This window comes from Emys orbicularis, chromosome 24, assembly GCF_028017835.1.
Source record: "Emys orbicularis isolate rEmyOrb1 chromosome 24, rEmyOrb1.hap1, whole genome shotgun sequence".
NCBI classification, from domain to species: Eukaryota; Metazoa; Chordata; order Testudines; family Emydidae; genus Emys; species Emys orbicularis.
Window position 1 is genome coordinate 11,610,605 of NC_088706.1, and position 119,905 is coordinate 11,730,509.

The following is a 119,905-nucleotide window of genomic DNA, read 5'->3' on the forward strand; positions in this document are numbered from 1 at the left end:
TGTCTGTGTGCAATGTAAAACATTAGGCTCCCATGTGCCGTTGTCTGGAGTCACTGAGATGCCAAATCCCTTTTGCTGGCACGGATCAAAGAGACATGTCATCCATCAGGAGGCTGAGTGAGTGGATTCTACTGAGTGTGTTCACAGTATATAATAGATAAACAACTGTGCATTACGAGGCTATTCTTGCTTGGATTTTCCAGGTGCCAAACCTCTTTCATTCTCAGCGATTTACCCATGAAATTGCTAGAGGCAAGAGCCAAGAAGCTGAACTAAGCTCTCAGAGGTACATAGCATGGAGTGATGGGGCCGCCAAAGGATAATGCAACCTTCAGAGAAACAAGAGAGAGGGAAACATATTCTCTGGCTGGGGAAGGGACTGACAAGGAGAGCCAGGGAGCGGATAGCTACCAGGCTGAAATTCTGTATCGCCTTCAGCACCCTTCTCTGCTCGCTCCAGCGATAACTAGGATGTAGCTAGCACTCTGCATCTCCAAAGGTCTGCACAGACATGAATAGGGACACGAGCTAGACCCTCCTCTTCCTAGCCCCAGGAGGGAGGTAAATGTGATCCCCTTTCTACAGATGGGGAAACTGAGGCACAAGCGGGGTTTGATGGCTGCACAGCGAGCCAAGTGCCAGAGCTGAGATTAGATCTTGGGAGTTCCTGGCTCCCAGCCCCATGCTCTGAGCACTAGACCTTGTTGCCTCTTGATGCTGACGTTACTAGAAACCTCCCCTCTGCACACCGCGCAAATCTCACTCCCGGTGCGCCCTGCGTATGGCCCCGATCCAGCAAGGAGCCAAGCAGCATCCAGGAAGCACTTAGCATCCTCCAGGCTCAAACTTCCACTCCGCTAGAGCAAGTACTGCCCCTTAGCCAGTGTCAAGGCTCTATGCCGTCAGGAATGGGGCTCAGCCCCCAGCCCTCCACACTGGGGTTTGATCACAGGGGCAAGTCTGAGACGGGTTGAGAGGCTATTGAGACGGGGTGTGACTTACGCCTTCTTCCAGCCCATCAATGTGTATGTAGATTCCCTAAGGGCCTAATTCTTCTCTTGCACTGGAGTAAACCTGGCGTAACCCCCCTAAAGCCAATGGAGTTAATCCAGATTCATGCCAGCGTAAAGGAGACCCTTCCTCTCTTTTACTGCCAATCTCCCCTCACGCATGTCCTCTGAATTTGGCCCACAGGGTGTAGTGGAATCTGAGAGGCAATCGAAGCTGGTTTACCACACAGGCCCAGGAGCTGGAAGATGGGGTTATAAGCTTGATGCAGGTGAAGTTCTCTGGTCCCTTGCAGATCCTCGGCTGGTGCAAATTGACCCAGCTCCATGGACTTCACTGGAGCAGTGGCAATTCCTATCCGCTGAGGCACAGCCCCTGTGAATCTGTGGGTGCAGCCAGGAAAGCAACTAACAGAGGGGTGGAAAGAGAAGAGGCTCCAAGTCTGGTGCTCTCTGCCCCGGACCGTGCCGCTCCAGGTGGAACCACACAGTATTGGCTGCAGTGGAAACTGGCCCTTTACCTGGGGTGAAGAGGAGGGGAAATAAACCAAGGCCTGCGCCATCAATAGAAAGAGGGTCAGTTGTTCTGGACACATCCATTCTCCAGCACAAAGTCTTTGTTTCAGACCCGTTGCCAGAACGGCGGGGGGGACAAGAACTGAAGCAGCAAAGGCCAGCTCGTTGGCCTTTTAAATCGACCCCGTCAGTGCCGTATCTAAGCACCTCGCCATCTTGAATGGATTTAGCCTCACCACACCCCTAAGAGGCTGTTCTCCCATCACACAGGTGGGAAACTGAGGCACAGAGCTACTAAGTGACTTGCCCAAGGTGGCATAGGGAGCCTGTGGCAGAGGCAGGATTTGAACCCAGGCCTCCTAAGGCCAAGGCTTGTGCCCTAATCACAGCATGACCCTTCCTTTCTTTTGACAGCCAACCTTGCCACCACTGATATCATCTTCCTGGTGTGCTGCGTGCCGTTCACTGCCATGCTGTATCCTCTTCCCGGCTGGATCTTCGGGGAGTTCATGTGCAAGTTTGTCAATTACATCCAACAGGTGAGGCCTTGGCTTAGGGCTTCGCTCACTACTGTGGGCAGAGCTGAGGTGACTGGGGGGGTTTAGTCTTCAAAAGAGAGACTGTGGGGGCAGCAACAGGGTGAGCTTTTCCCTCTCCTTGCACGCAGGCACCTCACAAGTACATTTCTCATGCAGTTGCACAACAGGGCACACACCCATGCCTCGCACAGGTGCAAGCCATACACACACATGGCCTATGTGCATGCTATACAAACAGAAACGTTAGATAAAAAACATACTCTTGCTGGCAGGTTGCAGCATAACATGACTTTATGATAAACACACAGTGACAAAAACCAGAGAGAAACAAAGCAGGCTGCTCCCTAAGGCAGAGAGGCACAGATCTTGTAGTCACTGTGGATAGTTCTCTGAAAATTTCAGTTCAATGTGCAGCAGCAGTCCAAATGGCTAACAGAATGGTAGGAACGACTAGGAAAGGGATAGAAAATAAGATAAAAATATCATAATGCTACTATATAAATCCATGGTATGCCCACATCTTCTGTACTGTGTCCAGTTCTGGTCACCCCATCTCAAAAAGGAGAAAGTGGAACTGGAAAAGATTCAGAGAGGGGAAACAAAGCTGATCAAGGGTATGAAACAGCTTCCGTACAAAGAGAGACTAAAAAGATTAGGGCTGTTCAGCTTAGAAAAGAGATGACGAAGGACTGATAGGAGAGAGGTCTCTATAATTATGAAGGGGGTGGCAAAAGTGACTAGAGAAGTGTTATTTACCCTTTCACACAATACAAAAATCAGGGGTTACCTGATGAAATGAATCGGCAGCAGGTTTAAAACAAACACAAGGGAGTACTTCTTCACCCAACACACAGTCAACATGGAGCCTTCAGTGCCATGAGATAGCTCAGTGGTTTGAGCACTGGCCTACTAAACCCAGGGTTATAAATTCAATCCTTGAGGGGGCCATTGGGGATTTAGTTGGGGATTGGTCCTGCTTTGAGGAGGGGCTTGGACTGGATGACCTCCGAGGTCCCTTCCAACCCTGATATTCTATGTTGTGAATATAAAAGTCTAAATGGGTTCAAAAAAACATCTAGATAAGTTCCTGGAGGACAGGTCCATCAATGGCTAATAGCTAACATGGTCAGGGACACAAGGCCATGCTCGGGGTGACCCTAAACCTCTGACTGCCAGAAGTGGAGGGTGGATTGCTGCAAAATTGCCTTGTTGTGTACATTCTCCCTGAAGCATCTGGCACTGGCCACTGCTGGAGACAGGATACTGGGTGAGATGGACCATTGGTCTGACCCACTATGGCAGCACTGACGTTCTTATGTAAATCACCCCACCTTGATTTAGGCTGACATTTTCCAGATTAACTGGAAATGTCCCAGATGGCACATGTCCATACACAGCCTGCAAGCAAGACCAGGAACCCCCCTGCTCTTGTGCAGGTAGCTTGCATTTCCAACACACCATGCAAACCGAGGTCATCGGCTTCCACGGGTAGAATAATTAGACCCAGAGGGCCAGATACTCAGCTGCTGGGTATTGCTGTATCTCTATTACAGTCGACAGCTGGGGATCTGGCACAGACAGTGCACAGGGTGGGTGCATGGATGTGTGTTCCCCCAGCCAACTCCGCTCCGATGGGCTCCCCTCTCCACTTCTACCTCCCCTGGTAGGTCTCCGTGCAGGCCACCTGCGTCACCCTGACGGCCATGAGCGTGGACCGCTGGTACGTGACCGTGTTCCCGCTGCGCTCCCTGCGCCAGCGCACCCCCCGCATTGCCGTCGCCATCAGCCTGGGCATCTGGATCTGTGAGTAGAGCCGGCGTGGATGGGGGGGACTGGGGAAACGTGGGCCTCCTGAAGTGGTGCCGGGTAGCTGGGGCGAGCTGGCCAGCAGGGGCTGTCACTGGCGCTCTTGGAGGAGGAAGGGGGATGGAGAGATTCATGTGGGCATGAGGGGACAGAGTCTGCTGGGTAAGGGCCCCTTTATTTTTTAAAGAAACCAGCCAGAACCATTTATGCAACCCCCTGAGCCAGCCCCCGACCCAATAAATGTCAGGGTTCAGATAAAATGGGACCTGCATCCGAACCACCCCAGGCATGGTTTGCAAAGCCAAGCCCTACCTGGGGAGGATGGGGGGGCGGTTCAAGGATGGGGGCTGAAATAGGAATTTGGGGGGATGGAAGAAGGGAGGGGACACCTGTAACACATGCATGAGCTGAAGCTGCTGGCTGTATCAAGTGGGGTCCTCCCCCACCCTGGGAGAATGGGCCATTGGCACCTATCATCCTCATGTCCTGGTTCTGCCCCTTCCCTTTGTCCCTCCAAGTCATTCCCCCTGCGATCCATGATCCTTCCTGGTTCTGGTTCGAGTCTGTCCCTCCGACCAGCTCCCCTGCTGGCTGTGACCCTGGGTCAGGTGTGTCCCTCAATCCAGCTCCCCCACTGGCTGTGATCCTGGTTCTCATTCGGTTTGGTCCCTTCATCCCCTGCCGACCACTAAAGCAAGCACCCAGCCTGCCGCTGGGTCGCTGACTCTGGCCTTGCTGCCCGCGGCAGGTTCCTTTATCGTCTCCGCCCCGGTGCTGATGTACAACAGGTTGACAGAGGGCTACTGGTTCGGGCCGCAGACCTATTGCAGTGAGTCCTTCCCCTCCGCCTCCCACGAGAAGGCCTTTATCCTTTACAACTTCCTGGCCGTCTACCTGCTTCCCCTACTGACCATCTGCGTCTGCTACGTGGCCATGCTCTACCAGATGGGACATCCCACCGTGGAGCCCATCGATAACAACTACCAGGTACCTGGCTCCTCCCCCCTGCACTCCCTGCACACGTCTGTAGGGAGCGTGTGCATGCGTAGATCTACATAAGACCTGATCTCCAGAGGCTTTGAGCAGCCACGGCTCCCACTGGCTCCAGCAGGAGTTGATGGTGCTCAGGACTCCTTGGCCACAGGGCCAGATTCATCCCTGGCCTCTGTATCCAACGGCGCATGCACGATGATGCTCGGGTGCATGGCCTGTGTCTGCAGATACTTGCAGATACATGCACCTGTGTCCACAACAAATGCTGCCATTTGCACCCATGCACCCACCATTTGGTGTACACGTGAATGCGCGTAGAGGCGCCCACCACTACTTGCACATCTGACCCATTCCATGTAATGCTCTGTTGCCCCCGGTGGTGGCTGGGCCATAACTAGAGGTTGATAAGTCTGCCCCTGCACTGTTCTTTTAGCTCAGGCAGCAGAGGGTCATGCGCTCCAATCCAGAGGTTCCCAGGTTCAATCCCCACTGCCAACCACCTCCTAGAGGTGTGATGTTATACACACATGCAACCACTTGTGTGTCTACCTCTGTGCACATGTCCACCCACTGGCATGATGGCTTAACTCCCACCAGAGCTGCCTGGCTGTGAATGCTAACACACACACCCCGTCTCTGTGGCTTGCAAGGTGCAGCAGCTGGCCGAGCGTTCCGAGGCGATGCGGGCCAAGATCTCCCGCATGGTGGTCATCATCGTGGTACTCTTCACCGTCTGTTGGGGGCCCGTGCAATTCCTCATTCTCGTCCAGGCCTTCAGCCCCAGCTTCCAGCGCAACTACTACATCTACAAGGTGAAGATCTGGGCCCACTGCATGTCCTACACCAACTCCTCCATCAACCCCATTGTCTATGCCTTCATGGGTGTCAACTTCAGGAAAGCCTTCAAGAAGGTCTTCCCCTTCATCTTCAAGCAAAAGGTGGGCTGCACCAATGCGGGCAACGCCCATGTCAACACCGAGATGCACTTCGTGTCCTCGGGCACATAGAGGGGTGGACATGCCCCTCCCTGTCCAGAACATGAGACCAGATGACCGTCTTTGCTGATAAGAACTTGCAGCTCGTAAGTGCTTTACAAACCATCTCACCCACCATTGTAATGCAACCACCTCTGGGGTGGAAGGCAGCAGCTGTTCATATAGCCCAGAGCAACACTGCCTGGCAGTTTAGGACAGGAAGTGAAGGAGGACACTCTGATTGCAGAGGTAGGCAGGCAGGCAGTATGTAATTACCCCAAAGAGACAGGGGCTAAACGGCTAAACCACTCCCATTAAAAACGGCCTGGGACTTTTAACCCCCACAGAAACAGAACCTCTGCTTTTCCGTGAAAGATGTACGCCTGAGGGCATTCTGCGCCAAAAAATGAACAATTCTCCGCACAATATCTTAAAATTCTGCAAAATTCTGTAAGTTGTATTTGTCAATAAATAAATACAGAGGCACCAGCATGGCATTGGGGAGCACAGGCCACTGGCTGCACGAAGGTGGGAGATCACCCTGCAGCCCCCTCACCACCGGGATACGGACTCAGCGGTGAGGCTGCACCTGACCCTGACACAGCACAAGGGCTGAGGCCCTGCCCCTCTGCGCCAGGCACCAGGTGTGGGACAGGCAGGCTCAACCAGGCAGGATCCAAGTGTGGAGTGCCTCAGTGTGGGGGGATCCAGGTCTGGGGTGAGAGGATTCTGTGTGGGACAATCTGGGAGCAGGCAGCTCAGTGGGGGGGTCTAGGTATGGGGGGATCTGGATGCACAGAGGCTCGTTGGGGGGTTCCAGGTGCAGGGACAATGGGACTCTTCCAGGTGAAGGTGGGTGGGGCTCAGCGGAGGGGTCTGGGTGTGGGGGTCTCAGCAGGGGGGTGTGGGTGCTGGAGAGTGGGGCTTGGTGGGGTGGGGGTCTGGGTGCAGCTAGTTGGGGGTCAGTGGCATGGGGATCTGGATGTGAGGGCTCGGGGGGGTGCAGGGGGTGGGGCTCGTCAGGGTGGGGGTTTGAGTGCAGGGAGCTCAGTGGGGAGTGGTCTGAGTGCAGGGGTGGGGGTCTAGAGGCAGGGGGTCTGGGTGCAGAGGGTTCCAGATGCAGGTGTTGAGGTTCAGTGGGGTGGGGTTTGGGTCTGGAGGGCTAGGGGGGTTCTGGGTGTACGGGGTTAGGCTTGGTAGGGGTGTCTGGGTATGGGAGGTCCGGATGCATGGGGGTGGGCAGATGGGGGAGCAGCTCCCCATACAGTGAGCCCTCCCCCTGCAGCTGAGGAGCAATGGGGGCAGGAAGCAGGGGAGGATGCTGAGCTTCCTGCAGCTGGGGGAGGTTTCTGGGGGTGGGTCTGACACAGCCCCAGCCACTCCTTCCAGGGGAAGAGGAAGTCCCGTCCTCTCCTGCCTCCAGCCCAGCTGGGACTAGCAGCTGATCCTGGCTCAGGGTAGGTGCCACTGGTGGGGGTGTTCCCAGCCGGCTGCTCCAGGTGCCTGAAACAATGTACCTGTGCAGCTAGGGAGTGGTGTGTGACTGCTCTTGCAGCTTCCCTTTGCTTCCCTGTCAGAAAGTCATTTTTCTGCAGGGAAGCAAAGAAATCTGCGGGGGACATTAATTCTGCGCATGCGCAGTGGTGCAGAATTCCCCCAGGAATAAAGATATCACCCTCCCTCCAACAGCACCGAGCTCACTCAGTGGAGGAGAGTGCCACCTTCTGGATCACTAGCAGCACCTTGGATGTTACTTCATAAGTCTCCCATCTAAGTGGGGTCCAGCAAGACCCCACTTAGCTCAGCCCATTGTACGTCCTGTTGATGGACTTGTTGTGTAATTCACCCACCGTATTAGACCTGGCTAGGGGGAAAGGTTCATATCTCAAATCCAGGGAATTGCTTCTGTCATATAAACACTAGACTGGGCTGGTTTTCAGAGGCACTCATCTAGGGTCAATGAAAACCCAACCATCTCCATTCAAATCCTCCCAGCCATGGCCAGTGAAAACTGGGGACCATCATTAAGGACTCACTTAATGGAGGGGTTGGGAATAAACTTTTCCTGGGGTCAGGTCTAACTTAAATAATTATGTGGCTCCCATCACCACGACATCTGACCACCTCACACTCTTAGCCTCCCATCCCCCGGTCATGCAGGGAATTATGGGAACCGTTATCCCCTTTTTACAGAGTGGGAACTCAGGCACAGAGAAGTTAAGTGGCACACAGGGAGCCAGTAGCAGAGCAAAGACACAAACACGGCTAGTCAGGATGCACGTCCAGTGTCCTAACCACTGGGCCAGGTTCTTCCTGTGGGACCTCTTCCACCTTCCTCTGAAGCAGCTGGTACTGGCCACTCAGAGATGGGCTACTCAGCGGACCCCCGGGATTCATCCAGCCTGGCTGTTCCTGTCCTTATAAAGGCTCTGGGAATCTGCCTTGAGCGTAACTGACCCGTCGATCCTGGCTAGGACTAGCTGAGCCTGCCGAGGGGGAATGTCTGCACAGGGGCTAGCAGCTCATGTTTGCCACCGGCCTCTGAAGAACATGCTGTGCTCTCTCCATCTGCAGGGGAGAAGATTGCTGCAAGACATAAATCCACACCGTGTAGAGGTCAAGCATAGGAGTTTATTACACACAGCACTGGCGGAGTGTCACCTTGCTTATTAGGCTCAGAGACACTGTCAATCCGATTACAATGGAATATATGGATTTTCCATGGGTGGGGGAAAGTGACGGGGTAGGCAGTTCCACACCCCGGGATAGGTTTTGCAGCAAGACAAGATAGCACATTAGCCAATGGTTAACAGGTTACATGATGTCTCCGCCCATGGTCTCAAGTTAGCAAGTTAACATTTAATTAATTCTTTGATAAAATGTTATTCGTATAAAATATATATGTTGAATTCTGATTTGGGGTCCATAGGAATGGAGCAACTCCTTTGATTGTCCAACAGGTACATTCCTAGGGGTTAAAGCAAAGAAACAGTGAAAGTATATGGCAATAAAGATTGTTTCCTTTATGCCTTAAGGCAAGCATTGGTCCCTGGGAAGGGGAGGTGGAAGGATGCCATATCTTATACTGACATGTGCCAACTTTTCATAAACTCAAGGTTGGATCTGTGGGAAGAACGTCTCCCTACAGAAGAGACTAACACAATAGGAACAGGGATCCTTTGTTCAATCTGCAACTCTGAATAAGACACAATTATTTAGTTCTTAGCTCCAACACCTGGCAATTGGCTGACTAGTCTTATTTTAGCAAAACAAGATTATCTGTTTACCCCAACAAAATCAACAAGGAGTCTGGTGGCACCTTAAAGACTAACAGATTTATTTGGGCATAAGCTTTCGTGGGTAAAAACCTCACTTCTTCGGATGTTGCATCAGACACCAGACTCCTTGTTGTTTTTGTAGATACAGACTAACACGGCTACCCCCTGATACTGTTTACCCCAACTTTCTCTTAGCTGATCACTATTTGCTAGGCCTCTGGTCTCTTGACCATACTCTGGACTTTGGGTCTGGAAAAGGGCTGGCACAATCCATATACCAGGTTGTTATATAAAATGCACATGGATTTTAACCCTTCAATTGCTGAGGACTAAGAAATGTATACCATGGTGAGGGGAGATCTGAGCTTATCCCAGCTCATGACACTTGTGACCATGGAAGGCCGGGGAAAGCAGGTGGTTCACCCCAGCTCCCTGCGTGGGAAGTGGGGTCTGCTCACGGCATCGCTCACGGTATGAGGTGAATCAGATTCCCAAGGAGGCCAGGAGGTTTCGGGATGGTGCGGCTCCCTGAGTTTTTGTACAAACAGGGCTCTTTGAGGAGGCAGCTATGTACAAACGCCACCCACTGCTTTGTGCTCGTGGTGGCTTCGCTCCGGTTCCTGCTCTTGTGAGCGTGGGGAGAAAAAAAAAATCACAGTTTATTTATAAATAGAATAAAGTCAAGTCTTTTGTTAGCCTCGCACATAGACTATGTCTCCATCTGTTCCAGGATTCCCAGAGCCCAACACCTCCTGTGCTTATAACAGATTAGCCCCTCCGTATTTTCATGGAGTTGGTTAGTGCCAGACTGGTGTCAGCTGAGAGCAGAAAACTCATCTCACTTGTGACCAGTCTCTGTTGGAGGGGAGCTGAAATCCCCCTGCTTGGTTTGATGGCACATCTCAGGCAGGGCCCCCTCTCTGGCGGAGCCACAGGCGGGGTCCTGCGGAAACCCAGACGTTCTCTGCTCCAAGGCAGGGCTCGAACTGGGGTGGGAGGGGAAGGCGCGAGACTCTCCTACACTCCACCCATCTGAGACAGGTCCATTGTCTCAGCATCCTTGCTGGGCATCACTGGCCTCTAGCTGGGGCTCTGGCTGGTACCCCTGTAGTTACTCCTCCTCTGCTGCTGGGGGCAGGTGGGCAGCAAAGTATTGTGGGTGCTGGGTTGCCTAGGAGAAAGAATTGTGGGTGCTGGGTTGCCCAGCAACAGGCACTACTCGGTGGTGTCCCATCATCTCTTCGTCCGTCCCGGCTGTGGAGGTGGCAGTGGCAGCAGCTCAGGGTGGCAGGCGGCATCGTCTCTCCTCCCTCTGGGGGCAGGTGCGTGCAGCCCCTCTGCGTGGTCGGGTTTCAGCCCCGGCGGGAAAGGACTAAACCCCACATGGCTCCCCAGGCACTGGGGTTTGTTTGTGGCTCCCTGTAACTGGGAGCTCTGCCCCTTTAAGGGCCAGGGGCCCGGGGCCAGTCCTGTTAGATTATCAGACCCAGCTGGGAAGGGGCCAGTGATTGCTATAAAGGGCTTTGTTAGAGGGGGGAGACATGGGAAGGAAATTAGTGTCTGTAGCTGGGGGAAGAGAGATGCAGCCAGGTCAGGGGACTAGCTGCCTTGTAAATCAACTGTGCCCTAAAGTATGGGCCTGAAGGGACTTTGGGTGTGGGCTGGGGAGACAGGTCAGTAGCTTTATGCTCCCCCTTTGGTACTCCTCAGAGCCCTGCTCTACCCCCATTGTTCCTAAACCTCGCACAGCTCCTGACACTAAGGTTGCCATCTTTGGTTGGCTGAATTCCTGGAGGTTTCATCACATGACATTATCTTTAATTAAAGAGTAATCTTTAACTCCAGGATAATCCTGGAGGCTTGGCAACCCTACCCCACACCCACACCCACTCTGTTGTAGGACAGTGATTCTCAACCTGGGGTATGCATACCCCTGCGGGGTACATCCACTCATCTAGATATGTGCCTAGTTTTACAACAGGCTACATAGAAAGCACTGGCAAAGTCAGGAAAAACTAAAATTTCATACAGACAATGACTTGGCTATACTGCTCTGTAGCCTGTAAACTGAAATGTAAGTACTATATTTATATTTCACTGGATTTATTTCACCTCTTAAGTGAGGTGACACTTGGGGGTAGGCAAGACAAATGAGACTCCTGAAAGGGGGACAGTCGTCTGGAAAGGGGGAGGGCCCCGGGTGTAGGACACGGGAGCTGGAAGATGAAGTCAGCTGAGTTCAGCCTGGCAAGACACAGGTTTGTCACAGTGAGGGTGATGAGCAGATGGCCAAGGGATGGGGTGAAGTCTCTGTCACTGGGAATCTTTCAGTCAAGGTTGGAGATACAAATATACACCCTAGTTAGACCCCAGGTGATTGGGCTGGATGCAGGAAGTGCTGGTCGAGGTTCTCTGGCCCGGGTTATGCAGGAAGTCAGCATCGAAGATCCCAAGAGCCCTGCTGGCCTTTGCATTTATTAAACCCCCTGGCAGTTCAAGCAGCTCCCGTGCATGGTCCCATTGAGCAGGGCACCTTGGAGAGACGCAGGCTGAGATAGTCAGAAGCCTTTGGAGTCCAGGCAGATTGACAGCCCCGTAGCTACAGCTGTTTGGTGGCCTGTGTGAGCTGGCGTACGTGAGACCTGGCCGACAGGCCCGCGGACAGCAATTCCGGGCCCCAGGGCAGAACGGTCAATGGGCCCCCTAGAAAGGGATGTGCCTGCCTGGCTGCCTTCGCCGCTGCCAGTACCACCCCGCGTGTGCCTAGGAGCCAGGGCCCGATTAACCTTTTGTCGGACCGGTGCCAAACATATTTGTGGGCCCCCATGGGGGCAATGGAGCATGGTGCCGGGAGGTCAGTACCTGGAGCGAGGGGCCAGCCAGGGGCAATGGGGCATGGCATGGAGGGTGCAGCCCCACTCTGCCCAGAGCAGTGGGAGGGCACTGTTTACAAACCGGCAGCCACCAGACACACACTGGCCCGCCCAGCCCTGTGCTGCCAGCATGCCCCTTCCTCTCTGGGGTGGGCCCATGCTGTGCCACACAGCCCACCCCCCACCCAACACTCTCTGCCCGGCATCCCCCGGACCCGCTATGCCGAGCGCCTCCCCCCGCCTACAGCCCCACCACAACTTCCCAGCACTCTGCACACCACCATCCCTGTCCAGCACTCCCACAATTGCCCAGTACTCCAACACACACAGATCTCCCCCACCCTGCACTACCCAATGCCCTTCCCCACAGCCCCAGCACTACAACTACACAGCACTCCACACAGACCCCTCACTGCCCAGCGCCCCCCACCTCCTCACAGCCCAGCACCCCCCTAGAGACCCACTCCCCCATGCCCTGCCCCCCGGCCGCACTCACCCGCTCTGCAGAGCCAGCGCAGAGCGGGGATCCCCTCTCCCAGCACAGTCCTAGGGGGCAGAACACCTGAAGCTTGGGAGCACAGCGCGGTCCCATCTGCCGGGGCCCCACCCAGCCCTATCTGCCTGGCGCTGGTGCCCGCGGCGGAGAGGAGGCGTTTCCTTGCAGGGGCGGCGTGGGGCAGCCACCGGCTTCCCCAGCCCGCTGCTTCTGCAGAGCAGGCCCTGAAGCCTGCCTGGGCAATTTAAAAGGGTCCGGGGCTCCCAGCCACCACCGCTACCACGCCCATCGGCGGGCCTGCCCACCAAACCCCCATTGCAACTGTCCTGCTTCAGGGCAACAATTTGAGAGAGGCAAAGGGTTCCCCCAGGCAGTGGCGCTTGAACTCCCCTCGTGCCCAGGGTAGAAGCAGGCTGGCTGGGGATGACGTGTCTGGAAGGCTGGAGTTCCCATCGGTTTGCAAGCAGACCCCAGCTTTGGTTGGATTTTGGATTTGGAGCCATGGGGTCCAGTCCTTGCAGCCGGTGTCCTGTATGCACCAGCTGCACTGGACTGCAGCAGGCTACGGCAGGTGTTGGTCGCCCTCTAGTGGTGATGATTTGCCATAAAACCCATTCAAAACAAGTCTGACTGTCCAAAAAACATGCCAAAAATGCACAAAGTAAGTGGGGACGGTCACATAGCCGCTATGAATGAGGGTGGGGAGGAGTCTGGGGGGAAAGCTGGACAGCCTGTTCCCCCTGGCTCTGCCAGAGCCCCTCAGATCCCCTGCTCTTTTGAAACACCCAGGTAGGGTGACCAGATGTCCCGATTTTATAGGGACAGTCCCGATATTTGGGGCTTTTTCCTATATAGGCTCCTATTACCCCCCCACCCCCGTCCCGATTTTTCACACTTGCTATCTGGTCACCCTACACCCAGGCCTAGGCAGTTATACCACAGTGCCCAGAAATTGCAGCGCTAAACTAGGCCCCTCGCTGGAAGCCTCATGTAGCGAGACCAAGGACTAAGTAGGCCACGAAGCCTGAACTCCTCAGTCAGCCCCAGGGTGGGAGAGGTCTGATAACCTCCGAGCAGAGTAAGGGGAGTTGGTACAGGGAGATTTCATTGTCGGGGGGGGGGGTACAGGGGAAAAGAAACCTCATCTTTGACCCCCTGATGCGGAAATGTTCCAACCCAGTGCATTTTCAAGTACATCCTGCTGGGTGAAGTAGCTGATCATCCTAGAGGGGGGATTGTGGGGTCTCCTCGATAGCCAGCGACTAGCGTTGGCTTTTATGGGCGCCTAACTGGACGGTACCGAACAGACAAAGTCTTGCTAGCAACAGTGAAGCCTGTAAATTCGACCCTGCACCTGGACACCTTGACAATGGAACAAGGGAGCCCAGCTGTGACAGCATCTGGGGACGGAGGGGGTGGGGGGGTGTCTCCCTTTCTGAATATCTAACCTGCAAGGCAAAGCCACTTGAAACTTCACCTGCCCTATCTTCGTTCCCCCCACCCCCCAATGCATCAATCAGTTTTAGTGTGTGGTGTTCTTAGGCTGGAGGGAGGGTCTCTGAGTGTTCCAGGCGGAAAGGGACTAAGAGGCGGTGGAGGGAAATGAACGGATGAATGAACTGAAATGTTCGTGCCTGCTCCGGCTTTTGTATGAAGACAAATGGGGCAAACGTTACGTTGGCTTTCCAGCTAGGACCAGCGAGTGCTGGGATGGGAAAGCACTCAGAGCAAAGAATGACCGGGGACAAAGGAGTTGCTGATTCATCCTACAGCTTTGGCACGGCGTGGCATTGAGGGGTTTGTATCCAGTCCTCTGCTCTAACCACTAGACTCTACTCTCCCACCCCAAAACAGAACCCAGGTATTCTAACTCTCAGTCCTTTGCTCTAACCTCACTCCACTCCCAGAGCTGGGAACAGAACCCAGGGGTCCCGACTCCCCATCCCCTGCTCCAGCCATTAAAAAGCACCTCCCCTGCAGCTTAAAAACCTGTAACATTACTGTTTAGAGGGGGAAAAAACCTTTGCTTTGGCAAGATCACAAACCATCAACTCCCTTTACTTCAGCCTGCTCTTCCAATGTGTAATTTTTGCAAGAAAAATAACAAGATAATTCTAAACGTATTTCTTGGAAGATGCTTGGCCTCCTTGCCAAGCCTCATGCTGTGCCTGCACCTTGCATAGACATCTGAGCTCCCTGCTGCCTGGTGTTTCAGGACTGATGGCCTGCCGTTCAGCATCCCAGTTCTGTGAGATACATGCACAACTCACCTGCCTGCAACAGGCCTCTGTGGTCATTGCTTCTCACGCCACTAGATGGCGAAATGGCCCCACCAGAACGAAAGCCAGGCACATGGAGGACAAGCTATTGCTGAAATATAATACATTAATTTGCAATCACAGCCCCATTCAAGTCAATGGGAGCTTTGCCACTGATTCCAATGAGTGTAGGGTCTAGTCCATCTAGTACTTTTCAGCCATCATGTATTAAAGCCAGCAGAAGCATTATTATTCTCGGTTTTAAAGAGAGGGAAACTGAGGCACAGAGAGGCGGACGTGAGTTGCTCCAGGTCGCATAGTGAGTCAGGCTGGGAATAGAACCCAGGACTCCTGACTCCCGTTCTGAAGACCCTTTTCCCAGAGGATTGAAGGTGCCTGCTCCTATTCCGCAGGGGCGCACCGGCGGGATGTGGGCAGTCTCAGGCTGCGGACCGGAGCAGGCGGCAACGGAAGGTCAGATCTGGGTTAGTTAGAGGCCCCTAGGTGTAGGGAACTATGGGATTAAGTATACCTAGACCAGCCCTGCCGGGTGTTTGTCATGTACCGCTTCATCCTAGATCGGGCAGATGCCTCCTTTTAAGGGGCAGCCAGCGTGTGTGTGCACGCTCAGGTCCGTCCCCATGTGAATTCAGCTTGAAAGGCTCCTTGGTAGATGCGCGAAAGCCTTGGAAAGGTGGGTTTTCCCAAGTGCTCAGCACCCAGAATTGGGAGCCGCTGAGTGCTCTGGAACATCTGATCCAAACAAACGTTTTTACTACGTTGCTGGCCTGTGCAGGCTATTGGAAAGCAGCAGCCACCCCCGCTCCCAAGTGAATCCGGTTCTTGTATCCAGGATCCTTTGGGGGCCATGCCCCCACTGTGAGATTCATAACACGCTTCCCACCTGAGCCAGTGGGATTTGAAGAACCCGAGAGCAGATTTTTCTATGATTTGCCCAAGCTCAGATCTCCTGCTGGGGAGGAGAAGTTGGTTTTGACGTGAAATCACTTTTGCCCTGTAAACCCCCTTCTGCAAGGCATATGCTTTGGGCACAACCTATATTATAATGAATATGGGAGCTGATAACCAAAGCAACCCTGGTTCCTCCTTCTCCTTTATTTGCCCAGAAGCCCTTTCCAGTAGCCACTCCCCTCACTAGCCTTGCTTGTAATTCTACCCTCCCCGAGAGGCCCTAAGGGCTACTATTCCGCCTAGCAGGCAGGATATAGTTACAGCCACTCTGGTTTGTTTACTACAAGCCTTGATCTGCTTTAGGGAGCGTCCCCAAAGTGAGACATTTTCTTTCCACTTCCTTCGAATGCAGGTGATTGTTTTCCGTACACTGGCTCCCTGTGGGCCTTTAACCTGCATGCCCATCTGGGGCTGGTGCGATTCAGTTCCCCTCGACAGGCCAGCGGCCAAGAGAGGCTGATTTAGTGGTCTCGAGGTGCCTAACTCAACAGGATCCAGAAATGGAGATTGCCTTGACAGCAGCACACAGCTTGGAGCAATGGACTCCCACTTAGCTGCTGCACCATTCTGGTCCCGTGGCTGTTTGCACTCACTTTGCTGCCTGAGACGCAGTCTGATGGAGAATCAGACCCAGGATGTCTCGCTGCCCGGTGTGCTTTGCAGAGGGAAAGACCTCAAGTTCCAAACCTGAAGGCACCAGGTTAAGGCAGGGTAGGGAGCAAGACAAACAGGTTGATTGACTTCAGCACGCCTGCTCCCAGGAGGAAAGCAAGCAGGGCTCTCCCCCCTTCTGAATCGAACAGTTCAGTCCAGCCAGCGGCGATAAGGGTTGTGTAGTTGAGGTGATAAATTAGAGGAGACACTTCCAAATACGACAGTTACTATGGAAAAACCCCAATGTCGAGTAAATTTCATCCCTAGATCCCACAGCACTTTACCAAGGTAAGTATCATGAGCCCCAATTGAGGAAACCGAGGCATGGAGAAGGGACGCCTATGCTGACGGCTGAGCTGAGAGTAGAAGCCAGGTCTCCTGACTGCCATACCAGTATCCTATTCATCAGACTACACTGGGGTATTAATATTTTATTAAGAAACCCTCCTGACACCAATAAGTAATTTCCAGACATGTTCCCATCCAAATAATTCTCCAGGCAGGGACTGCTTCCTACTATCTCTCTATCACAGTGGGGGACCTGATCTCAGTTGGGGCCTCTACAGTAGAACAGTTTGTTTTGTGTCTGTATAGCGCCTAACACAACGGGGACACGGTGCACGACCGGGGCTGCAGAGCGCTCCAGCAATACAAATAATAAAGGACAATCATGTAATATTGAAACAGGTTATTTTAAAATGCTGATCCGGCCCTTTCTCAATAACAACCTACCAAATCCAGGTCCCACCGGCTTCCTCGGCTAAACAAGCCGAGTGATGACCCAGCCAGAGAGATCCTGATTTTCAAACACATTGCTGTGTTCTGTCCCCCAGCTCAGCACGCCTTTGTTTGGTTTTATGTTCTCTTTTTCCATGCGAGTTCTGATCTAGCGTCATGAGGAACGCTGCATTTGGGGAGAGGCTCACCCCACCACACGGAGATAAGATGTTTCCAGGGAGTCACATTCCACATTGCAAAGGTTTGCTCTGTCCGACATGGGATGCACCCACGTTAGGAACAAAGGCATGGGGGGAGGGGGGAGTTAAACCACATGGGAGCTAATACATGGAAACTACCATGGTAAAATCCATGTGGACAAGGCAGTTGCAGCATTGACATGCATTAGCCGTTAAACACCAGCCCGGTGTTTATATTGAGCTGCTAACACGTGTTAAAACTGCTATTGGCTTGCCCACACTGCGTCTTCACTGCAAAAACAGGTGGGATTTGATGTCTAGCTAGTTCTCTCTTGGGAAAATCCTAGTGGAGACGAGGCACAGGTAGTTTTTACCTCGATGTAGCTAGTCAAGGTCGATCCGTCTCGCACCTGGGGTTGACTTGGACCGACTATATCAAGGTGAAAACTATGGAGCCTTGTCTTTAATGGGATCGGAGCTCTCTCGCTGAAAAGACACACCTGGTTTTGGAGTGTAGAGCTGGAATAGGATTTGTGGTAGCAGACACATGCGGAAACACCTTTTTTTTCCTGGTGAAGAAAAAGCCAGTAACTGCACCAGGGATCTGCCCCTGCTGGGCCCGATGGGTCGTTTCTGAACCGCCCTGCCAATCCAGTTGCTGGGGGTGGAGGGTTAAACGTTTGCTGATAGCCAGCGGCGGCTCCAGGCACCAGCGCTCCAAGCGCGTGCCTGGGGTGGCAAGCTGCGGGGGGGCGCCCTGCCAGTCCCTACGAGGGTGGCAGTCAGGCAGCCTTCGGCGGTATGCCTGCGGGAGGTCCGCCGGTCCCGCGGCTTCGGCGGCAATTCGGCGGCGGGTACGCCGAAGCCACGGGACCGGCGGACCTCCCGCAGGCAGGCCGCCGAAGGCAGCCTGCCTGCCATGCTTGGAGCGGCAAAAAAGCTAGAGCTGCCCCTGCCAATAGCCACTTGCATTTCTGTGGCACTTTTCATCTGAGGAGCTCAGCGCCATTTGCAGAATAGTGCTTTGTTTACTTTCTCACGCAGGCCCTTGTATAGGATGTTATCCCCAGAAATGCTGAGCCCCAGATGTGGAAGTTAGGAGCCTAAATACCTTGGAGGATCTGGGCCAGAGAGATCAGTTGACTTGCCCAATGTCATGTGGCAAAGACAAGAAAATCAGATCATGGTGGGTATACCAGGAATTCATTTGGCTCTAGAAGTCCCGCCCCCCCCACCCCCAGCTTTAACTACTAGACCATACTCTCTCCCATATCTGAGAATTGAACCCAGGAGTCCTGACTCCTCCTCGTCTCCTTTAGCCACTACACAACCTTCCCTGCATCGTTGTTATTTCTTTGTATTACCATAACGCCTAGGAGTCCTGTTCATGGACCAAGACCCCGTTGCACTAGGCACTGCCCCAAGGAGCTTACATCTAACTATAAGACAAGAGACAACAGAGCGATACAGACAGGCAGGAGAGTACAAGGAAATGAGACAAAATTGTGATATTTTTCTGCCTTACAAAGTTAACCTTACTTGAAAATCAGGATTTTGTTTAGTTTTGTGCCGTCCATCCTTGCGTTGCTCATCACAGCAGGAACCCGAAGGAAAGGGTGTGTGACGTAGTGATCCAAAATCACACCAGTAATTATGCATGCTATGATAAGGGTAATCATCAAATGTCATGCTTCAGGGCATAAGGAGTTTGCCTGCAGGGGTCAGGAAGGAATTTGCCCCATCCATTTCCAGCATTGCACAATTGTCCAGGTCACTGCACGTATGTCCCTCTCTACAGCATTAGATACTGGCCACTGGCAGAGAGAATTCTAGACTTGGGGGACCAGTTTTATCTGACCAACTTCAGCTTTCAGACATTGGATCTAGACAAAGGCATAACAAGAGCCTTCCCCCTTCTTCTGATGCAGCTGGTAACGGAGAGCAGCTTAGAGCAGTTAGCTGCATCTCAGCTCACATTTAGGATTCAGGTGACGCTTCATAGGTACATCAGGTGTGAGCAACCCCTTGCATCACAGGAAATGTTCCATCTTCTCACCACGCCCTCTTGAAGATCCTAAGGGGACTACAGGGTGAGCTCTGAAAGCTCATAATAAAGTTCTGAACTAGGAAATTTCAGGGCAAACGCCCAGGGTGCTTTTTCCTCTCCCGGTTTCAGTGTATACGGAGGGCAGGTCATCCTAAACAGCAGCTGTGCAGATGATTAGCTGCATCTGGATCTTCATCCGCAGGATCTCCCAGCACCCAGCCCATCATTTCTCCCCTTTAGCCTCCTGCTGCAACTTAAATCCCCTACAATGGGGACCAGAAGGTCTTTCACTCTCTCTGTTGGGCCCCCACTGCCTCTGGTTTTGTGCATTGTGTGTCCTGCATCCTCAGCTATGCAGCAGGGCCTGGCACGAAAGCTTGCAGGAGAGGCAGCGTAGTCAGAACATTGGACTGGGAGCCAGGAACTGCTGCATTCGATTCCTAGCTCTGCTTCTCCTTCCGTCTGCGGCTTTGCAAGTCACTTAGGCCCAACTTTACAAAAGTGGTTGGGGTCCCCAACTTGACACACGCTGGGACTGATTTTGAGGGGCGTTTTGGGTGCCCCGCACCTCTTAAAATCAGGCCCAGCATGGGTCCCTAAAATTAGTATCCACTTCTGGAACTTTTGGCCTTACCCACTGTGTGCCTCAATTTGCTCATCTGTAAAATGGGTGTGTGTGATAATACTTGACTGTGCTGCAATGTATCCGTGAGGACTGATTGGGGTTTTAGTGAGCTTTGGGGATATTAAGTGCTAATTATTAAGACCTGCTGGATTCTTTCCTAGTTTAGGAAATGCACTTTTCCTTACCTGTGCACTGGTAAATTTGTTTTTATTGTCAACAGTGAAACAAAATGTAAGGTTAAATAATTGTTCTTAATGCACCGTTCTGATTGAGAAAGATCTAGCATTCTCATGGCAGCTGTAACTGAGACATGCACATACTGTACTAACGTTAACATCACAAGCCATAACATAAAACAATAACCCCTAACTCTTATATAGCCCTCTTCACCTGTAGATCTCAAAGCGCTTGACGGGTCAGATTTTCTAGATGGGGAAACTGAGGCACAGAGCAAGAAAGTGACCTGCCCAGCAGGTAAGTGGCACAACCCAGACTGCATGCAGGTCTCCTGAGTCCCAGTCCAATGCTCTGAAGAAGGCAGGAGTCCTGACTCCCATTCCATAGCACTAACCATAAGACCATGCTGACTCATTTGTATATGCCCTGTGACAATGGAGTGCGCTCAACTTTACACATACAGTAAATGTCAAGTGAAGCATAGTATCGGGGGTAGCCGTGTTAGTCTGTATCCACAAAAACAACAAGGAGTCCAGTGGCACCTTAAAGACTAACAGATTTATTTGGGCGTAAGCTTTCGTGGGTAAAAAAATCTCACTTCTTCAGATGTGTCAGTTTGCCAATCAAGGTAGCTGTACACTATAACTTTGAATTTCTTGACTTTTTGTGTAATTAAAATTGCAACCACCAGGTTGTGTTAACAGAGGCTTGTGTCCCTAACAAAAGCATCTATTTGAACCTTTCTGGGTTGATCTTCATAGCCTTCTTGACCTAATATTAAACTGCTGTGTTGCAATTTTATAGCAGGAAATAACTTGTGTTTATAAAAATAAAATTCAAGTCCCCTGGTATTGACTTGATTGTTTGAAATAAACTAATTTCCTGCAAGAAATTAAATAGTTGCAAGGATAACATCCTTAGGGGAATCCAAACAATAATACGGAGTCTGAGGACACCGTGATCTTCTAGTGATTGAGGTTGCAGCTGGGAAATAAGTAGGATTTACTATTTATTTAGCGCCAGCAATGTGCATGGAGCTGTACAAAATGCAACAGTACTGCTGTGAAAGTTTCTCTTGAATGAACATGCTTAAACCCGTGTTGTCAACTCTCAGGAACCCCGAGAGCTGGCTGGTTAATACGTGTTGGGGTCAAGGTACCTGACCAGCTAACACGTGTTAAAACTACAGCTGCCTTGTCCCCAATACGATTTTACCATGTGTCAGCCGATGTGTTAAAAACACACTTCTCTTCCTCGTGAACACAAGGCAGAAATGTTGAGTGACCCAGTTCTTGGGGGCCACACAGCAGACTCTTTGTGCCTGATTCTCACTCGTGCGGAGCACCTACCATTTGTACTGAATTCAACTAGAGTAGTGAGTTCTCAGCACTTCTGAAAACTGGGGGTACCAGAGTCACAGATTCATGATAGTCTGTTATGTCTGAAGTTAGACACCCCAAATCAGTGGGCACGCCTGTGAGCCTTTGGCTGTAAGCTTTCCATGCCTCAGTTTCCCTCCCTGTGAAATGAAGACAGTGAGACCGATCTTTGTAAAGTGCTTTGAGAGCCACAAAGGAGAGCTGTGTATTGTTATTTTCTTATAAAAATGACACCTTTTTATGCCCTCCCCTCTGCTCCCTGAGTGTTTTCTAGTCACAACTGCTGATTTGACTTCCCAAAGTAGTCTTTACTCCTGGTAGCCTAGCAGAAACAATTCAGCTGTGTGGGAGCCTTTGCGGGCCCAAAGACCAAATCAAAGAGAGGCTGGAGCTCAAACAGAAATTACAGGCTTGATGCAGGAATTGTACAGGAGATCAAGGGAAACATGATGATCATATGGTCTGACCTCCTGTCAATGTTAAGATTTATTCAGTTTTTCCTTTACTGAAACATCCTTCTGAATATCTTCAAAGGCGCTAAAAACTTCACGAAAAGTAATCAAATCCAGGACATACTATTTAGAGAATGATCAGTCCAGAGCTAGATTTAAAAAAGAAAGAGGGTCTGATTCTGCAAAGATTTAAGCACCAGTGGGTAATTTGAGTAGCCCCCATTGCCGTACATGGAACTACTCCTGCGAGTAAAGTTATTACACACGTGCTCTGAGTATTTGCAAAAACAAAAAATCAAATGGACAGTGCCCCTTTAAATTCTACCTTCCGGGCTCTTTTGAGACGCTTCCTAATGTGCAACACCACCAACCTAAAGGCAGTTACGCGTCAGCCCCTTTTTTTTTTTTTAATTTAAAGGAGCCACGTCTATATAGGTTTGTGCCTGTGGACAGCAAAGCCAACCCCATCGGCCAGAATAGAAACAGGTATTTATTTTCTAAACAAATGCAGAGTCAGGAGTCTAGGGGATGATTTCTGATGCTTTGGGGTATAATCTTTATGGGAAACTTCAAATTATAATAAGACTACTCAAAAGAAGACTCTCAAAGCACTTGGTATCTTTCCGCCCCCATTTTCCAGATGGGGAAACCGAGGCATAGACCTGCACTGACGTCAGTGGAGCTCTGCATGGGTTTGAACAGCCTTTCAGAGCTTTACAATCCTAATTCTGCAAACGTTTAGGCAAATAACTAGTATTCATGGACACAGCTCCCCTCCGCATCAGCTTTAAAGGGGCTTGAGTGGTGGTTGCAGGATCAAGGTCTTCATTTTACATTTTGCAAGGATGTCATTAAAAAAAAATAATAATCTACAGTTCAACAGCTTACACCAAAATGACACCACCCACTTAGAACAAGGATCGTGCCTGCAAAGATAATAAATTATATTAAAAAAAACAACCACCACCAGGTAATGGGATGGCCATGAGGCTCAAAAGGGGCTTCTGGGATTTTAAATCTCCCAACATCTGGGCCGCCCCTAAACTCTGCGCGTTTTCGGGAGCAGCTGGGGAAATGGGAGATGGTCCCTGGCTGGGCAGCCCACTCCTATGGCAGGTCTCTGATTCAGAGGTTAGGAATTTGCATCTGATTGCTATTTGTCACCCAATGATTTGTCTACATCCAGCCATGAGCACGCCTTAGGCAGAAGGGGGAGGGGAAGGGGCCAGGGCTTGCATTGCCTGCAATGAGAAATTTACCAATCAGGCCAGATAGGGGTGCATTAAAACAAACACAATTAAAAGAGAGATACCGAAAAAAGAAAAAGAAACCAGGAGCGGCCAAGTTGCTCTACAGCAAGGTGGACCAGCTGCCTGGGGGCTCGCGGGCTGCTACGAAGCTCCCCAGCAGAGAGCCAGCCCTGGGTAAGCAAATCTCCTTTCTTCTTCCCTGTAAAGTGGGTTCAAAGCCATAGGGCCAGCCTGCCGGCTGAAACCTAAAGCGCTGGGGAGAGGGGAAGGTTTGCCGCCGGCTTTTATTTTTGCATTATCACAAGGGGGAGAGGGGGCGCGGAGTGGGGTCCCCGCTAAATAGGGTGACCAGATGTCCCGATTTTATAGGGACAGTCCCGATTTTTGGAGCTTTTTTCTTATATAGGCTCCTATTACCCCCCCAACCCGGTCCCGATTTTTCACACTTGCTGTCTGGTCACCCTACCGCTAAACAAAGTTGCAGGATGAATGGGGGCGCCCGCGGGGGGGCTTTCCGGCAGCTGAGCCTGGCTGCAACTTTTATCGACTTCCCCCATGTCGAGCCTTTATTAGCATGATCACCCGACAACCCCCCCCACACACACACACCACCCCCTTTTTTTTGCCCCCTTTAAATTATGTGTAACTTCCAAAGAAATCTAGCCGGTTTGTGGGGGGGAGGGGTCTGGAATTCAAAGATTAAATTTGTTTGTTTCTGGGAGGAAATCCTCTTGGCAAATAGCAGATCGGACCCCCTTTTTGGGGGGGGGGGGCTTCTCCCCCACCCCAAAGCAGAGAAGCTCGTGTAGCGCAGTTGAAAGCAGTGGAGCCTTTCCCCGGGGGAGAGGGGATATGCACCCGGGGAGGGCTACATGCAAGCTCTCCGCCTGTTTTATTTGTAAAGGGCTTGTCTCTGTCTTTGCAAAAGGCTCCATTTTTTTTCCTCTTTCGCAGCAGCAGCAAGAGTTGGACACTGACCTTTTTCCGTGCATGGCAAAGCACTTCAAACACCCTCCCCCTCCGTTCCCCCAGCAGCTAGAGAGGCCCTGGATAGTTCCAGGCACACACAGGCTATTCCCCATTCAAATCCTGAGTTTTGCTTGGGCTGACCCCCCCCCCCCCTCCTCTCCCTCCCGGTGTATTTGATTTTTAGAGGAACCCTCCTCATTTAGCAGTTTAAAGAAAGAACCCGGTAAAACTGACCACGTCGATGGTGTGATTATTTCCCCCCCCACACCACCCAGGTTGCTTACATGGTTGGGGATCAGGGTCTATTGATTCTACAGGGCTGACTTGCAAATACAAATCTATATTGGGGTGGGAGAAAAAAGGGAGGGGGGGATGGATATGAATGCTGCCGCAGAAATTCTCTAAGGAAGCCCTTAGAATTGCCTTTAGGTTTTTTTTTTCTTTTTCTTTTTGATTTACAAAACTCTTGGGCTTTTTAGATCAGTCTTTTTGTTTGCCTTGTTTCTTGCTATGTCTGAACTTAACCTTTGTTACTCCTGGCTTTTTAAATGTAACCCCCTTCCCTGATTGCTGGTGTGTGTGTGTCTCTCTCTCTATTCTGCCTCCACGCCATTTCCAGTTGTGTAAATTGTTGCATGTGTTTTTCAAGCAGAGTGACTGAAGTCTGATGTCCACCTACCCTCCAAAATATAAAAGCTTGGGACAGCTTGACTTGTATGAAAATGGGGGTGGTAAGGGAGCATATTTAACCCTGTCATGTAACAACTTTTTCCCCCATCCCTCAATCTCCATTTAGGCCAGGTGTCTGTCAAAAAAAATTAAAAACCCTGTGCTTGCTAGACTCTAAATGACTTATTACTGTTAATTAGTTTATTACAGTAGCACCTAGAGACCTATTGTGCTAGGAGCTGTGTATATGTGTGTGTGTATATATAATGAGGACCCATCCCTGCCCTGAAGAGCTTAATTTAAATGGACAAGACAGTATTGGAGGGGAAGCTGAGACTTGTCTGAGGTCAGGCAGCAGGTCTGTGACAGATCTGGGAATAGAACGCAGGTTTCTGCAGTCTCTGGCGTCTCCAGTGTTAGCCTGCATTGCCTGTCAGTTTGCCTCACTAAGATCCATCTTATTAAAACAATGGGGTCAATATCGCAATCCAAAAAGAAATGGGAGAATTTAGGGTTCATGAAACTGAAGAACAAGTCGCGCTGTCTGGAGCCAAGCATGGAATAAGCAAGGCTCGCTTTCAACACCCCGCAACTGCAAAATCCTTTGCTCCCCAGCTTTATGGTCGCCCCCCACCGCATCTCAGTTCTGTGGTTGGTCTCGACTTGTCCTCTGCAAACTCAAAACCTTTGCTGGAGGTTGCTTCTTGAGAGGCAGAGGTCTGACGCAGGAAGGCGATTGTGTGTCAGGATTGCAGAGTTGTTACTGTGCTGCTTCGTGGCTAATATTAGTCCGTCCTGTTAATGAGACCACAAACTTCTAATCAGGGCAGCTGGTGGGAATATTAAATGGAATTTATTGACAGGCACATTCTCTTTAAGATTTATTTTGGCAGTGCCTAGCACAACGGGGCCCTGATTCCCAATTAAGGCCCTTGGTTGTTACTGTAATATAAATAACTTACTGACCTGGAGGCTCTAGCAATTCAAATGACCATGGTGTTTTTCTTCTTTTCCTGTCCTCGACTGTAGCTTAGAGTTGCTGTGTGTAGTTAGAAAGCTGCTCCAGAGGTGGCTGCCCTACACGGATGGATGTAATGATACGTTCTGTATTTTAGTTTGTATTCATAGTCCTAATTTCTGTGGTTTGGCTGGTCTTCCAGCTCGTAGCAATTTTTCTTTCACCAAAAGCTGAGCAGGTGCAGTTTTCCCCTGAACTCAAATTATTTTAACTACAAGCTAACGTTGTAAGCAGCTTGTTTAAAATCTGTTCTGACAGATATTTATTTCCCCTTGTATCTTCAACAACAACAAAACTTTAGCATTCAAAAGGATACTTTCCAACATTTTGTAATTGTGTGTGTGTGTGTATCTAATGAATAAACTGACGGTACATGCACCCTTCAGAACTTGGAATGAAAGGGAATACAGTTTAGTGGCTAGGGCAGGGTTCTAAGAGTCACTGCTAGTCATTTGCTGTGTGATCCTAGGGAAGTCGCTTCTCTCTGGGCCTCAGTTTTTGTATCTGTGAAATGGGGATAATATCCATTCAAGAAGGTGGGGTTACAATTTTAAGTAGGCCCTGGGGCCATCTTTCATTCTGCATTTCCATTCGTTCCATGGTTTCTGGTCCATGACTGTGCCTTGAGGCACCACGGCAATACAAATGGCTTTAATTGTTCGAATTGTATTTTTTTTGAGATCCCTGGGCTACTTCCCCACTGCCTCCTGTCGCTGGTGTGTGGGTGGGTTGATTTCTGACACCATCGGGATGGTAGTATTCTGCACTGGTGTCAATGATGACAATAGACACAGGACAGACACCACACTCCCTTGTTTGGTGTCAGGGTGTGCATGTGTTTGTGAGGCTTGCGGTATTTGCTCTTTCTCTTAGAGCTTCAGCTCCCAGACTATGTGTGAATCTCGGATTTATTTCTTTTTTTTTTTTTTTTTTTTTAAATTAAGTTTCTAGCCCTCATGGTTGCACCGACAAGATTGAAAACATGAATTCTAAAGGCTAAAAAAAACCAGAAGACCCCAACCCTTATGTAGGTGTAAATCCCATGATTTTTGTGGGGCCTGACTCTCAGGTTTTTGGACACCTCAGGCGGGCGACATCCGTACAGGCAAGACCAAAAGCCACTTTCTAACACTCGGGCTATCGATGGAGTTCTCTGTTCTCTCCTGCAGCTCGCTCAACCGTGCCATAGCAACAAACAAATTCTGGGAGGGAGGAAATGGCTTCTCTTGCTTTAATGTGTGGGAAGACCGAAAGGGGAGGGGAACGGACACAGTGGGCAAAAAAAATACATTTAAAAACAAAAAGGCAAAGCAACCTGTCTATGCTAAAGGAGGATCTGCAGCGTCTCTTTAAAACCAGACAGCTGTCCTATTTTCCCCATGGCCTGATGCAGGGTGTCTTGCTCCATGAGAGGGAGATCAAGGCAGATTTTCCCCCCTGTTCTGGCTTTTGATTTCTTTTTTTCCTCACCTGATGTAATTTTTAAACCACGGCAGTATACTTGCAAGAAAACCCCTCCCCCCAGCGTTGTTGATCTTCTGATTGTTCCTTAAATGGATTCAAGGTAAACTGAAACCAGTTGTCCACTCCAGGTCATTACGCCGTGTCTGTGCATGTGCTATGTGGCTAGGCAGCGTGACACAACAGAGCTGTCCATCGACTTGCAAAACCCTAACTGCCTGCTATGGCTTATTTTTAGCTGAATTCAACTGACACCATTTTTTTTTTTTTTCTTTTGAGCACCTGCTCTCGTGGGAAGTCAGTGGGGTTAGCAGCTGAAGTGCCAACATGCTTGCTTCTAGCACATCAGACTTCTGAAACTATTTTTAAAATGAGTCCAGCAGTGCCTGAGATCCAGGCCCCAGTGTGTCAGGTGCTGTACAGACACGTCATAAGATAGTCTCTGAAGCACTTACAGTCTAAAGGGACATGACAGCTAACGGGTGGGAGGGGAAGTGGCTTACCCAAAGTCACACAGTAGGTCAGCGGCTAATCTCTGGAATCCCTATCCACTAGACAACACTGCCTTGCATAGGGTGTGGTTTTAATTGGCTTCCACAGATATCACCAGGCCTTTGCCTCTGACTCTCATTTAATTCAAGGCCCCTTCCCCCTTACATTCTGATGTGGCTTTCAAGATCCATTAAATGGATCTGTTCGGGCTGGGGGTTCAGGAGGGAACCCCTTACTTAGAAAATATTTATTTTGACGCTACGTCCATCTCCATTAAGAAAATGATCCATGGAGGTCAAACGGCAGGCAGCCTGTGGCAACACCCCTTTCACTTGATGCACCGCAGCCAGGGATGAAAAGTGTGTGTGTGTGTGTGTGTGTGTGTGTGTGTGTGTGTGTGTGTGTGTGTGAATTGTCTCGAGACCTGCGCCTCTACCCATTGCATAGGTGGGGGGGCCTCTTTGGAAAGCAGTTTTTCACTGGGTACGTTTGTCCAATCCACAAGAACAAATTTCCACACTGGCTTCCCAAGCCCCCTTGCCCGCTTTCATAAGCGTGGTTAGAAATTCATTTTGCCCAGGGTACAATTGCACGGGAATATAGTGGAAACCCGTACAAGAGATCACTTGATGTAGGCCCCCCAAAATACCTTCCCACCCCCAAAGAATACAGTACACCTCTGCTTTAGCTTTATTAGAAGGCAATGGATTTCCCCCCCACCCTCAGTCCCTCAATGAGCAACTTCTTACTACAAGATCCTTTGTATTGCCAGAAGGTGTTGGGTGAAATTAAGCTAATCGTACAAAAGAGACTTCTAGTTGCTCTGGTTTTTGATCCGTGCCTTGATCAAAGTTGGCAACTCATAGCAAAAGAAGAGAGCCAACCACCAGAGAAGTGTGACTTACAAGCTCATGGTTACTGTAATGACTCGTGTTCCAGTTGTGATCTGTCTCTCTATGAACGGAGCTCACCACCCTTTTCTTGTAAACGGAGAGGGCGGAGGAATGAGCAGAGACTTCTCAGCCTTGTTTGTGCCTTTCCCGCCGTTGCGATCACGCCCCCCCCCTCCCCCATTGGTAACTGCTGTTGTTGTTTATGTTGCAGTGGTGCCTAGAGGCCTGGGCTGAGATCGGGGGGGCCCCATTGGGCCAGGTGCTGCACAAACCGATAAGACCGTCCCTGCTCTAAGCGCTTATGATAAAATGCAGGAGCAGTAACAGACGAAGTGACTTGCCCAAGGTGTCCCAGCGGGTCAGTGGCAGAGATGGGAATAAGAATTCTGCTCTCCTCACTCCTGTTTCCATTGCCCTGTCCTCCAGACCATGGTGGGAGCCCTAGTATGGGCCAGTGCTGCTGGTGTTCGAGCCGTCCTGTCTCGTACACCTGCTGCGGTCAGGGTTTGAGGATGTCCCTTACTGCACGGGACTGCTACGAAATCTAATGTGTTTCCTGTGGTGGCATGAGGCATAAGCAGACCAAGCAATTTTTTTGGGGCCCTGATTTAGTGTTACCCCCAAAATACCATGCATCTTATTTAATGTGGACTTTTTAACGTGTGTGTGTGTGTGTGTGTGTGTGTGTGTGTGTGTGTGTGTGAAAAATATATCTGGTTTGTGAAAATAATGCAATTAGTGTTTTTAAGGGGTGGGAAAGGGGGCCCAAAATATTCCTGGTTAAGGCCCCCAGTGGGCTAGCTTGTTTCTCTGCCACAACAGCTGTGAGGTTATGGGACCCGGTTATATAAAGCAGTCCCCACCTCATGCCTTTGAAATGCTTTCTCCTCTTGCAGCATGGAAGGGAGAAAGCGACATCCAGGTTGTGTTCCATTGGTGCTGCAGCGTCTGGCTTTAGCAGGGCAATGTGAGGACAAAGTTAAGACTGTTTAGGCCCACGTGCACTGCGAGACAGAACCACATTTGCAGCCGTCGGCGGATAAGTGCTGGGTGAGCCGGTCCCTCCTTGCTGGACTTGTACTTTGAGCTCTGCCCAGAACTGGGTTTTGAAACCAGGGGTCTCGCCTGGCTTCCTGATTTGGTGTGCATGGGAATCTTCTATTCTGAGAACTGTGCTTGTCAGACCATATGGGAGCAACCCCTTCCCCACCTCCGCTGTATAATTAGGAACACAGGAGCTGACATATGGGGCTGGGCCAATGGTCCGGCTAGTCCAATATTCTGACAGCACTGGTGCTTCATAGGAAGGTGCAAGAAATCTGGGTACGTGGACACAATTAATGTCCCAGCCACAGTCCAGCTGGGACCTTGTTTTATGGCATGGCAGGCAGGAAAGCTTGGCTCATATAGGTAAGAGAATCTGTGTTTAGTGGCAGCATGGGCTAGTGGATAGAGCACTGTCCTGAGACTCAGGACACCTGGGTTCCATTCCCAGCCCTGTTGTGTCACCCTGCACAAGTCACTTCACCTGTCAGTGATTCTGTTTTCCCTCCCACCTTGTCTGTCTGTTTACACTGTAAGTCTCTTACTATGTGTCTATACCGCATCGAGCGCAGCGGGACCCTGAGCTGAGTCTAAGCCTCCAGGTGCTACTGGGATACCAATAGTGTTTAAACAGGATTCCTGTCCACCTGGGATAACGAACTGCGGCGTTCTCGATGCTGCTCCCTAGACCCAGCATCTTGTTCGCTCTTGGGTGCCCTGGCTCTGAATCAGACTTTCTAGGAAGTATCTTAAAAGCCAGTTGATCCTGCTGTTTGCTTTGCAGCCGGGAGGGGTTGTGGGGATTCTGGGGGTTGGGGCTGACCTTTCACCAGATTAGCATAGATTTGTGCCCCCCTCCAGCCTCTGCTTAGAGGAGAAGCCACAGACCAGGCCTTTGCACCGGGCTCGCTGGGGTGATGTCACTGGTCTCCAGATGAGTCCTTTGGCGGTACAGACAAGACAGTAAGAGTGTCGACTCCAGCCTTGTGCCACAACATGGCTGGTAACTCCTGAGACTTGGATGGATAACCCCGCGGCATGGGCAGGCTGCATCTGCCCTAGCCAGACCGACCGCACGGGGCACCCTTTCTCCAGATGCCAAGGTCCTTGCTGAACGCTGGAGAAGGCAGTAGATGCTTTCAGGAAAGGCCCTTTCTCCTTCACCCTGCGTCCGCTCCAGCTGCTACCTGTCCCTGTTCAGTAAGGGACTGTTACTAGAACAGCCTGGAGGCACCAGTTGTGGTGTGTGTGTCAGGGGGAGAGACCCTCCCTTTATAAGTGGAATCCACCATGTCCTAGTCTATTGTGTATTACAGTAGTATGTGAGAGCCCCAGCCACTGTGCTGGGGGCTGTACAAACGTAAGAGGTGTGTACGCTGGAGGCCTAACTTCCAACTCTGGTAGGCCTCACTGGCGCAGCGACGCTGAAATGCCCCATGCAGGCAAGACCACGGTACGTGTTGTATTTATTTGTGGTAACACCTAGGAGCCTCAGTCCCGGACCAGGACCACAGTGTGCTAGGTGCTGTACAGACACAGAACAAAGACTGTGTCTGCCCCAAAGAGCAAGTATAAGAAGAGACAACAGGTGGGTACACTCTGTATTAAACACCAACACGAGATGGGCCTGGTCTAAACACCGTTTTTGTACTGGTGTAACTTTTGGTTCGGGGTATGACTTCTGTTTTTTTTTTTTTTTTTTTTTTTTTTTTTTTTTTAAATTAGCGCAACTCCTAACGTGGACACAGTTGCAGTGGTAGAAGGCCCCTTTGCACTTGGGGAAGCAGCTACACTGGTATAAACCTCTCTATACCAACATAGCTGCATCAGCACTGGGGTTTGTACTGCTGTAATGATAGGGGTTTAGTTAAGGCCATGCAACTTCCTTGTGTAGACCAGGGCAGTGCTGGATGCCACACAGATTCCTCACACCTCCCTTTGAGGGTTTACATCTTGGTGGAGGAGGAAAAGCCAGCCATTGTGTCTTTTCATAGCTAACTACCGGCCTTTTATAAACCTGCTTTTGTCTCCTGTCCCCTCTGCTGCCTACGACATCATTAAACAACTAATGTCTCCAGTATGGGGCGGGGGCTCAGAATGCCTTTCCTGCTAAGATGCTTGCTCAGCTTTTTCTTGGCTCTGTTTTTCCCCCAGCTGTAACCTCTTGGAGAACTGGTTTGAGATCAGTTGTTCTCCTCGGAAGGTAGGACAAGAAGTAATGGGCTTAATTTGTAGCAAGGGAGATTTAGGTTCGATATTAGGAAATCTTTCTGACTCTAAGATAGTTCAGCTCTGGAACAGGCTTCCAAGAGAGGTTGTGAAATTATTATTTTTTAAGAACAGGTTGGACAAACACCTGTCAGGTATAGTCTAGGGCAGGGGTAGGCAACCTATGGCACGCGTGCCGAAGGCGGCACGTGAGCTGATTTTCAGTGGCACTCACACTGCCCGGGTCCTGGCCACCGGTCCGGGGGGCTCTGCATTTTAATTTAATTTTAAATGAAGCTTCCTAAATATTTTAAAAACCTTATTTAATCTACATACAACAATAGTTTAGTTATATATTATAGACTTATAGAAAGAGACCTTCTAAAAACGTTAAAATGTATTACCGGCACGCAAAACCTTAAATTAGAGTGAATAAATGAAGACTCGGCACACCACTTCTAAAAGGTTGCCGACCCCTGGTCTAGGGTTTACTTGGTCCTGTCTCAGTGCAGGGGGGCTGGACTTGATAACTTCTCCAGGACTCTTTCAGCCCGACCTGTCTCTGAATTGTTTATAACCACCTGTGAGCTGCCAGGATCCCAAAAAATCCGATTGCCTCGTCTTCAGCAATGAATGAACTCCTTACTCCTGGCTGTGATAGCTAAGAACAGAGCTCGGGCTTTATTCACTTTATTTAAAAAAAACAAAAAACAAAACCTTATTTTGTCACTATTAATCTACATGGACTAGCATAATCCTTCAGATACGACTTTCAATCCTTACGCTGGTAAATTCACACCTGCGCACAAATATTCTAAATCCCATTCATAACCCTCTTCTTGCCTCTCTCCACCTAATTCCATTTCATTTAACATGCCGAGACTCAAGAGGGTCTTAAACCTCCAGCCATTAACACAGAGACCCGTTTAGAGTTAAATACGCAAGTTGTACTGCTTCAGTGGTTAGGTAAATTGGTACAATGCCCAATGCCAACAGCACGGATGCAGTTATGTCTGGATGAAGGTGCTTTAAGGTACAGCTTAATTCTGCATATTTACTACACAGATATATAATCGCCTGTGTACGGACATAACTAGATCTCTGCCAGGGGATTCTACTGCTTTCTGTATGCCAGCTTCTGAACAGATTATAATTAAAGTGGTGCAAAAATTGCATCGACAAGCCCCTAGTGTATAGTCCATAGCCTGCATTTTGCAAACATAAACAGTCACTCTGGCTTAAACACACACACGAGATAGTCTAGAAACATTTCCCTCCTTCTCTCTTTTTTTTTTTTTTTTTTTTTTTTTTTTTTTTTTCCCTTTGTAAATCATACAAGTCCAACCCAGCTGCTCTAGCTGTCCCTGCCTCTGGAAATCATGTGTCCTGCTCCACCTACTGATTTCCCTGTAATGCGTTCTCTTCAAAGGGGACTAGATTTCTGCACCTGCTCCAACTGGTTCAGAATAAACTGTGTCTTTGAAGCGCTCAAAGCCGTCCATGAAATGGGTCACTGTCCTGCTTAGGCCTGGATTTGTCTGCAGATTTCTCTGTGGATGGGCAGGGCTAGAAATGTGAAAGGGGCACCAGGTTAGCATTTTAAATCTGTGTGGGTTTTTTTTTTTTTTTAAATTGATTTTGTTAAACTGATGCAAACCAGTGTGTGGATGAGACCGGTTTTTAAAATGGTTCTATCAGTTCAGCTCTCTTGTGACTGATCTAAACCAGTCTTAAAGCAGTATAGGCACACACACACATACATACATCCTGCGCTGGTTTAAAACCAGCTTAATCACACTTTCAGTTAAACTGGACCAGGCCTAAGGTCCAATTACACTGTGATTTCTACCACCTTGAGGAACTCTGTTACAGCCTGATGGTTCCCCCGGCATGGTTACACTGCGGGTCATTGCTGCTGAGTTTAAAGCGGAGTTAAATTGCTCCCTGTCCTCATTCCCAGCAGGAAAACTGAATTCCCTGAACGATTACAGGGAAACCAATGCAGAAGGGATGGAAGTGAGATTCCTTGTCTAAGAACTAGAACAATATTGGTGGAGACTTAAAATAAAAAATTAGCGTGTGTGTGTGTGGTGTGGTTGTTGTTTGTTTGCCACATTTCCCCCCCATCTCTTGCCCACTCCAGGAACGCTGTTTAAAATGCAGCTTGATCCCCTCTGGCCCTCAAGCCCCCAGTGTATTTTTAACTGCGTTGGAACTACCGTGTTGCAGCCGGGTTGGCCTCAAAATGGTGGCACTTAGGGTGTGGATTGGCCCTCTCAGCAGTGAAGCCCAAGGGACAAATTAGCTCGGCAGCTGCCTTCTGTTGTACTCGATCTTAGATCTGGCAGTCCAGCCCATGGGGGGCTAATGACTTTACCAGACCAGAATCCAGCCCCGTTAGTCCTCTCAGGAGCTTTGGTTATGCTTCCCTCAGTGCCAGCGACAATGGGAGTGCCCGTGTTAATAAGTCTCTGGTGTCCTCTAGACCTGTCCTGAACCGGGTTAGACGCAGTCTTTGCTTCCCGGCTGCCAGGGGAGCTGAACCGCTGGGAACGTGGCCTAGTGGATAGGGCACTGGACTGGGAGTCAGGAGACGTGCCGTCTGTTCCCAGCTCTGCGCTACGTGACTTGTGGGCATGTCACTTCCCTATTCTGTGCGTCTTCTCTTCCCCCCCCCCCCCTTGTCTCTTTCGCCTGGGCTCTTTGGGGCAGGGACTCTTTCGCTATGTGTCTGTGCAGCTCCCAGCCCAAGGGGGCCCTGATCATGGCTGGATATTACTGTAATAAAAGCCCAGTGTTGGGAAATCTTACAGACTAGTGTAGGCAGATTTTTTTTTTTTTTTTTTTTTAATAGTACTGGGAAACCTGAGGGGTGGAGGGGAAGTGGGCTCTTGTTTTCACAGCTGATGAACTCAGCAAGGAACTTCTCTCTTTCAAGAAAAGGGCAGACAGACTTTTCAAGCGTTTGTTTTCCTTAAGTGCGTAAATGTGTGGGCAAACTACATGTAGCTCTTGTGCGCCTGGCAATTTGTTAAAGTGGCCTCCTGGGCCACCCAAGTCTGGGAACCCCTGCGGTGCAGCATGCTGACACCCCATGAGTGGGAGTATTGGGGTTGGGGGGAGGGACCCTTCTTCGGAACCTGTTGACAGTGGAGCTCAAACCAAGTCTGCGTGTAAACTCCGTTCCAGGTAAACTAATTCCATCCGCCAGCAGGACGGTGGTACGGACGTGAAGAGCCCCGCGCGGATACAAAATTTTGTATCCGCCTCTGATCCGCAAACATGGTTTGCGGCTATAAAGCGGATAGCCCCAGATTTGCAGGACATGTTCTCGCCTAGATCTCTTCCCGCCCCTCCCCCCCCCCCGCCCCGTCTGGGCCCCATCCATGCTGGCTGCCTCACGTTGTTAGAAACTGGTTTTCGCTGGTCCAGTCTCTAAACAGGTGGCCTAGCTGCTAATGGGAGGTAAATGGCTCTCTTCTCCCCCCCCATGCCACTGGACAAGCCATATTCCGCCCCAGACGAGGTGGGGGCTGGCCGATATTCAGTGTGTGAGGGTCTGAGACGCTTTGCGAAGGCGGATCAGTATGGCTGTCCGATACGCTTGACGTTACAGGGAAACAGAGGCACAGAAGTACCATGCAGCAAACTAGTGGCTGAGGTGGGGCCAGATCCTAGGTTACCTGGGTCCCGGTCCAGGGCCTGACTTGTGCACCCCGGGAAGGAATCGGTCTGGCTCCTAATGTGGATTCTGTGGGCTCATCTGTGCTATAACCACTGTACCGGGAGGCTGAGGTACACAGTTGTCCCCCAGCTCTGAGCCGCTGTGTGGTACAGACTGGACCGAACTGTGTCCTTGAGGGTGTTTTCCCCTCCTCTGCCGCCTCGGACTAGGGTGACCAGATGTCCTGATTTTATAGGGATAGTCCCAGTATTCGGGGTTTTGTCTTATATAGGCAGGGCCGGTGCTACCATTAAGGCAAACTAGGCGGTTGCCGAGGGCGCCAAGATTTGGGGGTGCCAAAAAGCGGTGCCCCCAATCTTTTTTTTACAGCGTTCCTACGCCCCCTCCCCGAGCGCGCGGTCGCTGCTCCACTTCTCCCGCCTCCCAGGCTTGCAGCACCAATCAGCTGTTTGGCGCCGCAAGCCTGGGAGGGGAGGAGAATTAGAGCGGGGGTGGTGTGCTCGGGGAGGAGGCGGAGCAGAGGTGAGCTGGAGGGGAGAGCTGCCGCAGGGGGGGCGCCTCAGGGCAGTGGGGGGAGCTGCCGTGGGGGGAGGCGCCTCGGGGCGGACGGGGGGCGGGGAGCTGCCACAGGGCTGGGGGGCGGGGGGGGGAGCGCAAGGTGGAAGTTTCGCCTAGGGTGCGAAACTTCCTTGCAATGGCCATGTATATAGGCACCTATTACACTCCCCCCACACCCCACCCCCTTCCCGACTTTTCACACTTGCTGTCTGGTCCCCTGACCTCGGACTGAGCAGGTCGAGGCGCACGGTTAGGTCCTGAGGACGCTGTAGGGGAGGATGGGGGGAGGTAGTCCTAGTGCAGACAGCGGGGAACCTTCCTCCATGCAATTGCCACTAGCCAGTTTCCCTGACTCTGTCTCCAAGGTCAGGGCAGTCTCAGCTCTGCGTCCTTGCCGGGGCAGGGCGTAGGAGGAGGAGGGTCTGCGTCTGGCTCTCCCAGTAGTGGCTGGCCTTGGAGGAGCAGGTGGGGCCTGGGGTGAAGGATCACCTGGTAGGTGTGGGGGGAGGGAGCCCATTATCTGTGGGTCAGCGACACCAGGGCTGCTTGGAGGTGGTGGGAGGCGGGTGTCTAATGACCAGACCGCCCTGCCCCTGCTTGGGAGCTCTCGGATTGCAAAGCAACAGGCTTGTAGATCAAGCTGAAGGACTGTCCCTCCCCACCCCCAGCTTCATTCCCCGCTTCTTCCTCCCTCCTGGCCAGGCAGGGCCCAGCCTCCTTCCCCTCTTGCATTAATTCTGGATTAATGAGGCTCCTGGTTAACTCTTTCCTCCCGGCAGTCACCCACAAGAAGGTAACCCCAACCCAGTCCGCACTAACCCTGCTTTCTCTCTCTTCTCCCCCGCCCCCCCAGGTTTGCACAGACACCTGGATGAAGCCGAATTGGCCAAGGACTAGCGGGACCCAGCCCTACCACTGCAGCAGAGCCAAAGGAAGGAAGCTGCAGTCCAGTCTGGGGAGTGCCCGTCGAGCTAAGGGGCGTGCAATGTCCAGGACTGCGCTGGCTGCCTGCTGAGCCAGAGGGGCGTTGGCCCTGAGGTGTGCCGTTGGCAGAGACGAACGGCCCTGGAGCGGGGGCTTGCAACCAGCTGATTGCTCAGACGTTCTGGTGTCATCAGGGTGTTGGCCCCTCGATGCAAAGCAGCCCCTAGTGTAACGCCTGGGTGCCCGCATCCCCCAGTGCAGCGTGTCTGTGCATTTCCCCCAAGGCATTGCACCGTACTCCCTCGGGGGCATTATAACCCCCCTCCTCCCAGGGTACTGGACACCTCAGATACCTCCCAGTCCAGGGCTTTCTACCCTCTTAGGAACTTGCTGGCCAGCTCCCCTGGGGCACTGCACCCCACAGGGCGTTGTCCTCCAGATACCCCTCCCCTCCAGGACATTGCATCCTCAACTCCAGGGCATTGCACCCCAGGTGCATTGCCCGCCAACTCCCCCAGGGAGCTGCCCCTGGCTGGCAGAGCCATGAAGCTGCAGGCGGTGATGGAGAACCTGCAGCGGCAGCAGCGGGCGCGGCTGCAGCAGGAGCTGGAGGCGCGGCAGCAGGAGCAGCAGCGCTCCACGCCTCCCCCGCCAGCACTGCCCCCTCCGCCGCCCTCCGGACAGAACGTTGCCCTCCCTGCTGGGGCCGCGCTGTTGGCCCGTGGCCGCAGCCAGGACCCCGCCCCACCTGAGGAGGGGGTGGAGCTTGAGAGCGCCCGCATCCAGCGTGCCCAGATGGCTGCCCTGGCCGCTATGCGGGCAGCAGCAGCTGGACTCAGCCACTCGCCCAGCCCGGGAATGTCAGATGAGAGCCAGGCCTCAGAGGAGGAAGAGGAGGAAGAGCAGGGGGAGGAGGAGGAGGAGGATGGCGGGTACCAGCAGGAGATGGGCTCGGAGGAAGAGGAGGAGCTGTGAGTATGGATGTATAAATTTGCATAAATTAACACCTGTGGCATAGGCCTTGCATACTGACTTGAATTAATGCAGCGGCGTGTACATTAATGCAGTTCTATCTCCACCCTGGGTTGTAAGCACTGGTTGAACTTGGGACCTTCACTGCTGAAAATACCACCTTTTCTACAAGAGTACATCCCTTAATGTTTAACAGTAGTGGGCTTTTATCTTCTGGCCCAGCCACTGAATGGGGATACTAGAACGCTTGGCCGGTATGTTACATTGATGTGTGTGTGTGTGTGTGTGTGTGTGTGTGTGTGTATAACATCCTAATTAGGTAAAGTAGCTTGGTTTTATGGAAATTAACATAGGAGCGTTCTTAGATTGCACGGAGACTCCTCTTGATTTAAGAAAAGTGCCCACGTACAGTCAGAATGTTGCAATGCCATAGCTTTTTGCTGAGTCTCTGATAGCACCTTAACTCTGTGCAAGAGGCAGGTTCGACCTTTGGCGGCTGGTGGGAAGAACCTGTTCGGGGGCAGCCCTGGTTCCTGCCTGGGAGAGAATCCCATGGACTCAGCCTGGGGGAGGCAATTGGGGGTTGGGAAGAGGGGGTGGGATACTTTTCTGTCTACATCTCTATACCATGCCTATTGTGGTCGTTCCGGAGCATGCTGGGACACAAATGCCGTACTCAGGTGTGGCTTTCCTTTACAATTGTAGGAATTGCAGGGTAATTTGGTCCTCATCTTCTCTGGCAGCCAGCGCAGGGTCCTTAAAGCAGCCTGGTCTAGTCTTAAATTACCCAGGCAACAGGTTGTTCTGTTGCCTCTGGCTGGTGCCAGACCACCTGTCCCCTGCTGCCCCATATAGGACAGGGCCCTTTGGACAGCCGCGGGAACTGTCTGTCAACAGCTGTCTGCTTTTGGAAGTGCCGTCTCAGTATTTTTCACTGGGATAGCAATAGGGGCCCTTTTTCCAGTTCAGTTAAAGGGTCGCTGTCCAATTAAATCCATATTTCTGATGGATAAAATTCCCTGTGTCACTAATACGTTAGATCATTTAAAATTGAAAATTAAATATTAAAAAAAAAAAAGCCATTATTTTGAGTCACTTCTGCTGTTTTTTGGTTTGGCTTGGGCCATGAAAACAGAATGTTGGGCTTGGATTCTGCCTATATCTCTGCCTAGCTTGTGGAGTTGGGAGTAGAGAGGGAATCGCTGTACTGTAATAAATTGGTTAAATGTGTGTCCACCATTGCCCTCCACAGGATGGAATCGGAACTTTTCAGATGTGTGTGTCACATGCCCTATAGTGCAAACAGCTTATGGAGATTCTCGTTTTAGCTCAAGTATGGGTGGGAGGGGGGCTGAGACTTTTTTGTGGGAGAGGGATCGAAGTTTGGTCTCTGCTGTCGCGGTGAAGTTACAAGTGGCATAAAGTATGGTAACGATGACGCATCTGGTACAATTATACTGTTGGCTGGGGAGGGGGAACGGGACTGGAAACCTGAAGTGTAAATCTGCCTTCTTTTTTAAAAGTCGAGCTGGTGACACACCTTCCTCTGCGCAAGCCGGTTTGCTTAAGGCAAGTTCACACCCATAGCACGACTAGCCACCTTTCAAGTTAAACGGATGCACTGGATTTTATTCCCCCTTTTTTCTTTTCCGCTCTATTTGCAAGTGGCAGGAGCCAAGCGGCAGTGCTGGGGGTTCTCCAGGGGCCTGGCTCAGTGCATGGGCCCACCTTTCCCTTTAATATCTGTCTAACCCGAAAGACGACTACACCGTTGCATCCTGGCAGAGTGTTCACCTGGAGCAAACATTTGGCAGAGCGGATCTCGATCTCACCAGGCAGAGAGGTGGGGCCCATTCACACCTTCTTGGGGATAGGGCTGTATGTTCCCAAAAACTCAGACTCTGCCGGAGTGAAGAGCGACAGTCTCTAATTGCTCTTTGCCCAACAGATACCCGTTGTGCAATGATGAGAAATCCGCCATAGGGCACCTGTAACCTACCAGTTCAAGGTGTGTCCTGTTCTAGTGGCGGGGGCCATGTAAGGAGACAAGTGCCTACTACTGCTGCCAGCTAATTGTCACTCTTCTAGATCAGTTAGTGGAGGCTCCTGCCTTTAGAGCTGAATGTGTCCGCTTCAGTCCTCATGGGCAATCTGTGCCCAGCTCTGTTGCAAGCCTCTCTTTCATGTGGGATGACTTTTTTTGATGCAACCAGGGTCTGGCAGCAGCCTTCCGGGGTTGGACCATTTTGATCAGAGCAGACTTGCAAACCTCTCAGGAAACTCACCGGCGTAGACCCAGAACAGTGACACTCCTTACCAAGTTTCAGAGTAGCAGCCGTGGTTCCCCCCCCCCCCCCCCCCCCCCCCCCCCGCTGATGATAGCTCATCTCAATTGATTAGCCTCTTACAGTTGGTATGGCTACTTCCACCTTTTCATGTTCTCTGTATGTATAAATATCTTCTTACTGTATGTTCCAGTCTATGCATCCAATGAAGTGGGCTTTAGCCCACAAAAGCTTATGCTCAAATAAATTTGTTAGTCTCTAAGGTGCCACAAGGACTTCTACTCCTTACCAAGGGTCAGTGTATAAATGATTGATTAACCATTTATTAAAACAATCGAATAGGTGGCTTATAACCATAGCTGACAGCCACTTATAAACACCTGGTACTGATGTGCTCATGTAAACCACTGGTGAGTGCGTTGGAGATCCTCTGCACCTGATCTGCAGCGGACAAGCCCGTTACCCGGTCAGTTAGGGAATCTTAACTCTTCAGCACATGCTATAGCAGCTCATGCGTTTCGCTCTGGAGGTCCCGGCCAGTCTGTGGAACGGCGGCGTTCACACTAACAGCCCCCTATGACAGGCGCAACCTGTCTCCTTACAGGCCTGTATCCTCTAATCCGTTGTTATTCCTTCATAAACCATCTCTACGTGGAATCTGTTACTGTAAAGTGTGTCCCATGGGGTCAACTTGCCAGCCACTCCCCTGGAGCATCCCAAGTGAGATTTCAGCACGGCCCACCAAAATAAACACTTCTCTGCACAGAGGAACAGAACCGTGTAGGGCTACTCTAGTGCCAGGCAACCTTCCCACTCGCGCTTGGGAGAATGGAAATTCAGCAGGACCCAGAGCTAATAAACCCTTTGTCCTCCCCTGCCCAACCAAAAATGTATATGGGACAGAGGTGTGAGCTTAAGGCTTCTCCTTCCCACAGAATGACACTCTAATCTCCTTTTCAGGCAGCCATGAGGGCCCAGTGATGGCGCTTGCTCCCTTGCTTCTCAGGGGCCAGCACCATCTCTTGTTCTGAGTCCCGACTCTCGCCTGGCACCTGGAGAGCTGAGATCCCTATTTCCCCCCCCCCCCCCCGCGCCCCTCCCCCTGCATGCACATGCTCACTCGTCTCCATCCCGATCTGCACTCAGCTGTGACGAGAAACCCGGGTACAGCGAGGTGGGGAGGGTGGGAGCTGAAATGCTGGCAAGGAAGAACTGGGTTGCTGCCTTTATTACAGACGGGTTCTCCCCTTTGCCCCTTGAAGGAGCAGGAAGGAACTAAGATCAGCTTAGGGCTTTCTTCAGGAGGTGCTAATCCTGCCTGCCACTAAAGCTGGGTCTGCACTTAAAAAACTAGGTCACCCCAGCTACCTCCCTCAGAGGTGTGAAAAATCCACATTCCTGATCACAGAGTCAAGCTGAGCTAAGTTCCTGCGTAGGCAGCGCTAGGCTGAGGGAAGAATTCTTCTGTCGACTTAGCTGCCGCCGCTGGAGGAAGCGGATTAACTACCGCAACGGCAGACAGAGGTGTAGCGAGCGCCCTCCATACCCTCCGACTGGAGGGGGCCCCGCAAGGAAGGGGCCCCCTAAAAGTGGCAAAATAAATACCGCATTCCAGTTTCTGCATTGTAAGGGGCCCCGCCCGGACATATGTTCGGAGGGGGCCACGTTCTTTGTTGCTACGGCCCTGACGGCAGAACCCCTCCCAGCGCTATCACGAGTGTCTGCACTGAAGGGCTACGGCTGGGCCTCCCCATCCCTATTTCATGCATTCCCGAGGTGTCCCCACCCTGATGTTGGGGGTCTGTCGATAACCAGCCCAACTGGTTGGTTGGTTTTTCCTGCTCCAGGAGAGGAGAGCTTCCTCGCCAGCAGTCACGTGGGCTCTGATCCAGGGCTGTCGACACTAAGGGCAGGTCCTCACTACAGGGCGGGGTCGATTTAAGATACGCAAATTCAGCTACGCGAATAGCGTAGCTGAATTCGACGTATCGGTGCCGACTTACCCCGCTGTGAGGACGGCGGCAAAATCGACCTCCGCGGCTCCCCGTCGACGGCGCTTACTCCCACCTCCGCTGGTGGAGTAAGAGCGTCGATTCGGGGATCGATTGTCGCGTCCCGACGAGACGTGATAATTCGATCCCCGAGAGATCGATTTCTACCCGCCGATTCAGGCGGGTAGTGTAGACCTAGCCTAAGGGAAAAACTTCTAATCGGTTCTCAAACTGGTTCAGCTAAGCTGGCTGGAGTCCTAGTGGAGGCCTGTTTTTTGTTTCTAAGATGGTCTGACCTGTTTGGGGCAGGGGGGGAACCAGGCTGTCTTAGATCACCTCAAACTGGGTCAGTGCCACAGCTCTGACTGGCTTATCTGAGCCACTTTTGAAACCAGTTAGAAAATGTCTCCAGTAGAAACGGGTCCCTCGGCGATGTGGCAGCAAATCTAAATCCCAAAGCCTTGGGCGCAGCTCCCAGTTAAAGGGTGTGCTGCTACTTCCAGAGAGGATGGGTCGCCGTGATGGAAGAGAGACTGGACTTTGACTCCATCTGGATGGGTACATTCGGGGGACCAGTGATGATCTAATGTAGCAGAGGAATCTATGCGGTTACTGTGAATTCACACCACTGTCAATGAGAGCAGAAGCCGGTTTAAGGAGACGGTCTTCCGAGGGTGTATGTAAAATATTGTGACCCTTTTTTTTTTTTATTATTATTAAGAAGGAAAAAGGTTTGCAGCTGCGCCATAGGACTGCTTTGTGCTAAGGCTGCCCATCTCCCTTTGGCCAGTATGGTTGCATGGAGGAAGTGAACTGGGCTGGGGTGGAGAGTGGACAGAACTGCCCCAGTTATTCAGGGAAACTGGAAAATGTGAAAAGTTCCGTGCTTCTATTGCCTAGTGTGTGGAATAAATTAGTTCTTGTTTGCAATGCAAACAGCACGGAGAGGCCCCAACTGAGATCTGGGCACAGCCACCTAGTGAGAGACAGCCCTTGCCCCCAAAAGCTTACAAGAGAGAATGAATAGTTCAAAAGGCAACCTGGGAAGACTAGCTCTGGAGGACTTGCAATCCTGCATGATTGCGCTGTGGAGTTTGGAACAGTTGCCTGGCTTGCTGGATCAGAGAGATTTAGATTAGGCCACTAAGGGCTGTGTAATGAGACTTCTTGGTTTTATCCTGCCCTGATGCTCCTCTCAATATATAGCCTGTCTCAGGCTTTCCTGACCGTTGCTCCAGGGTAGTAAGCTAGTAGGAGATAAAATAAGACTCCTTCTTGTTTACATCCAAGAACGCCCAAGTCTTCTGCAGCCAAAAGTGGGCACCGGGTAGCCGTTAAATTGGGAGGCAACGGTTCCTACAGGTTAGCGCATTGGACTGGGACTCGGGAGGACTGGGTTCTATTCTTGCCACTGGCCTGCTGTGTGTTCCTAGGGCAAGTCTCTTCCCATCTGTACAATGGAACACAATATTGAGCAGCTTAATGGAGTGCTCTGAGCTCTGCTGATAAGTGTTTATACGAGAGCAAGGGATCAACCCTTGGCTTCTCTACTATCCTCTGCAAAGGCGCCATTGACCATGCAGCACTGGAAGTGGGTGAGGAGCTGCCTCGTCTAGTGACCTCTTAACCCCGCAGTGTGTTGCTGGCCAGATGTAAGATACTAATGCTCCAGATGGCGCAAGGGAAAGGTGGTGCCCGGGCATGGGTAATGCCTGTGTTCCTGTGCACTCAAACCACATGTGACCTATGGTAGTCGTGTTGCTTAATGCTCCGATTTAGGCACCCTACTTCCATTGAAATCCATGGAAGTTAAGAGCCGAAATACCTTTTGGGGATCTGGGCCTCAGATGCTGCGGCGATGGGCATGGTATAAGAACCTATGTAGAACAGAGCTGGTCTGGATCAGACCAAGGGTCCAGTATTTACCAGCAGCTAGAGGAGCCCTGCAGTAGGCGATTATGGGATCACTTTCCCCAGGAGAAGTTTCCTGCTGAAGCCTTGGAGTAGGAGGATTTATACGCCCTCCTAAACCCTTTCTCGTATCTTGTGGGAAGGAGTTCCACAGGCCGTGGGGTGGACAGTGTGGGGGGAAAAAGCATTTCCTCTACCAGTTCTCAATTTGCCCCCTTTTTGGTTTCATTGAGTGTCCCTCTAATAATCTTGATTGCATTGAATCTGGCGCCTTCTCCACTGGGGGTGGGGAGGATTCTTGGTGTGGAGGTGGGGTACGTAAAATCAGCTGGCGTCGTCTGTTTGCGTGTTGATTTTTAGCAAGCTCTCTCCAAATGCTACATCGTGAACATTCTCTTCTCTCTCTCTCCCCCCCCACCCCCCCCCCTTTTTTTTTTTTTTTTTTTAACTCTAGGAAGCGCAAGTGGGATGAAGATGACTTCGAAGAGGACATGGGGGAGGAGGAGGAGGAAGAGGAAGAAGAGGAGGAGGAAGATTATGAAGAGGATGAAGAAATGGGGGAGGAGGAAGGGCTGGGCTCCGCAGAAGCGGTGAGATCTGGGCCGGGATCTCTGCTTCTTCGCAAGCCGCAGGCCCCCCAGCCATACCGAGGTGAGCCACAGAGGCTGCCGGGGGGCCAGGAGCGGCTGTCGTCTGGATTGAGCCATCAGGGGCACTTGCAGCTACAGCAGCAGGCTCCAGACCACGGAGACTGGACTTACGAGGAGCAGTTCAAGCAAGTAGGTACCCATAAAGGCATATGTCCCTTTAAATGACTTGCTGGCATTGAGTTTATAAGCCGGTTACTTTTAATGCTACATCTCCAGTACTTAATCCCTTGGGGACCTTGAGCCGGGTCAAGGAGTTCTTCCCCATTGATGCACGGGGAAATTGCCTCCTCATTGCCAGAATTAAGATGTCAAGAGGTGTGTTGCATGCCTGGCTAAGCTGGGAATGCTGGTGTATTGAGAGCTGCTCGGGCCAAGAGGCTGAGCCATCCGTGGACCTGTTTGGAATGGCTGGAGTAGCTTGGAAGGGATTTTGAAGGGTGGCAGGCGGGTCTGACGCTGTGTGTGAATGAACTCTCCAGGATAGAGACTGGAGAGCTCAAACCTCTGTTAGTTTGTGCTTCAGGGGCTTAGACGGATTTTATAGTTTGGAAATTTTGCCTCTCCTTGCAGGGAGGCGCTCTTTCAACTGGTTCCTTGTTTTGTCCTTGTAGTTCACATGCTGCCAACCTCCGGTTAAGATCTTGGCCCTGAGCCACCGGGAACAGTTTGGTACCACTTCAGAGGAAGGTGGCCAAGTCAAAGAACCAGGGAACTCAGATATCTTGGTCAGTCATTCACACCAGTGCTAATGCAGGTGTCTTGCGTTGGTGTGAATGACTCCATTGTGTGCAGTCTAAATGGAGTATCTGGGTGCATGTGTCTTCAAACCAAACGTTTTTACTTGTGTCAATAATGCTTCTGTTTTTTTCTGGCTTTAATAATCCGATTTTATTTATTTATTTAAAACTCTGCTCTTCATGTGTCCGTCTGCTTGGCTGGGGTGTGTGTCTCTCGAGGGGGATATTCTGGTCGGGTTCTCGTGCACTAGCACAACTCTGCAATGTTTGGCTTGCAAATGCTGTAGGGAATCCGTGTAGACATCTACACGGCACTCCAAACTCGCCATTGGGATTCCCTTGTGTTGGCTTTAGGCTTTTTGAAAAGCTAGCCCGTGTGGTGCGCCCCATCCCGGGAACCATTGGTTTCTGAGGCAGATCTGACCTCCTGGCGTCTTTCTGCAAAGATCTGTGGAGGCAGAGGCACTGGCTATTTGAATCATGGTCCTTTCAGCCCTGATTAAGTATGCGATTTAAACATGGGCCTAACTCTAAGGGCAGGCCTATGCAAGTCCCATATACCGGATTGGAGATCATAAACTAGATTTCTCCTGGGTTTCACTCAGCCCCTGCCTTTCCTTCCTTTCTGGGTCCCCTGCCTCCTTGTTTGCCAAGCCTCGCTCTGGGGAAGCAAAGATCCTCTCTCCTCTCATTCATTTTCCCCCCCCCCCTCTTCCCCTTTGGTGATTGGCCAGAGCTGGGTACTGAATCCGTAAGCCTTTGGCTAATAGAAGGAAATGTGCTTAAAGCAGGGCTCCCCAGACACTCAGAGGCCCCTTTGATGTATGTGTTTAAGTACCATCTGAGTTTAGGGCTGGGGGGAGGGGATGCTACACAGACAGTAGCAGCAGATGGAATCCAGATGGAGTGGGGTGCGGGGAGCAAAAGGAGGCTTGTGCTGCTTTTGGGGTGGTGATTATTTTTTTATTATTATTATTATTATTATTATTATTATTGGCTGTGACCTTTTATTTTGGGGTCCCTGGCCAAGGGAAGAGAAACTGCTCCAGGGGAACAGCTGGCAAGGGCGCCCGGGGTTTGAGATCACTGCAGGGCACTGCGAGTGGGCGCGCTTGCGTCAGCCAGAGAAAGTGTTTGCTAGAAGGATCAGGAGCCCTGGTGTCTCTATTTCCGTAACGGTACAATGCCGCTTTCCGACTTAAAAAAAATAACAGGGCTGCTGATTGGTCCTGTGTGTCTGTTCGTTTTAGCTATTGTATAGCATTTTCATCCTCCCGTAGCTTAACATTTTTGGTGCAACTAACTCTTTTTTCCAGGCTCTGATCTGATAGTTAGAGCCTAGGAAAAAAAACTCCTTGAGACTGGCTTAAATGGAGTCTTCCTTTCTTTCCACTTCCTCTGACCTAGATGGTCTCTTACTATTTGTGTCCCAGTAACATCTAGAGGCCCCAGCTGAGGTCTGGGTCCCCCTGTGCAAGGTGCTGTACATGCACATAAGACATTTTTTGGCCCCAATGAGTCTGCAGATTAAAAAGAGAAAATGGTCAGAGTGGGGAGGGGAAACTCCTGAGGCACAGAGAGAGGGAAGTGACTTCTCTTAAGGGTCACACAACAGGTCAGGGACAGTGCTGGGGTTTAAAAACCGTCTATTGTCGGAGTCTGTCTAGCACTCTATCCGCTAGCCCACACTGCCTCCTTGCAGCGTTACTATGAGCATGGTTACAGTCGGTCTACACGCTCCCTTTCCAAAACGCTGCTGATCCTTTCATCTCTCTAACGTACATGTGGTTTTTTGTTTTTGTTTTTTAATATATTAATTCTTGTGTTGTCTTCTTGAGCTCTTGTTTACATCTTCCTCCGGCTGATATGTATCTTCTTAATGTGGCTTCTTTTGTACTTCCTGTAAATGGAGAGTGGGGGGAGCGGAATCTTTTTATCTGTGGAAAAAGCTTTTAAATACAGCAGCTGTGATCTTCCTGTTTTGTCACCCGGTTACTGCCAAAACCCTGCGCTCTGTGGGTTCTTGGGAGAGCAAGATCACATAGTCTGGTGCGCCTCTCACAGCTTTAAGAAAAGGATTCAGTTTTGGAAGCTAATGTTAAACTGAAAGTGACGAACATGGCAGCTTGTTACCTGGGGTGTGTGTTTGATGGTGTTTTGTTAATAGGTTGAAAGTTTGTGGTTCTTAATTTAACGCTATGCTGGGCCAGAAAATCTCTGTGACTCTGTTTAGGTCGACGGAGCTTGCCAGTGCTTGTGGCTTTTTGTCACCCAAGTCTTGTAATATTTGGCGTTTCTCTTCGAGATGCAGCACCTGGAGTCATGTGATTAGAGTGAGACTCTGTTTTCGTTTTACAGTAAAGTATGTTTCTAGCCTTTGTGGTTGCAGACGAAAGCTGGAAGACGTGACTCTGAGAGACTCACAAATAAAAAAAACCCTCTTTTTTTTTTAAATCTTACCTCGGGCTGTGTTGGTGCTTTTTGTTTGTTTTCTTTTGGGGGAGCGGGGAGCTGACTCAGTTGGGGGCAATGCCGCCATTGTTGTAGGAATGTCCAGCTCTACCAGTGGTGGCAGGTGTGGGAACGCTAGTGTAGACAGGCTGCCGGCCACTTTAGCACTGTGTTGCGTAATCCTGCTTCGAGCAAGTCAAGGTAGCACCATGACTTTAAAATGCCAGAGAGCATTCCAAATTAAAACTGCCCCCCCCGGGTGCTGCTCCAGTGCCGGGCCTTAAGGGGCATGAGCTGGTGCAGATGCCACCTAACTGTGCATGAGAACAGGGCTGCTGGACATGCCAGGGCACTGGTCTGGCCAGCAGTGGCAAAACCAGATCCAGGGAGCAGAGGTTAGGATATTTCAAGAGCCCCCAAGGGACTTAAGGCATTCCCTTGGGCTCGTTTGCCCATCCTAGCCAGAAGCTCTCTGCTGCAGCCCCTGCTTTCCTGTCTGGGCTGGGCACGGCGAGCTCTGTTCTTCAGAGCACTAATTCCGGGAGCTCCCCGGCATCCCTGTTCTGAAGCTTTCGGCCCTGGCGTGCCCGCGCTGTGGGCGGAGGAGAGCGCTGCAGACCCGCCTGGTTTGGGGAAAGCCCTTTTTTCCCCCCCGCAGCTGAGCATGTCAGAAAGCAAACGTGTTGGCCTCTGGACCTCCGCCAGAGGTTTCTCAGCGAAGCCTTTGGCCGGGAGCTCCGCTTGGCCTCCCTCCAGCGCAGGCTTTTGACTGGGCTCCAGCCCCAGCTGATGGGGAGCAGCGCTGCTCGCTGGGAAGGAGCAGAAGGAATGTAAACAATGATTGTTAGCAGGATGTGTGGTGCAGTTTCTGCCGCGCTACTGGAGGTGCTGTCCCCGGAGGAGTTATTGACAGCGAGTACTTTATGACTTCCTTTGCCCCTGCTCTCCAGTTCTCCACACCAGCTTGAGTTTGTTTATTTTTCCCCCTTGAGATTTAAGTTACAGGGTGTTTTTGTTGTTGTTTTTTTAAATGTAACTTAATCCTTTTTTGACAATTCCTTCATGGTTGGGAGACCTACCAGCATCACAGAGGCTAATGAATCGCTGCTGCACCTAGGAGCCCTGGGCATGGACCAGGCCCCCAGTGCGCTAGGTGCTGTACAGACAGAACCAAAAGCCGGTCCCTGCCCCATAGAGAACGAAGCCTCAAACGCCTGAGAGGTTGCTGTCCCTCCCCCAAGAGGATCGGAGGTTCACGGTCTGATACCCGCTTTTCATAGGCGCTGCTCCCGAGCTCGGCGGCAGGGTAGCCGGTGCTGCAGCACTTCCTAAAACTGGGTCAGCCGTGACTTGCACTGAGTCCTTGCCAGAGCTGGGGACGCAGCCTCCTGGCTTGAGCTTGCTGCGAGCGCATCCCTCCCCGTTACGCTCCTCAAGCCCTGCATGCTTCTGTGCGCAGTCCAAATACCAGGAATAATCTGGGCTGCTTATCACTCAAGACTTACTTCAGCCGGGTGCCAGTAACTCTAGCCAAGGACAAAAGCAAATTCTTATCTTCCCCCTTGTGCAGTTACTTGATTCTCTTAGTGCCTGTCTGATTCCCTCCCCTCCCCTTCCCCCCTGCCCCCCCCCACACCCCGCCTTGTTTTCCTGTGTGTGCGGTTGCGGGGAGGCAGAGGATAGTACACCTTGGCTGGTGTCCTGGATAGCACTTAAGCATTGGCTCAAGAGGGCATTTGGCAGCATCTCCATGGCGCAGTCTGCCTGGTAACTCTGAGTGGGTAGCATTTGAGTTACGCAGGCTATTCTTCCTGTTTTGTAGGGATCCGGCTTGGATGCTGTTGACTCTCGAGGGATGCTTATGGGTGTGGTGGGCGCGGTTTCCCCCTGACATAGTAACCGAGAGAACTGGAGTGTGGGTTGCACAGGGCCACGGTCAAACGACTGGGGAGGGCGAGCTGTGGTCACTGGAAGCCCAGGACAGTTCATGGTATAACATCAGCTGTCTGGTGCTGCTGCAGCACAAGGCTTGCCTGACCTCCGGCAGGACTTCTCCATCCCTTGGGCAGAGCGCAGCAAGGCTGCCTTTGAAATAAGTCCAAATGGGGTTGGGGATATAAAAATGGGAGCTGACTTCCGTAGAGTAGCTAACTTCCTCCTACAAAGTCCACTTTGAAGTGTCTGACCATTGCAAGCTTCCCCCCCCTTCCAGCTCAGAGCATGAGGATTCTGATCGCTATGCGAAGGCACCCGTGAAGCTCGCAACTTCAGTGTGGTTAAGACACTAGACTGGAGCTTGAGAAACCCGGGTTCAATTCCTAGCTCCGCCAGGGGGGCCTGGAGCAAGTCTCTTCACTTCTCTGGGTCTCTGTTCCCTAGCTGTGAAATGGAGATAATCTCCCTACCCTTTGCCTTGCCCATTTGGAGTGAGAGTTCTTTGGGCAGGGGCTGTCTCAGTACAAATAATAAATGTTCCTCCCACTGTACTCTGGGGTAAAGCTCTATGTGAGGGGTAGAGCATTACAGAATCCGACTCCAAGCAGCAGGCATTTCTGCCCTAATTCGGCAGATGCTTCTCTGTTTAAGCAGCTCTTGGGTGTGGCATGTAACTTCCTCTTCCCTGTTTTTTTCCTGATGGTTTGTACAGTCTAGTTGTAGGTAGAGCCCCATGAAATCACTTTTATTTTTCATAATTTTCTGGGAATTTTGTTGCTTTGTTCCATGTGGAGAGGGTGGAAGCAGAGTTTCGGGTTTGGCCCAGCTGCCCCTCCGTCATGATATCCAAGGGACGGCCAGACCAAATGTGAGCGGGCGGTGCTGCGACCTCGTGTGCCAGGTTACAATGCCACTGGCTCAGATCTGGCCTGGCTGTCCCCGTCGCGATGGAGGCGTGGCCAGTCTGAACGTGAATGGCGTTGCCAGGTCACAAGGCCTGGAGCAGGCAGCCGAGCCCAGACAGGCGCTGCAGTTGCAGGGTGAGATTATTTTGTTTAATAGGTTTTTGTCTTTCATTTTATTCAGTGTTCTTGGCGCATTTGCCAAAAATGCCGAGGTTCGAGTTAGTCTTGTAAAACTCCAATAGACAGCGTCTCATCCCGAGGACGTAAACGCTATCGGGAGGGGTGACGGACAAGCCTTGGGGTGGGTTGTCTGCTTGTCGGCTTTATGTTCTGGCTTCCATGCAGCGTCTCATCTGTTGGAAAATCCAGCAGGAGACAGGTGCTGGTTTGGGGTTCCTTTGCATTTGCAAATGAGCTACTCTCAGGTTACTAGTGGGAGTAATTCTGCTGCTGTTACACCAGCAGGCCCCGGGCACACAATCGCATTTAGCATCACGTTAACCTTGACTAAGCAATTGCCTCTCCCAACCTCCTTCCTTAAGAAAGGGGGGGGGGCGCTGTACCCCCCCAGGAGAGAAACCTGAGACACTGCTTCCCCCCCTTCCCCCCCCCAAAAAAAAGGCACTGCACCAAATGTGAGCAACAATGGAGATCCATATGTAAGGTCAGAGTCTGACAAGTATCTTCTGCGGGAGATTTTTCAAAGGCACAAAAGAACAGTTAAGTGCCCAACTCCCATTGACTGTCCATGGGAGTTGGGCACTCAACTTCCCTCTTGTGCCTGTGAAAAATCTCCCGCTCTGTCTAGCCTTGTTTCATGCATCGTTACTTTGTTGTTTCCTCCCCCTACCCCCAGCGTCCTTTGTATGAACTGCTCCACTCCAAGGGCCAGACTTTCAGAGGCGCTCTCTGCAGGTTGGCTGATGAGGACTCCTTTGAACATGTGACCCTGCTAGTGGGCACTGAACTTTTCTGAAAATCTGCTCCATCAGGGCTGGCCTACAGGTGGAGGGCTGGCCTGGGAGCTAAGGCGTTTGGCCTGTGACTTGGGAGACCTGGGTTCTGCCACTGATTCCCTGTGTGACCTTGAGCAAGTCACTTCATCTCTCTGGGTCTTTGTAGAAGGGGGATAACTTACCTCTCCTTTGCGTCTCTGTGCCGAAGAGGGAGCTGAGCGCTTGCCAGCCCAGCCCCATAGGAAAGGGAATGCTTTTCTGTTGGTGAAGGGAATTCGTACAATTTAACATCGGATTCTGCAGGCGTGCTCGGGGGCCTCAGCCAGGTTGGGCCTCCATGGGCTGTACAAGCATGACCCGAGCCCCTGGCTTCCTTGGTGAAACTTCCCTCCCATCTGTGAAGATGCTGTAGCTGGTTAGTCTGTCTGTCTAACCTCGGAGGTTTTACAGATGCAGGGCAAGGCAGACAAAGCTGCCTATAAACTAGTCTGTTCCTAGCATGCTGTGGGTGCATGCCCCCTCTGACAATCTCCAAGTGCTAGGGCTGTGGGGGCAGTGCTTAGGGAGACAACAATTGATCTGAGTTTCAAATAGCTGCTCAGAGCCCACAGTGCTGCATGTGGCTTAAATATGTGGAGTGGCCGAGTTCTAGTGAAACATGAGTCTGATCTCCCTAAGCCCTCTCACTGCAATAGCCCCCCGCCCCCGCGTTTAACCCTTCCATCCCGGTCCGGTCTCACTACTGACGCCCTCTGCCCTGCGAAGGGATCGAAGACTTGCTAGTTGGCTAGTGAAGTATTCCCTGACCCTGTGACTTTCCTTGCTAGAGCTGCGGGCCTCGGTGGCTAGGCTGGTGAGCAGAAGGCTCAGGATGAGATGGATAATCCGCTGGGCTCAGATCAGTCTCTGGTGGTATCGAAAACAGAACGCTCCACCCCTTGCCCGAGGCTGACACGAGGTTTCAGGAGTACTGCAAGGCCCCATGGGAAAGGTGATCCGGGGTTCCTTAAATGAGTTGGTGGGGGGGCAAAGGAGGAGGAAAAGGCTCCCCACCCCTAGGAACGTGGTCCCAGATCTGAGGGCGTGAGCAAGAATTATTGAGTTAGGAAGCCAGTCCATGGCAACTCCTCCGCTTGTGAGAGCCAGCGAGCTACTGAACCAGCTGAGGTCAGATCAGAGGTCGACCTCCTGGCCACTGGCATGCTGGACAGCTTCCACAGGGAGCAGAACAAAGGAGGCCTGCACAAAGGGACAGGCGCCAGGCCATTGTCCTGGCTTGTCAGGAAAAGGTGTAGGGGCAAGTCACAAAAAAGAAGGTTGGGGCAGGGAGGAGGAGTGAAACGAGAACAAGCTGCAGCAGACCTGCTGGGTTCCCGGAACATTCGAAGGGCTTCTTTCCTCCCCATTCTGTGCAGGGTGGGGCCGGGGTTTGGGCAGGGACCGCCAATGAAATCTGTGGAAGAGGAAATTTAGCACTAGAAATAGAGAAATTATAGCCCTGCGACAGCCTTCTCCTCGGGTAGAACCGGTGGGCGGAACCATGTTGCAGCGGTGCTGCCCGATGGGTGTCCCTGTAGACGGTGGTCCCCCCTCTGAGATCATGGGCCTGTTTCAGGCTCCCAGCGGACTAGGGCTTAGAGAGCATGGGTAAAATTTTCCAGAAGTGCCCAAGTCCTGTTTTCGGGAGTGACATAGGAGCCCAAGGCCTGGTCTGCGCCTAGAACTCAGGTCGATCTAGGTACGTTGCTCAGAGGTGTTTAAAAAAATAAAATAAAAAATTCACACCCCTGAGAGACGTAGTTAAGACAACCGAAGCCCCAGTGTAGCCAGCGCTCGGTTGACAGAGGGATTTTTTCCATTGACCTGGCTGCTCCCTCTCGGGACTAACTACATCAAGTGTGGGGGGAGGGGGGAGAGAACCCCTTCCATCACTGTAGCATTTGTCCCCGCTATAGCATCTTTAGTGTCAGCCGCACCCTGCGTCTCATTGAAAGTCAATGGGGACTTTGGTGTCAATGTTGCTTTTGAAAATGGGACTTCGGTGCTTTTTGGAAAATGTTACCCCGCCTGCCTCTCCACCCCCAGGCACACAGGCAGGAGGTGTGGGTTCAATTCCCTGCTCTGCTGCAGACTCCCTCTGGGTGACCTTGGGCTAACCATTTACTAGCTCGGTGCCTCCGTTTCCCCATCTGTAAAATGGGGATAACACCTGCCCCACTGGGTGTGTTTTGAAGATGAATTCACTAATGCCTAAGAGATGCTCACTTGCACTAAGATTTTTGCCAGGTGTTGGCTATCTGGGTGTAAAAGCACCACCAAAAGGTCACATGGGGTCTGTTCCCAGGTCTACCACTAAGTGCCCCTGACTCCCAGGGCAAGTCTGCGCTACATTGCCCCCAGTCCAACACCTTATCCACTGGACCATGTTACCTCTCTTCTCACAGCCTTCCTGCCCCCCACCCCCTCACCCTCAGCTTAATGATTGATTTGGCAGTGGGCGTTCTCATGCCAAAAGAAACAAAGCTTCATTTTTCTTTTCTCCTTGGAAAGATAAGTCCACACAAAGCTTCTTACAGGTTCAGAGATTTCAAATGGGGGGTGAGGGGAGCTCACAGCGTGACTTTCAGCAAAGTTGTCAAACTAGTTCTCGTGCTGAGCTGCGGGACGTTGGCGTTGCCCTGCGAACAGGCTGAAGGGCACCCCGATAACTGACTTGTTGCCCTTGCTGCGCTGGTTAATTACTAAGTATATTGGAAATGCCAACACCCACTCGCCTCCCCCAAAACTATGTCAAAATATTAAAGCAAACACTCCCTTCATTCGACTCCTGCTGGCATCACAGTGAGTTGCACAATCACAACTGCCTAGCACCTTTTTGCTTAGCTTAATTTTTTTTTTTTTTTTAACCCTTTGTGGAAAGCTCTGTGTTTAACTGTTGCCTCTGGGGCACAAGTCAAGGTCTTGTTGACACTATAAAGTTGTACCACTTTAACTAAGCTCGAATAATTTAAAGCTGTACAATGTCCCTACGGTGGAGGCAGTTACACCGGGGTAAAGATGCTGTTCCTAGATTGGAAGGTGAATACGCTATATTAATATAAATCACCTTCCTATCGGTGTAACGGTTTGCACACTGAGGCTTGTATTGGTATAACTGTACCCCTTCTCCCCCCACCCCCACCCCCCGAGATAGTCACACTGGTATGATGTTCAAGTGTAGACCAGGGTAAGACAACCTGCATTGGGGCTAATTTTCCTCTTTCATTGTAATGCCAGTGACACCAGCTGAGCGTAAGTGGTGTATGCAAAAGACTTCAAATGGAGTTACTTTTGATTTACGCCACAGGGAGGTATCTACTTCTCCGATCTAGTAAAACATTTTCTGTTTTACCCTTGTCGCTATCTTGTGTTCATGATCCGCTGCTTGCAACCACTTTTAAGGTTAATTTTGGGAGTGTATTAAACTCTGCTCCACTTTTTGAAATCTTCCTAGCTAACGGGCGCTGTTCAAAGGGCAGCGAATAGCTACCTGGCTGTGTTCTTGCATGCGATGTTCTGGGCCTGAGTGAATTTTTATAGCCGAGTGATGAAATCCTAAGAATTAGGCAGGGTTTGTAGTGAAAACCCTGAAACGACCTTGACTATCTTGCTGCACAAGTAACTAGCTCCTGAAATAATGTAAGGATCAAAAGCTGGTTAAGTCTACACGTGAAGCAGGCAGGATCATCCGGGAGAGGGGACAACTGCCAAAACAAAACAAAAAAGGACCTGATCCTGCACACAGTCCTGCTGGTAACTTTACTTCCCTGGCCGGCCTTATTGAAGTCAGTGGGTCTAATTTGGGGCATAAAGCCGTGAACAAAAGTATTTGCTGGATTTAGGGGCCCTGCTGTGCTGGGGACTGGACATCTAGTAAGAGTCCCTGACTCCAAGAGTTTGTAGTCTCTCTGGACAAGATAGCCCCATGGTGAAAGGGGAAACTGAATCACAAAGCAGGGCAGTGACTTGCCCAAGGTTACCGGCAAAGCTGGGAGTAGAACCTAAGGCTTTGTCTTCACTACCCGCCGATCCGGCGGGTAGCAATCGGTTTATCGGGGATCGGCTTACCGCGTCTAGTGAAGACGCGGTAAAATCGATCCCTGATCGCTCTGCCGTCGACTCCGGAAATCCACCTCGGCAGGAGGCGGCAGCGGAGTCGGCGGCAGCGCGGCAGCGGTCGACTTTCCCGCGTCCTCACCGCTAGGTAAGCCGACCTAAAATACGCAACTTCAGCTACGGTATTCACGTAGCTGAAGTTGCGTATCTTAGGTCGGACCCCCGCTGCAGTGTAGACCTAGCCTAAGTCTCCTGACTCCCAGTCCAGTGCTCTGTCCGCTGGACAACACTGGCTCTCCTAGTGATAGCGAAACTATCCCTTTAAAAATCATGTTGCTGCCTGAAACCCTGCTTCGCCTCCCGGTATTACATGTCACACCGACGGTGACGCTAACCGAAGAGATGGGTTAGAGGAAGGAGGGCTTTCATTTTTACTTTGTACATTTCATAGCGCTCTGCGTAGAGCTGGGCAAAAACGAGCCGGGAGGCAGAAATAGGAAAACTTCAACCTCTGTCTATCTAATCTAGTCTTTATTTATTTTATTTTTAATTTCAAACCCTTCCAGCCAGATCTAGTGCATGTTGTCAGTTTCACTCTTTTCCTTCCATCTCCCCCTCAGGCTTTGATCCCACTGGAAGTCAATGCACAGCCTCAGAGCTGAAACCCTTTGCAGAATCTGGCCGCGGTCAGTTTCCTCCTGTGTGGGAGAGAAACATTTAGGAAAATGGTTTCAGAGTAGCAGCCGTGTTAGTCTGTATCAGCAAAAACAATGAGGAGTACTTATGGTACCTTAGAGACTAACAAATGTATTTGAGCATAAGCTTTTTGTGGGCTAAGACCCAGTTCATCAGTTGTGATGAAGTGGGTCTTAGCCCAGGAAATCTTATGCCCAAATAAATTTGTTAGTCTCTAAGGTGCCACAAGGACTTCTCGTTATTTAGGAAAATATGGTTATTGAACCACAACAGTTAGCCTGGGAATTCAGAGGGTGTGTGTGTGTGTGTGTGTGGAGGGTATTTAAAAGACAATGGGTGTTTGGACATCTACTTCCTTTTGAGCCCCTTGGATCCACCCATCTGAGGCTACTTTTAACTCCTGGTTTTGGAACTGACTAAAGTATGGAGGTGCCCATCTCCTGTTGAAATCAAGGGGAGTTTGGCGCCAAAGTATATTTTCGGGGGGTCGGGCTAGGGAGAGTAATTGTCTATTGACACCGACCCCCTTAAGATGGCTGAAAACCTGCCTACAGAAATGGTTACCTGTGAATAGCAGTTTTTCCTACCTGCACTGGTCCTCCCCTCCCCCCTCTCAAGAATAAACCTCTTGGGCATCCTGATATCATATCAGCAGAGCCTTTCCCCTGTAAATGCTGACTCGGCGGGGAGGGGGAGTCCGAAGGTTGAACGCAGCCCTTTTGGTTTTATGTTTATTCACCTCCCGCCCCAACAGCGAAACGTCCTGTCCTCTTCGGGTAGGTTTGATTCCCCTCCAGCATCTGCGCCATATGACTCTGGGGCGAGATCTCTGATCAGAGGCGGCTCCTTAAGCTAGCGGGGGGGGGAAATGTCACCAGGAGATGCAGGGCTAGACAAATTCACCCTAAGCAACAAGGTGTACGGTTTCAACAGGCAGGGGAATTAACCATCAGACCACCTGAGCTAGGGCTCTGGTGGATTCTCCAGCAGTTGAAGTGTTGAACTCACGCCTCGATGTCTCTTTTAACGATATGCCGCGGCCCAACCAGGCGTTTATGGGCCGGCTGCAGAAGTTATGGGCTGAGGTTCTATGGGTTTGGCGGTGCGGGGGTCAGAGTAGACCATTATAAAGGGTCCCTTAGGGCCATAAAACCTATGACATCCGTGACACTGGCAGCCGCCATCTCTGCAATACGCTTGCAGCAAAATAAAAGCTGACCCCTGCCTGCAACATTTTTTTTAAGGGTTAGTCCCTCTCCAGCACTTTACATCTGAGGCGCTGGATGGGCTTCACAAACTCGAGCGGTAAAGAGAGAGGCAAATAACTCTCAGCCCTGCGTTACAGAGGGTGAGACTGAGGCATGGAGAGGGGAAGTGACCTGCCCAAGCTCACCCAGGGAGTCGCTATGGGAGAATCGGGAATAGAACGCGGGTCTCTGGACTCCGCTGTAACCACTCGACCAGGGCCGCTGGCTGGAGGCGGGTGGTTAGGCTTGATTCACAAATCAGCTATGAACCGAAATCTGGGCGCACATGGGGAGCAAAACATTGTATGCCGATCTCTGAAGAAGATACTTGTGGGGTGGGAGGGCAGTGTGTGGGACTGAATTAGTGGGATGGGGGTCAGGCCAGGAACCCCCCATTTTCTTCTATCCCTTCCTTGCAAGCTGCTGTCCCTGAGGTGGGCACTACGCTGCGTGGGATTCTTCCTCCTCCAGATTGGGTGGAACCCGCTCCCAGCCCTAAGAGTGAGCGATGGGATCCACGGTTCAGGACACCCTGAGTCAACAACTCAGCTGCCCCTTCCTTGCAAAACGCGGTGCTCCACAGCACTGCAAAGTGCTGTGTAACGCCACCTCCGCTGCTGGCCCAAAAAGCTTCTTATGAAATAAGCCCGCTCTGTATTTAGTCAGCATCTTAACTGTCTAAGGCAACACCTGCTTTTGAGCATCCACGCACCCCGCCCCCACGACTTGCAGAGTACTTTACATATACAAAAAAATTCCATCTGGTGCCTTTGTGCTACTGGTGCATTGTGGAGAATCCCACCTCTGACCTTTCTGTTCCGGATTAATTTTCTTACCGCAATTTACTAATATCAGGAGTATTGAACTTTAGTGAGTTTGCAACACGCAGCCTCAGAGTTTCCTGTTGCTGCCCCTTTTGGAGTTTCCTGTGTACTAATGCGAAAGCCAGCTGCTTTCTGGTTTGCTCACGCTGTCCCGGAATTCAGCAGGCGGGAGCACGGATTTGATTAATCATTAAAATGGGAGGGTGCATGCCACAGCCTCTGATCATATGGAATTCCCCACCCCCTCACTTGCCCTCCAAGAAATAGAATAGAAGTGCCCTGGGCTATTGGGTGCATTCCGTGGGGAACGTTCTAAATTGGGTACATTCCGTGGGGCACGTTCTATCCAGGAATCTGTTGAGTGTGCATGCAGATACCAGGTAGCCTAGTGGTTGGAGCACGGTTCTGACCTTTGGAACATTGGGGTCTCGGTTCTGCTGTCACATCGCTACCCTTCCCTGTGCATTAGTTTCCCCCTCTGTACATCAGCCAGGCTAAAGCGTCGCGACCGGTGGGGGGGAGGCTTAATATTCATGGAGTGCTTTGAGATCCCCCTCTCGAACGGTGCTGAACGTTTGATATTAGACTTGTGGGACTCCAGGAATTTGGAAGGGGAGAAAGGAGACCGTAGGTTGCCAAGCTCTCTGGCCCTGCGCCAAGGAGCCAGGGGTTTACAAATCTCACACTGGAAATGTGGCCTCTCGCTCTGACCTTTAGGGCGTGCCCTGCCAAATTCATGCTACGTTTTGCATACCCAGGTTCATTCTAAATATCCGCCTGGCCATCTCTGATTTGAAAAGAGCAGCAAAGGGTTTAGTACCCAGCTAGGGACATCTTAAAGTAGCTGATTGCCAGAGGAGTGGAATGCTGGCGCTTTTTGAAAATCAGGCCCCTTTAAGATGTCCTGAGTTGGGCATTCAGAAATCACTAGTCTGTTGTGAAATCTCAACTTTACCTTTTCCTCTCCAGAACTTTTGCAACCTCTCATGTAACCTATATGCTGGGGGGGGGGGGGGAGGGGGGGGGTTGAGAGTAGGGGTGGAAACCAATTTCTCTACCACCCTTCCCCCTATCTCCAGCTTATAGACTAGTCTAGACTCTGCATTTAGCATGGGCTGCTATTAACTCTTAGGAAAAACAAGCCATGCCCTCTGTAGGAGACACCGCTTTTGATTTTCTTCTCAATGATGGGGCAATCCACTAAATGATGGGGCAATAGACAGTCCGGGAAAGTGCGGGCTTTGCAAACACAGGGACCTTGTGGATCTGGAAAATGACTTGGTTTTACCTTCATCTTGTGTCAGTGGGATGGCCTTTTGGGAACCGGTAGCTAGTGGTTTTTAGGATTGTTTCAAACAAACAGGCACACGCACACACACAAACCCTGCCTGCAATCAAAAATGACACTTTCCCCCCTCACCCGCTCCCCAGCTCACTAGCTTTCTGGTTCTTCAGACCTTGTGCCCAGATCCAGGAGTCTGTTGCCCTCAGGGGCAGGTGCTGTAAATAGTTTCATGCTGTTCACATGACTCAGCCAGCAATTAAAGCTGAAAAGGGGGAAATGCATGAGGGTCTGGGGAAGTGGCGGATTCCTCGTTCAAAGGCGCCCTTTGAATAGAGCCAGTTTTCTCTTTTGATGGCTCCTCAGGATATGGCTTTGGGTTGGATGTTACTTTTGTCAGGGAGAGAGACTTCACTAATGGTTTATGCTGTGGAAGAATCACTGGGGGGAGGGGGATGACGGTGGAGGAGATCTGGGGAGTTTTTTTATTTATTTTTAAATGTAAGTAGGGTGACCAGATGTCCCGATTTTATAGGGACAGTCCCGATTTTTGGGTCTTTTTCTTATATAGGATCCTATTACCCCCCACCCCCGTCCCGATTTTTCACACTTGCTGTCTGGTCACCCTAAATGTAAGTAAAAGCTGTCTTTTGGCTGTCCGTATCATAACAGTACGGATCTGCAGAGTGTGGCAGATTTTTATTGCCCGTCTTGAGGTATTTGGTGTGTTTTGTTTTTAAAGCCCCAGCTCCTGGAGTCTCGTGAGTGCGTGAGAATCGCAGCTTCGATTTTTTAATTTTCTTTTAATGAAAGTTAAATTTCTGTCCCTCGAGCAAAAGTGTTGTTTGTTTGTTTGTTTGTTTGTTTTTAAGTGACCCCTTAAAGCTCAAAATGCAGAAGGCAAATCAAGAGAACCCAAATTTAGGAGAGATTTTTAGAAGAATGATTTGAAGCAAAAAAAGTCATGAATGGCTTAAATCAAGGTCTTTGAAGTCAAGAGCCTGCCTGTCTGTCTGTCTCCAGGGTTGTGATGCATCTCCCCAGACTTCCTGTGTGAACATGGGCGAGTTACTCCGCGCCTCTGGGCCACGTCCTCAAAGATACTTAGGAGGAGCCCACTCCCATTTTGAGGATCTGAACTGGGGCTAAGAGCACTTCTCAACCCCTCTGGGGGCTGGGAGGATAAATACATTAAAGATTTTGAGGCACTTAAATGCTATGGAAGCGGGGACTGTTCTTCTCATCCCAAAGCATCTTTGCAGATACGGGGAGCCGGAAGCGTTGCCATTTGCTCCTGTCCGTGGCTTATTCCTCCATTTAAACCCAGCTTGGTTATGTCCCTGCATGCTCTGTCCCGTCATCTAGTCGTTGTCGGCCTGTAGGTTGGACTGACCCTTGGTTGCGTTTGCATAATGTTCTTTGGTATCCTGTCATCTGTTTGTCTTCTACAGTGTTCCCACCATTGTAATCTCTTGGATTACAACTAATCCCATATCCTGATTTCACATCCTACTCCCCTTCTCACTTCTTCCTTTGTCTTAAAACCATTCCACTCCCATCTCTACTGCCTCCTGATGGCTGTTTCATTTCATGCAGCTGCTTCCATCGACTGTCGAGTATTACCGGTTTGTTAAATTTTCACTTTGGTCCTAAACAGAGTGATTTTAATCATCCCATAATTTCATCAACTGCTGTGCGGCACGTGTAGCTAAATGCATCTTCTTTTAACCTCATCCTGGCTGGAACCATCAGGACTGATCCTGCTTTCTAGGTACATGAGATTTTACTTGTTCTACAACTTCTCTGCTACTGCATATCAGCACTTTATCTGTTGTCCCTGTGCCACTTTGTCGTCTTGGCATTTATTGTCCGTCCCAGTAGACTACACCAATTTTTCCAAGGTAGAGAAGAGTATTGGTTGTGTCTGCCAGTTGTACAATGTCATCTGCATAAGCTAAAGAGCTTAACTCTAGATCACCCAGTGTCGTGCCCTCTGACTCATCTACCATTTTTAAACATCCAGTTTAAGAGCATGATGTAAAGCAGTGGTTCTCAAACTAGGGCCGTCGCTTGTTCAGGGAAAGCCCCTGGCGGGCCAGGCCAGTTTGTTTACCTGCTGCGTCCGCAGGTTTGGCCGATCGCGGCTCCCACTGGCCGTGGTTTGCCGCTCCAGGCCAATGGGGGCTGCAGGAAGGGTGACCAGTACGTCCCTCGGCCCTCGCCACTTCCTGCAGCCCCCATTGGCCTTGAGCGGCGAACCGCGGCCTGTGGGAGCCGCGATCGGCCGAACCTGCGGACGCAGCAGGTAAACAAACCGGCCCGCCAGGGGCTTTCCCTGAACAAGCGGCAGCCCAAGTTTGAGAACCACTGATGTAAAGTGGGGGGAAATGGAATCCCCATCTTGTCTTACGCCAAACTTTGACTTGAACCAGCTGCTTAATTTCCCAGTAGGGACCGTAGAAGTCCCTATATTAAAACGAACAAACACAAAAACCTAAGCAGATGTGTTCCCTGTCACTTAAAATATGTCCACGCTGAATTGCAGACCTGGGTCTGTGGGATCTGTGGTTGTGAATTCGGTGTTTCCAAGCCCAGGCTTGAGCATCTATGGTAAAACCTGATTTACAGTTGCTGGATCCAGGCCTCACAACTGTGCTAATACAGCCATACTGCACTACACAGACCTCCTGACTATCGTCTGTGGCTTGAGCTGTGTCCACACTGCAAAATGACAGGGCTTGGACCCGAGTCACAGCGGGACCCGGGTTCAGACCCATCCCCTTCGGTGGATGCTAGGACCTGGGTCCTGTGTGTGTCCTGTCCCGAGTCGGACAGATTTGTGTGTGGACAGTAGGAGGGTGCGGACTGAAATCTGATTCTGAGCCTGGGTTTACAATGTAGTGTAGACATAACCTTACAGCTCCCAGATCTGCTACCTAGTTCTGTGATCCATCAGTATCCTTCCTGTTTTCCTATCTGCGTCTCTCCCATATAAGCAACAAGACTCCCCTAATTCTGGGGGACGTTCTGCAGAACAATTTCATTTCTCATGACAGAGACAAGGTAGGTGAGGTAAGAGCGTCTATTGGATCATCTTCTATTGGTGGAAGATGCAATAAGAGAGTTCTGTGAAGCTCAAAAGCTTGTATTTCTCATTTCATTTCTCTGCTCGGGTCATCCGTTCCAGCCACTGATTGTAACACCTTGTTATTCTAGAATGCAGCCTTTCTTTGTCCAGGCCCGTGTGTCTTACCGTCTCTTGTTTGCGTTGCTCTTATTTGATGGCTTATCTATCATGCCCAGACTTCAATAACCACTTCCTAATGTTCTGCAGAGCTCTCCCGCCCCTGGGTGGAGGGGAAAAGAGCATTTCTTTGTCTAATCAGGGCTGGAAGCGTGGACTCTCTGGGCCAACCTGCCTTCCCTGGATGGAGGGTGCTGGTAATGTTTTTTGGGCACTACTTAATGCAATGAAGTCAGGGCAATCCCATCTTGCGGAGAGAGCTGGTCCCAAAATGGAGATCCTCTCCTCCCTCCTCCCCCCCCCCTGGAAGATTTCTGTTTTCTGCCAGAAAATAGAAACGTGTGGTCGGAAAACCAAACTTAAAAACGGTTTGGAGGGGGGTTGGCCAAAAATTTTCAGCCATTCTGTCTCTGATTGGGAAACTATCTAAGTTCTCTGCCGGCTACAGACACCTTTGGCAAAAAAAAAAAAAAATTCATTTTTGTTAAAAACTCAACTGATTTTCCGACACCAATAAGTCGGAAATTTCCCCCTCAGCTCTCACTGGGGATTTCTGAGGTGGGTTTAGCGCTACCGTGGGGTTAGAGGAAGCAGGGTTCTCCTTACACCTGTGCATGTCTTCGCAGCTGTGGCTTTTTCGATGCAAACCCACTACGGTAGACAAGCCTCTAATGTAGCAATTTATTACATTGGGGTCCGAGAGGTTATGTAGGTGGGGAGTGGGTGCAGGCGTGTTGGTACTTCAGGGCGTCCCGGTCCTGGGGGGAAATGGATAGTGTGTCTCTCGTAATGACTGCAGATGGGTCAGTTTCCTTTCTTTAAAATATTGATTAGTGCTTTACTCCATTAGCTGGCTGAGCAGAGAAATGAGGTTGGCCGTTGAGCAGGAAAAGGGAGGAGGAAAGGGAAGTCCCAGCTAAGGTCTGGGAACTGAAGCGACTGGGGGATAAGAGAAATCTAGAGCAGCTAGTGGGGGGTTTTTGCCTCCCTTTTCTCTTTCCTTTTCCCAAAGTACAAGAACTTTTGCTGGCTTGGCTGAAATATGACAGAGGCAGCTCGGGGCGGGGAGGTGTTCTTCCCCCTTCCACCCCCGCCACGTGCGTTTTTGCTCTTGCAGCTGTCGCGTGGGGATCAAGCTGATAAAACCCCCCCGCGAACTGCGTCATCTTTGGGGGCCCTTTTTTGAGCCAGATCTTTCTGCTGCAGGCCGGAGAGCGATTGCAGTCTCGCGCCAGATAAGGAGGGCGAGGAGGGGAACTAGACTGGCAATTGGAAAGGTTGCAGAAAAAGTCTGGGAGGGGCATGGGGGGAGCTTGCCTTCCATTGCAGTCAGCCGTGTGTTAGGCATGTTAGAATACGCTTTAATGAGATCAAGGAGTCCAGTGTTTGGTCTGATTCTCAGGCAAGGGAGATATGGGTCTAAGTCCCTGCTCCGCCCCAGACTTCCTGTGTGATGTTAAGCGTTGCTGGGCCTCAGTTTCCCATCTGTAAAATGGGGATGACACCTGGGGGTTGGGAGGGGAAATTCAGTACAGCCTGTGAGGTGGTGGGGGCGAGGGGATAACTAAACAGGTTATGTACGGCCAGCCCCAAGCATTCCAAAACCGTGAGTTGGAACCCCAGAATCAGGAGATCGGGGTTAAACCCCAACATTTTAAAATGTGGGGGGGGGGGGGTTCTTTGTAACTTGCTTTCTGAGGTTTGAGCCTCCAGGCGGCACCTTGTCAAGCTCCTCTCTGGGACCAGGAGAGCTAGAAATGTGCATTTTTTGTGTAAACGACCTGAATTTTGCCCAGAGTCACAGCGAAAGGCCAAGTAGGACGAGACTTGCAATAAATTCACGAGCATTGGCAACTCTTACAAGTGTTACTTTGATACCCCTCAAACCCAGCAACGCTCCTGTAGGCATCCCAGATGCCCCAAACCTAACGCCAGCCAAGTTCTCCCAGCAGCGGGAGGCGGATCAGCGGGGTGTGTTGAGAGCCACCCCCAGGACCGCAGGCAGCTGTTATTCTAAAGCCCTTGGAGTTGCCCGTAGCAGAGCGGTTTGAGCTGCTCCGTCTCCCCATCTATGCTGGAGTTTGTGGGGCCTGAGTTTATCTGTAGGGCTGCTATTGCCCCTCCCCCCCTGTTCTTTTATTACCACCTCTGATTAGCATGTGCTGCCCCTCCCAACACAGATCCCCTCAGAGAAACCTTTATTGAGCCCTCTGGCCTCTCCACCTCCTTCCTTCTAATGCCTGGTTCATTAAAGTACGTTTCTTGCAGGGATTCCAGTCTCGTAATTGGCTATTAGCCTAATAAGCAAGTGGTTCTGGGGCTGTCATCCTGCAGAGATCCGCAAGGCGCGGGCCAGCGGCTCCCCTTTTCACTCGAGGGTTTTATCCTTGCAGATTCTTCGGTGCAGGGAACCTGGTGTGGTTTTAGCCTTGCTCAGTGTTCCTTGGTTAATAATGGGCTGGTTACGTTTATTCCAAAGAGAACGTCCAGGCTGAAACGTGCTACAGTCAACGAAGAGAGGAGGGTCCTGGTGATTATGCCACAGAACAGAGACCCAGGTTCAATTCCCGGCTCTGCCACAGATTCCTTGTGTGGCCGTGGCCAAGTCTCTGTGCCTCAGTTTCCTCCCACTAGAGATCCCAACGAAGATCAGAGCTGGGTTGTGCTAGGTGCTGTACAGACACGCAGCGAGAGACAGTCCCTGCCCCAAAGATCTTACGAAGAGACAAGACAAAGGATTATTACTGCCCGTTTTGCAAGGCCACCCTGGGAGCTTGTGGCAGAGCTGGGAACTGATCCCTTGAGTCTCCGTGTGGTTCCCTAACGCGATCCCCCCTTCCTCTCAGTGATGCCATATTCAAAGATGAGCCCTTAGCAAGTAAACTATGTTTCCTAACTGCCCCGCAACTCCGCCTGGGATCTGAGACCCAAGCTGGGTTAGTTCTGGTTCACGCCCCACTTCCACCCCCGAGCCCTCCCCACCCAATCATAAACATTCTGTCCCCCCGAGCACCAATGCAGGAAGCACGTGTCCAACTTGAAATGCACGCGTCATCCCCTTGCCTGCAGTGCCTGAGTCACGTGCTGAATCGTGGCCTGTGAAACCTGAAGCATCGAATCTTTTGCATGATGCGTGGGCTGTAACGGAATCGGGCTGGTTGCGAATCCCACACAGCTGCACTCATGGGAATAGAGGCGGCTTTAAAATCAACAACAACAACCCACCCACGTCTTTGTCAGTAAGCAGAGGAGAGCGGATCCCCCGGGAAGCAGAGCGATTGAGTAAGGAGGCGCTGTTGCTACCTCATCACTTTTCTGCCCAGAACAGCGCTTGCCGTGCAGACGGCCATCGGGCAGCACCGGAGATGGTGCAATTTCCTTGCTACCGGGTCGCGTGGAGAGTGGGAAGCAGATAGGGGAAGGGGGTGGTTTTGTTGTTATGGCGGTAATCCCTCATGCACATGCTCCTGAGAACGCACATGCTGCCTGCCCCATGCCCACGTTCCTCCTGCAGCCAGCCATCAGTTGTCCATGAGTCCTGATCTAAAGAGAAATGAAGGGGCAGTGGTGTGTGCTAGGGCCCCCAAAGAATCAGTCGCTTTCCCTCTCGGTGCCGCCCTTTCTTTATCTGTAAAATGGGCTGATGATCCTGAACTCCTTTGCAAAGCGCTTTAAAAGCGACTGGTGAAAACGGCTGTGTAAGAGCTAGGGATTATTCTTTATAAAGCACATGTCAGGGAGAGAGATGGCCATGTGGGTAAGGTGCTGGACTAGGGCTGAGACGCTCAGGGTTCAATTCCTGGCTCTGTCTGTGCCCCTTTAAATAAGTCACTGAATCTCTCTGTGCCCTGTCTTACAAAGTGAACCTGATAATCTTTTTCCCTTTGTCAGGTCTATTCAGACTGTCTGAGGCAGGGACTGATCTTGGATGGGGCTTTTGGTTGCTACTGTGGTGTAGGTTGTGACATCCAGAGCATCTGCATAATGTCCTTTCGAGGCCTTTTCTGACCTGCGCCTGCTGCGTTAGGAGAGGATCCTCCTCAGCTCAGGGGAGCAGGCTGCATCAGAACTGGGAGTAGCTCCTGCGGTTCTCTGATGCAGAGAAGTGTACAGAGGAGAGGCAAGAACTCCCTGAGTCATTTTGTGGTTCCGTTTCCTTTCCTGACCACAGCAAGGGACATTACCTGCTGCCTCAGTTTCCCCATCTGCCAAACCGGGACGACGATTCCTTGCGTCCCGAGGCGTTCCGAGGATCAATGTCGTGTTTGAAAAGCGCGATCGAAGTGCTGTGCCTTGTTAAGGCTGCCTGGGTTTCAGGATGGAAGTGGGGGGCGAGACGGGGGGCAGGAGGGAGCTCAGGGAAGAGTGACTGCAGGGGTGTGTCATCTGGAGATCTGAAACAAGCGCGTGGCGCCTCATTCCGGGAACCCGCTGCCTGCGTGTTGACGAAGATCCGCCTGCTGCCAGAGTTGGTGAATGAGCTGGAGAAATGCCACCCGGCAGCTGGCAGACCCGTGGCGCGCCCCCCCCCCCCCCCCCCCCCCCCCCCCCCCCCCCCCCCCCCCCCCCCCCCCCCCCCGCAACCTCCTGCCTCTTTCTCTCCACTAACTAGAAAGCGGCTAGGTTTCACCGGGCGTCGGCAAAGATTTGCGGTGATTGTTCACAGCAGCGAGGGCCCACAGCTGGACGCTTGTCAAAACCATCTGTGGCTGCTGGACCCCGTCCAGATATTGAACTCTCCGTGCTGGGAGGGCACTGGGAGCTCTCGGGGGCTGAGTGTAACGAAACAGGATTTCTTGGCAGTGGCGCTTTTTAAAAAAAAAAAAAAAAAAAAAAAAAAAAATTGTAAATGGGTTGCATCAAAGGTGCCGGGCGGCCCATCCAAGAGGACGTGTCTACGGTCTGATGTACGTGCAGTGCCTTGCATTTCAGGAACAGGGCTTGCCTGCCAGGTTTGTAAGTGCACAGATCCCCGGCGGTGTCAGTCTGAGCGTGAGCCCCGGTGGAAACCCCGGGGTGACTCATCCGCTTTGGCTCAGCGCGATCGTTTTTCAAAAGATGATCATTTACATATGGTGGAATTTGGAACCGTGATCACCAGCAAAGGCTCAGGTTGCCTCTTGCTTCTGCACCTCTGTGCGCCGCTCAAACAGGTGCTTCCAGGGACCCCCAGTGGCCTGCCCCCCCTCCCCCAATTACGTTTCCATAGCTCACCCATGGCTAGTGGAGCTTTCCGTGGTGTCCTAATCCCCTGTGGAATCACAACGAAGCTAGAGCTCGTGCTGGACATAGGATCTGGATGTTGTTGTTATAGGCAGCAATCATACCTGGGGAAGAGTAACCCAGGAAATTAGGGGACTCCGTACCCAGTCTAGTGGTCTGGGGTAGGGGAGTCTATTGTTGACTCCCTGAGTGACTTTTGGACAAATAGTGAAACCGCTCTGTGCCTCGGTTTCCCCCACCTGTGAGGGATACTTACCTCCCAGGGCTGTCGTTGAGGGTGGGGGGGGAGCTTGGGTCAATAACTAGCCTCAGCCACTGCTAACATGGGCAAAAATGAGCCACACCCACGCCAGGGACCTGCCGAGACAGGACATCAGAGCAAACAGCATAAGCAGCATAATCAGACACCGGGGTGGTGCTCTGGTAGCCAGTCTTTCTCAATAGGTACTTACTCCACTGAATTAATATTTATATAAGGGAGGGGGAGGGAGCTCATGTCGAGGCCACGTCCGCACACACTGAGAGTGTCTGGAGAGAACTGTTCTGCTGATACACTTGGAAACCAAATCACTTTGCAGCTAGCAGCGGGTTGGGGTTTATTTTAAACAAATTATTGAACGTTGTCACAGCGCCTCGTCTGTTCAGAGCGCTGTGGGGACGCTAATCTTCACCTCACTCCTTTGAGGTAAGTATTAACCCTTATTTGACAGATGGAGAAAACGAGGCAGAGAGGTGGAGTGACTTGCCCAAGGCCAAACGGTAAATCCAGTGGCGGAGCTGGGATTAGAACCCAGGCCCTCTTGCTTCGTGTCTCCAGATTGCACTGCCTTTCAGAGCTGTGTTTCTCCTGGTGATCTGTGAGAGGCCATGACCCAGACACTCAGACTGCCAAATCTAGTCTCTGGGTCACAGCCTATAATTAGAAATAAATCGTTACTTGTAGGGCTGACCCCCAGAAAACCTCCCATCCTGCAGGTTTGTCTGATGTGTACATTTTAAAACGCAATCGCAGCAACATTCACTTCCTCCTAGCCCAAAATGGTAGCCCTGCTGCTGGAGGCCGTAGCCCTGAGCTTAAATGCACGCTCCCTGCTAACTACTGTGTTGGCATTATCTGACAGACGTTAAGGCACATGGAGTGTGTTCAGATGTTAAATCCTCTTCCCCCTCCCCGGCCCCCCCCCCCACCTTCCTGTTTGAAAGGATGCGGCAGGAGAGATGGACTGTGTCCTAAGCAGCGGGTTGGATGAAGAGAAGCAATTGAAAGCTCACAGCTGGGATTTTCAATGGAGAGGTGCCCAAATCCTGTAGCATTTCAATGAAAATGCAGCAGAGAGGATCCCAGGCTCTCTGCCAGCAACACCTGGGCTAGTGGCACCTGCTGTTCCGGGGCCCCGGCACCTGACTGCGTCAGGCTCCTTTCGAAATCCCAGCCTCCTCCTTGGAAGTGCAGTAAGTTAGTTACGCTGAGGGCCGTATCCAAAGTGAGGGGGGAATCTCTATGGACTGTGATGGGCTTTGGCTCCGGCTCTGACTTTTGAAGATTATAAATAGCAGTTAAAGGAAGCCTGATTATTTAAATAAAGTTAGATAGATGATAATGCTGTCACAAGCCCTCTGATTGCTCTTGCAGGGGGGTGAGCTAGGAAGCCCTCTCATGGTTTCAGATCCTCTGGGCCAGATCCTCAGGCAGCTAAAAAACCTGTGGACTTTCCTGCTGGTTTCTGTCTTCCTGGCCAGGCCCTTTGAAACAGGATGCAAGGGAAAGGAGCAGCAGGGCTGGCTCAGTGGCTCGCGCCCTAGCCGCGAACTTGGCGGAGCTGGGTTTGATTCCCTGCTCTGCACAGACTCCTAGGGTGACCTTGGGCAAGGTACTTAGCCTCTGGTGCCTCAGTTTCCCACCTGTAAAATAGGGGTGATGGCACTTCCCTCCTCCCCGCAGGGGGGTTATTACAGGCTCATGGTGGTACCCAGGAGCTGGCTAAGCCAGGGTGAGTGTTCCTTTCTGTCTAAGGGATGGTGGTTGTCAGGCCCACAGCAGCGCTTGCAATGGAGCTGCCCTGTTTGACGCCAGCGGAAGATGTGGTCCAAAGCTTGGTCTCCTGGATCAGCTGGCACGCCCACGTAACTTGCTGCCCCTCCCTCTGCTGAGCAGAGCCCAAGGCCCCCCCTGTTAAGCCGGGCGGGTGGCTTTGGCATTGGGGGCCTTTTGTTCACTGATGATGGAGGTGGGTGGGGCTAGTTTATAAACACCCCTAGACAGCAGGCGTTTCAACAGTGATGGGGCAGGGGGAACACCTCGAAGGGACCTAGTTTGCAGCTAGCACCAATTCCTCCTGAAAATCTGGCTCTGGAAGGAGTCTCCCAGGGAGTGGGGCAGGGACTCAAACCCAGGTCTCCCGGGTTCTAGGCTGGTGCTCTAACCACTGAACCATCTTTTCCTTCAATTCATTTTTTAATATACATTTTATAATTGTGCCTGGTAATCATTTCCCTCTCCCCCCCAGCTGCTTTGGAGAACCTTGGCCACAGACAATAACTTCTTGTGAATGGGGCAATATGATAAGCGGGGAAGGGAGAGGGGTTACCTTCTCGGATGCCTCTGGCTTTCATCTCGGGCTGGAAGCAGGGAAGGGAAAAGCTGGAGGAATCAAAAAGGGAAGGAGGGTGGGAGGGATAGCTCAGTGATTTGAGCAGGGTTGTGAGTTCAATCCTTGAGGGGGCCATTTAGGGAACTGGGGTAAAAATCTGTCTGGGGATTGGTCCTGCTTTGAGCAGGGGGTTGGACTACATGACCTCCTGAGGTCCCTTCCGTTTCTATGATCTTCTTTTTCTCCCTGCTTCCCAGTGGTTCAATCTGACAGACAAAACCGGGACAAGTTCCTCAAGGGGGCCTGATGCGGCATGGGGCTGAATGCCTTCCAACGCCATTCACCCCAGAGGGAGCCTTGGCAGGATTGGGCCCTGACGGAATTTGCCCCGATAATGCCAGTGGGACTGGAGGATGCTCAGGAGCTCACAGGATCAGCCCCTTACGTCTATTCTGCCGTCCCGTTCCTCCCCCACCATGCCATACTTTTTTTTTTTTTTTTTTTTTTTTTTTAATTCTTCCCCTCTCCTATAGTGCAGGGGAGGACAGCTAACAAACAGAGGACAATTGGGGGTCACGGAGGTTAAACGGTAACTAATTCACCCGTTGAATGGCCTTCTGTGCTTCAGTGACACCCTCATTGTTAGTCACTGACACTGTTCTGCATCCTCCCTGTGGCCCAGAGGAGGCTGGATGGCTGCAGTGGCCTCCGGAGAGAGACGTGCATCCAGGTGAACGTGCAGCCCGGGGTGGCACCGGGACAGCTGGGAACGCTGCCCGCAATGTTCCATGCATCTTGGTTCGGAAGAGGAGCTGCTCCCCCCTCCCTGAGAGTGTTGCATCCTTCAGAAAGCTGCTCCTCTGAGCACAGAGACTGGGCCCTAAACATTTATTTCCTGCTGTCTGTTTCCCTTTAACCCCCTAGGGGAGATTCCACGTTCCCAGTAGCCAGGTCCAGAAATACTCTTGCCACTTTGTAGATTGCCGATTGGTTTGGACGGCGGCTGGCTTTCTAAAGCACTGAAAGTGCTTTGTTCTAGCTGCCCGCAAGGATCCAAACCGGACGCGCGTTCCCATCTTTGTATCTCGCGATGGGATCAGTCAGTTCTGCAAGAACGTGGACGTGATGGGAGAGAGACTGTGCCCCTCCGAGGAACCAGGGCTAGCAGTTACAGCCCAAGGCTGGGAGCCAGGACTCCTGGGTTCTCTTCCCCAGCACTTGCACGGTCTTGCTGTGTAACCGCTTCCAAGTAATTGTCCCTCTGTGACTCAGTTTCCCCAAGTGAAGATTATTATTGGTATTATGGCAGCACCAACCAAAATCAGGGTCCCGTGGAGCGAGGTGCTGACACATGGTCACTGACAAGAAGGCCTCCTTTTGCACTAGAGATGCTCCAGCCCAGTGTTTCCAAAGCACTCGGGGATCCTTCGGCAGAAGAGCAAAGTCTTATTTGTGTCTGCACCCGGGGAAGGAGTTCCGAGCGGCTAACGCTGGGATTAAACGTTGCCTGTGGTTTAATGGGCTTCTTGCTTCACTCTGACCCTTGCCCTGCTGCCGCTCAGGCGTTGGTTGGGATGCGACTTGTCTCTGGAATGCTGCGTCAAGGGGAATTAAGCCACATTCCAAAGACCGGGGCACAGGCTTGGACGGATCTGGTTGGGCGGTCCAGGCTCTTGATGGACAACTCTGCCTCTCTGGAGGGCGAGCAGCCTTTGGCTTCTCCTCCGCTTTATGTTCTCCCTGGGCTTGGAGAAGAAGGTGAAGCCATGGAGAGCCTCTTGGTTAAGAGCCTTCTCCCTTCCTTATAAGGCTGTGTCCACTGCAGCTGGGAACGGCGCTCCATGGACGTAGTATTAACTATCCCATTGAAAGTTCTGTTTTGCTGCAATGGAATCAAACCCAATCCAACCCTTTCTTGGCTTGGAAGCTCTTTGGGGCAGGGAACCGTCTGTCCTCTGTCTGTACACCGCCTAGCGCAGCTGGTTCCTGGGGCAGCTGGGCGCTACCACACCACAAACCAGTCATCGGCGAGTTGAGTTCTTTAGTGACTGGGCTTGAAGTTCTTGTCTGCATTAGCATTTTTCTCCCACTGTTCACACTAGCACCATCTAAGCTGCTCCCATGACAGCCAGGGTGGACCCGCAGCTGTAGACTTCGCATCTGACTCCTGGGTCACCCAGACCTAGGTTGATACTGCAGAGTTTCTGGAACAACTAACCGTGGCTTGCTCCTGCGCTCGCCACAAAACCACATTCATCGCCAGTTCAGCTGTACCCAGCTAAGGGCATCTTTTGTAGCGTAGTGACTGCATCACCAGCACCGCTTTCTGTAGTGCCTAGGTGTCAGGCCCAGCCCTCCTTGGCTTTGTAAGATCCGGCAAGAACAAAGGCTCAGACAACACAATTGGGAGTAATTGTTACTTAGCAGTGGCCAGACATGGCATGGATGTACCTAGCTAGACTGTGTCTAGGATCTTCTCCTAGTGGGAAACGTGGGGGTGGTTGGGTGAGAGTCGTTCCTTCAATAAAAAGAAAAAGGGAGAAATAACCAAACCCTGCTCATCCGTTTCTGCCACAAAAATGGGTAAAAAGCAAACTGCTCTCAGCTGAATGTTTCCAAACGTTCCTGTTGTTGTGTTTTATTCGGATTTCCATTTGTAGGAGGGGCCTCACCTGCTGTCACTCGCTCTGACGACTTTGCACCATTTTGCTGCTTCAAATGAACAGCATGCAGGCATCAGAGGCTCAAATTCTAGTCTCATTCCATGCAGGCCCCAATATGCTGGGTGCGGTATATACGCACAGTGAGACACCTCCGTGCCCTGAAGAGGTTACATGCTAAATAGCCAAGATGGATGAATTATTATCCCCATTTTATAGATGGGGGAGAGGGCAAACTGAGGTAGAGTGCGATCAAGTGACTTGCCTAGGATCACAGAGAGACTCTATAGCACAGCTGGGAAATGAACCCAGAGCTCTGAGTCCCAGGTGCTGTAACCTCAAATCCTTCCTATCCTTTTTAGCAAGAGGTGACATAAAATAATTTCAAATAATGAATGGGGTGGAAAAAATAGATCAGGAACTTTTGTTCTCACAGTCTCATGACACAAGAACAAAGAGGGCATTCAATGAAACTGAAAGGTGGTAATTTCAAAACTGATCAAAGGAAATACTTTTTCACACTGCATAATTAGACCGCGGAACTCACTGCCACATGAAGTCATTGAGGCCGAGGATTTAATGAGATTCAAAGAGAGATTGGATATCTCTACAGATGGCAAGAATATCAGCGTGATCATAATCAATTATAGCAACATTAGAAGGGCTATTTAAATCTTGGGCTTGAGCCGATCTCTAGCTACTAGGGACCTAATATGGAGGGCAGATTATTCTAGTTCTGCCTCCTGCAGAGTTCTTTGCACCTTCTTCCAAAGTATCTGGTTTTGGCCATTGTCAGAGGTTACTGACTAGCTGGGCCTGGGGTGTGATCCAGTCTGGCAGTGTCTGTGCTCCTCCCAGGGGAGTCACGGGAGCGTGGCCCATCGTGTAGTCAGTCCAAACTGAACCCTGGCAGGCTGAGCACACGGTGCCAGAAGATGGCAAACCTGCAGCGGGGTGCTCCCCAGCGGACGGGGCTGGTGATGGGAAAGGTCAGCCCAGCAGCCCGAGTGGGAAGCCCTGTGTCTTCGTGCTCCAGAGACGCTCTGACTAGCGAGCTGTTCGGTGTCTCCATGTATGCTTTGGAAACCAATTCCCTCCCGGATACTTCTGCATCTTGCTCACGGGAGCCCAGAGGCCTTCCACCAAATATTACTTCCCAGGCCTTCTCTTCCCTTTTTTTTTTTTTTTTTTTCTTAACAATGAATGTCGCCTTCCTCTTCTCTCTCATTGCATCACACAGCTTTCTGGGGTCTCTGTTTCTAGCTTGCTTCCTCTCGCCTGGGCCTGCCTGCTCTTTTTTTTTTTTTTTTTTTTTTAATTCCGTTCCTGGCTATTTCATCCTGATGCTTGCCAGCCTCCTTTGCCCCAGCAGCCCGGCTCAGGCGATAAGAGTCCGCTGACCAGCCCAGCAGGCTTCTGTCTTGCACGCCCATCTAACAATGGAGCAACAAAAGAGGACATGTCCTCTTTACACACGGGTGAGACTGCCTTTAATGGTCTCGGAACTCTCCCAGGCAAATCTCACTGCTTGCTAGCAAGTTTCATAAGGAGTCTCCAACAGGGCCCAGGACTGGCGGTTGGCTTGATTTAGTCTGTGACCCTGCTGGGGTTTTTTAGCGCTCCGTGGCCTACAGAGGTGGGGGAAACGGGGAGGCGATTCATGGACCAACGCCCAGTTAACGGGTCTCTTGCGGCAGATTTTGGGAGGAATTTTCCTCTTTTGATGACCAGGGAGGGAAAAGTCTTGGCGAATCTCTTTCGCTCATCCCATCCATAGGGTTAGATGAGTGACAAAGGCAGATAGTAAGAGGATAAACTACTGACCAGTGCAGTCTCTGTCCCAGTCTCTGGAGTTGGGTGAAGCACAAAAGTAACTTGACATTTCTGCACAGCTGTTGGATAGATGGGCTACTTTTTGCAGTGAGGCCCATCAGATTCAACAAGGAGGTTGCCTTGTCCCGTTTCAGAATACCATAAGGGCTAGACGTGGAGCTTTGCAACCATGACCCCATCTCCCTTAGGTTGCTTATCTTATCCAACCTATGGCATCTATAGGGGCTGTATTGCTGGCCTACCTAGGCTCCTGTAAAGCCCATACGTAACCTACCAGAGAATAAAGTTAGTGCTGGTTGATAAATGAAATGCTGTTTTCACCCAAAAACTTCGGAAGTTGTCTTCCTTTCTATGTGTTTAATTTGCGTGTGTGTGTGTTGGTTGTTTTTAAATTGATGGGACTTTATAAAAAAAAAAATCATTTCCTGAAAAATCAGCCTTTTGGTAAATGCAAATCAATAATTTATTCAGGAAACTTTTGTTGTGGAAAGCTTTGGGTTTGGGTTTGTTTTATTTTTTGGGGTGAGTGAGAAGTTTTTTGACCAAGGGCTGCTTTTAGTTTGAAAAATGTCAGCTAGCTCTAATATATATATATATATATATATATATATATATATATATATATATACCTGAGAAGTGTGCGCACGCATTGGAGACCCAGTCCATGTGTGTGCTCCTTGTTAACTAACTTCTTAGCATGTGCATTGACCAGCAGCTCTTCTCCCCACGCTTAGGGCAGCCCTGGCCAAAGAGGAAGTCATGTCCCCTGTGGAAAAGCCTCTCGTAATTTTTAGAAACATCTATGTTCACAGCTGACCCCTCTGGCTATTTTTAAAGCACATGATGTCAAGCCCATTTTTGAAAAGACCCTGATTTTTCTACCGTAGAAGTTTGACCTTTTTAGGCTCCCGTCCTCCAAAGATCAAAGCATGAGCTGAGCTGTGGTGATTTCAGTGGGACTCCAAGTTGCCATTGCTCATGATTTTTATTGCGTGAGTTTTGTGTGTGTTTTAAAGTCACAGCTCCTGGAGTCATGTGATTACATGGGAATCTCTGCTTGCTTTCTTATAAACAAATTTCTAGCCCTTGTGGTTGTGGAGAAAGATTTGAAAACATGCCCCCTAGAATTGTGGTTTTAAAATCTCGTAACTTTGGGGGGGTCCGATTGACGATTTTGGAATACTTGTGGTTGGCAAAACTGGTTACACCGATGGTAAAGTCAAGCCTGCGCATAAGTCTTCACAGGATCAAGCCCTGCAGAGTAGCTTTGCAGCGGGAGGCTTTATATAAAGACTTGGCTCTTGCATGTAAATTGGCAGCCAAGGGTTTGATGAAAAGATTTGTCTGGCTCCAGCGTAAAATCCTGAAGTTGCAGGGTGTCTGCCTCAGGAGCCTTATTAAAAGGCAGCCTTGTGTGGTCGCGTTCCCCTCCATTTTAATTCCAGTTTGTGCTGATTATTGTTGGAGCAGTTTCATTTGAAACTAGGCTTCATCTGCAAATAAAATCAGATTGAAGCAACTCCCTGCAATCCTTTCTCTCTCCCGCAAACCCCCTGCGTTAATTTTTTTTTTTTATGTGCATTTTATTTTATTCTTTTCTTTGCAGACCCTATTAACAAATTCCACAGAGAGCCTTGGCCAGGAGGCTGGGGAGGGGGTGGGGAAGCCGGGAATGCAGTGGGAGATCTGGTATGTGTCCACGTGGAGGGGCACTTTCTCCGGCATTCCTGACATTGTTCAGACCAGTTGCAGAATTCTGGCAAGCCCATTTAAAGTCAACCGGCTGGGATTTTGGCATAATCGGACTTGAAACATTAATCCACTTGTCAGCTAATGGCATAAGAATGCACACTAAATGCCTGGGCTGGAAATCTACCGGGGGGACGGGCTGTTTTCCTAGAGGGCTAGTATGGTTCTGCTGACCTCCTGCGATTAGTTCCTCCTTTTCTTTTCTTTTTTTAACATTTTCCCCCTCTGTTAGCGTGCTCTTCCGTGCATTCAGCTGCAGAGCCACGTGCAGCTTTTAATGAGCATCAGGCCAGGGTGGAGGTATTTGGAGACTTTTTTGGGGGGTGGGGGGGGAGGAGGATGGGAGCGTTGTTTAGCATGAAGCCTGATCCCATGGACGCTTGCAGAGAGCGCAAGATTGTTGCTCTGCAGGGCAGGTGGGAGCAGAAATTGTGGGTGTGAGTGAGTAAAATTCAGTGTAAAGCTTCCTCTCCTCCCCCACCGGGTTGTCAGCAGGGTTGGAACCTGGGACCTTCAGTACCGTTACTCCAACCTCCAGGAGTGATTCAGGTAGCAGTAGTAGGCTGTTATCCTCTAGTGGCTGTGACTCGTTTTGCCAGTGTTACATAAGCACTAGGCGCATGCTCTGCGCTGAGCAGGACTCTCAAGCCCCAGTGCACCGGCTGCCCTAGAGTCGAGCTTGAAGAAGGGGGCGCAGAGCAGACAGAAAACAGGTGTGTTTGGGGCGCAAGCACCATCTTCCCTATGCCACAGAGTGGTTTAGCTGCAGGCTTCCCTCTGCCCTGTTAGGCCTCATTCCTGCTTTGTAGCAAGAGCATCGTCTCATTAATGCAGGATCAGACGCCCCTGCCCTCCCGTGCTCCCTCTCTACTGCTTTAACCTTCGGAGCTTAGCCATGCGGCCCTCAGCACCTGTGCTGGGCAGGTTCAAACCCAGTGGCTTTGGGGTAGGGGGTCATCATCTGTGTCAGTCTCAGAATAACCAGTTCCTGTGACATGTCATGTGCAACCCTGGACTGTTTTTCTCCAGAAAACCACATCTGATTGTGTAGCAATAGCTGGCCTAACATTAAAACATCCCCCGATGATATTTGTTTGCTATTTGCATAGCCCAGACTTCTGCATAGGCAAGCCTGCGTGTCGGGACACCGACTGCCTCGCGGTGCAGTTTTCCCCTCTTCACCAGTCCGATGGAAGGAGAAGCTGAGACGCGTGTGTGGTCCCAGATGCGGGTTTTTTTGGTAACCGAGACAGTACGCGTCAAGAATAGTTGCTGGCCCCGTGCATATGGGCAAACACCTCTTGCAAGGTGAGGCAGCGAAAGAGAAAAGCTGGGACACGGAACAGATCTGGAAAGTGCTGGGTAACCGTGTTGTTTGCAGAGAAGCCCCGTGCTCCAATAACAGGCAGGGAGGCAGTTGAAAGCAAAAGCTTTCAAAAGGGCGCTGGTGCCTAGAGGCCTCCATTGTGCGTGGCACTGTACAAACACAATACAGCGCAGAGACGGTCTCTGCTGCAAAGGGTGGGACAGGAAGTGCTTTGCTCCTGGTCAGGCAGCCGGTCAGTGGCAGCGCCAGGTGTGGAGTTAGGAGATCGGGGTTCTAGGCCCCTCTGCCTGCCCTGTTCGGGGAATATTGCTCGAAAATGCTCCCGACGAACCACACGCCACGAAACATGGGCACCGTATCCTAATGACGAGCGTCTTGCCAAGACACCCCACCCCTCTTTCCTGTTCATGAGACCGTAACATCCCCGTGGCCGCCGTTGACACGAGAGAGAGAGAAGGAGTTGACGGTGGGGGATGTCATTCACCCCCCTGCCCTTATTGAGAGCTTAACCGGCACCAGACTCAGGCCATGTCCATACCTAAAACTCAGGTCGTCCTAGTTACGGTGCTCAGGTGTTTGACCAATTCACACCCCTGAGAGGTGCAGTTAAACTGACCTAAGCCCCAGTATAGACCCTGGTAGGTTGGCGGAAGAATTCTTCCATCAGCGAGGCTCCCACCTCTCGAGGGGGCGGGTTAACCATAGGGACAGACACACCCCTTCCGTCGGTGTAGCAGGTGCGTATACTATGGCCCTACAGCAGCCTGTCTGTAGTGTAGACAAGCCCTGAGACTCAGGAGACCTGGGTCCTAGTCCCAACTCTGCCACTGACTCAATGTGTGAACTTCGGCAAGTCACTTCCTTTCTTTTCCTCCTCCCACCCTTTTGTCTGTTGAGACTGTAAGCTCCTTGAGGCTGGAACTGTACAGCGCCTAGCACCATGGGGCCCCATTCTCCGCTGGGACCACTAGGTCATTCAAATATTAACAATATATCTAAATCCGGATAGCATTGTTAATTATAAAACCTAAACACAACCACCTGTCAGTATAACCCTGGGCAGTGCTGTATTGCTGTGTAGCTTAGTGTCTCCTAGACCCTTGATTATACTTCCACAGTTCCTTGCCATCGTTAATTGAATTTCCCTAATGGGTAGTTGGTTTTTGAATAGTAGAAACACGTATAAACGCTGTTTGCCCTAGAGAGCAACGTATGAAAATTGGCACCAACCAAAGTTCTACACCCAGGCACCTGTTAATTTCAGTCCTGCGGCGTAAGCAGTAGCTGTAGTCAAGCTAAAAACTGGCTGCTTGATTTCTCACTTTCACATATTGCTTAAACAAAAATGGATTTCAGTTCCTCAATTTTTTTTTAAAAAAAGATCTGATATCTCAGCTTTTTACGATCAGTACTTAAAAAGAGATGCACTGGGATTTCACACTTATTTTTATCTATGCTGTGTTCGTTCTCTCTCTCTCTCTCTCATTTAATTTAGCAGAAAAAATGGTATAGAGCAGGGGTGGCCAACCTGAGCCTGAAAAGGAGCCAGAATTTACCAGTGTACATTGCCAAAGAGCCACAGTAATATGTCAGCAGCCCCTCCCAGTGCCTCCCGCCCACCGGCAGCCCCACTGATCAGCGCCTCCCACTCCCTCCCAGTCAGGTGTTTCGTGGCATGCAGGAGGCTCTGGGAGGGGTGAGGGCGTGGCAGGCTCAGGGGAGGGAGTGGAAGCGGTGGAGTGGGGGCAGGGCCTGTGGCAGAGCCAGGGGCTGACCAGCGAGCACCCCCCGGCACATTGGAAAGTTGGCGCCTGTAGCTCCAGCCCCGGAGTCGGTGCCTGTACAAGGAGCCGCATATTAACTTCTGAAGAGCCGCATGCGGCTCCGGAGCCACAGGTTGGCCACCCCTGGTATAGAGAAATAGACAGGAAATAAGGCATTCTGTGCACAGCAAGGACGTCCTCAATGCAAAGAAATCCCGTGGCGGGTTTTTGGAATTCACTCGTGTTAACGTCTTGGCATTTCCATCTCTCTGTCTTTAATAGGCAGCCCCTTCTCAGTAATGATGGATACATTGGTGATGTGAGGGAAAGAATTTTTTTTTTAAGGCATTTTGGTGGAAAAAATGCAAAAACCTGTCAACAAGTGGGCACCCAAACCTTTGTGTGTCTTTCTCCTCCCCTCCCCGCCAGGGTGCATCTAGGCGCCTGCATAGTCTTTACCTCAACCTGCTTACTCGTGTGAAAGCTACAAACTGCCTTGTCTCCATTAGGACTTTACCTTGTGTTTGCTAATGTGCGTTAAGGCTGCACCTTCGTTCCTAGAGAAGACAAGGTCTTAGTCCCTGACCGCTGGACTGAGCAGTAAACTTAGTTGCAAGCGAAGCTGAACCCAAGACTTCCTTGAAGGGCCCGCTCCTCCTGTGACACCCAGGGTAGCGCAAAAGGCAGCTCCTGGGCGGCTCTCTGACATTTACAGAGCCGTTTTGTCCTGTCCCTCAGTCAAGTGGATCCTTTGGGTTCCCACCCCCTTTCCTCTTGGAAAACAGAGGCCAATGCGTCTCGTCTCATGAAGCCGGACTCTTTGCTGCTGTCACTAGCTGGCCATCCCAGCAAAGCACTGCTAAAAGCAGGCACTTTCTAGGAGCTGCTCCATCCAGAGGCTGCCTGTGCAGATTCCATGGAAGATGCAGAGACACAGAGCAAAGGCGGTCAGGAGTCATACTGGGGCTCTTCCAGCAGTTTAAGGTAGACCGGTATCCACACACAGAGGACGCACAGGCTCATCAGAGTATTTGTCAAGGTCTCGGCTCATTCTCTTGCTTTTACCTCCAAGAGCACCATCTATTCTGGAGGAGCAGCGGGTTGATCTCGGGGCTAAGTATCCAATCAGCATCGGTCAAACTCTGCCAAGTTGTCCAAATCGAGCCTGCCAGGCTGGACGTAACTGGTTTCCGCATGGCCCATGCTGCACTGGCTTGCCCTACCGGCGTCTGTTACTCTTCAGCAGGTGTATGGCTGAAACACCCTGTTGAAAGAGAGACTCAAGTTGGAGAGAGTTACACGCCTTCCTCATGCAGCTTTTAAGGGCAGCTATTTATTCCTCGGGTGGGGCCTGAGTCGAGCAGCTCAGAAAGCAGCAAGGCTGCCCGGAAAGGTTCGTGCAGATCGGGTGCAGCAGGTTTGTGTTGAATGTGATGCTTTCGGAGCTCTAATGTCTCTAGTTTCAGAGTTACAGTGGGGTGGGGCCAGAAATGAGGGGTTTGGGGTGCAGGAGGGGGCTCCGGGCTGGGGGGTGGAGCCGAGGGGTTTGGAGTGTAGGAGGGGGCTCCGGGCTGAGGCAGGGGGTTGGGGTGTGAGAGGGCGTATGGGCTCTGGGCTGGGGGTGTGGGCTCTGAGTATGGGAGGGGGCTCCGGGCAGGGGGCTGGAGTTCAGGGTGAGTGTGGGATGCAGGCTCTGTGAGGGAGTTTGGATGTGGGAGGGGGCTCAGGGCTGGGGCAGGGGGCACAGGAGGGGGGTGCAAGGTGTGGCCTCTGAGGTGGAGTTTGGGGGGGGGGAGCTCAGGTCTGGGGCAGAAGATTGGGGTGGGGGGGTAAGGGGTGCGGGCTCCAGGCAGCGCTTACTTTGGGGGTGCTCCATGGAAGCGGCGACAAGTCCCTTGGCTCCTAGGCGGAGGCACCGCCCTGTGGCTCTGCACGCTGCCTCCGCCTGCAGGCGCCACCCCCGCAGCTCCCATTGGCCACGGTTCCCGGCCAACGGGAGCTGCGGAGCCAGTGCTCGGGGTAGGGGCAGCGTGCGGAGCCCCCGTGGCCGCGCCTGCACCTAGGAGCCAAGACCCATGTTGCTGCTTCCAGGGAGCTGCATGGAGCCGGGTAGGGAGCCTGCCAGCCCTGCGCCAACCGGATTTTTAACGAACGCCAGGGTCCCTATTCGACCAGGTGTTCCAGTCCAAAACCGGACACCTGGTCACCCTGCTCGCGAACCTTTTGCTTCGGCTATTCGGTCTTCACTCCGGCTGTGCCATTGGGTGGCTAGACCCTATGGTGTTAGCTCTGCTCCTGGACTGGATGTGTCGGAAAGATGTTTCCAACAGGAGACTGTCTCCGTGGCTGAATAATCCTCTCTGGTAAAATCGGAAATAAATAAATAGAAATAACGCAACTTCCTGGATTTGCAGCTGTTTTCATGAATTCACAGCGCGTATCTGAATGTTCTTGAATAAGGGGGTGTGAGAGAGGGTCACGTTTTATAGAATGGGTACGTTTTGTAACGGGGAAATAAGCCATGAACAGATGTTTTAACAAATGGTTAATCAATTATTAGGGTCCCCCAGGTCAATAGATCGCTTATAACCATCTATGCCACCTACTACTCCTGCTTCTAGCATCTGTTCTCCCTCTGTCGGCTCATCAATGCAGTGTCAGTAGTCCTCGTATTAACCCTTTCTAAGCCATCCTTAAAGTGTGGCCTGTACAACCCATCAAGTCAGTTCCTTTTTTCACACAAATATTTGCCATTCTGCACCGATGGAGACCCGTGACCCAGAGAGACTAAGGGAGTTGCCCAAGGTCACGCAGGGAGTTAGTAGCAGGTCTCCCAAGTGCCACGCTGGTACCTTGCTATCCCACCCCTTCCCTCTGGGCTGGACACGGTGCATTGTCTGCCTGTATTCCCGCTACGTGTTACCGGCCTCATGGCAACCCTGAGTGGAGGGGAAAACAATGCGACCATTCATTGATCTGCCCACCCCCCCTCCCGACACACACACTCTGAGCGGTTTGATCATGTGTTATCTGACAGGCCAGCTATCTGACCCCAGCCACTGTATCAGCCACAAACTGGCAGGAAGACTCACAAGGAGCCAGAGAGAGCGCACTGGAGGGAGTCGTTCTGCCAAAGAGGCCTGGAGGCAGAGGAAGGAGCCAGTGGCCCAGGGAAGCAGCCCTTAGCTTCTCAATACGGGGTCCCTGGACCACAGTCCGGAGTAGAGGAAGGGCTGGGGTCCCCAGCTGACCCCCAAGGAAGGGGATGTAAACACCCCCCCCCCATGCAAGGAGTGACAAGGACTGTTGAGTCCAGCGTGGGGCTGAAGGCCTGGGGTAAGGTCACTAGACTGCAGCTCCATTGGACTCTCCATTACCCCGGAAGGGGTGGGGATTATAAGCGGCCTGGCTGGAGGGCTGAGCGGTGAGAAAGGGCAAAGCACCACGGGCTCGGAGGGACCGTCGAACGGGGCACCAGAGCGGAAGAGGCTGCTGCACCATGCCTGGCCACGAGGGAGTGCACTGGCCGGTGAGTGACCCCTTGGCCGTTGGGCATGTGGAACTGTTGGGCACTTGATGCCAGCACAGCATGAAGAGGGGAAGGGTGTTGTTGTGGCTAATGCCCAGGACACTGAGTCAGGATGCCTGGGTTCTTTCTATGACTGTCACTGACTCACGGTTCTTGGGAGCCCGGCCTTAGATCCTCAGGGCTTGATGATTCAGAGTCGCCGAGCACCTGCAGCTCTTATCGCCTTCCAATGGAGGGGTGGGTGCTTGGCCCTTGTGAAAATCAGGCTCTGGGTGTCTAAATATGGGCATCTGAAACTGAGACACAAATTTAGAGGGCACTGTTGAATATTTGAGCCTTACCCCCTGAGTCTCAGTTTTCCATCCATAAAGTGCAGATAATACCTATCTCGAACGGTTGTGAAGCTTAATTCAGTAATGTCCAAAAAGATGCTATAGGAATTCAAACTGTTTATTTTCATTGGTTTTACCAGATAGCCACACTATTTGGATAGCTAAAGGTAGGTACTGTAACTATTTACATATATATGGACTGAAATTGAGGTCTGTAGCTGAGCACTATTGTTCTGTGGACTGGAAGACAATTATAATTATTTAATAGCTAACTCTTATGAGAGACCAGCACTGGGTTACAATATCCAGATTACAGGGAGGGGACCTTGTTGCCCATCTGAGTTTACTTTTTCATCCCACGAGATATACATTTTCCCCATAAACTGGAAAAAAAAACTTCCATTCTGTTTGATTATGTAGAAGAGAGAAATTGCACAGCCTGATTGGCTAATATTGTACTAGTGGCTTTAGATAAGATACCTGAACGTTTGTTTTCAGCCAATCAGACTGCACATGCAAATGAGCACCTCCTGATTGGCTGCAGTTAGCTATTTTATTATTCACCTTCCAGGTGGTAAGTAGCCAGGGATTCTTATTTCTGGCTGACCTTTCGGATTGTTTGCCAGGCTTTTGAAGTCCGTGGCTGTGAGGAAGAGCAAGTGTCTATTTCTGATGAAGAATATCAGAATTGGTCACATTTTAGCTTCAGGGCTCTGTGAGCAGCCCCCTGTGGGTTGTTTTATACTGACCTTACTGCCCAAGTGTGTGCATTTCCTGTTCCCCCAAAGAAAACGCAAGGAACTTTTTGCTTAATGCAGCTTTCTCTTTGCAATTCCATCCGGCAGAGGACTGTGACATTTTAAACCCCCCACCCACCCAGCCCCACCAATTAAGCTACCTTTCCTTCCTTTGCTCATTTGTATTTAAACAGCAGGCTCTGCCTAAAAGGATCCTGCCTCTTAATTCCCATTCTCAAAACCTCTCCTTTGTGTGAAGCGAGGGAGAGGCACGTGTTCATGCAGGCGATACGGGCCCTTGGTGGGAAGCTGGTTAGTGGTTTTCCAGACATTGTCCACAACCCCATGACAATTTCATGTTTGATTTTGCAATCGGAGGTAGAGTGGGTCTGTGGTGAGTCAATCTCTTCTTAGATGGAGGTCTGAGATTTTCTACGGGCGCCATGGGGAGTGGGGGGTAGGTTCTGGTCTGATGCGGGCACGCGGACCCTTTGGGGTGGCATTGGGGAGGCCTGCAGCATTCAGCGTAGTTTTAATCACAAGACAGACTGGCCTCGGAGACGGAGAGGAGCAAAGCAGCTACTATGGAAGGCAGTGAAGTCTAGCGGACAAGGCACCGGGTGTCAGGAGACATGGGTTCTGGTGATGAAATCTGATGACCGGTGAATCCTGTTGTAAGGAAAGAGTCTGATAGGATCACACTTCACCTGCATGTAATCTTACATAGCGGCCTAATTCTGGTCCCTATCTCCTTTGGAAACGGGATTCTAAGGTCCACCAAGCCGCTCCACTCTTGGCACTCAGCGCCTGCTGGCCTCATGCAGTTAGCATCTGGCCGGTCTATTTTCCACTCCCCGGTGACGTGTTTTATGGGAGAGAAGGAACTGAATTAACTGGCCGTGGTGCGGAAGTGGCCACATGTTCACAACACGGGCAGGAGGGGTGGGGGTGAATTCCCCGAGGAGCTTTCTTTACAAGAAAGCAATATGGTGTCAGTAACAATTCCAGTAGCGGGGCAATGGAGGGGAACTTGAAAGCCAGCGTAGAGCGGGGAAGACGAGCCTTTAGGAACTGAAGCATTGAAATCAGACCCGCTGGGCTGCTGTGATAATGGCATGAGTCGAAGCAGGAGTGACTGAGTGGGTGTGAAGGGAGAGTTATTGTGCTGGGTTATCGGTCTCCAACAGCGCCGGGGAAGCCCCTCCACACCATCCCGTGCCTCCTAAAAACTCCAGGCCTGGTTCTCGGGCCCCTTTACACTGCTCTGCAATGTGAAGTGGGTGTAACTCTGAGGCCTGGTCTGTACCGTGGGATTGGACCAGTATAACTATGTCAAATAGGGGATAGATTTTTCTCATTTTGTCTTTTAATCAATATAGTTATCCCGGAACAAGCTCCCCGTGTGGACACACTTCAACTGGCATCAAAGTGCCTTATATACTAGCATAGCTTATTCCCTTCCTGTGTAGGAAGAGCTATACTGGGAAAAGCACCTTTTATAACTGCTTCAGTGCCACGAAGTTCTACCGCTTTAACGAGGGTGGTATTGTTAACATAGCATCTGAGCACCTCACCCTCTTTCATGTATTTATCCTCAGAACGCACCTCTCTGAGGCCGGGCAGTGCTGTTCTTCCCATTGTACAGACGGGGAACTGAGGCAGAGAGAGGCAAAGTGACTTGCCCAAGGTCATGGAGGAAGTCTGTGGCAGAGCTGGGATTTGAACCCAGCATTCCCAAATTCCAGGCTGGTGCTACCAACCCTGGATCATCCTTGCTCTCGGTTACTGGCTTTTAGGCTTTCGCGTCTGTGTGGTACATGGGCAAGGGAACGAACCAGGGTGTTTCTGGGGAGGACTGCACTGCAGGGTGGTGCTGAGTTCAGGGAGCTGGTGCCAGCCGGAAATTCACACACCGGGTGGGCACAGCACCAAGCCTGTGAGTCTGAGCCTCTCCGTTAATCTGCCTAATCGATAGAAGCCCTTTCCTAATTTATTCCCCCACCTGCAAGCCCTGAGATCCCCTGGCCCCACAATGATCCCTTTTCACACTTCTATAGCTGTATCCGGTCCCCTAGTATGCGACAGCTGGGGAAGGCCAGGGGTAAGGAGGGCTGTTAAAGAAATTACCCCCCCCCCCTCTTAATTCAGCTCATCGACAGCTCAGCTACAGCTGTTTGGCAGCGTCTCGGTGGAGAACTGAATTCAGCTAAGGGACAGGATGTCACCCTCCACTGCCTCTCTCTAGCTCGGGGCCCGATCCCCCGGGGAGTGGAGGGCGCTCAGCACTGCACAGGACCAGCGTCTCGGGAAGGGGCAGGGGCTGCTGGGAAAGACCCCGAAGTCTCCTGGACTCTTCATTGGCTGGGGCCCAAGATTCCTCAGCTGGGTCAGGCGTTACCTTCACTGCTGGGCCCCCCGGAGCCATGTCTATTGCATTCCTGCTGCCACCGATACCCACGCCCCGTCCACTGTCCCCCTCACATGCCAGATCCGGAGCCTCCCTTCCCCAGCCAGAGAAACCCAAGCTCTGTTCCCGGAATTCGTCCCCCCGATAGAGGAATTCTGGGCTACCCCCACCCCCAACATATAATTGCTGGATCCCAGTCTCCTTTGCAGCTTCTCTGGGATTGCTGCCCTTCCCTCCCCAGCCCTGGGCCAGCTTGGAGTGGGGGAGGGAGGCGACTTGAAAGCAGTCTGGGCTCGCAACTGGTGTTGGTGATAAAGGCAGCTTCTGACCTTTGCCTGCATCCATTGCACAGAGGGTGGCTGAGCCTTTAACGGACTTCCCAGGGAGCTGCGGGTTTTATGGCTTTCTTTTAACACCCCTGGTTATCGGTGCGGTCCCACTGATCTCTTCGATAGGTCACCCTGCTCCGGAGGCCTGACTTCGCAGAGAGAAATGCCAGACTTCAGAAACCATGATGTTGCCCTCTGCACTGTTCCCTTACTTATAAAGCCCACTTTTAGCGGGCAGCCTTCCCTGCCAGCCAGGGCCAAATGACTCTGGGGGAGGCGGGAGTTTGTCGTTCAAAGGATCAGCGCCCTGGCTTCAAGTCCCTGCTCTGCCACAGACTCCCTGTGGGACCTTGGGCAAGTCACTTAGCCTTCATGTGCCTTGGTTTGCCCATCTCTGCAATGGCAATAATAGCCCCACCTCCTAGGTGGGTGCTTAAAGTCTGAGAAGTGCTTAGGTACCACAGGCATGGGGGTCAGATGAACTCTTATTATTTATGTATCAGGGGGTAGCCGTGTTAGTCTGTATCTACAAAAACAACAAGGAGTCCGGTGGCACCTTAAAGACTAACAGATTTATTTGGGCATAAGCTTTCGTGAGTAAAAACCTCACTTCTTCAGATGCAATCAGTTGCAGCTGAAGAAGTGAGGTTTTTACCCACGAAAGCTGATGCCCAAATAAATCTGTTAGTCTTTAAGGTGCCACCAGACTTCTTCTTATTTATATTATAGTCATAAGAACGGCCACACAGAGTGAGACCAATGGTCCATCTAGCCCAGTATCCTGTCTTCCAACAGTGGCCAGTGCCAGATGCTTCAGAGGGAATGAACAGAACAGAGCAATTATCGAGCAATCCACCCCCTGTCGTCCAGTCCTAGCTTCCGTCAGTCAGAGGTTTAGGGACCCCCAGAGCATGGGGCAGCGTCCCTGGCCATCTTGGCTAATAGCCATTGCTAGACCTATCCTTCGTGAACTTACCAAATTCTTTTTTGAAGCCAGTTCTATTTTTGGCCTTCACAATATCCCCTGGCAACGAGTTCCACAGGTTGACTGTGCATTGTGTGAAGAGATACTTCCTTATGTTTGTTTTAAACCTGCTACCTATTCATTTCATTAGGTGACCCCTGGTTCTTGTGTGATAGGCTAAATATCACTTCTCTATTCTCTTTCTCCAAACCCTTCATGATTTTACAGAAGCTCTATCATATCCCTCCTCAGTCATCCCTCTTCTAAGCAGAACAGTCCCCGTCCTAATCCAGATCCTTGGGAGACCCCACTATTTACTTCTTTCCATTGTGAAAACTGGATGTTTATTCTTACCCTTTGTTTCCTATTGTTTAGTTACTGATCCATGAGAGGACCTTCTTATCTCTGGACGGCCTACTTTGCTTAGGAGCCTTTGTTGTGAGTCCTGGTCAGAGGCTTTCTGAAAGTCCAAGTACACTCTATTCACGTGCTTGTCGACACCCTCGAGAAATACTACTTAAAACCAATTTTTCTGTTCGTTTTTGTCTCTTTTGCTAGTTGCTCTTCAAATTCTTTTTTTTGGCCTGGCTAATTATACTTGACTTGCCAGCGTTTATGCTCCTTTCTGTTTTCCGCTGTAGGATCAGCCTTGCAATTTTTAAAGGATGCCTTTTTGCTTCTAGCTGCTGCCTTCTTTACTGTGCCGTTTAGCCACGGTGGCACTTTTTTGGGTCCTCTTACTGATTTTGTTTATTTGGGGCATACATTTAGTTTGAGCCTTTAGTATGGTGTTTCTAAATGGTTTCCATGCAGCTTGCAGGCATTTCACCCTCGTGACTGTTCCTTTTAATTTCCATTTAGCTAGCTTCCTCATTTTGGTGTAGTTCCCCTTTGGAAGTTAAATGCTGTTGGGGTGGGTTTTTTTGGTATTTCCTCCCCTACAAGGATGTTACATTTAATTCCATTGTGGTCGCTGTTTCTGAGCAGTTCAGCTCTATTCACCTCGTGGACCAGATCCTGTGCTCCACATAAGACTAAATCAAGAATTGCCTCCCCCTTAGTGAGGTTCCAGGACAAGCAGCTCCAAGAAGCAATCATCAATGGAGTCTAGAAATTCTACTTCTGCATCCCATCTTGAGGTGACATGTACCCAGTCAATATGGGGGTACAGTAGTGGAAATCCCCCATTATTAGTGGGTATTCTGTTTTTGTAGCCTCTCTTAACCTCCCTGAGCATTTCACAATCACCATCCTAGAGGCCCTTTTGTGATGGGCACACACGTAGTAAGAGAGAGTCCTTGCCCCAAAGTGCGTCCAGTCTAAACAGACAAAGAGTGGGAGGGGAAACTGAGGAACAGAGCGGGGAAGGGACATGGCCAAGCACACACAACAGATCAGGGGCAGAGTGAAGAATAGAAGCTAGGTCTTGTGTTTCCCAGGCGCGCGTGCTGTGCACTAGGCCACACAGCCTCCCACAGCTCTGGCTATCTCTTGATTATTAAGATAAGGGGGGCCATAGTGGTACCAAAGACAGACAGAAAACCCTGTGCCCTTCCCCCCTCTCTCCCTTGTCAGTCAGGGTAGGGGAAGAGGCAGCTCCTTTGCAGACCTGCTTTCGCAGAGCTTGGGTTAAGACCCTTTGCCCTGACAACCCACATGGCTTCTTAAGCAGCTCCAGACGCCTCTCCAAAGAGGAATCATCCCAGGCAGCCAAGCTGGAGCTTGGGGCCCGGCATATCGGTTACATGGTTAATGTGCTAATCCGCCAAGGCGCAGTCCGCGGCCCCGCGGTACGTGCCCTGCTGAGATACCTGCTAATATTTATAGGCCTGCAGCAGCCCCCGAGGCCTCGGCTCCGCTGGCAGTTGATCAAAATGGTCATTGAGAAAAGCGAGAGGCGCTTGACACGGCGTGGGATTCGGCAAAACCCAGGCTGCTTAGGGACTGCATCGCCTGGCACTGTGCTCCCAGCCTGTGGGGTGACCGGGGCATATGTGTCAGCAGTGCAGGGGGGTGGGGAGCTGCAGCACCTGAATCTGTACCCTGGACAGGGTGGGGGGAGATGTATTTTGGGGGAGGAGAAATAACACAGGAATTCTGGGTTCTTCCCCCTCCCCTCAAAAGTTTGTTGGACCCTGATGTCCTGTGTTGGTTTCTGGTGGGGCTGCTGCTCTTCTCAGCTCCTCCCTTCCATGCCAGACCTGGACCTGATCCTGCCAGCCCCTGGTCTGATCCTACAAGGAGTTCATGTCTCCTGGCTGGCGCTGAGGGAGCAGAGCACCTCCCAGGGGACGCTCCAGACCTTGGCAGATCAGGTCCTGTGTTTCTGCGGTTGTGTTCAAAGCCGCATCCCCCATGCCCATTAACATACCCTACTGAGCTACCCTGACCGAATCTGCTGCCCTGCCAGATGTGCAGCCCACGCCCCAGCCCTTCTGCCGTGCAACCGGCTTAGAGCCATTAAACGTGACTACTGGTCTCTCGTCCATTGCATCTCTAGATTCTCCGTATTATTTAACGTGTGTCTGCAGCGTCGAGGGCCATGTGGCATCTGACCCAGGGAGCGCAGACACAGTCCTCACCCTAAAGCGCTAAAGTGACAGAATGCTGGAGGTGAAAAGAGGGATCGACTGAGAGAGGGATTAACAGAATAAGGCTATTAACGGTGCAGCAGGCTGGTTCCTAGCTAGCGGCAGTAGTAAGCTGTTACCTAAGCTGGTCACAGTTTTTTCCATTGGAATTCTTCTGGGATTTCAACTATAAATAAACTATTTTTCTGAAATGTGTGTCTGCTTCACACACACACACACACACACACACACACACACACACACACACACACACACACACACACACACACACACACACACACACACACACACTGAATGCCCCAAAGCCAAAATATTTCCATTTTTTCTATTTCAATGAAAAGTCAGAACCTTCAGTGAAAACGTGGGGGAGAATTAGGTTTGGATGAAATTTTCCACAGCAGCCAAGCTGTACTTTCGGAGCAGTCCTGCTGTTATTCTCTGGGGGTTTCGTTTCTGTTCCACGTCGGTTCTTAACCCGCGCTCATGGCCGCTGTATCTGAGCACCTTCCAGGCATGCGTTACACGGCATGACTCGCATCTGTCCCAAGTGGCTCGTTTTCTCCTCCACTCCCTTGGGAGAGAAGCGCGTGCAGTGGAGTATCTTGTTTTCGTAGGGTTGGCTTTTTTTGCTGTGTGTTCCGCTGGCTCTCAGCCTGGTTGCTAGGCAACTCAGCAAGCTCACCTGGACCCACTGAGCTCCCTCCAAACGGTTGCGTTTCCTGACGGGGCTGGGGAGCCAGCGCTTTGCTTCGTGAGCCTAACGTGGCAGCATACAGCCTGCTCAAGGCGTAACGTGCCCGCAGCTGCTCTCACTTCCGCTTCCTGCTCCAGTCCTTGCTCCCAGCCCAGTTCCTGCTGCACCCCCAACCTCTCTGCTCCGTCTTGGTTTCTGACTCTTGGCTCCATCCTGAACTATGATTCCAGCTCATCCTTCAGCTTAGGTTTGGCTTCTGACTCCAGTTCCGAGCTTAGTCTTGGCCCCTTGACCCTGACTCCAGCTTCACCCTTGGACCGGTGCCTGATTCCCGGATCTATGCTTGTCACTCCCCAAAGTGCCACCACAATCACCAGGCAAGGTCCTGCTCCACCCACTAGCTAGGCCACCCTGTGGCTTACGTTTGGTAGGGAAGGCAGGTCAAAGAAATTCACCTTCCACTTGGAACAGAAGGTGGGGTAGGGTGGTCCTTAGTTCCTCGGGGAGTTCACTCCATTGTCTCCCTGCCCGTGTTGTAGAGCGTTTCCATTCTGACATTGGAGCACATGCGGACCAGTCGTTAAAGGAGGACCTGAGACGCTGGTGGGTGACGCACTGGCTGTAGGCGGGCGCAGCGGTTGTTTCTCTCTTTAGCTTGTGAAGCAGCCTTCGCTGTATTTCACACATGCTTGCCCTTTACTCAGTTCCTCTGACGGATGTGTGGCAATAACGATTATTAATCGGCTATGCGTCTGGCGTGCAAAAACTCTAACCAGCATTGGGATCCAGCTTCCAAAACGCGGTTAAGAATTTAACGTGGCTTTCAATTCTTTTCCTCCCCAGGCCGGCAAGGCCTGCTCTCATCAATCACATCTGGAATGTGCTCTGTTGTCAAACCATGGGTGTGGTCCTAGGAGAAAAGCTGGTGCAAGTATAAATTGAAGCCCACAGAGAGGTTGCATTAGAAGCCTTGCATAGATCTTCCTGTCACGGCTTATAAAAACATCCCCCAGTTGTGTATTGCTAAGACTTCTTGCAGCATGTAATGCCCCTGTGCCTTGCTTCATTAATCTTGTCTGGTTTACAATAGCATTAGCGCCTTGTATTGTGTAAGGCTTGGATGTGGGGTGGGAAGAAGGCGTTTTGCATCAAAGGATCCCTTTGCAGAAAGGAGGGGAAGGGGCTTCTGTCCCTACGGTCTCATCGAGAGTGAAATTCACTATCGCGGGAGGTGTTGGCTTTAAGATGCTTCGTAAATAAGGTCGGTAGCTTCTCCAGACCGGATCCAATTTATAAAAGGGGGGGGCTTGCGGACGCTAAAAGCCCCGGTGATCCCATTGGGATGCTCTTTGACAAAATACGGGGCACCGCAGTGGAGTGCTGCAGGCAAAGCAACATTCCTGTATCATGAAGGGGCTGATGGAAAAACCTGCACCAGCCAAGACAGTCCAAGTTAATGCTGAGCTGCTGCCTTCGGGGCGAGGTGAAGGCTTTAGTGCCAGGCAAGCTGCCGTTCGTGTGACACCTGAAGAAGGATGGTCCGTGGCTAGGGGACTAGCCTGGGCCATGGGAGTCCTGGGGTCAACCTACAGGTTACCAGTGGGATTCAAACCTGGAACCCGCAGCAGTAAAAGAGAGCAAGTCTCCCGCTTGAGCTCAAGGAGTAACTCCAATAGCTGGTAGCGGCAGGAGACCAGTATCCGCTAGTGGAGGATGCAAGACGCATTCAGTTAGCGTGAGTTACAGTCACTGTTGGTATTTGGATTGTGGGTCATGCCTGGGAGCCCAGTCGTGAACCAGGACCCCACGGTGCTAGGCGCTGTCTGCACACAGAACGAAGTGATGAGCCCTGCCCTTTATACACTAACAGAAACACAAAGTGAGTGAGATAATGGCGTTTATTGGACCAGCTTCTGTCCAATAAAAGAGATTCCCTCACCCAGCTTGTCTCTCTAATGTCCTGGGACCAACAGGGCTACAGCTACTCTGCATTATGCACTAATAGGAACAAGTGTCCTGGGGGCCTCTTTATTGCCCTGTCTTGGTAGTTGAAGCTCTTTGGGGCGGGCCCAGAGCCCAGATCCTCAATGGGAATTAGGTCCCTAAATCTCTTCAAGACTCTCTGGGCCCAGGTCATTGTGTCTTGCATGCTGCGCTCAGAAGGCCAGCGACGCTTTACAAATAACGGAAAGGGATCCGGCTCGGGAGCTCTGGGGCTGTGGTTTTACGGTGACTTTTTCAATCTCTGACGGAGGCGGCGACTCAGTTTCATTTAACGTAGCAGGCTTTTGGGGTCGTGTTAGAAACGGACAGAGGGGCAAAGGTCCCACCAGCTGTTCTAAGTGACTGACACTCTTGCTGCACGGGGAGTGGGGGAGGCGATATTAATAGTTGAGGCAGGACTCCGACACCCACGCGCTCTGCAGCTAATGAGCGTTACGTGCGCCGAAGATTCGCTGCGTTCCCTCTACCGGCTCGCAGGCTTCCCTTCCTGCAAACGGCTGCTGAGAAACGCTTGCATGAACCATGAAGGAAACGGCTTTGAAAGGGGATGAATCTCTGTGCTGCGTCAGTGCACCCCTCCCTTGACGGCTTTAGAGCACTGCTGCGGTGTATTGATAAAGAAAAGGAGATTCTAGTGCCCAGCTTAACAAAGGATCATCCATACTAACTAGCCTGGCTGGGTCGCTGAATGCACCGTTATCCGTGGGACCTCATCAGTGGAGCTTTGCCATGCAAACGGCTGCTGTTCTAATTGCTGCTGCTGTTAGATGTACTGCGGTAGCGCCCGGCTGCCCCAGTTGGGGATCAGGGCTCCATTGTGCAGGGAGCTGTACGTGCATCTAACATAAGATGCTCCGTGCCCCAAAGAGCTTACAGTCTGGATATATTAATTTCTGTCCCCTATCTTGGTAATTGGGATCGTCACATAATGATCTGGAGTGTTTGCCATTAAAGGGATTAGAGAGACAAGGTGGGAGGGGGAATCTCTTTTATAGGACCAACGCCTGTTGGGGAGAGAGACAAGCTTTCACGCTCCACAGAGCTCTTCTGCAGGTGTCTGCTCACAGACGTCTCTCTCTCACCCACAGAAGTCAGTCCAATAAGAGATTGCCTCCCCCTCTCTAATACCCTCTGACCAACAGTGCTGCATACGCTTAAAGGTGTTTGCCCAGGGCTTGCTTTGCTAACTGCAAACGATCTGGAACCCTTTCCAGTTAACCTACCGTCTTTCAGCCTCTTTAAAGCCGCAACGCAGCTGCGGGGCGTGACGTGCTTGCTGCCTATTCTTGGGGAGGAAACGTTGCTGCTCGTCGCCTAAGCCATGCAAAGTGTGTGCCCAGAGAGCATGTTCATTACAGAGAGCAGGGGTCATGCCACCGGTGCTTTAGCTGTTCATGTAGATCAGCTCTGCCAGCAAGCTGCAAAATGCCAATGGCTGCCAGGGCTCCTGCAACCGGCGATGGCCCACCCCGCCCGCCGGGCAGCAGAATGGCTTTCGCCTCCTTCCAAAGAAGGACGTGCTCGCGTGTGGGACTGAGTGCTGTGGCCCCGATCCTGCTCCCATTCCTGAAGCTAAGCCCCTGCTTACGGTTGGGGATTTCAAATCCCTACGGTAGTCAGGCGCCCGACTCCTGAACTGGCTTCCCTTGTCATTTGGGCACCTAACTCCATGATGCTCCAGCCGCAGAGCCAGCCCAGAGGAGTGCTGCCGTCCCAAGCAGACCCCAGGGTGTACCAGTGCACCCCACACTCAGCCTGGCTTAGACGTCAAGCTCGTTAGGTATGGGGCTGTGCTGCCGCTCGTACATTATCAGCCCCTAACACACAGCTGGGGATAACTCCCCCCCCCCCCCCCCCCCCCATGAGGTCTCTTGGAGCAGTAACCTGATGTTGCCAGAATGGACCAATCTGATGGCATTATCCTGGGAGTCATCTATGGTCCCCGTGACGATAGCATTGGAGCCCCTCCCAATCTCCCAGCCCTCCTGTGAAGTGGGGCATTATGGGAACCGTTATCCCCATTTTACAGATTGTGATCTGAGGCACAGAGAGGCTAAGTGACTTGACCACGGTCACATAGCGAGTTTGGTGGGTCTTTCCCACATGTTCAGGGTCTAACTGATCACTGTATTTGAGGTTGGGAAGGAATTTTCCCCCATGTCAGATTGGCTGAGACCCTGTGGGGGTTTTCGCCTTCCCCTGCAGCGTAGGGCACGGGTCACTTGCAGGTTTAAACGACTGTAACTGGTGGATTATCTGTAACTTCAAGTCTTTAAACCATGATTTGAGGACGTCAGTAACTCAGCCAGAGGTTCGGGGTCTATTTCGGGAGTGGGTGGGTGAGGTTCTGTGGCCTGCAATGTGCAGGAGGTCAGACCAGATGATCACCGTGGTCCCTTCTAACCTTACAGTCTGTGAGTTTTCCAAGCCATAACAAATAGCTTAACCACTGGGCCACGTGGTAGAGATGCATGTAAAGAAGCGTGTGCTCACCTGCTATCTCCTCTTCCCCCTTCTAATCACCACTCCAAACCACAGCCATGCGAATGGTTTAAAACCAGCAAGTATCGCACGCTGCGCTGCGGCTGTGCCTAGAAAGGGAGCAGCGTTTATAACTCTCGTCGCATAGCTGGAAAACCTAGAAGCTAAAGGAAATCGGGTGGGTGAGACAGCGACCTGGCTGCGTTTCAGGACTCTGCTTCATGCAGCCTCCCCTGTTTCACCACTGCCTCTGCTCACCAGCTGACCCGGCAGTGGCGCTGTCATAATAAACGATCTGTCGTGTTTCCTACCTACTAGGCCAAGCGCCATCCAGCGTGTTCAACTTCCTCTGACACGGGGTGGGCTGGGCACTGCAGAGCCAGGCTCTCCGGGCCCCTCCCTACGGGGGATGCACTGACGGGTGGGTGTTTGTCATGTTCTCCCACCCCGGGTGCCTTGCGAGTGATCTCTTCTCTTTCTTCTCTGTGCACAGTTGTACGAGCTGGATGGCGATCCCAAGAGGAAAGAATTCCTGGATGACCTCTTCAGCTTTATGCAGAAGCGAGGTGAGCCCTGCTGTATTGTCCTGGCGAGCTTGCACTAATGCGCATGTGTGTTCCCTCTCCCCTCGCCACCTCAGGTGAGATTCAGAGCTCCATGAGCCCCAAGTTTTATTTTCTTGCTTAATATTATTGCCTCAAGGTGAAAGCTCTCGCCGGCCTAATCATAGAATATCCAGGTTGGAAGAGACCTCAGGAGGTCTAGTCCCACCCCCTGCTCAAAGCAGGACCAATCCCCAACTAAATCATGAACATGAACCTCTCTGCACATGGGGATCAATCCTGCTGCACTGAAATGGGTGGCACCTCTGTCCCCGCTGACTTCAGTGGAGCAGGATTGGGCCCCTCGTTCTAGTGGCTTTGCTTTCTTGACTTTTCATCCTTTGGGTCTCGGTTTGCCAAAGCCCTACATACGACCATTCATTCTCAGCTTGATATCCCCCCATCCCTGCTTCTGGGCAAGCGCCTCTCCCTTCTTAAATGGGGTTTGTTTCCTTATTTCCCGCCCCGTTGTAACAGAGACCCTTGCTTGCTGTGCACAGATGCAGCATCCTTGATTTGGTCACTGAGCAGTAATTTGCTTCCATTGTCTCTTCTGCCCATCTCTCCCGCTGTGCATCTCTTCATATTTTTGAGTGGATGTGATGCTGCATCAGAAACTTTGCTACCAGGATTGATAAGCGGCTGCTAGAATCCCCCTTTCCTCCCGTGCAGCTTCTCTCCGTAGGTAGAATCCACAATTTCCAGGTGCTCCTTCAGGCTTTTCAAACATGCCTTTGGCTTGGGAGCAGGGAGCCGGTGCATCCACACCGAGCAATAACAATGAACAGAGTCAACCCAGCAAAGCGGCTCCGTGGCAAACGCCGTGGAGCGGATGAAAAATCCGGGCCGATATTTTCAAAAGCGACTAGAGATTTTTTTCGTGCCTCCTTTTTCAGAAGTGCCGAATTGGCCACTCTCTGAAAATGAGGTCCATTGATGGTGTCTCAAGTCAGGCACCCCAAATTGCTCGTCCCTTTTGCCATATCTAGGCCTGTGACATTAAAGGGGCGCTGTCAAGTTAGAAATATATATATATATTTAATTCCTTTCTTTGATACAAAAACACCTTGGATGATTAAATCTGACAGAGTTTGAGCCATTTTCGCTGTTTATGCCGGTTGGCTTGTTCACTTCCTGCATTTCTTAGTGTGGACAGTGGAAAGAGACGCGCCACTTTCACTTTGCTTATCAGTTTTGAGTGGCTTTCTTGTTCTGGCTCCTTTTGCGGGAGCCCGGCCCTGCTGCGTTTGGGTTGTTTAAAACTGCTTCCGCTGGCCTTTAAATTTGTTAAACAAAAATAAAAAAAAGTGGGAACATTTCTACAGACCTTAAAGCTTCACAGCAGCAGAATCCCAGCAGTTTTAGTTTTTGCCAAAACCTAAATTTGGCCCTGCTTCAGCAGAGTAGATCTCTGCACAGGGGTGAAATACAGGCCCATGCAGCGAGGCTACACTCTGGCTGGACCAGATCCTCAGCCAGGATAAATTAGCTTAGTTCTGCTGACCTGACCAATATATACCAGCTGAGGATCGGGCCCATAGAAATCAATAGGATTGCTTCTATACTACACCAAAACATGCAGTGACCATACATGAGCATAAACCCCTTGAGCCTCATCTACGCTGCAGAACAACCGTTGAGGGGTGAAATTGGCCCTAGCATAACTTCCCCACACATCCAAGCCAGAACACCGAGCAGAGCGTTAGGGTACAGCCTTGTGGGAAGAAAATCTAGTTTTCCTCAGGACATCAAGCCAATATTTCTGGTTTTGGGGTAGTGAGGGACTTCCAAGACATTTGTGTAAATATGAAACTGCTATTGGTGTAGGAGAGAGGATCAGCAGCGAGCATATGGGGAAGGGGAAGGGGATCGAGGAGAGGCATCACCGGGAAAGACAGTGCACCGGCCCATCCTGTATGGGCTGGGAAAGCGGAGCAGGAAATCTTGCAGCACATACGGAGAGGCCTGTGCAAACCAGCTCCGAGACATGTCATGAGAATGTCGCCGCCAGTGAGTGTGACTCAGTGCTGAGGGGCTGGTGACCTGCACTGAAGTCGCCCGTGTCAGGATGCGCCGCTGGCCTCTACTGGATGGAATCTGAACTGTTAGTGTGTGTGTCTTAGGCCCCTGAGCCGCTCATGGGTTACAGAGAGTAGCTCAGCCTGTGCCGCTGGAGCAGGAGGATCTGAATTCACAGTGAAGTGCTGCCTGGCTGTAGCATGCAGTGTAAGGATAGCCAGGAACTCACACGTGCCCCTGGGTTTGGGATAATATCTTGCGGGGATAAGACAGGGCAAATGGGAGTGGAAAACAAGAGACCAGCTCATGGGGGCCCGAAGTAGAACTAGAGCTTGTAAGGTTTTTGGGTCGAGGCAGACTGGGGCTCGTAGGTGGGGTGGGGGGAAGGCTGATCCCAGCTGGCTTCAAACCTTCCCCCTTGAGGGGGATGGTGGCAGGACAGAGACATGTTGAGGGGGAGAAGCCGGTCCCCATCTCCCAAGCCATGGGTCAGGGAGGCGATTTCCAGCCAGCCGATTCAGAGATGCAAAAACAACTCTGCAGCTGTGTTTACAATGGCCGAGGGGCTGGCTGTTTGCCTCAGTGGAGGGCTCGGGTTCCCAAGGAAAGCAGATGGTGCTGCTGCTTGCGTGGGGCCTTTTGTCAAGCAGGCAGCATCTAGGAAACGGGGCGGGGGGGAAAGAATCGGCCAGGCGCTTTCCCAAGTTTACTTATTCCATCCTCTGGGTCCTCTCCCAGCCCCCGGCGCTTTCACAAACAATGCGGCCAGCAAGGTGTGGGATCTCCTCGACTGGGGGAGGGAAGGGAGGAGCCCCAGCGAACGCGGGGCTGAAATCAACATGCTTCCAAGGCAGGAAAGGTCACCCTCCAGAGCCGAGCGGCTGGAATTCGTGGAGGATATTACTGTGTGCAGGAACCTTGGAAAGCTGTTCTCGGAAGCTAATTTCCCATGGTCGGAGGGAAAGTTTTGGGGAGCACAGGAGGCCTCTAAACAACGGGGCTTGTCCATCTGGCCAAGAGTCAGTTAGGAAGACAGGGCCTGATTTCATCCTGTAGTAATTAATACTTTATGTAACGCTCTTCATCGGTGGCTGTCAAAGCTCCTGAAAGAGCATCGCTGTTGCCGTTTTCCAGAAGGGCCGGGGGGGGGGAAACTGAGGCACAGACTTTCCAGAAGGTCACCCACAGGTCTCAGCTGAGCCAGGAACAGAATTCAACCGTTCCAACTCCCAGCCCCATGCCCTCACCACTCAACCGCGCTGCCTGCCAAAACTACCAGGAGGAGGATGCCGAAAGCAGATTGCACGGTGCGTCAGCAGAATATAGTGGAGAACAATGCGAGGTGGTGAACAGCAGGGGGGCAGGCTGAGTTTACATGGCAGCGGTATTCCTGGAGGGTGGGTGGCCGGTCTGAGCACGAGCGTTGAACCTGCAGGACAAATTCACACCTCTTGGAATTCCCTAGCAAGGCTGCAGCAGAGGATGACAAGGTACAGACTGAACACGAGACCTGTGTGTTTGACACGCTTGGATCTGCTCGCGCTTGGCCTTGCCCTCCTCAGAAATCGCACCCAGGTCCTGGGGAAATACGTTTAGCCTTATTGGAGGAAAAAAGCCACCGGATTTTCTATTGGGACGGCATATTGATTATAAACTCCCAGGTGAAACCTCATGCAGGTGCTGGCAGACTCAACACAGCATTGCTTGTGCACGGTCAGCAAATAGCAATTATCATAGAATATCAGGGTTGGAAGGGACCTCAGGAGATCATCTAGTCCAGTGGTCCCCAACCTTTTTCATCTGGCGGGCGCCGAGCCACCGAGGACCGTGGCTGGCGGATGAGCATCTGCTGAAATGCCGCAGAGAAGCAGCGTCATCCAGAGGCGTCGCCCCTGAAATGCTGCCAAAAATCGGCGGCATTTTAGCGGCAACGCCTCTGGATCAAGGATTGAACTCACAACCCTAGGTTTAGCAGGCCAATGCTCAAACCACTGAGCTATCCCTCCCCCTTTCATGCAATGCGCAGGCTAAGCGTGGCTGGGGCTGATCAGTGGCAGACAGCCACCGTAAGCCGCTCCCACCAAACACTTTGAGACCTTCAGCTCAAGTGGCAAGGGCCTGTTCCGGGTTAACTGCCCAGGGATCAGAGTGAGGGCTGGGGAGCTCTGGGGTGAGAAGATGAGGCAGACGTTTCAGGCCTAGCACCTTTTCCTTGTCGGTCTGTGACTGCTTGGGTGAACTCTTTCTGCTCTGGTGCAGTCCCTGTGGCGGGCATGAGCAGCGAATGGACAGGGCCGGATTCAAGTGTAGGGACTACAGGTCCTTGCCTAGGGCCCGGGCTCCCAGAGGCACGTGATGAGATCCAAAATCTCAGCCTTCAAGGCAGCAGGGGCCCAGCAGATCATCTAGTCTGACCTCTTGTGTAGCCCTGGCTGCCAGCACCTGCCCACAGGCCCAGCAACGGGAATTAGGGCAAAATATTACAGCTCCCAGGAGACTAGACTGTGAGGTGCCACAGGCAGAGAATAGGGAAGCGATTAAGTGAGATGTGCCCCGATAATCCCGGCAAGTGACCCGCACCCCTATGCTGCAGAGGAAGGCAAAAAATCCTCACGGTCATTGCCAGTTTGACCTGCGGAAAATTCCTTCCCAGGCCCATGTACGGGGATCAGTTTGACCCTGAGACATGTGAGCACCAAGCAGCCAGCCTTAACATTGCTAGCAATCTTAAGAGTTGAAAAGGGGACCTGAGTGTATCTGACACGGGAACGTCTGCCTGAGTCTGCAGACAGCCTGAACTAAGAGGTGTGACCTGTCCCATTCAGCCTCGCGCTGAGACCTGCTGCCTCGCCCAAGTAGGGGCAGGGCTATGGCGGGCGTGAGGGTGGGAACACGGGAGCTAGGGACTTGGGTTGCGGGCTGGCTGCTGTTCACGAGGGTTCAGAATAGCCTGGGTTCCTCTGAGACCCTCCCTCATCACCAGATTTCAGAGCCTGAGCTCCAGCCACACCCTGGACGTCTACACTGCTATTTTTAGCCCTGCGTGCCCAAGTCAGTTCACCCAGGCTCTTAGACTCGCTGCCACGGGTCTGTTTTGGCCGGGTAGACATACCCCGGAAGCCCTCGGCTCCTGGTTAGGGACCAGAATAAGTGACCAGATTTTTAAACGAACAAAGCCCGTTCTTTTGAAAATCTGACCCGTAAGGTTAAAACACTGAGCTGGGTCTCAGGAGATCCAGACGTCATTTCCAGCTCCGCCACCGTCTCCCTGTGTGACCTTGAGCAAGTCACTTAATCTCCCGTCCCCGTCTGTAAAATGTTTCCTCTCTCTTGTCTGTCTAGACTGTAAGGTCTTTGGGGCAGGGACTGCCCCGTGCTCTGCGCATGCGCAGCCATGGGGCCCTGATCTCTTACGGCCTCAAGGCGCTACCACCGTATCAATAATCTCTGTTGCTGACAGCGGCTGCAGCTCAGCACCATTTCAGTCGCTGCGGTTTAACAATACCCCCCTCCGCCCCCGGCCTGCTTCCCTTCTTCCGGGTAGCAGCCATAAATTAGCAGCAGCACCACGGGGTGGGGATTTTGTTTCTTGCTTTTAAAAAGGCAATAAATCAATAAAGGAAGAGGCGGGAGAGGAGAAATCCTCATTGGCTTCCCCCGACTTCAGACTTTGCCACCTCCCTCCCCCGCCCTTTGCACCCTTCCCCCCTACAATAAACCAGAGGTCAAGACCCCCCACCCCCACCCCTCCCCCGGCTTGTCTGATTGAATCATCGGCATGATTCTTCAGGCAGCTATTGATGAATGGATGTATTACAGCCCAGTCCCCCTCCCTGAATATATGTGGTCTCTCTGCCGCTTTGTATAAACATCCTGTGTCCACGCCGCCCCCCCCCCCCTTTCCCATCCACTCTCGGCCCCTCGGCCCCAGCTCTGCACTAGGGTGGTAGGTTCAGAATGATACTGGCTGGAACTAGCTGTTTGCTACGTGTAGCATTAAAGCTGGTCACGTGACTCATTGCAGACGACTGTTCTACGGATGGGGAAATTAGTCCACAAACCGATTGTGAGAGAGAGAGAGTGTGTGTGTGTGTTGTGTTGTTTGGTTGTCATTGTGGTGGTGGCTGTTTTCTTTGACAAATGTCCGTTCACCATTGCTCAGTGGATTGTTTTTTTCCCAGTTTCCGACTGGGGCCTGCGCCGGTGTTCGTAGCGTGCCCCTCCAGGCGGTCCCTGGATTGAACTAGCCAATTCTGAAGTTCTAGTCTTAGACCGGGCTCCTCACCCGAGTATCCGAGCGCCTCCCAGTTGTGTATTAAGCCATGCAACTGACACCCCTCCCGTAGTGGCCGTGACGCATGGGCAGCGGAGTTGGTCGGGTTTTTTTTTAATACATGCGTTGCTCTGTGTTGATGGGCGCGAAGGCTGGTCAGAGATAACACGCCTGGCACTTGGAGTGGAAGGTGGGGAGGTTTGGGATGGGCCGTTGTTCCCGGGGCAGCTTGTGCCACGGTCCAGGACCAGCCACTGCAGACGTTACGTCTCTAGCACGGCGGACTCGGCTTCCGGCCCCTGATTGGACGACGTAAGACCAGCGAGTCTGGTGCCAGGACGCCTGTTGGCGCACGAAGGCCCAGCCCTGCTTGCGATGGGCTGGGTCCTACCCATCATGCCAAGCTGTGAGGAGCTGGACTTAGTGCAGGGAGAGACAGAGGGCTGGGGTGGGGCGGGATCCTTACCCCAGTGCCCGCGCACCACAAAGCAGCGGCTGCGTTCCCATCCAACTGCTGCTGCAGCCTCAAGGTTACGGTGCCACCTCCTTGCGATCGGGCGTCGCTGATTGACCCAGGTTAGCCACATCCCAAGGACGTGATCCAAACCCCAATAATGTCACGGGCAGCTTTTTCCCCCTGACTTCAGCGGGCTTTGGATCAGGTCCCAATTCTCCTTCCCTCCCCTGCCATGAGCCGGGATACAGCCGGGCAGCTAGGTTCAGGGGCATGCAGGGGTTGGGGATCCCCCCCCCACGCCTTTTGCTGAGGGCAGGGACCTCGGGCTGCACAGGGGCTGGGGCAGCTTCAACCCATTAGGTTGGAATCACGTGGTCCATCCATCGCGGACTGTAAGCTTGATGGGCAGAGACGGTCTTGCATGCAGTGTTGGCACTCAGCCCCCCCTTGTCTACCCCTATGGAGCAAGGGGGGGAAGTCAGTCTCAGAGGGCCATCAAACCCTAGGGCCCCAGCTACCATTGATACACCAATGATGTGGGGTCTGCAGAGATCCCACTGTAAGAACTGGCTTGCGGCCATGTGCGTCTGATCCGGATTGAGCTCACTGCACCTCCATGGTGTCAGAGGGAGGCACTGTGCTGGGGTGGGGTGAACAGTGGGGACTGCACCCTCTAGGGGAAGCCCCCGTACTGCTTATCTGATTTCTCATATCATATGACTGAGCGCGCCTTGCCCATCTCGTCCCTCTCTCTCTCTCTCACACAGCTCAGGGTATGGGTCCCGCTGGCCTGGATCTCCCAGGGCAGGTGTGGGGAAAAACTAGAGCCAACCTGACTTTTCTCAGCCCTCAGAGGGCAAACCCCACGGGCCTGATCTAAAGTCCACTGGAAAGGTTCCCATTAGCTTTGGATCAGACGCTCTTTGATCCGCGTTGTAGGAAACTGGGGAGCCAAGGGGGTTTGCAGAAAACTTTTACTTTTCTTTTGGTTGGGGGGGGGGGTTGTTTTTTCCCCCCTCCATGGAAAAGTTTGTTTTCCAATAAAAAATGCAAACTTCAAATCCTTCCTCTCCCCTTTTCTCATTCTCCTCCCGCTTTCCAGTGACAAATGGGAGAGGAGACAGCCTGGGTAGGCGGCGCATTGACAAAACAACACAGGTTTGGCTTTAAAAGCTAAAAAAAAAAAAAATTGAAAAACTGGAACATTCCAAACATAATGAAAATGTTGGTGAAAAATCTTGTTCACGTTTTCTGGAGGGAGGGGGGTCCCCAGAGACTTTTTATTTTTTAAGGCTGTTTTTCATTGAAAATTGTTTTTGAAAGAACGAACGACCAAATGTAAGATCCTCCTTAGACAGTCAGCTTACGGGCAGGGCCCTCTTCTATGTTCTGAGGGTCACCAGGCACATTGTTATTAATTATTTGTATTACTGAAGTACCTAGAAGCTGCAGTCCTAGACTGGGGCTGCATTGCGCTAGGTGCTGTACAAACACACAACAAAACGTCAGCTCCTCTCTAAAGAATTTACAATCTACGTATAAGAGAAGAAAGAAATGGATGAAGATGGGGGTGGGGGGAGAGCACAAGAAAACAGTGAGATGATGTCATCTTGTCCCTATAACAGTCTGCATCCAGTTTTTATAATAGACACATCCTTAAAGTATCCTCACCCAGGCCCCTATCCCGGGATTTTTATCAGGAATGACACTGACTCTCCTGCAGTTTTTGGCCTCTTGGGGCATTGGGGGCTGGGAAGGTGGGGGACCCTCTGTAGCTCTGTTTGGGAGAGAGAGACTCTCAGGGAAAGTTTCGGGCTCAAGCCCGGTTAGCCCCTAGTCTCCGTCTTGGAGCGTGAACGCAGATTTGAAGACATTGGCCCATTCGCCCCCTCCGGCCCCGCCAAGAGCGGTGTCTCAGCTGTGATCCCTCGTGGGTTTTTAAATCCAGCTCACCAGAGTAGACGGGACCTTCCGGTCCGTTGCACAACAGTTTGGTGTCTCATGCTCTGGGACGGTGGCTTCTGTCTCTTCCGCTCTCTGACGAATCCCCTCGTCCAATTAAAAGCCCCGTTGCTGGGCTTTGGTTGCTAGCGCCACCTGCTGGACACGACCGAGCTGGTGTCTGTAAGCTCCTCTCCCTGCACTGGATGTGCGGAGGAGCAGCTGACGTCTCAGGGCGAGGATCTGGGGATAGTGACGTGCATCTGACGCTAATGCAAAGACAGAGCGGTGGAAGATGGCCAGAGTATTCTGTGTGGGGAGGGTTGGGTTTCTCGCTCCATCATATCCTTTTCCTATCCGCCGCCAGTCACTTCTGTGGTACCTCCCTGCTCCCTACCACGTTCCAGGAGCTGTCGCCAACCAGGGCAGGGCGTAGATAAGTCCAAGAAAATAGGCAGTGCGGTCTCTATTTCAGCCCAGTCCAATACACCAGGCTCCTTCAAATGTGTGCATGACCAGCCCCGGCCCAGCAGAGCAGGGATGTGAATAAAAAAATGTTTAAATAGTACCCTGCAAATATGCAAACCTCCCCCACCCACAATCGGATACCAGCCAGGCGTGCTGGGAAGGGAGCTGGGGTTGTTCCTGTGCTAAGCACAGATGAAACGGCCAGTGGAATTTAGGGGACCTTTCCATGCTGCTACGAAAAGGATTTTCTTCAAAAATGTGTCCCAGGCACACTCAGGATAAAGATGATCTCGTCTGAAAGACAAGTATTTCCTTCCTCGTGTTAATCACACATTATAGTAGATCCCAGAAGCCCCAGCTGAGATCGTGGCCCCGTTGTGCTAGATTCTATAATATACATGTTGTTAGGGGCTGTCCCGGCCCTGAAAAGCTAGAAAGGCAAAGGAGGGAGGGAGGGAAAGTGAGGCACAGAGCAGGGAGGTGACTTGTCCGAGAGCTAGGGATGGAATCCAGGGTTTCTGAGTCCCCGTTGCACCTTGCTCCTCCGTTTCATGGCCCCTGGCCCAGCTCTCTCCAGCATACTGACCTCCCCCACTCCACAGGGACGCCCGTCAACCGAATCCCCATCATGGCCAAGCAAGTGCTGGACCTGTACATGCTCTACGTGCTGGTGACCGAGAAAGGGGGCCTGGTGGAAGTGATCAACAAGAAGCTGTGGCGGGAGATCACCAAAGGGCTCAACCTGCCCACCTCCATCACCAGCGCTGCCTTCACGCTACGCACTCAGTAAGTGCTGTGGGATCCGGGGGGCGGGAGGGGGCTTTCCCTGGGCAGGTGGGAGACCGCCCTGCCCTTCTATCCAGCTGGCCTAGTGCTCGATCCCAGCTTCCCACAGCGGTGGGAGATCCCAGCCACCGTTCCTTAGTACAGCAAGGGCCAGAGGCGGCTGGTGGGGTGGGGGGATCAGCTACTGTTCGTTTAAGGGATGGCACTCGGCCACAGCCCATCGCGAGGCTGTGTGTGTGGGGTGCTGGGTCCCCTCCCCGTTTCCCGGATTGCTCTGCTTCCTGCTGGATCCGCATACGCTCTCTCTTCCCCGCCCCGGATGGAGAAAGGGGCCTCTGTAGCCAGAGGCTAATCTAGACTAGCCCCTGTTAAGGATCTCTGGTTTGGCTGGTGCAGGACAGAGCGTCGGTGTCTCCAAACCTCCTGCTGCCACTGCCCAGATGGGGAGGGGTTGGGGCTACAGCAATCCCTTTCGCTTGAAGGCGTGGAGGCGGCGCGGCCCTGGGGAAAAGGCGCCTCTGGATCAACGCCGACAGGCGCCCGTGTTAGCTGCTGGCCTGCAGGAGCCACCTCCTCGGCGGGTGGGCTGGGAGGTTTCTCGGACGGGCAGGGGGCGGCTGGTGCCGCGGGCTGAGCGGGGTGTTTCCTCTGGCAGATACATGAAGTACCTGTACCCCTACGAGTGCGAGAAGCGAGGCCTCAGCAACCCCAACGAGCTGCAGGCCGCCATCGACAGCAACCGGCGAGAGGGCCGCCGGCAGGGCTTCGGGGGCTCCCTCTTCACCTACTCCCCCAGCGGCACCCCCAGCCTGCTCTCCTCCCCCAAGCTGCAAGTGCCTGGCCTGGGGCTGGCGGGGGCCACCAACGGCGGCCCCATCGGCCCCGGGCAAAAGATAAAGAAAGGTAACGGCTTGGCTGGCGCCCTGCTTGGCATGAGTGGGCTGGGCCGTGGGCAGCGGGTTAAAGCGATGGGGGGAGCGAGGGAGTAAAGGCCTCAGGGTTTGGCTCTTTTAGCTAGAGCTTTTCACCCCATAGTTTCAGAGCCCTCCGGAGCGGGGAGTTAATAACATTCCTGTGGTACTCATGGGCAAATGATGGCCGAGCAAGGGATAGAACCCACGAGTCCTGAGTCCCAGTCCCCCCCTGCTCTAACTACTAGACCCTGCTGTCCTCCAAGAGCTGGGATGAGAACCCAGGAGTCCTGATTCCCAGTCCCCCCGCTCTCTTTCTAACACTGGGAAGAGAACCCAGGAGTCCTGGCTGCCAGGCCTGCGCTCAGTCCACGCTGCTACACCGGCTCCTTTACATGGTGCCACTTTAATGTCAGAATCTCAGAGCAATTTATAACCATTAACGGAGCCATAGGGATTGCTCTGCTCACCCACCATAAAATAGGCCAGGATTATCCCTAGTCTACCACTGGGGAAACTGAGGCAGAGTGCGGGGAAGTAATTTGACCCAGGTCGTACAGGAAGGCAGCTGGGACCTAGGTGTCTTGAATCCCAGCCCCCTGGTCTAACCACTAGTCTTCAGTGCCATACCCGTGTGAATCAATGCTTGTGAAAGGAGAGTACCATACAAAGGAGCCATCCCATACTGCAGCAGGGAGCTGGCTGGGGAGGCTGGGTGTACGTAAAGCTTGTTTCTCATGCACGTGAAGAGTCTGGCCTGGACCAGCCCTCGCGAGCTCACGGGACTCCTGTGCCCTCTCCTTGTTGCAGAAGAGGATTCCCCCATCCCAATCACCATGCCCAGCCGACTCCCTGTGTCCCTGGCTGGCCACCCGGTGGTAGCGGCCCAGGCAGCGGCCGTGCAGGCGGCCGCAGCTCAGGCAGCGGTGGCCGCTCAGGCCGCGGCCCTGGAGCAGCTGCGAGAGAAGCTGGAGTCCGGGGAGCCTCCGGAGAAGAAGCTGGCTCTGGTGACGGATGAGCAGCAGAGGCTGATGCAACGGGCCATTCAGCAGAACCTCCTGGCCATGACGGCGCAGCTACCCATGAGCATCCGCATTAACAGCCAAGGGACCCGCTCGCCAGGTGGGCAGCGCTGGGGCTGGCTTGGGGGGAGGGAGAGAAAAGGGAGGCAGTCGCACTGCGGATCGTCCCCAGAGGTTAGTCTAGGGGCCCCCAACCCTATCCCAGCCCGCTGGAGTAAGGCCACCCCGTGCACGGGTCGTCGGCAGTGGGGATTGAACCCAGGACCTCTGATTCTTAAATGCCAAGCCTCCACTGCATGAGCTAAAAGAGCTGTCCCCAGCTCCCTGTCCCATGCTTGGGCCGCTCAGCCAGGCCTTTTCCCCTCTCCCCGCATAGGCAGGGCTGTTTTACTAGCCAGGGTTTAAAAACAAGCGCCTCTTCCGTGTCATGTCTGATCCGGTCCCTCTCCCCGCTCCCTGTCCCAAAAGCATTTCCTGACACTGTGCTGGACCCACTTTTAGCGAATCTGAAGACACAAATCCCAAAGCTGCTGGTGTCTTGCGAAGCCGGGTTTGATTCCCAGGGCCTCTGCTCCTGCTGATGGTACCAGACCCCTAAACCAGCCTTGTCCGGAGGGCTCGCTTTTCATTCTCCACGTCCTTTTTCCCACCCGCTGGTTTCCATGTATCCCTGCTGCCTGTCCAATAGGACCACAATAACATTTAAAGGCAGACCCGGATGCTAAGACCCCCATCTGTAAATGGAGAGGGATTTTTTTACCATCCCTGTTAATAGCCGAGAGGAAAGGATTTGGGGATGGCGTCTGCAGGGTTCTGTGATCCTGGCGGGTCAGGATGGCCGTGTTCTGACTGAGCACTTTGTTTATAATCTGATCTATCCTGCTGCAGAAAACCGTCAGGACTCCGGCATGAGCCTGGCCAGCAACGGCACGAACAGCATCAGCATGTCAGTGGAGATCAACGGCATCGTCTATACAGGTAAGGGGAACGCGGCCGGGTCTCCGTCTCTGCCTCTCGCTCCGCCCCTCCCCAGCCCCCTGCTGGCCCAGACAAACAGCAAAACACGGCTCTCCCCGGTGATCGCGTTGATGTGTAACTGTGAGACGATGCCCCAGTAGCCCCATCGCGCCAGGGGCTGTACAAACCCAGAGCAGGCTGTCTGATCAGGCTCTGGTCTCAAGGTTCCTATTCTGCAGTCCCTTCCCAGCCTTTCTGGCAGGGCCGGCTCCAGGCACCAGCCTGGCAAGCAGGTGCTTGGGACGGCCACTCCGGAGAGGGGCAGCAGGTCCAGCTATTCGGCGGCAATTCGGTGGACGGTCCCTCACTCCCGCTCGGAGCGAAGGACCTTCCGCCGAATTGCCGCCGCAGGTCGCGATCACGGGTTTTTTTTTTTTTTTTTTTTTTGGCTGCTTGGGGCGGCCAAAATCCTGGAGCCAGCCCTGCTTTCCGGGGGTGGATTGGATTGCTCCGTGCCGGACGCGCCTCTCCCTTTGCAGGCTTTCGGTCTTGGCGTTCAGGAGGTAGCGACTTGCCTCTCCGCGTCGCGCTGCCCTTAGACAATGTGCTTCCAAACTCTTTCCTCTGGGGACAAAGGCGCTTGCAAGTTAGTTTCACGAATTAGCACCACTATGGTAGTGCCTAGAGGCCAAGAGCCACACCCCATTCTGCTGGGCGTGGCACAGACACCTAGCGAGAGCTGGTCCCTGCCCCGAAGAGCCTACGGTCTAGAGAGACACAGTTGCGAGGGGAAAGGGAGGCACAGGAACTAGCTAGGAATAGGCCAGGGCCCTAAGCACTAGATCACCCCTCTCCAATGAAGCTTATGCCTTAGCTGTTTATTGCAGAGTTTCTTGCCCCTTCCTCTGAAGCCGCTGGCCATTGACCAAGATGGATGCTGGGCCGGATGGATCGCTGCTTTGATCCGGGCTGATGGTTCCTATGCATCAGGGCCCCACTGTCCTAGCAGGGGGGACAGGGGGGAGAAGGAGCGTTCTTCCCCACTTCGCAGCTTGGTTCCCGCTGGAGTTAGGAGCAGCCCCACCCCAAGCCTCTCCCTCTTGTCTCTCCCCCAGGTGTGTTGTTCGCACAGACCCCCGGCCCCTCATCCTCCTCGCTCCCTTCCTCCGCCTACAGCAAAGGAAACAGCGGCAGCCGGAGCAGCAGCAGCAGCAGCGGCGTGGGGGGCAGCAGCGGCGTCTCCCAGGCTGCCCCAGCTGGTTTGTCCGCCCCTCCAACCTCTACCTCGAATAACTCTTCTTCGCCTTAACCCCCCCGCCCCCCAACGGCAGCGCCTCATCTCACCAAAAGACACACCCACAAAATAATAAACCCACACATGGAGCTTTTATCACAGCTGATGCCAAAAACCAAGCTTGCATCTGGCTTTCCCGGGGGGTGGGGGGAGGAAGCCCCGTCTCCCACTCCTCCCGAGAGGACTGGAGAAAGTTTTGCAAGGAGAAAAGCTTTAATCCAGGGGGTTTCATTAAAAGCAGCCTGGACCCTGAGCCAGTCGTTACCCGTTCGCTTTGGAGGTGATGCACCGTCCTCCCGGAACGCTTTACCTCATGACACCCCACTTTGCACTGTGCGTTTGTTTGTTTTAATGTTGTTGTTTGAAGTTGTGTTCTTTTGGATACCTCCAGACAGACACACAGTCGCACCGACGCCCGCGGGCTTGTGTTTTTAATGAAACCTCCCCACCTTCCTTTCCTTTTCTTTTTTTTAAACCAAAAACAACATTTGCAAAAGCGGGAGGAATTTTAGTCCTTTAAATCTTTTTTTTTTTTTTTTTTTTTTTAATTTTAAGAACTACACTCAACCTATATGGCATTTTACGAGGTGGTTATTTGGATTTTTTTTTTTTTGTAAATAGCTTCTATTTTATTCTCTAAAAAAAAAATATCAAACCTTAACTCACAAAAATGATATATATTAGTGTTCGTTCAGGGAAACAGGACTTGGAAACCTTGTAACCTCTTTTTCTTGTCATCGTCTGATGTTGATCTTTGGTCGAGTTCGATCCGCGCTACTTTCTTTTGAACACTGGTGACGCCCGAGGTTCGGGAGAGAGCCAGGGTGACCCCACCAAATGAGCTCAGGTGTTTGTATGCAGGGTGGAAGGGGGGGGGATTTAAGCAAGCTCCGTTTGGAGATCCTTAGGGTTGAAGTTGTGTCGTTGATCTGCAGTTATTAGGAGACGGTTTTGTAGAGCTGCCTCATTGGGAAAAGTCTGCGTTTCTAGGATCCGTTTCCTTCAGGGATCCAGGTAAAGGGATTAGGTGCCACCTCTTCAGCCTCTCCGCTCCACTCCACAACTAGCTGTTGGACCGTGGTCCTCTAGGGGCTTGTGTCGACCCTGATCCAGAAAAGCACTTACACGCCTGCTGGACTTCAGGCATCGCCTCAGTGAAGCTGAAGGGGTTACTCACTGCTCCAAGTCAAGCAGGTGCATAACAGCGGTGCTTTGAATCAGGGCCAGAGCGCACAGCCAAGGGCAGCCGGCGTAAAGCAGAGCTGTCCACACGGCCAGCCTGCTTTCTTTGGGTCCTGCTTCAGCAAAGCGCGTGTTCGAGGCCCGCGGGCGGTAAGGGGACTTCAGCCAATGCTTTACAGTTTAGGTTTGAGAGCTGTGTGGATGGGGCTGGGGGCAGCAGGGGGAAGGCAGTGCGTGTGGATGGGTCGTTGCTTGACACCCGTAGCCTGCAGTAACGATATGCTTGCCCTAGCTGGCAGGAATTCTCTGGGCGTAACCCGAGGGGCAGCAAAGGGTGCGATTCCGGCTTGTAGGCTTTGGAGACAAAAAAACAGATTTTGCATCACGAGACTGAACGGTAAAGCTACCCGAATTCTACTTCCCATCCCCAGTCCAGAGCACCCTCCCGCTCCCTTTGCCTCTTTTATTCCCTCTGATCTGGACCTACATGTGAGGGAATTAGGTTCCCAACTCCCATTGACTTGCCCCTAATTCCATCTGGCTTCTTTGAAAATCCCAGGCTTAAACTGGATCTGTGGTACAACTGATGCTGCACCATTGAGGGTCCTGCTTGCAGTTGCCTGCAGTTACCTGCAACTTGGCGTCATCACAAGGGACCGGCTGGCCTGTTACACGTGGTCTGTTTTGTACTTTTCTCGTGTGTTTGTTTAATTTCTCGGTGGAGGAAATTAACGTTGATGACTCCTCTGCTTCCCCACCCCATCCCCTCCCAGGGAACCCTGTTCCCAGGGGCTTACAGTACAATTCTCTCCTTGTAATTAGGTCCAGGGGAGCATAATTTAATGAGCTCTGCGCTGTGTGCTGTGTTCCTGACGTGAGTGCGGGGGCGGGGTTATTCTGGAGGAGAAACTCCATTTTAGAGACAATCGAGGGCTTGCTGCAGAATTCATCTGTCCGGCAAGGGGCTGAGGAGCCTAAAACATCCCCAGCTGGGAAGTCTCCTGCAAGGTGCTGAGTGCTGTTAACTCCCACCGAAGCAGCTGCGTGTTGAACGTGCCCAGCACTTCTCAGGATCGGGCCTTAAGCGTGTGTCCTACTGTAGCCATGCGTTTCCTCTGCCCTGTCCTGTGGCACCCGAGCATCCTTACCTGCATAATAGTCCTGGCCCATAAAGGTCATTTACACCAGCGCAGAGGGTGGACGTGAAGCGAAAGTGCTTTTGCACTGGTGTGAACATCTGCGCAAAGGGCAAAGCAATGGAATGGAGACCCAAAGCCTCCCAGCTTGGCCTCTCTTGCAAACAACAGGGGTGGGGCGCTCTGGATTTTTTTAAACAACGTCTTTTCCTGCTGATTTTTGTGCTTTTCCATTTGATAAACCGGCTCCCAACCTCCCCAGCCTGTTTTTCTAGTCACAAGCTGCTCTGACTGCCTCTAGCTCCCTGACCCTGCATTCTGCCAGCAGCTAACCAGCCTGTTAGCTCACTGCTCTGCTGGAAACCAGCACAGAGAATCTCATACTACAATGTAGAATCCAGATTGTACACATGCCCTCTCCGCCCCCACTGCATCTTTCGCCAGATTCTAGATTGTTACACCTCATCGTCTGCTCAGGGCTGAAACAGCAAACTGGTTCTTCGTAGGTTTCTTTTTTTTTTGGACAGGTGAAGAAAATAACCAGAAAAATCAGGTGTACTAGATAAAAGTCAATGAGGTTCCTGCTTCTCATCTTTCTGCATCATTTTCTGTCTGGGTCGGCCGTAGCATGCATGGGGGTGGGGAACTCTTTCCTGATGTCTCCTACGGGGTCGCTGGCGAAAAGCAGATGTAAGGACTAGATCTTTTCAGACGGGCTCAGCGCTCTTTTGCGGCACTGAAATAAGTGGGCAGATTTTCAAAGGAATCCAGCAGGTTGGATCGTGAGCGTTTTGTGAAAACTGATCCAAGGTGTCCCAAGAGAAGCTGAGCACTCGTGCTGTTCTAGCCCCGGTGGCGGGCATTGAGCATTTGAAAATGTGGCCCCACACCCCAAGATTTTCCCCCCTCAGGCCTTTGGTGCTGCTAGGTGGACGAGGGTGGGAGCGCTGCCATGAAGCATATTGTTGCAGTGATATTTTTAGAATGTGCACTGGGATTGGGGTTTTTTTTTTTTTTTAATCTCCACAGTGAATGTTAGAGACACCATGGGCTCTCCGCATATCTGTCTGAACAAGTTCCCCTGGCGTTGCTGCCGCTAACCTGATGCTCCCTGAAGGAGATTAGAGACAGGACAAAATCCCACTGGGTTATTTTTAGTTTGTTTCCCTCTGTGCATCTGACAGCGCTTTGTGCGTGGTCAGTTTCACTGTTTTTCCCCCTCTGCGGGGCCTGAGCCAAAGCCCACTTCAGTTTCCACTGACTTTAGTCAAGCCCCTAGCGCCTCAGTTTCCCTTCCTCAGAGTGGATCTTAAGGGGATTGTGAAAGCAGGGAAATTGGCAGAGGGACTGCAGAGCAGGTGCAAAACCCTCCTGCTGCCTCCAGATCATTGAAATTGACAAGATCTCAAGCTGATTGGGTCCCTCCCTAAACGGTCCCTTAAAGCTCCCCTGAGTGGCTGCCCGAAACCAATGGTCACTGAACCCAGGTATTCGTGCCAGCAGACCCACCTCCCAACTAGCTGGGATCTAGCCAGGATCTCCCTCTCATGGAAACAGCAGGATGGTCGTGACCCCTAGGTTTTGTCATATATGGTCATTCTTCCTCTGGGGGTGGGGCAGGGAATGTTGAAGCTGTAACACGTTCTCTAGGCCAGGACGGTTTGTACCAATATCATTATGGCAGTTAGGAGTGTGACTTACTACCATTATAGCTATACCAGTACAGCTCCTAGTGTGGCTACAGTAAAGCCAGTATAAAGGTGACTTATACCAGTAGAGTTATTTCCCTTCTCCTACAGCAAGAGCACCTTTCTACCTGTGTAACTGCGTCCCCACTAGTGGGGTTATGCTGCTTTAACTATACCTGTCTACCTGGGGAGGGAGGATCCACGAAGCTGCTTAAACATGATGCAGAAAGAGGCTGGATTTAATCCTGTTAAATGTTAAAAGCTCTCTGGTTCAAGCGTTAATCAGCTTTGTCACGCAGAGGGAGAGGGCACCCTCTGGAGTGGAGTGGAGATTTGTCCTCTTTCCCGGCCTTACACTTGAGAGTGGGCTCCTCTCTTTTCCCTGGGGAAATGTGACCACTACGGTGCACGTATCAGCTTTGCAGGGTACATACCTGTGATGCACGGGGTCCTGTTGAGCCCTGGTATAAGTGGGTGCAGCCTCTGTTGATTTCAGTGGGCTTGGCATTTGCTTAGGCCACGGCTGACGTTGGTCTCCAGTGCCTGCCGCGGAAGAAAAGCGGCTGCTCCCGGGTGGCGGGAAAGCATCTTTGTGAGTGTTGTGAGCTGTGTTCCGCTAAGTGGGATGCTGACGCTGCTGAGCCAGCCAGAGGGGAATGCTGGTGGTTCCCTGTTCCCAACTAACCAGGCCTGGATCTGCTCCATTACGCCCCTGCATGCTGAGCCATGGGGCCTCACTACTCAGCTGGGGACCCATTTTGCAATCGTCACTGCCTGTTGGTCGCACCCATGCCAGTAATCCCCCAGTGCAAAGCAGGGCCTGGCTTGGCTACTCCTTTATTTCCCTGACTGCTGAGATCCTGGGAGGAGGTTGTGCCTTTCTGGAAGGTGCCCAGGGTTCTAAGGTGGCTGAAGGCATCTTGGCCTCCCGGAGAATCTGGCTAGAAATGCGCTCCCTGTTTAGACTTGTCACTCAAGTGCCCCTTTGACCTTAGAGGCCAGGGGACGTGTATCCTCATCAAGCCGCTCCCCTCTGTTCCGTCCAGCCCGACCGTTGCATCTTTTCTTTTTAACCAGGCAGCTGTTTTGTATTTAAAAAAACTCTCCCCGATCTCTAGGTTAATGATGCTGCGGTAGCTCCTTCTGGAGCACCCGGGATCAAACCCATTGACGCCAACTCTCCCATTGACTCAGAGCGAGCCAGATTTATGTGCCTTTGTCCAGCCTGCTGCCAAGTTGCTTGTTGATGCACTCAGTGGCAATTAGCATCTCACTCCCTGGCCCCTTCTCCCCCCATGGCACTGCTGCCAGATTCCTGGCATGACAGTTCCTCCTTAGGCAGCACAGCAACGAGTCAGACCGCCGGTGGCTTCTATACCAAGAGCCGGGTGGGCATGATCTCCAAGGAGCGACCTTTTTAATGCCCTATGGGACAGCTCCTGCAGAGAATCCAAGCTAGCGTCCATCTCTCTCTGCCGCTGCTCAAGCGGGGAGAATAGGGAAGCGAGGGGATTTGGTGAGCGAGGACCAGCTGTAGCAGCAGGCCGTCGGCGATACAAGCTCCCGTCATGGAGAAAGCAGGGTGTTTTTATAGAGGGAGGGCTCACTCGACTTCCTCAGCCAGCCGCCAGAATCCACTGACTGCAGGGGGCTTTGGTTGGAGCCTGGTGCCACTTGTGATTATAGATCTAGATATCTGTGCTTTTAACAGACTGTTTCTGAGTGCTCCCCTCTTGTCCTGTGCAGACGCACAGAAAGTTACGGCCCTTTGCCCCATTGCCATTGTCCTTCCCTGCCTGCTAGCCCCAAACGCCTTCTGGTTCCTTTTGCTGCGTCCTGGCTTTGGAAGCCGCCCTGGGCTGCTGCCCTCAGAGCTCCGTTTTCACGGAGCCCGGGCAGCTTTGAACGGGGAACTGCCAAGCTAAAGTGAAAAGTGGAGCTGGCTGCTCCCCGCTAGCCGGCACCGTAACACGGGGCTTCGTCCCTCCTGCGGAAACCTTCCAGCACTTCCTGGGCCTCGCCTCGGTCCGCCCCGAGTTACCCGAGCCCTTTGATGTGCTTGGCTGAATCAGGGGCTGGGTGTGTTTGCTGGCGTCCGATGTCACAGAGCGATGCGGCCTCGAGCAAACCAAGAGCCACCCCTGCAGCCTGACAAACGGGACCGATTTCTAGACTGTTCAGTTCCCCTTCCAGCTGGGCAGTTCGCTCTTTACGCTCCTGCCGTGGAATTGACCCTGCACGCTGGGACCAGCAACCCTGCTAACCCGCAGCCTACGTTCAGTATGCAACTCAGGCGAGATCAAAGATCCCGAAACCCTCTCTCGGTAGTTAGATAAAACTAAGGGTTTTCCCCTCTCCCACCTCCTCAATGCCAAAACCTGTAGCTAGAGAAGTCTTATGGGCACAGACCGTACATCTGACTTCGTCGCTGAGGGGATCTGTGGCTGTTCTCAGCCCGTGTTGGGTGCAGGACCAGTGAGGTGGCATCTCTGCTCTCCAGACGCCCTAGCCAGTCAGGCCTTTGAGACTTGGCTCTGTGCCTGGCCTGGAAACGTATCCTCTCTCAGAACGAAGGCGTTGCTCGCCTTGTATAAGGAGCCTTAGAAAGCGGGGTGGGTTGGGGGTGGGAGAAATTCTATGTCAAATTCTATATCTCGTGTGTGTTTTGAGTGTGCGTATAAAGCAAAACCAACCAACCTTCGGGGTAAAACGTGTTTCTTATGCAATCTGGGCTCTCGGAGCAAGAGCAGGATTGTAACTCAGGGGAAAAAGACCCGCTGGATCTGATTGTACTGGGTATGGGGGGCGGGGGGAGAAGGGGCAGGGCAGGATTTGCTTGCTGTGTCATTTATTTTAAGTTCCAGTTATTTGGGGGGGGGGGGAAAGGAGGTGTGATTTCTTAGCCCTGATTTTTTTATCCAGGAGAAACTTGCCTTAAAGTTGCTCAGCACGGCGGGTGGGTGACCTGGGTTTCTCCCCAGTGCTGGCTCCGTAGGAGAGGCAGCTTTGCTAGCGTCGCTTCCAGCTTGTCTCTGCCCTGCTCTCGTTGCAGGGGGCCGTGCGGCCGCAAGGAAACCTGGACTCGAGCACTACTGAGATACTTGACTTCAGAAAGGGCTGCGTGCATCTTTGTGGGCCTGCTGCCTCCGGGCTGCGTGGGTGTGTGCCCGAGGGAGATCCCGAGGGGGACCCTCAAGTTCCACACCGGGGACAGCTAGTGTGTGGAAAGGGCTCGTCTCCCACACCGCCTTGCCGGTGGGCACGCAACTCACTGCTCTGCCTCTGGGCTGCCCCGGCTTCTACCGGCAGCTAACCCAGGAGCCCTTGAGCAGGCCACACATCCGGGGGGGACGGGTACAGGGGCTGGAGGGGCCTACAGCGCAGACAAGCCACAGGGCACCTCTGCATGCCAAACACTGGACAACCCAAGAGTCATTCCCCACCCCCATCCCCTTAACTCTGGTTCATGGCCCCCAAATCCCCACTAGCCCGCAGTTCTGCTGAGCCCACCTGCTCACTTCTGAAGGTCTGGCTAGTACGATGCCGTGGAGCGCTTGCCGCTAGGACTCCAACGTGCTGTTTTAGGGCCTGCCTGACGACCTTCAAAGAGAAATCCGGCGGGATGGCCCCCAGAGAACTCTTTGTCACTGGTTTTTGTGCTGGGGTAGGGGGCTGTTTAGATTTTTAGTAGGTTTTGCATTTGTACAGTCCCTGTTTTATTCCTCTCCTCACCCCCCACCCCCCCCACTAATTTTTTTGTTGGGTTTTTTGATTTTTTGGGGGGGCAGGGAGAGCATATTACATTCAGCTTTTTTTCCTTTTTGCATATCGATTTAAAACACATTCAGTTTCTCTTGGGTTTGAAAGGCAAAAGGAATGAACACAGCTACAGATGCAATTATACAGCATGTATATCTTAACTCAGGTAAAAAAAAAAAAAAAACACAAAAAAAAGAATAAAAACCACATTCTACCTCTGATAATGGCGGGCCTCAGGCTGCCTGTCCTGGGAATCCCGCGGTGAAATATTTCAGTTTTGCAGACATTCAGGTATTAAAACTTTGTGATTATTAAATAAAATAAAATAAAAACACTGAAAGTTTACATTTTATAATAACATTATTATACAGATTGTATTTAAACTTCAGAATATTTAAGACAATTGTAACCCTGTAAAGTTGATGAAATATTAAAAACAAAAACAAAAATCTGACTTTTAAAATCAGCATTTGATTTCTTTATTGTGTTGCCTGGTCTTTATCCACAGGGTCCCTCAGCATTTGGAGAAACCTCTTGTAAAAAGAAGCAGGGTTGCCACTGGGTTATTAGGTGTATTACGGTAGCACCTAGGAGCCCAACCCCTTTGTGCTGGGCCCTGTACATTATTAGGTATATTACGGATGCCATGTGCAATGTGGTAGATCGGGTACAAAGACAGTACAAAGTGCCGGTCCCTGCCTCCAAGAACTTCCAATCTCAGCATAAGGCCAGAGACAACAGGTGGCTACAGACAGTTGAGTACAAGGAAACAGTGCTGGGCAGCGCTGCCTAGCAGGTGGATCCCTTTCCAACAGATACGCGAGAACAAAAAGCAAAGTCGTGGGTTTGATTCAGAAATAACTGGGTATGGCTCTGCAGGA

The 119,905-nt window shown here is 51.8% G+C and overlaps 2 protein-coding genes across 2 annotated transcripts in view; both read left to right on the plus strand.

The window, feature by feature from the left end:
- KISS1R (KISS1 receptor) overlaps positions 1-5,868 on the plus strand; it is a 14,532-nt gene extending 8,664 nt beyond the window's left edge. Inside the window, exons 2-5 of the mRNA XM_065422298.1 lie at positions 1,938-2,062; positions 3,730-3,865; positions 4,617-4,855; positions 5,512-5,868. Of these exons, the coding sequence (XP_065278370.1) occupies positions 1,938-2,062; positions 3,730-3,865; positions 4,617-4,855; positions 5,512-5,868 (857 nt within the window). The remainder of the gene's footprint in view (positions 1-1,937; positions 2,063-3,729; positions 3,866-4,616; positions 4,856-5,511) is intronic.
- Positions 5,869-37,677: 31,809 nt separating this feature from the next.
- Positions 37,678-111,628, plus strand: ARID3A (AT-rich interaction domain 3A). Its single transcript, XM_065422190.1, is given in 10 exon segments — positions 37,678-37,802; positions 37,866-38,109; positions 39,579-39,602; positions 44,758-45,072; positions 97,023-97,095; positions 106,892-107,075; positions 107,731-107,978; positions 108,797-109,099; positions 109,897-109,986; positions 111,081-111,628. Coding segments are annotated over 10 exon segments (1,800 nt in total). The 3' UTR covers positions 111,275-111,628.
- The last annotated feature ends 8,277 nt before the right edge of the window (positions 111,629-119,905 follow it).